This window comes from Balaenoptera physalus (assembly GCF_965194825.1).
Source record: "Balaenoptera physalus genome assembly, chromosome: 16".
Taxonomy (NCBI): domain Eukaryota; kingdom Metazoa; phylum Chordata; class Mammalia; order Artiodactyla; family Balaenopteridae; genus Balaenoptera; species Balaenoptera physalus.
The window spans coordinates 41,242,813-41,386,991 of record NC_138898.1 but is presented as its reverse complement, the minus strand read 5'-3'; positions in this window follow the sequence as shown (position 1 = coordinate 41,386,991).

Genomic DNA, 144,179 nt, shown 5'->3' with positions numbered 1-144,179 from the left:
CATATTGATTTAAAATTTCCCAAATGACCAATTGAGCATCTTTTCACGTGTTTATTTGTTATCCTTATATTTTCTTTTGTGAAGTGGCCGTTCATATTATTTTCCCATCTCTTTATTAAGTTGTTTATTTTTGTATTACTGAGTTTTGAGTGTCCTATGTATATTCTGGATACAAGCTCTTTTTCAGATGCTCTGCAATTATTTTCTCTTCATTTATGGCTTGTCTTTTCATGCTCTCAACCTGTACATGACCTGTTTACAGCAGCTTCATTTGTAGCAGCCAAAAACTAGAACAAATACAAATGTCTATAAATGGGTGAATGGGCAAACACACTGTAACATATCCGTGCAATGGAATACTACCCAGACAATGAAAAGGAATGAACTTGTTTTGTGGCAAGAGAACCCTTATTGTTTTAAACCACCAAGGGTTAGGGTGTTTTGTTATGTGGCAATAGAAAACTGGGACATATCCCATAGGTTGTTACATACATTATCTCATTTTATCTTTTAATATCCTAGTGAGATATGTACTCCTAGGGACAATTAAACATTAGATACTATTTTTTAACTTTGAGCATTCAATTTTTTATACATGATACATTTATGATTGCTTAGTCCTTGTGAATTAACTTTTTTTTTTTTATAAATCTGATTTTTTTTTAAAATTAATTAATTAATTTATTTATTTTTGGCTGTGTTGGGTCTTTGTTTCTGTGCGAGGGCTTTCTCCAGTAGTGGCGAGCGGGGGCCACTCTTCATCACGGTGCACGGGCCTCTCACCCTCGCGGCCTCTCCCGTTGCAGAGCACAGGCTCCAGACGTGCAGGCTCAGTAGTTGTGGCTCACGGGCCCAGCCGCTCCGCGGCATGTGGGATCTCCCCAGACCAGGGCTCGAACCCGTGTCCCCTGCATTGGCAGGCAGATTCTCAACCACTGCGCCACCAGGGAAGCCCGAGCATTCAATTTTTTAAAAAGACAGAGGCACGCTATGTACACTCTATATGCTATTCTATAATTTGCCTTTTCTTTTTTCTTCTTTTTTTAATTTCACAATGTATCTCTTGAGGATTTTTCCTTGTCAGCCCACAGAGCTCTACCTCATTCTTTGTAATTATCTAGTAGTCTACTGAATGGGTGTTTCATAATTTATGTAACCATTTCCCTGCCTATGGGATTAAGGTTGCTTCTCATTTCTTAAACTATTACAAATCATGTTATCATGAATATATTGATATGTATATATCAGTGCCCATTTGTGAGTGTAATTGTGGCATAAGTTCCTAGAAGTAAAAATCCTGGTTTAAGGTGTATGTATGTTTTATTTTGTGATAGATTTTTACCCATTATGTTGATATTCAGTGAAGTTGCAGCAATTTATACTCTTATCAAGAGTATACAAAACTACCTATTATTAACCATTGTTAATAATATTATAAATTATTAAATCTTTTGGTAGCTTCCAATCTGATCAGTGAAAAATATCTCAATTTTGTTTCAATGTACCTTTTCTTAATGGGAATGGTGTTGCACAATTTTTTACATGTCTGTCGACTACTTCAAGTTCTGTTTTCCGGTTAGATATGCTGTATAGTTTTCTCTTATAATTCTGGTCTTTCATTATTCATTGGAAAGAGTACTTTATAATTAAGGAAACTACCCTTTGTTCTTATGTGCTAAGAATATTTTTTCCAGGTTTATCATTTTTCTTTTGACTTTTGTTTACAATGTAGAATTTTTGCATCTTACATAGTCAAATTTATCAGTCGTCCGTATTTCCTTTGGGTACTTTTATAGGTTATCACAAAGAACTATATTCAGTATCCTGTGATAAACCAAAATGGAAGAGAATATTTTTAAAAAGAATATATATATATATATATATATATATATATATATATATAACTGAATCATTTGCTGTACAGCAGAAATTAACACAACATTGTAAATCAACTATACTTTAATTTAAAGAAAAACATAAAAACTCAAAAAAAAAAAAAAAAAACTAGGTCAGAGAATGTTTCCAAAAGAGTCATCCCAAGCATATTTGAGCAACTCTCTTGCAATGGAGTCGACTTAAAGCCTCTCATGGTGACTACGTTGAAGGGATGACACTCAATTGCACACGTACATTTTAGTATATTCACTTAACCATCATTAAAATAAAAACAATGTAACTTAATAAAAAAATGCACAATCTGTTAAGTAAAAACTGAACACAAATTTTACATTCACCATGATCCCAGCTTTTTAAAAATTAGAATGCTCATGACAAAATTGCAAAAAGAAACCTCTGATAAAATGAAGGGATTAGAGGAGACTTCTCTTCCTGAAAAATTTGATTAATGCTGTTATGACAGTACTTATATAGTAAAACAAATTAAGAACTTAATTACTTTGTAGTCATATCTCCTGAAGAAAAATCCCATGAGGAATCTGAAGCAGAGATGTGATAAGGATGTTATTCTGGCCCATGTGTGGAGCGGCATCATAATATAATAGCACAGAAACAGAAACTGGAGTCTAAAAATCCGCCTTCAGGATTCTAGCTCTGTTTAGCTGGGGCTGATCTGACTTTCAAAATTCCTTATATGGAAAATGGGATCATTAGAATCACTTCACAGGGTTTTTAGAATCTTGCTCCTCAAAGTGTGGTCCACAGACCAGCAGGATCAGCATCGCCTGGAGATGATTAAAAATGCGAAATTTCAGTTCCCAAGTCAGTCCTCCAGAATCAGAGTATCTAAGGATGGAGCCTAGCAATCTGAGTTTTCGCAACCTCTCCAGGTGACTCCCATGTGGGCTAAAGTTGGAGCAGCACTGATTTAGAGAACTAAGGGAATCAAACGTAATCACAAACACTGCTTTCCACAAATCCGTTATCATTGTCAATCACATACAATGAAAGCTTGGCCACGCAGACTGGAGGCCCGGGAACAATCAGTGTTCTCCTAATTTTGGAAAATTTTTCTCCATTTTTTTACTTAGCGTTATTTAGAGTTGGATAAGAACATTAAACATTCAGGAGTTGAGAATTCTTCTTTTTAATTTCATAAATATTTATTGAGTTCTACCTGTGTCCCAGGCCTTATTTTATACGCTGGGGTTTCAGCAATGAAGATCTACGTGGCTCCTGACTTCAGGGAGGTTCTAGACCACCAAGAAAGACAGGCAATAAACCAATCATAGCAGGTGTAGAGAAGGTTACAAAAGAAGAGTCACTAGTTACTGTGAAAGCATCTAAATTGGGGGCTCTTACCTAAGAAATAGAGGATGCGTATTAGGGGCTACATGAACCTCTTGGATTTTGTTTACACTTGGGGAACATATATATGTATATTTTCATTGTTATGGAGAAAGAGTTTTCAGATAATTCCTTGAAGTCCAAATATTTAAGGAGCCCTGCCAAGATCAACATTGCAAGCTAGTTTATCATCCCGATGTTTGAATCCATTATTTTCATTTATAAGATCCTTTTCCCCTCCTCCCCTAAGAATGCTTACTTGGCCTCAATGACCCAGGTATAGATTCAAAACCCTATTTATTCTGCAGCACAGAGCTCTCCCTTCATCCCTCTTCTATGAAAAATTGAAGGCAAATTTTCTCCAGACCTGGGCTCAGTCAGGTACCCAACTGCACTTCTTTATTACCAGATATGGATGTAGATGAAATATCCTAAGATGAGCTGTGAAAAGGACCTTCCCTGACATTTGTTCAACATTTAATTCACAGTTCTTAGAGTTGAATGAGCAGTTCTGGGGGGTGTAAGCTTAAAACTCTGCCAGTTGATTAGAAGCTGTGCTCAAATCCAGACCAATTAATAACAAAGTCCCCACGGGGTTAATATTAAGGATGGCTGTTATTGTGTTTTTTGTCTTCATTTCAGGGTTTCTGCAAGTGGATTAATCAGCCCTTGTGTACTCATTCTACCACCAGAGCAACAATGCATTTTGATGATTATGTTACAAATACCGGAGACATTCATTAGAACTTGCAGAGAAATTTTTATGAGTTTGGGCAAATATCCACTGTAGTCCATGCCGCAGATCAGATAATAATAGCAGCTGCAGGTTCTGGAACTCACAGGGTCCCTCCACAGCACGCACTGAATTGGAATGTCAACCTGGTGATTTAGTTCACCCTCATTACCTAAATCAGTCCAGAGTAAAGGCAAACATAGCATATGTGTTTAAAATATTGGCGCTCATATCATTTTTTATGCAGTCCAAGTTGCTTAAATAATGGATTCCAAAGAGTCTTTAAATGAACTCCTAAATACCACCAGTAAAATAGTAAATGGAATTTAACCCCAACTCTTCTCAAATGCCAGGAGACTTTTAATAAACCCAAACAGGCAATAAATATTTATTTTTCATTTTTGCACAGAAATCATACTCCAGTCTCAATGGGCCTCAGTCTACCACAATTGCTAGAGGGTTAGGCAAGTTTTAAGTGGAATCTCTTTTGGTGGTTTGGTCAGTGTCTTCATTGACTCCAGGATCATCTCAATTTTTATCACGTCCCCTCTGCGTTTCAAATGGAAGAATCAAGAGCAGTGGCCTTTGCAGGTGGTGTGAGCTGGACATCCCTGGCTTCCTCCTGTGATCCCAGAATAATTACCGCCCATGGTTCTCCCCTCCTCCCCCTGCCGTTCTCACTATTTCATCTTCTGGTGCTTTTATGAGGGAGAGGATAAAGAGGAGGTACTGTTCTCTCTTTTTGAATAGGCTGTGTTGGACTCCTTAGCTGGCATCATTCCTCCACTTCCCCCCTGGTACCCAGTACTGTCTTGCTACTCATCAATATACCTGGAATTAAAGGAACATGGAATCAAAACCAGGCCAATGCCGCCTTGCCGTCGGTTCTACAGGTCCTCTTCCATCGTGGCCCAGAACCAGGTGGGAAGACCTTGTTGCTGGTGGTGTTTCTTCTCTGACTCCTTCCCTTTCTCTCCCACCTGCTTCTGAAAGGAACACAAATGTCCTAAGCTGTCTAGTAAGAGGAAAAGGAATGAGGCCGAGGACAATGGCTGTCTCTTCCCCTGGCTTCAGTACCTGTCCCCAGGCACCCTGGTCTCTGCAGGGTCAGCCTGGAGGCAGCTGCCCGTTCACAAAGAATCACCAAGACTGTGCTATCGGGAGGGCAAAGGGAAGACCTACGGTATATTTGTCTGAAGTTGGCTGAGAACCATCCTAGGTGAATCTGACCCTTATCAGAATTATCCCAGTAACAACCAGCAACAGCTATCACTAAGCAGGACCTTTAGAATGTAATTGGAAAGTACATTTCTTGAAACAGATTTTTTTCAAGCATGTTACTACTCTGAGGTTCACATGAGCATATTCTTTCTCAGACAATCTCCTTCCTAAGAAGGGAAGGCGTGGCCTAGAAGAAAACAGTCAGAGTCAAGGTCTCAAGGTGATAGGATGGAAGCTAGACATTAGAAGTCGGGCTCATCCCCCAGGGGAGACACTCATAGTTCACCTGCTGCATGACTCAGCCAGAGACCCCTGGAAAGCTGTCACGTCATGGCACCATTGTCCTGTCCTCTTCAAGGCAAATGTCTAGAAAGAAAACATAAGGGAAGATGTTTTTAAAAACCAGGCCTTAGAATACAAGTCCTGTGTTTTAAGAATTGGTGTATGAGGACTGGCAATCATTCCTTCTCCTCCTCCCCCTCCCCCCTCCTCTTCCTCCTCCATCTTCCTCTCTTTCTCCTTCTCTCTCTCTTTCTCCCTTCCTTCCTTCCTTCCTTCCTTCCCTCCTTCCTTCCTTCCCTCCTTCCTCCCGTGCAGCACTGGGGAAACCTATGGCTCACACATCTGCCCTACTCTCCAGCAGTTAGGAGCTGCTGAGTATACATAAGGGACACTGTGTATTTTGCCAGTCTTTCCATCCTGCCATACTTTCAAGTTTTCTGTTACCTGTGAGCTGAGTCATACAATTAAATCTGAAAGATGAGGAGGGGACAATGTCCCAGTATGTTGACCTCCATATCCGAAATGATTTTCCACAAATCTAAATCAGGATATGTCCTGGTTAAAGAATCTGTTCTAATGAGTAAATTGTTTTTTCATCAGAAGACTTACAGAAGTATGAAGATCAATCCATCACTTTCTGCATGGAACAAATCACCCTTCTTGAAATAGTACAATTACTCTAGATTTAGAATGTGTGAGAATTTGGAGGCAGAGATTATGTTGCTATGTACAATGAGTTCCTACAGACTGGGAGGTGATTGATTGCAAAGATGCCAAAGGTTACCTGTCCTCAAGAAACTCTCTCTCCTGCACCTAAGTCTTGACCGGCTCCTTATTTGGTGTGGAGCCCTTGTAGCTCTAGAAGGTGTCAGGCAACGCAAATGTATATCTCGGGAAGGGAAATGCAGCCGTGGGTGATGCACATGGGCTGGTGGTCCAGTTATAAAGCAGAGAGCAAGGTCTCTGAAGGAAATGTACAGGAGTGTTTGGAGGAGGGTTTGCAAGGAGGCAGGGAGGCCTGAACGGACTGTCTGGGAGATCACTCTGATGGTCAAGAGAGAGGGGGCTACTGATATAGGCCACCGTCCAGCAGCTCCTTTCTTCAGCTTCAAGTCCATGAACCCCATGCCCAACCCCCCCCCCATTTCACTCACTGTCTGTTAGCTACTCTGCCTGATGTTCTCCAGAAATACCGCGATAAATCACTGCAGATGTAATGTGCTTCATGTCTCAATTTCACAGGCTTTTTACTTTCCTTTCTCTCTAGAATGTAAACTGAAATTAAATCTTTCCCCTAAAGAGCTCCGAGCTGTACGAGGATGTTATACTAAGAGGTGGTAAATCAATCACCACTGAGATGGAACAACCCAAGGCAGCGTTTCCATACCCTCTGTGCGCTGGGTGTCACGGCAGCAAACGCGCCAGAGTCTGCGTCAACTCTCTCTCTCCTTTTCCATATTTAGATTTTAGGGAAGGACAGAAAGCTCTGGTCTACTTTCCATTTAACTTTGATGTGAAAACAGTACAACATAATTTGGGTGAGGCCACTAACTTTTTGAAGATTCAGTCTCCACACATTTAAAGTAGATTTAGGGACTTCCTTGGTGGTCCAATGGTTAAGGCTTCATGCTTCCACCACAGGAGGCATGGGTTCGATGCCTGGTCAGGGAATTAAGATTCCACATGCCACACGGTGTAGCCAAAATGTAATTTAAAAAAATTAAAAATTAAAAAAAATTAAATTAAAAAAAATTTTTTAAATAGAGTAGATTTAATAATCTAGGACTCATAGTGCTGTGTTAACACTTTACTGAGATTAACTTTGTTTCAAATCCACTGTGAGAAATGAAAGGTAGAATGATTCCCCTTCTTGGTTCAGTCCTGAGTGGAGCTGGGCAAGCCCTGTCTGTGCCCCATGCATCAGTCTTGCCCTTACAGCTTCAGGGCACACAGTCCAGTCCACCTCCAGCACCTGCACCTCCTTGCCCCAGGCTTTCCTCTGAAGGCTGGAGTCTACCTTGACATCTGTGCAGTGCACAGGAAGTGCCAGAAGCAATGCACCAACTCCCACCAGAGCAGCCTTCAAACAATGACTAATGGCAGTAGGTGTATAAATGCATCAGCTTCCTCACCCCTCAAGTGGGAGAGTCCACCCCTGGTTTTCAGAGCTCCACAGAGGATTAAGCTCCGGCTGCTCACAGTGTAAGTTGATGGATAACCGACACTTTGTGGACTTCCTCATTTTCCCTGTCTTGTTTCACCCACCTCCCAGCAGTATTTCCTGGGATGATCTCCTAAATGTTCTCTTGGTACTTGAATTCTTGTCTCAGGGTCTGCTCCTTGGAGAACACAACCTAAAACATTGCCCATACGAGGATTAGACAAGGAGCCAAAGTGAGGAAGGTAAATGGTTCCACTTTGGCAGGTGCAGTCTATCTTCTGAAACTTGGAAGTCCGTTCGGTTATTACATTTTCAAGACACTGCGCTGTCTTTCAATACCTGACTTAACCAACCTAAGCGGCTTTATTTGGTCAACAACACACACTCTGTTCCCTTTTTTTTTTCTAAAACTCTCTGAGCACTTATGCATAATGTCCACATCATATCATTCTTTTTTTTTTTTTGGTCATGCCACGCGGCATGTGGGAATCTTAGTTCCCTGACCAGGGATGGAACCCGTGCCCCCTGCACCCATGCCCCCTGCAGTGGAAGTGTGGAGTCTTAACCACTGGACTGCTGGGGAAGTCCCGTATCATTCTTACAAAAACGTTTATTGAGCATCTGGCCTAAGGTGGTGGAGAGAGGACTGAATAGGGAATCAGAGGCTCTGGGTGTTAAACGAGGATTACATTCTCACAGTAAAAGTTCAATAGCAATATCTATATCTGGAAGGTGTACAACCTCACTCTGAAATGGCCCAAACTAATGTGCTAACGATGCTTTTTCTGTATCCTTGGGTATCATAAGAAAGGCAAGACCCTGGGGTCTCCAAATACCTTTAATGGAGGTACTATCCAGTTAAAAAATCTAGGGTAGCCTTAGAGGAAGAAATCCTGGGCAGAAGACAGCACACAGGTTCAATGTGCATGAGAAGGAAGAGGTAAAGTTGATAATGAAACCACATCTCTCTCAGGAAAGCTCAGGTCACCTTTGCCATGAATCTTTATTTCATGGGTGTCAGGAGCTCTCTCAACAGCAACACTGGAAATTCTGTTAAGGCAGGGAAAAAAAGACTTCTATTTTGTATGTCTATCCATCCAGTTAAATTGCTTTTCTTTCCATCCATCCATCCATCCATCCATCCATCCATCCATCCATCACGTCTTCTCTCCCCTCTTCCCCTCTTTCTTCTTTCCATCCATTTTGTCCTTCCCTCCAGTCTTCGCTTCATGCCTCTTTCCATTCTCCCTTCCATCCTTCTTTCCAATAACATGTCATCCTTACCTTCTCCCTTCCGTCTTTCTTCCATCACTTTTTTTCACCTCTTTTTTTCAACCAGGATTCCTTCTTTCTTTCCTTCTTCCATTCATGAATACTCTTAAAAGTGGCACTGGGACCTGATGATTAAATGTCACACTGCAGTCAGGCTACCTGGTTCAAACCCAGGTCCAGTATTCCCTATACATACACCCTTGGGCAATTTGCTTAAATTTCCCATCTTGAGGTTCTAGCTTTTTTACGTATAAGCTGGAGCTAATAATAATCCCTATTCCACTGGCTTATTCTGAAGATTAAGTAAATTAATATGCATATGATGCAAACAATAAAACTGGCTTGAATTATGTGTTATAAATACTAGTTGTTATTATCAGTATGCTTCTGATATTGGGTTAAAGCCTGCAAAAATAAATGTTTAAGACACAGCCCTTGCTTATAAGGGGATTCTTATGTCTGGAGAGAGTTAACACAGCATCCAAAGATGAGCAAGTAATTTACTTCTCAATAGGAGGCTTAGCTCACTGTGTTCATTTCCTAAAGTGTATAATTCAGCATTATCACCTCTGACAAATGGTGAAATATTTGAGGGCCTTGTGTTTCCAAAGCACTGTTGCACTCTTCCAGCTCCCAGCCTTTGCCCCATTTCAGTTCCATTCTATCAAGTGTGTTCATGTGAACCTTGATTTGTACACTGAGTTTCTTGCCAGCCTCTTGCAATACAATTTAACGTGAAAGGCAATATAATATTCTTGCTGGGGGTAGCAGTGGTTCAATAGCAGGGATTGGAACTCTCACCACTGTGAGCATGATTTAGGGCCCTTTGTTATGGGGAAGGTCCTCTTGTTCTTTCAGCTCTATTGAGGTGAGGCCTTTCAAACAGTGACTGCAGTTCTGACACTCACAGTTAACTCCTTTTGTCCTTTTGGTACCTTATTATGTGTTTTGTTTTTCAAATCTCCAGGACTTCAATACACATAGAATTTCAAACTACCACGTAAAAATTACCAGGCTTAGTTTGAGAACCTAAGCAAGGAATAGCTAAAGTTTAATTTAAGGATCTACTGAAACTCCTACCAGGACATTTGAACAAACCTGCCAAGTCTCCTACGTCCAGAACCAGAGCCTTTACAGATTTGATGACACAGACAAGCTGACATCCAAAATCTTCATGATCAGTCAGAAAACAGATATTTACCACCCTCAGTAGGAATCCCTACTTTGAAATGATTGTGAGTGGAGTGTGAGACAAGGATATCTTAGATCATGCAGTGGTAACAAACAAATCCTGACATCCCAGGGGTTTAGCACAAGAAAAATTTCTTTCTGGCTCATGCAAAATCTGAGGCTAGATTATGGGAGCTTGCCTCCATCTTGTAACCCAGGGATCCAGTTTCCCTCATGTAGTATTTCCGACATCTCAACATGTAGTTTCCAAGGTTAGCAAGAAGAGGAGAAGGAGAAGGAGGAGACACATCAGCACTTAACTGGCTCAGGTGGGAGGTGACATCCATCACTTCTACTTAGGATCCATTGACCAAAACTTGCCTTATGGCCCCCTCCTAATGGCAAGGACTGGGAAATCCAAGTGAACATGTGGAGTATTTGTGGCATGTAAACATCTCATTCATAATTTATGTAGATGTGGACACTTGAAATCCATAAGAGAAAAGAGGTACCAAATGGATAAAGATAATGGATGATGTGAATTTTTTCTAAATGGCAATGGAAATACTGGGGCAAGAGTTATAGGAACCAGAGGCTCAATCTAAAACAGCTCCATCACCAGCACAACATATCTTGAAAGTCTCATGGTTTATCTCTAAAATTAAACTCTTCATGAGTTTAAAAATACAAAACTTCAGCTCTGTTCCACAAAGACTGGGAAGATGACACATGCTTATTCTTTAGAGATCTCTTAGCACACCGTGTGCCTTTCCAAGGATTTGCCTTCCCTGGTTTAAGAAGCATACTCTAAATGTTCAATAAATGGTTATTAAATGGTAGTGGTGAAGGTTCATTTAAGTTGCAAGGGAATGTCATTCTTTATTAGAAGGCCCTTGGATTATTGTTGAGCTTTTGCCTGGATGCCTTGAATGACCTATTCTAAAGTGCAGGTTCATTGAAATCACAATGTTTTCTACCCTTTTAAATTAACTTTTATTTGAATCTCCTCAGTGTCCATTCACAAAGGGCAATGAACCCAGGACATGTGAATCTGTTCAAAGCCTATTCAAAGCCCTAAGACTAACAAGGGCCTTTTATCAGAATTTCTTCTTCCCTCTCTAGTCCCCTTCCTGTCCAAGCCAAAATTTTCCCTGAACAACAAAGACAAGCTTCAAACTAGTGAATCCAAGAGATACATTCTTGCCTTCAAAGGACAAATAAAGAGAGAAAACTTCTGGGAAGAGGCTGCTTAGTTTCCAGGTTTTTCTTGTCCCAGTTGCTATTGAGCTACCCACACTCCTCACTTTTTGCTGACCACTATTTACCCTGATGTCTGAATCCATGTGGTTCTCCTGCATTCTGGACCTCTTGTTACCTGAACTCTGACCTCTGCCTTGTTCTGCAAATCTCCTCCTCTTGCTTTTACAACCCAATCTTGTAATAGCTATTTAATGAGAGCTGTGTTACCGTATGTGAAATAACTACTTCACTAACTGAATATTCATTGTGACCCTCTTGTTTTCTAGGCACCATGGTGGGTGAGAGGATAACATGAGCAAGATGGGGTCTTTGTTCACTGTGCAGTTGAACCTCTAGAAGCAGATATAGGCAAAGCAATGAACAAAAATAAGATGATCCTAGATGGCAATCAACACTATAAAGAAAAGGAAACAGGGTGATGTGATAGGGAGTGGCTAAGGCCAGGGGTACCATGCACAGAATGGAGGGAGAAGGACTCCCTTCCCAGGAGAAGGGGGCCACTCCGGGGAGAAGGGTGGAGTAGCATGCCAGGCAAAAGTGCCAGAATGACCTGGAAATGCTGGTTGAAAGGACAAAGTTTCCCTTCTTCCTCCTCCCACACTCAATAAAGGAACACAATGTTTCTTTTTCTGATCTCCACACCAATGCCCTGGATCCTCTGTGAAAGCAAAGATAAAAATTTCATATTAAATGTAATAACAGACCATCCTGAAGAAAGCCTTCATCTCTCTCTTTCCCGAATCAACACCTCTCCACAGGGCTAAGCAAAATACCTGGCTTGCTCTTTGGTCAAGCTGCTGTGACCTAATTTCCTCTATTTAGACCAATGGCTGATGACAAGTTGTAATAGAAACAACTGCTCGCTCTCTGGCTGCCCTCAATCCACTAGACAACATTCCCCCTGACTGATTAAGTCATTAAGGAAAATATTTTCTCTGTTCCCAGTGACTGCTGATTGATGGCACTGAAGCAGCATTGCTACTTAAACCCTTATTCAAGGGAGGCTATCAATTTCTGCAGATCACTTGGCCAGTCTACCTCATTTCAGTAGTTGGAGGAGCTGCCTCAGAAGTACATGTGGCCATGTATCCAGGAGGAACTCGGGGAGAATGATGAGGACAGGGTGAGAAGAGGCAGAAATGCCACAGACTCACCAGTTAGGTCAGCACTGAGCTCACTCAGCCTCAGAACTCTTTTCTCACACCCCAGCTACCTTCTCTGCCCACCTATCCCCTGTGTGTCCCTGTACCACATTCTGTAGGCAGATGCAATAACAAGGAAGAAAAGGAAAGAAAAGATGGATGTCACCCAAGTTGGGGCAGGGTGGAGACAATTCAGATCTTTTAAAATTAGAGAAGTTCTCAAAGGTGTTCATCTGAGAGAGGATGATTCCATAACCTGGCATCATACTATATGTAAGATGGACTCATGCTTCTACCCTGACCCCTGCATTTTTGAAGGCAAAAGACTTGAGAATAATCTGCAATGTGTGGCTTGGAGTGAGCAAGGAACAGGGTTTCTTTTGAGAAGGCTTGGATGAGAGCCCTATTCTGTTAGTAGATCCCTGGGCAGCTCTGGAAATGTTCCTCAGCATTTCTGATTTTTAACCTGTTGGTCTACAAAGTAAGGCAATTTGATTGACAAAACTCCTAAGGTCCCTTTTTGTTCTAAAATGCCATGATTCTTACCTAGTAGGAAAGATTAGTTTTAACTGAAATAAAGAACCTTTTGACAGATACTAGTAAAAAAGTCTTTTAATGTCTCTTTCTAAAGAACAGTTGTCCAATATATCCATATGTTAAGCTCTAACTTCTTAGTGTAAGGACATTCTGCCAAAGACTAGATGGGACACATTGGAATCTTGCAAATACTAGGAGGAGGAACTCTTTTAAAATGATTCTTATAACAGTATTATAAGGGAAAAGGAGAAACCAGTGTTATTAATTCACTTACCTCTCTCTTTATTTGCCAACTTAAATGATCTATTTTTTACCTTGTTCTAGAAAAGATTTAAGGTGACAGAATTCATGATAAAATGATTTATCCAATAACTGGTCCACCACTTGGTTTACCAAGACCTAAGAATTTATTTGTTTATGTATAGTATATAAATTATATATATTATATAACATATAATATATAAATTATATGTTATATAATATATATACATATTTTATTGAAGTATAGTTGATTTACAATATTGTATTAGTTTCAGGTGTATAGCAAAGTGATTCAGTTATATATGTGTATATATATATTTTTTATTTGTTTATATTTTTAAGGCAAAAGATCCTTATTGCCCTATGGAAATTAGCGATATGTCTTGAAATTCTTCTTCTTTTTCCTGTTTAAAAATTTTAAAGTTCATACTAATCTGTTCTACTCTCAATCAAACTCTAAAGGTGGTTAGAATCAAACACCTTTGCATTAAATTTCAGTGGAATTTCCCAAATCCATTTCAAAAGTTTAAATGAGTATTTGAGAAAAGCTAACTATATTTCTGGCCCCCAAGAAGCTCAGAGTTTAGCTGGGGAGACAAGCATAGAAAAGATAAATTACAACCTGGAACTCTAGGGAGAATCCTCCTGGGGCCAACCCATACATTCCTGCTGGGCACCCTGGCAAGTGCATGCTGGGGCCGGGAGTGACACACAGTAGGCACAGCCGTGGAGTGAGCTAGAATTCTTACCCTGCAGGGTTTGCTCCCTTCCTAGGAGATCATACATGGTTCTCATGGAGCTCCCTCTCAATGTTCCGGAAATGGCAGCTACTCTTAAAGTAGGCAAAACTGTTTCCCTGTTTCCTGTCTTATATGTGAAGAGCTCACAGAACCTCCAGCCCTTCACTAAATTCTTTAACATTGACCAACGTCTTCCCTTCCAGGGTTGGGGATGGCTTGGTACAGTGGCTCCCAATCTTGGCTGCACAGCAAAATCACCAGGAGCTTTTAAATATTCTTGTGCCCAAGCAGTTTCCAGACTAATTATAGTCCACCAGGGTCACCCTGAGCTGGGATCCAGGCACACAGTATCCTGGGTAATTCCAGTGTGCAAAACTGAGAGTCTCCAGCTTAATGTATATTACCATCTGAGAGGAGCAGCATTTAGGATAAAATTCATATTAAGGTAGAAGTAGCTGATATGATTTACTTTTTTTTAATAGATCTTTATTGGAATATAATTGCTTCACACTAGTGTGTTAGTTTCTGTTGTACAACAAAGTGAATCAGCCATATGCATACATATATCCCCATATCCCCTCCCTCTTGAGCCTCCCTCCCACCCTCTCTATCCTACCCCTCTAGGTCATTGCAAAGCACTAAGCTGATCTCCCTGTGCTATGCTGCTACTTCCCACTAGCTAACTATTCTACATTCGGTAGTGTATATATGTCGATGCTACCCTCACTTCGCCCCAGCTTCCTCCTCCCACCCCGTGTCCTCAAGTCCATTCTCTATGTCTACATCTTTATTCCTGCCCTGCAACTAGGTTCATCAGTACCATGTTTTTTTTTTTTTTAGATTCCATATATATGCGTTAGCAACCCTCCTGCGCTGTTGGTGGGATTGTAAATTGATATGATTTACTTTTACACGAGACTCTTTTTGATAGGGGAAAGGATAAGGAAGGAGCCTTCATTGGATTGTCACCTGATCCCTTTGAGCCTCTGTAACTTGGATTAGTGACGATGATAACAACAAAAGACTTTCAGTGCAGGTTACATTATTTTTAAGCTTCAGATAGTCTTAAAGGTGGGTATCTTAAGCCGCACTTTAAAGGTGTTGAGAGGTCAAATAATTGACCAATAGCTTATAATGAGTAAATTATGAATGCAGGAATCAAAACTATCTCTCTGTTTTCTATGTTTTATCCATCCTCCCCCCCTCCTGCCCCCACCACCAAAGGGCTTAATTCAAAGGATAATGACAAAGGGCATATACGGTGTCTGCCTCCTAACAGAGACAGGCTGAATAAACTGGCCTCCTTCAACACTCCAGGGCGAAGGACTTTTACACACGTGCCTTCTTAGAAGGCAATTCCCAAAGTGGACGTAGCGGGTGAGACCTTGGGAGAGGGAAAGGGCAGGCACCTAAGATTTCCCAAGCACAACAGAGCAGCAGGGGCTGTGGGCTAATCAGAGGGGGGCCTGGTTAACTGGGCAGCATATTTAGAAGCAAAATGGAAGGTGCCAGGCTCCGTACTGGGTGGTCACCTGTGGAAGTGAATGTGGATTATGTCGGTTGCTTACTAAAGGCTTCTAAATGCAAGACAGAGGCAGGCAGCCCGTGACCTGAATGGAAGCCTTCTGCCTCCTGAAATGACATGTTGTCTGGCCGTGCCAATCTAGCCAAGATCACATTAGACCCAGGCCTCCAGCTCCAGGCTGTCAAAGAGTATTGGATTTGCTGCATTTTCTGAGCAATAAAAGCAGACTTTTAATTTAATTAATCTCATCCTTGATTGCATTAACCACCCATGTGGCCAGAAAGTACAGCTTGGACCTCGGGCCACCAGACACTATCTATATTAACCTCTCAGGTGTTGAGGACTCAGGGTTTTTGTGAAGGGAATGATTCATTTTGCTGATGATCAGACACCTAATCAACAAGAAGCTGGACAAAATAACAAAAACAAAACACTTTAGGTACTGGCTTTAGATACTGGAACCTCTGAAATAAAATTCTAAATCGGGGGATGGGGAGGACAACACAAACATTTCTTTAACAACCTTTGATCTAAGGAATTCAGAACCATTTTCTTTGAACCAATGAGACCTTTTATCCTCAAAGGTTTGAAATTTCTGAGAAAGCAAAACGTTGATTTCAAAGCGATAGACATTAGCTGGGTTTGATCTTGACATTCTGGATATTGGGGCATTGGTAGATGGGACTAAGACTCAGACACCATATTTTGCTGACAGAATCAGTCTATTTTTAACCAGAACTCAAACATGCATTCACACAAAATCGGGTGGTTTAGGGAGTATTGAACAGTAGCATCCAAAATTATATTTACAGGCTGGGTAGAAGGGGGAAATGTAATGAGATGACACACCCTAGTGAGGAAAGTAATTTTTCCAATGAGGTTAGAAAACTAATCTGTTCAAAAGCAGAAAGGGGTATATAGCTTTGAACAGCAGTAGGTATGAAAAATACTTATTGATTTTAGTAGATGAGAAAACCAATATAAATAACAAATGTGATGCAACTGATAGAAAACATTATCGTTTGAGTCTGTATAGAGATGCTGTTGGTTCCCTGCCCAGATCTGCTTTATGGGGCCGGTGCTCCAATCCCTCAGCCTCTGAGATTGTTGGCTGCTGGGAGCTCAGAGCTGGCCACATTGGCTAAGCATTACCTTTGGTTTATAGAAGCTATGTTGCTTGGGGGGTAACATTTCCTCTGGGGTGGCCTGCAGCCAATGACTGATAGAATTGCAGATACGAGAGACTGATGAGATCCCTTGCCTTTGGGAGTGGAACCGACACTGTTGCAATTTACCTTCTAGAGCTCCTTCTGTTATCAGGATGAACTTCAGCTGAGCCCACATGTGTGATATTGTGATTTATAAAAAATGCAGTCTTCCCTCAGTATCCAAGGGACATTGGTTCCAGGAGCCCCTACATATAACAAAATCTGGGCATGCTCAAATCCTTATATAAAATAGTGTAGTATAGTCGGGCCTCCATATCCATGGGTTGTGCATCCTCGGATTCAATCAATCTCGGATGGAAATTTGGGTCCACGGTTGGTTGAATCTATGCATGGGAAACCAACTGTATATTTATTGAAAAAAAAATAACATATGAGTGGACCCAAGCATCTCAATCCCCTGTGGTTTAAGGGTCAAACGTGTACCTCTGGTCTTTGTCCCAGTTTCTGTCACAGAGTTTCTAAAATCCCTGGAATTTGATAAGTGATGAGAGTGATAAAGGTGTATTTTGTTATGTTAATGAGGTGACTTTTGGAAAGTACCTGAGGTTGGAGGCAGGTGATTAGAGGGTTGAAAGTTCTGGGGAAGGGAAAGGGCTGAAGATGGAGTTTAATCACCCATGGCCAGGGATTTAATCAATCATGCCTATATAATGAAGCCTCCATAAAAATCTCAAAAGACAGGGCTCAGAGAACTTTAGGGTTGGTGAGCAAGTGGAGATGCTGGGAGAGTGGTGATCCTGGAGGGAGCATGGCAGCTCTGAGCTCTTTCCCCATCCCTTGCTCTATGCATCTCTTCCATCTGGCTGTTCCTGAGTTATAGCCTTTAATAATAAATTGATAATCTAGTAAGGAAAATATTTCTCTGCGTTTTGTGAGCAACTCTAGCAAATTCATAGAATCCAAGGAGGGGATCATGAGAACCTCTGGTTTATAGCCAGTCAGTCAGAAGTACAGGTCACAACCTGGGATTACAATTGGCATCTAGAGTTGGAGGGGGTCATTGGAACCTCTAATTTGTAGCTGGTGGGTCAAAATAAAAGCACAGACAACAATAACCTGGGCTTGTCACTGACATGTGAGATGGGGTGAGGCAGGGGGCACAGTTTTATAGGACTGAGCCCTTAACTTATGGAATCGGACGTTATCTCCATGCAGATAATATCTGCATTCAGTTTCATTCTCAGACACCCTGTTGGTGTTTGAGAATTAGTTGTTGGTGTGGTAAAGTGCCACCCGCTCTCCCCCCCCACACACACACTGGAATTGATGATCAGAACACCCAAAATAACACCCTGGCTCAGCTCCTCCCCCTAGTCAAACTGCTTCCCTTCTTCCCCTTCTTCCAAAAGAAACATCTCAAATAATCACTGCCCTACTCTACCAGGCTCTGCTTACCAGGAACCTAGCCTAAAACATTCTGCATTCATGAAGGAGGGATATCTTACCAATCTATCATGTAACCCCTGAAAAACTGTGCTAGATTTGGGGCATCTCACCTAAATTTGACCTCTGCCACCCAAGAGCCTGGCTTCAGCAGCACCTTCCATCACCTGCCTGGACTCCAAGATCATCTCTTCCTTACTAATGAATGTTTCAAAGCTTCAGTGAAGCTTTGGGTTCTGGGCAGTGAACCTTCTGGGCTCTCTGGAGGGGCATCATTTGGGAGGGTCCAACAGGTCACATATGATAAATCTGCTTTGACATTCAAGTTCAGATTTCTGTCCAGTAAACCGTCAGTGCCCCCTGGCAGCTACAAGAGCACAGTGAGTCAGCATCTCCTGAACATTCATCCATGTTGATAAAATCAGGAAGACCAAACACTGTTTTTATTTCTCTTTGATCGCACATCATTGAAATAATTTCTTATTCTGATTTGTCAGCTTTTATTGATAGAAATTAGCATAATATTACACCTCATTTGTTCAGTAACCGTCTCTTCCTATATATGCTTCATAAGTGGTCCCTAAGATATGTGAGAATCTGACTCTTCTTCAAATCTAGAGACCATGAAAGATGTTGGGTGAAGTGAGAGAATGTACTTCTCCTTTCAAGGGAACTTCCTCAGTGGAGGGTCTTCACCGTGTCTAAACAGCCTTATCAGACAGAGGTGAAAGGTCCTCTCTGCTAGCCAGGGAGGCTTAACAGGAGTGAGGATTTGGGATCTTACATATTATCTGAAGTCTTCAATGTTTCTCTGTTCTAGTTCTCATCTTCCATAGCCAATGCTCTAAAAGACTTGATGAGACTGCAAATGCAGCAGACATACAACATAATTATATTGTCATATAACAACCACCAGGATCAAAATATTGTTTAATTTCTAGACCTGGAGTTGCAAGAGATAAGAGATTAAACAAAATCATAGAAAATGATAGTGATTCTTTCAGTGAAATAAAGTCCCTTTGGTTTGCAGCCTATAGTGAAAATTAAGAAATGAGACCTTGTTGATCTCTTTTCTCAAGTCCAATACCATTAGAAACAATACCTTATGCTTCAGTCCTTGAATCTCTTTCTACTGTTTTGTGGAAGTAGCCAATTGATCTCCCAAAGCTGTGACTTCATCCTTAATTACCAGAGATAAGACTTAAATTAAAGTTTTTCCTTGATCTGCCAGAGCCCAGCCCTTAATACTAACTGAATCCTCACTGCCAATAGACCCAGTGAATCTCTTATTTTCCAAATTTCTTGGAGAGTCTCCTGATAACCTGTTTCTGCTGCCTGCCCACTTTTGTTACCAATTTTCATATCAATATGTTCTTAGTTACAAGCTATGATACCAACTGGATGAGGTTGGTAGAAAATACAGTTTAAAAGACAATATTGGATAGTTCATGGAACACTCCAAGATCATCTCTTGCTCACTAATGAATGTTTCAAAGCTTCAGTGAAACTTTGGGCCCTGGGCAGTGAACCTTCTGGGCTCTCTGGAGGGGCATCATTTGGAGACACCCTTAAATCTCTGCAGCTGAGGGCGATGCCCAAACCATACAGCAGTGGAGGAAATAGGTAACGCTATGCCCTTGATGTGGAAGTATCTTCTGCTGCAGTTAGTGCTATTGCTGCTATTGCTATTCCCAGAAACTTGATTTTCTTGCATCCACCTCCATGGCTCACATGGCTGTCGATGCTGCTTCAGAAAGGCTGCAGTTGCCGTGGCTGTCTGATAAAGCACTCTTTGTGGAATTTACTTTTAGCTCTAGAGCCAAAGACCTACAGGAGGGGTGAGATTGACTGGCAGAGCCTCACAATATGTGCAAGTCCTAGTTTTAAGTGGGATGGAGAAAATAAGCATATGGCATGTTTGACTTTTAAGGTGGAAGGGAACGTCAAAATCCACATGGAAAGAATCATATCATCATGGAGGTGGCAGAAGCCAGGTTTTCCTCTTGCATTGCCCAGCCTCCAATGCAATATTCCAAGTTCCTGTTTCACACTTTGTGAAACAACCCATTCTTTGGATGGAGAGCTCTCGGTGTTAGTTTAATATGGTGCTAGTCAGGTACTTTACATACTGGAGCTATCAATAAAGGAAGAGCCAGACCTAGTGCTATGTGTTTTATGTCATTATACTATGTGATCAAAATTCATGACTAAGAAGGAGGTGTTGTCCACTTCACTTCATTTTATGGATGAATAATTTGAAATGTGGAGTGATTAAATGGCTTGCCCAAGATTGCATAATGAGAAGTTAGCTTGAATGAAAAGGCTCCAATTCACTCTTCCCTGTCCTCACACTCTTTTCCATGTGACTTTTCAGTTCCTCTCTTCAGGGGCAGACTTGACTTTCCTGACCCTTGACTTTGGGCTTGGCCATGTGACTTAGTTTGGCCATTGGAATGTTGGCACATGTAATATAAGCCAAGGTCTGATTGACACCATATTGAGTCATGTGGCCCATGTTGCAGAATAATAGAAAAAAGTTCAAATTTTTAAAAAAGAAGAACAATAGAATTTGACCTACACTTAGGTGCTAAAATGAGTGGCATAGTTCTTTTGTTTGTTTTGTTTTTTGTTTGTTTTGGTTTTGGTTGTTAATAAAAGAGTTCAAAGAATGAGAAAATAGTGAGGGTGAAAATGAGCAGGTCAAGCTTTATTGAGCAGGCAGAACATGAATGGGCCTTGAAGAATTCAGGAAATTGTGCTGCCATTGGTCAGGGAAACCCAATTACAAAGAGAAGATAAACCTGGCAGAATAGTGACCAACATCTCCCTTATCCCTCTCTTCACCCACAGCAACAGAAAAAAAAATACAGTCTTTTCTTCTTTACTCTATAACTCTTATTTTCAATGCACTTTTTTCCCATCATGTCATCGTAGAGAATAAAATAGAGTTGAGTGCTGTGATAAGAAGCCTTCCAGCCCAGCTGTGTGTGTGTGTTGATCTAAATATTTAGATAGAGTGCTTGTCAAAGCACTTAGGTAGGAAGAGATAAATTCCATTATAGGGAGAGAGAAATTCCATTATAACTTGAGCACAAAACAAAGTAGGTGTAAGAATATGAGGTAAAACTTGTGTTTAGCTTCATCGAATTTGTATTTGGCTGTTCTCCGTTAAGCCACACAGGAAGAACTGAAGTCACTTACCATGTATCTAGCATGGCAAAAGTATGAAGAAATCTAGAAAATGGTGTGTTGTGGAATTATTTGGAAATTGATATTCTTACTTCCTGAGGCATAACTGTCTCAGCTTTCTTTTTTTTTTTTTTATTGATAATTAATTTATTTATGTTTTTAATAAGATGCACCTATGAAGAGGTGACATTTGACCAGAGAACTGACAGAAGCAAGGGAAGGAGCAATTTGGATATCTGGGGAAAGAGAGAACAGTAAGCAAAAAGGCCCTGCTAGAGAGCATGTTGAATATATTGAAGGAATAAGAAAGAGAAGAGGCAGTGTGGATAGAGTCTCGTGACAGCTGGATTTGCTGTGTCTTTTGTCACAATGCCTGGGCTCTCATAAAATAATAAATAGCAAAGGCAAATACAAGTACATTCTCTTACTTGTAGCATTAAACCATGCCCCAGTATGACATTGAAATGGCCTTATATTCAAGTTTTGGATACTTTTTAATAACAATTACATACCACAAGGAACCACACTGTATAAAACATGACTTGTGTTTATTTTTTTTTTTTTTTCCTTTGCTAACTCTTTTTTTTTTTTTTTTTTTAACATCTTTATTGAAGTATAATTGCCTTACAATGGTGTGTTAGCTTCAGCTTTCTTTATGACATTTTAGAAGTATTATCTCACTCATACAAAATGGGAAACTCTTCAAACCTATGAAGAATTAGACATTAATTATACTAAACTATGAGGTTTTTGAGGGCATTATTTGTTCAAATACATGTTTCCCATATGCTCAATATATACCTTTTGGTTACATTGAAGGTAGAACTTAGTTCAGAACTGCGATGGGTATTCAGTGTAAACCATTCCTATGGATGCCCTTCCTTCTTGTCTTCTCCAGGAAATATATCATTTGGAGCCTTGTCTGTGTCTTTAAACTATGCCTTGTCTTTAAAACTAACTGTCACATCATTTCATTATTCCATACCCAACTTTAGCTTCTACAAAATTGGCTTCCTTCCCAAGAGAGCATTTCATTGTACCAGATCAAATTCATTAAAGAAAACGAGCTCATGATTAGTCAACAAGCTAATTACTTGATCATTTACCATGAGGCAGAGAAGCAACTGGTCCAAACAGGCACTATAATCTGGGTTGTCTTAGCCACTGGCTGAAGGATTCAGGACAATCATTCTTTAAAGTGCCTTGACATGTGATGGAGAAATTGAACAAAACTCTTAACATCTATGAGCCTCAGCTTCCCCTTCTGAAAATGGGTGCTAAATCATAACAATCAGTGATTTTAGGATATACCACAAATATGGTGATATCATGGGTTAAACCCTATCCTTCATAAATATGGTGGCTCTCTTATTATAATATAGCCTCTTGCCCTTCTCCCCATCTCAAGGTGCCTAATATATTCTTGTCCAGTTTGGTCTTTTCTTACAGACAGATGTGTTTTGCAATCTGAATATTTTCCTGTAGACAAGTAAAAGCTTAAAGTGTTATTTTGCCAAGACTCTGTTTTTGCTCCAACCTAGCATTGAATAATTTTTTTCTTGCTCTATCTGAATCTTGATAATGTAGAGAATGCAGCATTTATGATTAACATTACCCCATGGGATGGGGGGAGTGTTGTAGCCTTCAGTAGTGCTTTGGAATAAATCTGTACTAGATAGTAACTCTCACAGTTATTTACTATTCATTTGTCTGCAATAAGAAATTTATTTAATGTACTCCAATTGTTTTACATTCAGTGGAGCTCAACTATTTTGGGAAAGCTAAAACTATTTGCCAATAGATATGTCCTAGATCCACAGGACTCAGAACACTCATGTGGCCGATAACTTCAGCGGGGATTAGTGTCCCATTACGTGGGCCATCCAATTGCACTGGAATGGGAGGGCATAGAATGTCCAAAGCTGGTTTCTTTCATGCTCTGGCTTGGTGTATGGGGGAACTGGCACCAAAGGCAAGATCTTACACTTTGTTGGACAGAGACAGAATGTTGCCTGTCAGCACCAACCATTCACAAGACCCAAATTTTGGGCCAAGAAAGAAATATACTAAAAGCCTGGCATCAGCTCTCCATTAGCCCCAATAATTGACATTCAAAGACTCCTGACATTATGTCAAGTCAGGCTAATCATCATTTATGGGTTCTCTCTAGAATTCTTTTTGAAACCTCTTTAAAATAGCCCCCTCCCAAAGAAAAGAAGGGAATGACATTACAATAGTTTTAGAAGTACAAGATTATGATATTTCTCCAGGATTGGGGGATTCTGCAAACTGAGGAAAGAGGTAGATAGGATTTAACAGGGAAATTATCAGCGGTTGACTTAGACCAAAAGAAGCTCAGTCTACACCATTTTTCATCTTTAGCTTAGAGATACAATACATGATGTAACCTCTATTATAAGGAATTGCTTCCTGAGGTGGCCAGAGGATATAATATAGCTGTGCCGAGACAAATGAATGCCTGTTAGACTCTGGAATTTTGCTAGGGATTATGCACAAAGAAACATAGGAACTGCTAACGGAATTCTATCCATGCCCGTGTACAAAGTGAAGAAAACCAAAGGGATCCAAACGTCAGGAGTACACAATCATGATGGATCCCTCTTCAAGGAAGAGATAACTTTTCCCCCCAGCAGTATGGTGACCTAAATGCCTTAATACAATGAACACCCTCTCATGCAAAGTTAGTTCGAAAAATTGAAAATGTATTTCTAAGCTATCCCCATTGACCAAGACAGTAAAAGCAGAAATCCACAGGGATAAGTGAAGAGTGAAACAGGTGGGTGCTCTGAAGATTTAACCTGACCCTTGCTTACCTTAAGTTTTTATTTTGATGTCAACATGGGAAGGAGGATAAACCAAAGACCACTCAAGCCAGAATAAAGCCAGAATTCCAAAGGCCGACACAATCCTTTGAAGAGTAAATTAGAGTTATGAAAAGAAAAACTCTTCCACATAAAGTAAGGGTTAGGATATTTGCTTGTCTTAAGCGTGTCACTAAATAGAAGAAAAAAAAATGCCTTGAGAAATATTAAGTATATGCCATTCCTCACTAGGAACTCATAGTCACTATGTTGTCTGAAAAAAATCAAACTAAGAATTTATTTTAAAGGCATCCAGGGGAGGCCATGCTCCTCTGAGCCAGGCAGAAATAAAATCAATATATTGTAGATGAAAGTACTTCATGCTACATGTCAGACAATTGTCACGGATGAAACACCAAAGATTCTGATTTGTAGTGAAGCAATGTCAACCACACTTAAGGAAATGGGGCACTGTGCTTGAGAATCAGTTGAAAAATAATAAAATCATCATCATCATCATCAAATATACATACACAATTGGATATCTAAAAATGTAAATATTAGAAGTAGCTAAACATTACAGGATACTTAGAAGTACGTACATATCAGTATGAAAAATATGTTTAATTTATTAAAAATAAAAGAATGGGTAAATATGAGTAAGAAGCAAGAGACTATATAAAATGGTCAAGCAGTTTTGAAAAGAGAACAAAATTACATTTACATAGATGAAAAGAAAACACCATGATTGAAAGCTAAAGTAAGCAGCTGAAGTGAGGGGTTTTAAACTTTTGCATTTCATGGTGCCCTGAGTATCTCAGTAATTTTTTCAAGAGGCTTTTAGACCCAAAGAAATGTCCTACAGTTCCATATACGAAGTAGTTAGGTGAAGTTGAAACACTTAATAAGCATTTCTCATAAGAACTTAGTAGCCATTTGAAAATTAATAAGAATAAATTAAATAAAACCTAACGATTTTATTTCATTCCTAAATAACCACTTTTATCTAACAAAATATGTGCACCTGGTGGGCACTGCAGAACTTTTTAAACTGTAGATTCATGTTGGTCATGAGCAGCCTTGTTTCCTGTTTCCCATTGATTTGTGTAGTACCTGCTTTTGGTCACAACAGCAGCAAAAGTCATAACCTCACCAAAAGGAAGGTTGATACTGTGAACTACCTCGAGGTAGCAGCGCAATGTCTTCCTACCATGTGAGGTTGAGTTTTGCCATGTTCCTCTCAGACATTTAAAATATTCTGTGACCCCTGTGAGTTCAATGTGTCACCTCGAGGCAAGTCAGTGGCAGGGGTTACCTGAGTTTGGGAGCCATAGATTCAGACACTGCTACATAGAGAACTGAAGAAATGATCCAGAATGCAGCACAGGTTATCAGAACAGGCAGGCAACAAGCCAACATGGTGGATATGGTAAGAAGATGTTTTATAAAAGGGAGAAAAGAAGAGAGAGTATAGTGGGAAAGTGATGCTTAGGACATAAAATCTGATCATTTTCAAGAATTAATGAAGGCCCAATAGTCATAAGATTCATGAAGCACAGTGAATCCAAAGTAAAATGAGTAATTAAAAACAAAACAAAACCACACATATTATCACCTGGACCTTTAACTTTAAAATTTCAGGAGAAAAAAGAAAAAAAAAAAGAGCACCTTTAGAGAAAGGGGAAGTTACAGAAATTAGGTTGGCAGCTGCTTGTTCAACATTAACAGTGGAAGCCAGAGATAGTGAATAATGGTATTTTGAAGATACCATTGGGAGGAAAGTAACTCAATTAGAACTCTCTACAGAGTGAAATTACCTTCTGAGAATGATGGAAAAATAAAGGTGTTTCAAAAGCTGACAAAAATCAAACATATTACTAAAAGACCCCCACTAAAGAATCTTGGCCTCTGGGAAGAAGGAAATGTAAATAGAAATAAATTGTTCAAGATAAGGGTAAATATCACCAAATATTATGTTTCAAAACACACTAATGACAATACCTTCATCTATGAGAATACAATAAAATAAGTCATTCCGTGTCTTAGTTCTAATAACTGCATATAAATGGGAATAGGGTTTCATTCAGGTTAGAATACACTGAGGTCTTTATATTTTTGAGAATGTGGATAGAAATATTGATTAATTTTAGACATTCTTAAGCTAACATAGTGATAAAAAGCCTGGAGTACCTATTAAAACAGTGTAAATAAATGCTATACCTACCAACCTAGGAAAGAGAGAAAAAAATGAAATGAATGAAAATACACACACACACACACACACACACACACACACACACACACACACAAAATTCTATTCATTGACAAATTAACAGATCAACCCCCCAAAATGCTTATGTGCATTTGTAAATAACTTATTAAAATTAATGTCAGGGACTTCCCTGGTGGTGCAGTGATTAAGAATCCGCCTGCCAATGCCGGGAACATGGGTTCAAGCCCTGGTCTGGGAAGATCCCACATGCCACAGAGCAACTAAGCCCGTGTGCCACAACTACAGAGCCTGCATGTCACAACTACTGAAGCTCGTGTGCCTAGAGCCCCTGCTCCACAACAAGAGAAGCCACCACAATGAAAAGCCTGCACACCCCAATGAAGAGTAGCCACCACTCGCGGCAACTAGAGAAAGCCTGTGCACAGCAATGAAGACCCAACAGAGCCAAAAATAAATAAATAATTTTTTAACACCTTTATTAGAGTATAATTGCTTTACATGGTGTGTTAGTTTCTGCTTTATAACAAAGTGAATCAGCTATACATATACATATATCCCCATATCTCCTCCCTCTTGCATCTCCCTTGCACCGTCCCTATCTCACCCCTCTAGGTGGTCACAAAGCAATGAGTTGATCACCCTGTGTTATGCGGCTGCTTCTCACTAGCTATCTATTTTACATTTGGTAGTGTATATATGTCCATGCCACTCTCACTTCATACCAGCTTACCCTTCCCCCTCCCCGTGTCCTCAAGTCCATTCTCTACGTCTGCGTCTTTATTCCTGTCCTGCCCCTAGGTTCTTCAGAACCTGTTTTTTTCTTTAGATTCCATACATATGTGTTAGCATACGGTATTTGTGTTTCTCTTTCTGACTTACTTCACTCTGTATGACAGTCTCTAGGTCCATCCACCTCACTACAAATAACTCAATTTCGTTTTTTTTATGGCTGAGCAATATTCCATTGTATATATGTGACACATCTTCTTTATCCATTCATCTGTCGATGGACACTTAGGTTGCTTCCATGTCTTGGCTATTGTAAATAGAGCTGCAATGAACATTGTGGTACATGACTCTTTTTGAATTATGGTTTTCTCAGGGTATATGCCCAGTAGTGGGATTGCTAGGTCATATGGTAGTTCTATTTTTACTTTTTTAAGGAACCTCCATACTATTCTCCATAGTGGCTGTATCAATTTACATTCCCACCAACAGTGCAAGAGGGTTCCCTTTTCTCCACACCCTCTCCAGCATTTATTGTTTGTAGATTTTTTGATGATGGCCATTCTGACTGGTGTGAGGTGATACCTCATTGTAGTTTTGATTTGCATTTCTCTACTGATTAGTGATGTTGAGCATCCTTTCATGTGTTTGTTGGCAATCTGTATATCTTCTTTGGAGAAATGTCTCTTTAGGTCTTCTGCCCATTTTTGGATTAGGTTGTTTGCTTTTTTGATATTGAGCTGCTTGTAAATTTGGGAGATTAATCCTTTCTCAGTTGCTTCATTTGCAAATATTTTCTCCCATTCTGAGGGTTGTCTTTTAGTCGTATTTATGGTTTCTATTGCTGTGCAAAAACTTTTAAGTTTCATAATCACATTTGTTTATTTTCATTTTTATTTCCATTTCTCTAGGAGGTGGGTCAAAAAGGATCTTGCTGTGATTTATCTCATAGAGTGTTCTGCCTATGTTTTTTCCTCTAAGAGGTTTATAGTGTCTGGCCTTACATTTAGGTCTTTAATCCATTTTGAGTTTATTTTTGTGTATGATGTTATGAAGTGTTCTAATTTCATTCTTTTATATGTAGCTGTCCAGTTTTCCCAGCACCACTTATTGAAGAGGCTCTCTTTTCTCCATTGTATACTTTTGTCTCCTTTGTCAAAAATAAGGTGACCATATGTGTGTGGGTTTATCTCTGGGCTTTCTATCTTATTCCATTGAACTATATTTCTGTTTTTGTGCCAGTACCATACTGTCTTGATTACTGTAGATTTGTAGTCTAGTCTGACGTCTGGGAGCCTGATTCCTCCAGCTCCGTTTTTCTTTCTCAGGATTGCTTTGGCTATTCGGGGTCTTTTGTGTTTCCATACAAATTGTGAAATTTTTTTGTTCTAGTTCTGTGAAAAATGTCACTGGTAGTTTGATAGGGATTGCACTGAATTTGAAGATTGCTTTGTGTAGTATAGTCATTTTCACAATGTTGATTCTTCCAATCAAAGAAGATGGTCTATCTCTCTATCTGTTTGTATCATCTTTAATTTCTTTCATCAGTGTCTCACAGTTTTCTTCATACAGGGCTTTGGTCTCCTTAGGTAGGTTTATTCCTAGGTATTTTATTCTTTTTGTTGCAGTGGTAAATGGGAGAGTTTCCATAATTTCTCTTGCAGATTTTTTACCATTAGTGTATAGGAATGCAAGAGATTTCTGTGCATTAATTTTGTATCCTGCTACTTTACCAAATTCATTGATTAGCTCTAGTAGTTTTCTGGTAACATCTTTCAGATTCTCTATTTAGAGTATGATGTCATCTGCAAACAGTGACAGCTTTACTTCTTCTTTTCTGATTTGGATTCCTTTTATTTCTTTTTCTTCTCTGATTGCTGTGGCTAAAACTTCGAAAACTATGTTGAATAATAGCAATGAGAGTTGACAACTTTGTCTTGCTCCTGATTTTAGGGGAAATGGTTTCAGTTTTTCACCATTGAGAACAATGTTGGCTGTGGGTTTGTCATATATGGCCTTTATTATGGTGAGGTAAGTTCCCTCTATGCCTACTTTCTGGAGAGTTTTTATCATAAATGGGTGTTGAATTTTGTCAAAAGATTTTTCTGCATCTATTTATATGATCATATGGTTTTTCTCCTTCAATTTGTTAATATGTTTATCACATTAATTGTGTATATTGAAGAATCCTGCATTCCTGAGATAAACCCCACTTGATCATGGTGTATGATCCTTTAAAGGTCCTGTTGGATTCTGTTTGCTAATATTTTGTTGAGGATTTTTGCATCTCTGTTCATCAGTGATATTGGTCTGTAGTTTTCTTTCTTTGTGACATCTTTGTCTGGTTTTGGTATCAGGGTGATGGTGGCCTCATAGATTGAGTTTGGGAGTGTTCCTCCCTCTAATATATTTTGGAAGAGATTGAGAAGGATAGGTGTTAGCTCTTCTCTAAATGTCTGATGAATTCCCATGTGAAGCCATCTGGTCCTGGGCTTTTGTTTGTTGGAAGATTTTTAATCACAGTCTCAATTTCAGTGCTTGTGATTGGTCTGTTTATATTTTGTATTTCTTCCTGGTTCAGTCTCGGAAGGATGTGCTGTTCTAAGAATTTGTCCATTTTTTCCAGGTTGTCCATTTTACTGGCATATAGTTGCTTGTAGTAATCTCTCATGATCCTTTGTATTTCTGCAGTGTCAGTTGTTACTTCTCCTTTTTCATTTCGTATTCTGTTGATTTGAGTCTTCTCCTTTTCTTTCTTGATGAGTCTGGCTAATGGTTTATCAATTTTGTTTATCTTCTCAAAGAACCAGCTTTTAGTGTTGTTGATCTTTGCTATTGTTTCCTTCATTTCTTTTCCATGTATTTCTGATCTGATCTTTATGATTTCTTTCTTTCTGCTAACTTTGGTTTTTTTCGTTCTTCTTTCTCTAATTGCTTTAGGTGTAAGGTTAGGTTGTTTATTTGAGATGTTTCTTGTTTCTTGAGGTAGGATTGTATTGCTATAAACTTCCCTCTTAGAACTTCCTTTGTTGCATCCCATAGTTTTTGGGTCGTCGTGTTTTCATTGTCATTTGTTTCTAGGTATATTTTGATTTCCTCTCTAATTTCTTCAGTGATCTCTTCATTATTTAGTAGTGTGTTGTTTAGCCTCCATGTGTTTGTATTTTTTTACAGATTTTTTCCTGTAATTGATATCTAGTCTCATAGCATAGTCATCGGAAATGATACTTGATACAATTTCAATTTTCTTAAATTTTCCAAGGCTTGATTTGTGACCAAAGATATGATCTATCCTGGAGAATGTTCCATGAGCACTTGAGAAGAAAGTGTATTCTGTGGTTTTTGGATGGAATGTGCTATAAATATCAATTAAGTCCATTTTGTTTAATGTATCATTTAAAGCTTGTGTTTCCATATTTATTTTCATTTTGGATGATCTGTCTATTGGTGAAAGTGGGGTGTTAAAGTCCCCTAATATGATTGTGTTATTGTTGTTTTCCCCTTTTATGGCTGTTAGCATTTGCCTTATGTATTGAGGTGCTCCTGTGTTGGGTGAATAATATTTACAATTGTTTTATCTTCTTCTTGGATTGATCCCTTGATCATTATGTATTGTCCTTCTTTGTCTCTTGTGATAGTCTTTATTTTAAAGTCTATTTTGTCTGATATGAGGACTGCTACTCCAGCTTTCTTTTGATTTCCATTTGCATGGAGTATCTTTTTCCATCCCCTCACTTTCAGTCTGTATGTGTCCCTAGGTCTGAAGTGGGTCTCTTGTAGACAGCATATATATGGGTCTTGTTTTTGTATCCATTCAGTGAGTCTATGTCTTTTGGTTGGAGCATTTAATCCATTTACATTTAAGGTAGTTATAGATATGTATGTTCCTATTACCATTTTCTTAATTGTTTTGGGTTTGTTATTGTAGGTCTTTTCCTTCTCTTGTGTTTCCTGCCTAGAGAAGTTCCTTTAGCATTTGTTATAAAGCTAGTTTGGTGGTGCTGAATTCTCTTAGCTTTTGCTTGTCTGTAAAGGTTTTAATTTCTCCATCAAATCTGAATGAGATTTTTGCTGGTTAGAGTAATCTTGGTTGTAGGTTCTTCACTTTCATCACTTTAAATATTTCCTGCCACTCCTATCTGGCTTGCAGTGTTTCTGCTGAAAGATCAGATGTTAACCTTATGGGAATTCCCTTGTATGTTATTTGTTGTTTTTCCCTTGCTGCTTTTAATATTTTTTCTTTGTATTTAATTTTTGATAGTTTGATTAATATGTGTCTTAGCATTTTTCTCCTTGGATTTATCCTGTATGGGACTCTCTGTGCTTCCTGGACTTGATTATTTCCTTTCCCATATTAGGGAAGTTTTCAACTATAATCTCTTCAAATATTTTCTCAGTTCCTTTCTTTCTCTATTCTTCTTCTGGGACTGCTATAATTATAATGTTGGTTTGTTTAATGTTTTGCCAGAGGTCTCTGAGACTTTCCTCAATTCTTTTCATTCTCTTTTCTTTATTCTGTTCTGCAGTAGTTATTTCTACTATTTTATCTTCCACGTCATTTATCCTTTCTTCTGCCTCAATTATTCTGCTATTGATTCCTTCTAGAGAATTTTTACTTCCATTTATTGTGTTGTTCACCATTGTTTGTTTTCCCTTTAGTTTTTCTATGTCCTTGTTAAACGTTTCTTGTATTTTCTCTATTCTATTTCCGAGATTTTTGAATCATCTTTACTATCATTACTCTCAGTTTTTTTTCAGGTAGACTGCCTATTTCCTCTTCACTTGTTTGGTCTGGTGGGATTTTACCTTGCTCCTTCATCTGCTGTGTGCTTCTCTGTCTTCTTAGTTTGCTTAACTTACTGTATTTGGGGTATTCTTTTCACAGGCTGCAGGTTTGTAGTTCCCATTGTTTTTGGTGTCTGCCCCCAGTGGCTAAGGTTGGTTCAGTGGGTTGTGTACGTTTCCTGGTGGAGGGGACTGGTGTCTGTGGTCTGCTGGATGAGGCAGGATCTTGTCTTTCTGGTTGGCAGGACAGTATCTGGTGGTGTGTTTTGGGGTGTCTGTGACCTTATTATGATTTTAGGCAGCCTCTCTGTTAATGGGTGGGGTTGTTTTCCTGTCTTACTAGTTGTTTGGCATAGGGTGTCCAGCACTGTAGCTTGCTAGTAGTTGAGTGGAGCTGAGTCTTAGCGTTGAGATAGAGATCTCTGGGAGAGCTTTTGCTGTTTGATATTATGTTGAGCCAGAAGGTCTCTGGTGGACGAATGTCCTGAACTTGGCTCTCCCACCACAGAGGCTCAGGCCTGACCCCCAGCCAGAGCACCAAGACCCTTGTCAGCCCCATGGCTCAGAAGAAAAGGGAGAAAAAAAAGAAAGAAAGAAAGAAAGAAAAAGTAAAATAAAATAAAATATAGTTATTAAAATAAAAAGTTAAAAAAATTACTAAAATTAAAAAAACTTAAAATATAAGAAAAAAAGAAAAAAAAAGAAAGAAAGAAGAGAGCAACGAAACCAAAAAAACAAATCTACCAACGATAAGAAGCACTAAAAACTATACTAAAAAAACAAACAAACAAAAAACGGACAAACAAAACCCTAGGACAAATGGTAAAAGCAAAGCTATACAGACAAGAATCACACAAAGAAGCATACACATACACACTCACAAAAAGAGAAAAAGGAAATATATATATATATCTATATATTAAAAAAAAAAGGAAGAGAGCAACCAAATCAATAAACAAACCTACCAATGATAATAAACTCTAAATACTAAACTAAGATAAACATAAAACCAGAAACAAATTAGATGCAGAAAGCAAAACCCAAGTCTACAGTTGCTCCCAAAGTCCACCCCCTCAATTTTGGGATGATTCATAGTCTATTCAGGTATTCCAGAGATGCAGGGTACATCAAGTTGATTGTGGAGATTTATTCTGCTGCTTCTGAGGCTGCTGGGAGAAATTTCCCTTTCTCTTCTCTGTTTGCACAGCTCCTGGGGTTCAGCTTTGGATTTGGCCCCGTCTGTGCGTGTAGGTTGCCTAAGGACATATGTTCTTTGCTCAGACAGGACAAGGTTAAAGTAGCAGCTGATTTGGGGGCTCTGGCTCACTCAGGCTGGGGGGAAGGATGGGTACGGAATGTGGGGTGAGCCTGTGGTGGCAGAGCCCTGCATGACGTTGCAACAGCTTGAGGTGCACCATGTGTTCTCCCAGGGAAGTTGTCCCTGGATCACAGGACCCTGGCCATGGTGGGCTGCACAGGTTCCTAGGAGGGGAGGTATGGATGGTGATCTGTGCTTGCACATGGGCTTCTTGGTGGCTACAGCAGCAGCCTTAGCATTTCATGCCCATCTCTGGTGTCCACACTGATAGCCGTGGCTCACGCCTGTCCCTGAAGCTCATTTAGGCAGTTCTCTGAATCCCCTCTCCTTGTGCACTCCGAAACAATGGTCTCTTGCTTCTTAGGCAGTTCCAGACTTTTTCCCGGACTTCCTCCAGGCTAGCTGTGGTGCACTAGCCCCCTTCAAGCTGTGTTCATGCAGCCAACTCCAGTCCTCTCCCTGAGATCTGATCTTTGAAGCCTGAGCCTCTGCTCCCAGCCCCCACCCACCCCCGCCAGCAGGTGAGGAGACAAGCCTCTCAGGCTGGTCAGTGCTAGTTGGCACCAATCCTCTGTGCAGGAATCTCTCTGCTTTGCCCTCTGCACCCCTGTTGCTGCACTCTCCTCCATGGCTCCGAGGCTTCCCCCCCACCATCCCTGTCTCCGCCAGTGAAGGGGCTTCCTAGTGTGTGGAAAGTTTTCCTCCTTCACAGCTCCCTCCCAGAGGTGCAAGTCCCATCCCTATTCTTTTGTCTCTGTTTTTTCTTTTTTCTTTTGCCCTACCCAGGTACGTGGGGAGTATCTTGCCTTTTGGGAAGTCTGAGGTTTTCTGCCAGTGTTCAGTAGGTGTTCTGAAGGAGTTATTCCACATGTAGATGCATTTCTGATGTATTTGTGGGGAGGAAGGTGATCTCCACATCTTACTCCTCCACCATCTTGAAGGTCTCCCCAACAAATAAATTTATAAAAAAAAAATTAATGTCAGGTTAGCAAATTATCTGGCTATAAAATCATTATACAATGCTAAACAAAAGATAATTGCATTTGTATTAACTGGAAACAAACTATTAGAGATTATAATTTTTAAAAGATACAATTTATAATTGCTAGAAGAAAAATACAAACTATCTAGTAATAAATCTAACAAATTAGGTACAAGCCCTGTATGAGGAAACCTATAAGTCTTTATTAAGAAGTATTTAAGAAGAATTAATAAACCAGATTTATACCATGTTCCTGGATATAAAACTTCAAAATCATAAAAATACAATTACTCCTCCACATGATCTATACCAGAGGCCAGCAAACCTTATAAAGGATCAGATAGTAAATATTTTAGGCTTCACAGGCCATAGAATTGTCATCACACCTACTCCACTCAGCCTTTGTAGCCTGAAAGTAGCCATTGGCAATAGGTAAAGGAACTGACATGGCTGTGTTCTAATAAAACTTTATTTACAAACAGAGGCAAAGAGAAGACAGCAGAACAGGTTTGGCCTGTGGTTTGTTGTTTGTCAACTCCTGATCTCTTTAATGCAATTCCAATATCAAAATCCAGAGTAGTGTGTTTGTGTGTGTGTGTGTGTGTGTGTATGTGTAATTTAACAAATGAATTCTAAAATGTCTGTGACCAAGTACTGGCCTAAGAATAACCAAAATATTCCCAGGAAAGAACAAAGTCACTTATCCTACCAGAAATGAAGACTTTATAAAACTAGAGTTATTAAGACAGTGGGCCATTGAGACAAAATAGTCAAATAGATGAACAGGACAAGATACAAAGCACAGAACTTGCTATTGTATATGACAGTGGTGTCCCTGCAGATTGTAGGAATGGAAGACCATTCAATCTATGGTGCTGACACAACAATTTCTCAATATGGAAAGTGAGTGCAATTGGATTTCTACCTCAATTCAGAGACAAAATTTGATTCTGGGTGAATTACAGACTGAAATTAAAGGTACATTTAAAACCTTTCAGAATAAAATATGAAAATATCTTTCTTATCCTGGAGTAAGCGGAACTTTCTTAAGTAAGACAAAAAATAAACCTTCAAAACTTAAAAAAAAAATCCTATAACTGCACTGAAGTTAGACCATCTGTTCATCAAAAATATCTTGATAAGAGTACAAAGAAAAATAAAAAGCTAATGGGAAAGTTTTTACACATACCAAAAAACCCTCATGGATTAATATCTAGGAGATATTAATAACTTCTAGTTATTAAAAATAAAAACTAGCATAATCAAAAAAAATGCTCAAGAGACATGAACGGACATTTCACAACAGAAGAATCATAAATTAGGGGTAAACATTGGGAAAGGTGATAATTTTCAATAGTTATCTGGGAAATGTAAAATAAATATACAGTACAGTATTGTACAGCCCACAATTTGGCAAAAAGTAAAGAAACATAGTGCACCAAGATTTGGCTGGGAGATGCCACTGTAGAGAGTATAAACTGTTAGATACAATTTAGGAAACACTTTGAAATTATCCACTGAAGTTGAAAGTATTAATACCCTATGATCCAGAGATCCCGCTGGTGGGCAGAGAAACTATTGCTTGATTACACCAGGCAGACATTAAAGAAAGTATTTATTGAAACATTATTTACCAAAACAAAACACTTCGGACTACTCTAATGTAGTATCCATTTTACAGAATGGATAAATATGCTTAGGCATATTCATGTAATGTAATTCTATACAGCAGTGAGAATGAAATAATTACAGATAGACACACTGACATGGATGGATATTAAAAGCATAATATTGAATAAAAGAAGCAAGTCCCAGATGTACCAGAAGAGGTACATTAGAGTCTATGTATTTAATGGTCAAATATGTAAAACAAAACAATGCATACTTAAAGCTACATCAATATGTGTTAAAACTATATTCAAATAGGAAGCATAGAACAAAACTTGAGAAATTTGTTAACTCTGGGTGGGAGGAAGGGGAACGAACAAGGGGATGGTGAAATGTTTAAATGGCTTTGATGATTTTCTGTTTCTTAATGTGGATGATAGGCATACACATGTTCATTTTATTATTCATACACGTTATAAATGCTTATTGTATGTATTTATGATATGAATTATGCTGTAATGTGCATCACAAAGAAGTAGAAACTTAAACAAAATAATATCAGTGAAAAATGAAGTAGCAAAAAGCAAAGAAGCATTATTTGCAGGGTGCTAGGGTCAGCATACTTCTAAAATTTTCGAGCCATTTCCAATTTAAAAGGGCATCAGGCTAGGAGCATTTGACCCTTTCTCCTGCAATGTTACTTTAAAATGCTTGTAAAGGCTGAGCAAAAGATAGAAACTTCCATCTTCACTGGAATCTTACATGGCAAACAACCTATAGCTAGAATCTGAAGGAATGGACTCTAATTTTAGATTGATGCAGCAATACTGAGGAAAAAACAGAGTTCAGTGCTTTGCATCATGGTAGAGTGGCCCGGCCACTCTTCCAAGTGAAGATAGGATGCTTCATACTCTAGCATCATCACTACACATTAGATCTCATGAGGAGCTTTAAACAATAAATACTAATGTCTGATGCCAAATTCACACTAGACACAAAAGGATCAGAATCTGTGAGGGTGAGTCCAAACATGTTTAAGTTTCCCAGGTGATTCTAATATGCATCCAAAGTTAATTATTACTAGTCTAAGAGTTCTAGTTTTTGTCTCTTTAAAGTGGAGGAAGAAACTCACAGCACTTGCAAAGCAAATGAGTGAGGAAGACATATATGTATGTATGTATATATATACACACCTATACATCTGATTTTATTTTCCAATCTTTTACAGTTTTCTCACATATCTCTAAATCAAATGTAACATTCTTTAAAACAATTTCCCTTTGAGTCTTTCTGACTCAAAACTTTGCTCTTTTAGAAACAATTTTCTCTTTTGTCATTCGTATTTCACTGTTTTACATAACAATTGTATACACAGCGTAACAAGTATGGTAACAATTATAATAACAAGTATGGTTAGCAGTACTAGATTTGGGAACTGATACAAGTGATTCTTGAGAAGCATTAAAGAAAAGCATAACCATGAATGCTTGGCATCTTGTGGGCATCAGGTTTTTGCAGAAGAAATAAAGTATTTTCATTAAGTATAATCTGGAGATCATTTAAGAGAGAGAAAACAACAAGACAAAATATTTGTGCATGTGATATTGTCTAAAGCACTGTTAAGCAGGGGTGGAGAAAGAATTCTGGAACAACCACATACATTCAAGTATGGCCGGGGCAAGAAGGAGGAGAGAATACCATCCCTCGGGGCTACAGAACTCCATCACACACTACCTGATTATTTCTGAGGAATTCTGCTGGAATCTGAGCACAGCAACCTGTCCTGGAGCTGTGGATCTGAGAACAGGAAGTGACCATCCCCAAGAAGAGAAGAAGGATTTAGGGAAATTCACACACCCTGTCTCTATGTCTCCTCCTTTGAAAATGAATAAAGAGGAATAAAAACTACACATAAGGTATGAAACAAGAAAAGGGAACAACTTCTTGAACACTTAGAGAAAGGGAAAAAAATTAAATACGTTGCTTGTTGGGTATGTTTTAATTAGTGGATGCTCGGAGGGAAATTTTACTGACCATACGGATTAAGAGACGTCACCAAAGTTTTTCCAATTTTTCTGTGTTTCCTTTTTTTTTTTTCTGGTTGGAGTCTGTTTTGATTTGCATTCTCTAAAAATAAGGCCTGGAGAGAATCCAAATGCACAATATTTATTAGAGTGGTGATCTCAGGAAACACTGGTACAGGAGTAGAGTAGTGAAACAGAGGGGAAGGCAGCTAAAAAAGAGTCGGCTACTGAAGATATTACCACTACAGGAATCTTCATATCATCTTGCTGAGGAACCCTGGGAAATAGTATAGTGCAAACCAAGGGGGTTTTCCCCAAGAGTGAGGGAGCTGGGGTATTTATCCACCAAATTCTCATCCATCATTTGTCAAGGACTACTTCTGGGGTCATACAAGGCTCATACAACTCCTAAGGTCATGAAAGGCCTACTCAGAATTTGGGTCAGGTGTATTCCTGCAATCATGCCGGCAGAGGCATGGGTGTTCACTGCCTTTGATGTCCATGAGTGAGGGTCAAGATGATATGGAGAGCCCTCATCTTTATCATAGACAGCATCTTCTGTTATGTATTGCATTTTCTTACTTAAAAAATAGGACTCTCTGAGGACATCCTCCAAAGCTTCTGCCTGGTGGTGCTTTTGTGATTAAGACTTGCTAATTTCAAGCAATGGAATCTGCCACCTGTACTCTATTCTCTAGAGTCAGGTATCATTGGTGCCTATCTTTTAGTGATGTGTGAATGTTGGTTCAGGTAGGAGTTATGGACAATGTTATACTAGACTAACTGTTGGATATGCCCAGGTATGTTGTATAGTTGAAAAGGAGCTATTTGCAGACAAGTATATCACTAGATGTTAGTTGGCCCAAGGGTATATATTTAGCATGAAATCTCCCAAAATAAGCATTAAAGTTTTTCTCATTTGCTTTTTCTGGTTATATTTCTACCTGTTGCTTATGAGATACAGAATATGTTGGTGATGGAAAGGGTCATGTGGCTGAATTACGATGTTGAATATGCCTTTGATCTGTTCATGAAGATTCATATTTCCTATTTTCAGGACACCAGTAGACATCACAGTTTTAAGCCATTTTCCAAGTGACTTCAAGCCAGACTAGAATTTAAAAACAAGTAATAAGGAAAATAAACTTGAGATGCTCTCTAAGAATATAAAGGCAGAGGAAAAGAGATTAAAATGAAAAGATAAAATGTGATAGAACTGAGGACAGAGAATCAGCCTAACAATTGAAAGTGTAACTGAAGATAAAACAATTATTAATAAAACAGAAGTAAAATTTTTAAAAATAAAACTTTCATAAGACCTTCTCATAAGCCTTTCCTGACTCCCAAACCAACTTGCTTTAAAATACTGAAATATGTTACGATAGTTTAGGTAAATGTCAACAAACAGAGAAAAATTAACAAATACTATAAAAAATAGTTTCACTGACATCCAAAGAGAAATAGCAGGTTCCTACAAAAAAAACCCCACATATATCAGGCTAGATGGAGATTCTTTTATGCAACATTAAATGATGGAAAGTGATGCAATCACACCTACACAGTTTTGTGGGAAAATGTTTTTTTTATCTAATTCATATTTGATAGGTACTATTTATTTAATGTATATAAGCCACAAAAAAGAAGTTAATGTTTGTTGAAGTGTTCAGATGCTATAATGCCTAAGTGCCCTCATTAAAAAAAGGACTTGACCATGGGGTCCAAATAGCAGGGAGAGAAATAAGAATCAATAATTCAAGAAGAGGGAAGTCGTGATATACAAATATGGGTGATGATCACTGAGACAAGTTAAAATGAAATTGCTTATAAACTTGTGATAAATTTGGACACACAATTGAATGCCAATTTCAAATTTGTCTTCTTGAAGATAATACTTTGGTATTTAAATATTTTTAATTATAATTATCTGGGTCTGAAAATAAATATCATGAAAAATACATGAATGTTGTGGAATAGCAAGCAGAACAATGTAAAAGTGTGAAATTGCTTTTCTTGCATAAAAGGAAATCAGAGTTTATTATTTTATGCTTAACTTTGATGTATAAAAGATTTTAAGTTGAAGAACATTTTTGAAAATCTTAAATGTAACAATGAGGGATATCATATACAAGATGTATTATTTTAAAGAAGAGGAAATGATAAAATCAGAGGAAACTAAGCCATATAGCAAAGAAGAGAAAGCAAATGAAACCACAATGAAGCATAAAAATAATAAGCAGAAAGAAAACATCCAAGCATAGAAAGCATATCAATTCTGACAATAAACACAAATGAGTCTGGCTTCTTTACTAAAATATAGACATTCACATATAGGTCATAAAGCAAAAGCCCAACTATTTGTAGCCTACAACTGATAAATAAAAGAAAATGACGCAGACAGGTTAAAAAAAGGCGATGTGTAAAGTTACCCTGGGAAATACAACTTAAGTAAAGGTAGGAAAGGCAATATTAATATTAGACAAAGTAAAATTGAAGGCAGAAAGCATAAAAACAGTACAAGGAGAATTGCTTATAAAAGTTATAATCCTCATGAGGCTATATGTGCTGGAAAACAGAACAACAAAATAGACACAGTCCCAACTGAGGAAACAAGAGATATACGTATAAATACAATAGATTTGGGAGGATTTATTACACCTCTCTAATTTTTGACAGATCTAGGAGACACTAAAATAAATAAGAAACTAGATGACTTAAGTACAAAATAAATGAGGTTACATTTTCCCCAAGTATCCATGGATAATTTATAAGAAGATACTTATGTACTAGATCCCAAAGAAAATAATATAGACCATTTACAGGCTTCTTGTATGAGTCCCAACACCAGCCTGGGTATTAGGACTTGTTCCTTAACTGGCAATGACCCAAGACTTATTGACTCCTGAACAACATGTGACTTGTCCTTGTGTGGGACCCCACAATAAATATTTCTGGGATCCCTCAGGAGTTTTTTTCTATATTTTCATATATACACCTCTTATTTGTTGGGTGGCAATGGAGACCTCCCAAGTCTGCTGTCTTAGATGAACAAAAAATATGAAAGAAGGTAAACTTATCATTATGTCCATCTGATATGATTTTCTATAGGAAACCTAAGAGAATCAACTGAAAAACTACTTTATCAAACAATAAAGTAGTTAGCTATAAGGATACAAAATAAATGTAGGGAATATAATTCCTCCATATATGCAAAACAATCAGTTGGAATATATAATAAAAGACAAGACTCCACTTACAGTAGCATCTGGGATAAACTTAATAAGAAATATTCAAACTATATAGGAGGAAAACAATAAATAAGACTGAAAAAAAAGACTAGATGAGCAAATGAAAAATCTGAGCAGTTGTTTGGATGAAAAGATTCTATATCACTAAGAGGTCAATTCTCCCTATTAATTTATGAGTTTAAGATGACTGTGATAAAATGTCAACAGATTTTTTTCTGGCATCAGTTAAACTGATTCCAAGTTCTCCCAGAAGAATAAACTATCAAGAATAGTCAGGAAATCTCTAAATCTGACTGAAAAGTAGTGAAAGGGACCAAGCCCTACTCAAGATAAAGATATGCTATAAAGCCTCACTAATTAAAGCAGTATTGGCACATGAATAGTCAGAAAAATGGAACATAATAGTGTTCAAGAATGAGTTCATATGCATGTAGTATTTATATTGGTTGGTGGTATGGTTGAGGTGGTATCTCAAATTAGTGGATTAGTTAAGGATGAATTTTTTTTTAAACAAACGATATTAGTATTGTCAGGTAGCTGTTGGGGAAAAAAAAGATGGCACTGGATCCATGTTTTATGTAGTACACTGAAATAAACTTCAAATAGAGTATATTTTTAAAAGAATTCAAATTAAATACGAGCAAATTTCTTTATAAATGTAAGTAGAGAAGGCCTTGCTAAAATGACTCAAAACCAAAAGACATAAAAAGTCGATAATGTTAGGAAATTTTTAAAAGTTTTAAAGTCTTACATAAAAAAATAGGAAATGTCAAAAGAAGCATAACCTATTTTTAAAAATTAGTAACTCATGGAGAAGACAAAGGACTTGTACTTGAATATGTAGAGAGATTATTAAAAATGATTTAAAAGATGCAATTCAACAGAAAAGTGGGCAAAGATAAGAACAGATAAATAACAGTTCACAGAATTAAAAAAATGATCCTTAAACCATTTGTACACTCTTTCTCATGAAAAGTAAAATGCAAATTAAAACCATGATGAGATGCCACAAATAGCAAGTGTTGGTGAGGAGATGGAGAAAAGAGAACACTTTTGCACTGTTGGTGGGAATGTAAAATGATGCAGCCACTATGGAAAACAGTGTGGAGGTTCCTCAAAATATTAAAAATAGAACTACTATATGATCCAGCAATTCCTTTTCTTGGTATTTATCCAAAGAAAACAAAAACACTAATTCAGAAATATATACACACCCCCATGTTTATTTCAGCATTATTTACAATAACCAAGACATGGAGACAACTTATTTGTCTATTAACAGATGCATGAAAAAAGAAAATGTGATATATACAGTGGAAAATTATTCAGCCATAGGGAGGAAGGAAATCGTGCCATTTGCAACAACATGGATGAACCCTGAGGGCATGATGCTAAATTAAATAAGTCAGATAGAGAAAGACAAATGCTGTATGATCTCACTATACTGAAATCTAAAAAACAAACAAACAAACTCATAGAAACAGAGTAAATTAGTGGTTGTCAGGGGCTAGTGGTGAAGGAAATGGGTGATGGTGGCCAAAGGGTATAAATTCCTTGTATAAGATGAATAAGTTCTGGGGATCTAATGTTTAGCATGTTGACTATAAGTTCACAATAATTGTACTGTATACTTGAAAGTTAGAGAGTAGATCTTAAATGTTCACACCACACACACAAAAAAGGTAACAATGTGAGGTAATAGATATATTAACTAATTTTATTGTGGTAATCATTTGGCAATATGCATGTGTATCAAACCATCATGTTATAAACCTTAAACTTATGCAATGTTGTACATTAAATAGATCTCAATAAAACTGGATTTTTTTTTAAAAAATGAAAAAGACATCTGAAGAAAATGAACACACATTTCTCAGAATAGAAATACAGATGACTTTTAAACATAAATACATGCTCAAATTCACTCATAATTAAAGAAATGCATATTAAAATAGAAATAGGATACTGGTTTCCAATTTTCAGATTACACGTTTGTACATTTGATATCTCACTAAGGCATGGACATAGCACAATCCAAGTCTCATGGATGGTTGGTGAGACACGGCATAGAAATACTAGTGTATCTGAAAAGCAGGTTGACAAAAACTATCAAAATTTTAAAGGCTCATATCCTTACAGCCAGAAATTTACTTAAATTTTTTATTTCATAGATAGACATACATGTGTGTAAGCACATATGCACATAGATATTCACTGTATAATTTGGTATAATTTGGAATAGCCAAAACAAATGATACAGAAGCTGGAGGCATTCTATTGTCATTTATTCTACACTAAATGACAGTCAACATTAACAATTTTTGATGCAAACATAGGAAAAATATTATGTAAATATTAAAAATGATGAGGTCGATCTTTCTATGTGCTGTTATGGGATATTTAAAAAGTGCTAAAAAGCAAAGTTCAGATAGCATATATAAAACTATATTTAAGGAGATTTATAAGATATCTATATTAGAATATTTCTGGAAGATTATAGAAAAATATTAAAAATATCTATTAGTAGTAATTGCTTCTAGGAATGAAGCTAAGTTCTAAGATGAGGTCTTACTTTTCAATGTATACTTTTTTATGCTTTTTGAAAATTTGACCATAGGCTTGTATCACTTTTAATAAATTAAACTACCTAAAATTATATAATTAAAAATAAAAGGAGATCCAGGCAAACAAGTATCATCCCTTGGAATTAATTCCATTCCCACAAAGAATTCAATTGGATCCTGGAGGACTCAAATGTTTTTCCAGGTAGAAGAAATTTTTAATGGTTTGTTTTCATTTTGATTTGTTTTATAAGCAGAGCCAGTTTTCAAAAGAGCTTCTTCCAGGCAGCTAAATGCACATACATTTTCAAGCCTTATGTGCATACGAATCACTTGGGGTTCTTGTTAAAATGCATGTTCTGGTTCAGAATGCTTGGTCTTGGCCTGAGAATCTGCATTTCTAACTGGAACCCAGGTAACTTTTCCATGCAGTACACAGTGAATAACAAAACATCATCTTCAGGAAAGCATAAATGAATCCTTTTTTTTTGTAGCATGCACTATTTTGTTCTTTCTTCACTCATTAAGTCTTGGTCATAATCTCAAGTGAGAAGCTCTTTCTTTCAGCAAACAGAAATCACTGGATTAGAAGTTTTCTGTCTTGACTTTGGCTTCTACTCTGTCATCTGGCAAAATGGTTTCCAGATAAGTTCTTTATCTTCTTGCCCTGATCAGAGGGCTTGTGCAATTACCATTCTCTCTAAGTCCTGATAATGACATGCAAAAAGCCATCAGTCAGTTAAATTGCCAAAGACATGATTGAAGAATGAAGGGCTCTCTGTGGAGGAGGAGAACCAGAAACAATAAGAAGAGTTTGATTAGAACACAGCCAGGACAGATTTGGGGAAGGAGAGGCCCACCTCCTTCTTCTTGATTGGGTCTGAAAGATGGGAGTTTGTGGGGAGGAGATATAACAACACGACCTCTAATTGCCCTGATTGATTGAGGCACAGTGATTGAGAGAAGCATAATCTATACACTGCAAACTGTCTGCTCCCAACATTGGGAGGCCTACACAATCCCAGTTGCTGGCTAATTATAGTAGATCAATGTGGGCTGAAGTCCAAGATTTTCCTAATAGTTGTTTTGGAGATCTCTGAAAATAAGAGATGGGGAAATTACATCCGGTTCTGTCAGGAGCCAGAAAACAGCCCCAGGTAGATTCTTCCCATCTCTGCATATAGGATGAGTGAACACAGACTAAGGATATTGAAGCAGAAAGTGCCTGTTTTTCATCCTCTTATCAGTGACCCCATGTATGGACCATCATAAAAGAACAGATCAAAGCCGCTGGGACCTGGATGGCTGCAGGTGTGTTTATTTCCTTCTTCAAGGTGTTAACCAAAATTTGAGAAATGGAGGCCTGACTGAAATCAAAAGGTGTTTATTTGGGGTTTGTTAAGACTGTAGCCTGGGAGACACAGATTCAAGAAGCACTTGAATTGTGTTCTGCTAGATTACAAAATGGGAAAGGTTTATAAAGGCAAAAACTGCAGGGTTACTGTTAGTTACATGAGTTGTTTACGAAGATTGGAGCTGGCAAGAAGTAAGAGTGTTTGTTAAGCAAGAATTGGTTGGCGTCCAAAATGGTTGCATAGTTATAACGGGAGACCTTGAGACCATCAGGTTGCAGCTGGAAGGTATTGTTCTGAATATGGCTGGTGGTATCTTTGGGTCTGGTACAGTTCAAAGAAAGTTCAAGTTCAAGTGGTGCAGAGATGTGTTTGAGACCAGATCCTCAATGGCCACCCAACTCTGTTTTTGTCTGCTTGAACTGTGATTACTCCATTTGTCATCAAAGATTACCACAGTTCCATTTCAAAAAATGTACATATTTTGACTGTTGGGCTCTAAAAATTTGGAGCTAAAGATAGAAAATTAAAAATAATGCTACAGTGCACACAACAATTTGGGTACAAAGATGGTCATTATGGCAATTTTTATAAGAATGAAAATGATGGCAACAACTTAGTCAATAATAAGGCATTGACTAAAATATCAATAAATTATGGTAATCAAAAAATGCAATAGTAGGAAGTCATTAAAAATCATAGTTTCAAAAGATAGGTGATAGATTTTTTTAAAAGCAATGAGCTTGTAGGGCATTTTAATTAATTTATTTTCTATATGTAAAATGGCAATGTACAACTTCTGTAATCAGAAAAAATACATAAAAGGTAAAGAATAATGCTAGAGTTGAAGGACAAGATGAGAAGACAATTATTGTAGGGAGCAGGTAAATGACTTTGTTTTAGGTAGGGGTCAGATTAGATCAGCCTCCAAAGACCTATCAGGGCTACAGTTGTACCTATGTATATCTGAGTGGAAATACAGGTAATATAACATTGAGTGACAACTCCTGCCATAAACTATAAAAAATAATGTATTCCACAAAGAAAATAGTCATCCCAAACTAACAGTGTGCTAAATGCTAGTTTTGGAAAGGGAAGGATAATTTTACACTGGGAGTAAAGCCAGTGAACCCAATACAACTTTATTTATGTTTCACTGTGTTTAGGATTGTTCCTTCTGCCCCCAATATTCCAGAGGTTCTTTGATATTTATGAGCTTTAAATCTCTCTCCAAGCTGCTTGCCTTTTAGGACCTGGCAGTGTCAGGCTCCCTTGTTCTTTCTGCAAGCTATAGGAAGTTGCTGTTCTTGCAGTTTTCTCTGAATCAGAAAGTTCTTTTCTTTCCTTGCTGAGAAGGCACAAACGGCAGTGGCAACAAGTTGGTGAGTTGAAAAGGATTAGAGCAGATTCAGAAGCACAAGGCAGTGGGCTAGGAGGAGAATTCATGAATTAGAATAAGTTTGTTATGGGTTGAATTGTGTTGCCCCAAAGGATATGTTGAGTCCTAACCCCTGGTCCCTGTACACGTGAACTTATTTGGAAATAGAGTCTTTGCAGATGAAATCAAGTTAAGATAAGGTCATTAAGGTGGGCCCTTAATCCAATATGACTGGTGTCCTTAGAAGAAGACAGTTGTGTGAAAACAGACTCCCAGGGAAAACACCATGAGAAGACAGAGCAGAGATTGAAATGATACAGCTGCGTTCCAAGGACGACAACCAGCACTGGAGCCAGGAAACAGAGAGGAAGAATTTTCCCCTACGGGTGTCAGAGGGAACACGGCCCTACTGACACCTTGATTTTGGACTTCTAGCCACCAGAACTGTGAAATAACAAATTTCTGTTGTTTTAAGCCACCCAGTTGTGGTACTTTGTTACTGCAGCCCTAGAAAATGAATACAGAGTTCATGAAATATGCTAATACAATGATAAAAATAATTTATTGTCTGCTGAATTTAGTTTCTTTCATATTTTATTTCTAATATTTACAATAATCCCAAGCAGTAGATAATATCACCTTTATTCATGAATGAGGGAACGGGAAACTCAGACTAAGTAAAATAATTTTCCATGTGGCCCAGTTAATATGCTTAGAGATTTGAGCCTGGTCTTAATAACACCAAAGACTGGAGAATAAACAAAACTATACAAATGAAAAGGTATCTATAGTTATAACAATGAATTCTCTATATAACTTCAACATTTCTCTATAATGATGGCAAGTATAATCCTATAGAATATTTGCTTTTTCAGGGCAAGTCACAGTTTCTGCTGCCATTAAATGGCACTTACACAGTAAAACTCTCCTCATCCTTTTGATCTCAAATTTGCCAAATACCCTGACAGACAATGCCCTGAAATTTCCTAATCATCTTCAAAAAACCACCACTTGCTAAAAGGTGTAAGACCTTAAAGGAGAAAGAGGAAAATAAAATCATGAGTGTAACCTCAACTTCTTTGCCAAGTACAGTCACTTACCTGCTCATGTGAAAGACTAGATTAGGGTGTGTGAGTTTTTAAATAAAACCAGTAGGATAATGGGCTAATACTTGTGCTCATAAATTTAAGAAATGATTATGGCAGTATTACTGTGTGTCATGAACACACCAAACCTGGACCCTCATGCAGCTTTTGTTCTATTGCACAGAAGGGAAGATGGACAACAAACATATATATTTATATGATTGGGAAACTGTGATAATGTGATGAAGAAAAGTGAAGCAGAAAAGAGGGATTTAGAATAATGGGGGGAGGATGCTACCATTTGAGGTGGTTAATAAAAGAAAGTCTATCAGGTTCAGGGATTTTGGATTTTTAATGTATGTTACATTATAATACCATATATTAGAAAAAATAAATTATTATAATGCATTAAAAAAAAAGCACCTGTGGAGTTATTGCTGAACTTTCCAGTCTACTCATATGCAAATCTTTCCCTTGATGAACTGAATACTCTGCTCTAAAATAACGTTCCTGCGACTTCCCTGGTGGCGCAGTGGTTAAGATTCTGCCTGCCAATGCAGGGGACAGGGGTTCGTGCCCTGGTCCGGGAAGATCCCACATGCCGCAGAGCAACTTAAGCCCGTGCGCCACAACTACTGAGACCGCGTGCCACAACTACTGAAGCCTGCGTGCCTAGAGCCCGTGCTCCACAACAAGAGAAGCCATCGCAATGAGAAGCCCGTGCACTACAACGAAGAGTAGCCCCCGCTCGCCACAACTAGAGAAAGCCCACGCGCAGCAACGAAGACCCAGTGCAGCCAAAAATAAATAAATAAATTTATTTTAAAAAAGAAACATTTGTCATGGGGGTATTTATGTTGTTATTTACATACATGTTTGGCTACTGTTAAAATTTGCTAATATGTTTATGCGTGTTTACATATGTATAAATAAAGACGTTTATAAAGAGAAGGAGAGGGAAGGAATCACCAAAAAATACATAAAGAAATAATAAAATAAAATAACGTTGCTTCTCCACATAAAATACAGCTTTCATGTTTAGTAGATTATGATTCCTATGTTTAAAGTAAGTACTGTAACTCAAGGGCTATGTGATTTAATCACCTACTGCTAGAAGCACATATATACATCACCAACAGTCACTGGAGTCCAAATGTGGGGCCTCTGATCAATCATCTGAGTTGCTCAGGTAACGTGTTACAAAACATAATACAGCTGCCACAATCAATGCTACAGCAATGTCAGACATGATGGCTCAAATTCTGATTCTATTGAATACTCCAGAAATGACCCTTTTACTCAGCCATAAAAAATAATGAAATAATGCCATTTGCAGCAACATGGATGGACCTAGAGGTTATCATAGTAAGCGAAGTCAGTCAGACAGAGTAAGACAAATACCATATGATATCACTTGTATGTGGAATCTAAAAGATGACACAAATGAACATATCTATGAAACAGAAACAGACTCACAGATATAGAAAACAGACTTGTGGTTGCCAAGGAGGAGGGGGACTAGGGGAGGAATGGATTGGGAGTTTGGGATTAGCAGATGCAAACTAGTATATATAGGATGGGTAAACAACAAGGTCCTACTGTATAGCACAGGGAACTATATTCAATATCCTGTGATAAACCAGAATGGAAAAGAGTATGAAAAAGAGTATATATTATGTATAACTGAATCACTTTGCTGTACAGCAGAATTTAACACAATACTGTCAATCAACTATACTTCAATAAAATTGGAAAAAATGACACTTTTATTTTCGGCACTCCCCCTGCCTTCAGGGAAATAACAATAGTGGCCACACCAAGGAGGAGGGGAGGGTCTTGGGCAGTCCTGGAAGCCAGAATAGAGCCAGACCCACGTGCAGGTAGGTGGGGTCTCAGCTTCCACCAGGATGAATCTCCAAAATGTATCCTCCTGCAGTCTACAGAAGTAACAGAATTTCCCACTTTTAGTGTCACTTTTAGTCTAGGGCAGAATTTCCAGAAGTGTTGGAGGTCTTTGAGATGTTAACAGTTTCACCTTCAAACAACTACAGAGACAGCAACAACAAAACCCCAAACAGAGTTAGAATCAACAAAGTTAGGAAAAATCTGGATTAAATAGAGTTAATACTTTTTCAGCCCAATTATCTCAGAGCCTTTAATAAGCTAATGTTAACTGTGATGCCCTGAAAGGAAAGGCAATATGTAGCATTTCCAAAGATTAGGCAAAAGTGCCTCTCAGGAGAGAAAAGTTCCTTGGAACGTGTTTCCGTAAAACTTCTGGCTAATGTTTTCCAGAAAAGTGTGATAATGAAGTTATTTCCTGGCTGAAGGAAGACTTAGCATGTCATGTCTATTCTCACTTGTTCTTAAATAACTGTAGTGCAGTCAGCCCAACAGCCAACTTTAGCCGAGCTTTGTCCTCAGCAGACAGGACACAGGACAGGAAAGCTTTGAGACCTGGAGTTTAGTTAAGAAATGGAAGATTGAGATGCATCATACAGTGGGAAGCTTGGAATGCACTATTCTAGGTAGGATGGGGAGATGGCAGCATTGGGAATTTGAAGGAGGTGTTTTAAGATTACTGGAGATTGAGGGTAGCAAAGTTTAGTTTCTTAAACTTATCATTAGCCAAAACCACATCTCAAATTGATGTGGGATCCATGTTCCCATTCTTCTTGCTCTGTCTATCAGCTGGATGGATGGTGTCTAGAGCTGGTATGCTGCCACCCAACCCACTGCACACAATACTTCAACCACGATTCATATTCTGATTGAGTCACGATTCAGTATTATTTGTTTGTGAATTTACCCAAACCCAGAAATTAACTGGTTTTTAGAGGAAATATGTTGTTTTTCCTTCTCAGCATCCTCTCACCCCTCTTTGATAAAACAAAACCCCAGAGTTATTCTGGAGAACCACCTCCCTCAATGTCAACCCACATGATTTAGGTAGGGTTATAATTGGGATTTTCCCAAAAGTAGCCCATGCGGCAAAGACTTGGGTGCAGGTAGTTTATTTGTTAGGTGATTCCAGGAACAGGGTGAGGAGTAAGGAGACAGAGACAAACAAAGAGGAAACATCCATGAAGAGTCTACCATACAGCTGGTTTCCACAGTGGGCAACGGGGACAAAATCCTATTGGGAACCTCTAAAAAATGTTATAGAATACACGTAATAATTGAAAGCTGGGAGGTGGGGCTGCTCTCCACAAAATCCATCTCCCATTGGTTGGGGGATGCAAGGACATCAGTGCCTATGCATGTCTAGGCTGCAATTAGGCTCAAGCTGAGAGAGTCTCCATGGCTTCAGAGAAAACCCTGGTGCAGAAAAACAGATATGGCAGGTACCCGAGACCCTTAAATCTAGGGTTAGGTCCAAATTAACCCAAACTGATTGCATATTGCATCCCTAGAGTTACAGCGAAAACAAGGTGACTGCGTGACTCAATTAGAGGCAATAGTAGAAAATGTTTTCAACAGTTGGGGAAAGAAAAAAAGAATCTCTTTTCTCCATCAGACTCAGAAACAAGAAAATGTAAGGTCGAGAGCACCACAATCCATGTGCAACCATGAGTGAATGTTAACTCAGGGGAAATGGATTCTGGAGAAAAGGAGACAAAAACTGGATCCTCAGGATATTACTTGAACAGATGGAATTTGCAATGTCTAAAGTCAGACTGCCTGGATTTTTAATTTCTGTGAGCCAATGCATTTTCTGTTTGCTAAACCAGTTTGAGTTGGGTTTCCAATAGAAAGACTCCAGACTTGGGGTTAATCAGAGGGGTACCAGACCAGCAGCATCAATCAGCTGAGAGCTTGTTAGAAACGCAGAATCCCAGGCCCCTCTTAGCCTTTGCTCATTCAAAGTCTCTGAAAGTGAGGCTCAGGAAACTGCTAGCCATCCAGATGAAAAAAAAAAGAAAAAAATAATGATCAGAAGAACCTAGGGGCAAGACGGGAATAAAGATGCAGACCTACTAGAGAATGGACTTGAGGATACGGTGAGGGGGAAGGGTAAGCTGGGACAAGGTGAGACAGTGGCATGGACATATATACACTACCAAACGTAAAATAGATAGCTAGTGGGAAGCAGCCGCATAGCACAGGGAGATCAGCTCGGTGCTTTGTGACCACCTAGAGGGTTGGGATAGGGAGGGTGGGAGGGAGGGAGATGCAAGAGGGTAGAGATATGGGAACATATGTATATGTATAACTGATTCACTTTGTTGTAAAGCAGAAACTAACACACCACTGTAAAGCAATTATACTCCAATAAAGATGTTAAAAAAAAAAAAAAATCACTGCCCTAATGGATATGCTATGTGAACCTGCCAGAGGCCAACATCATTGGTAAAAGAAATGAAAAAGCATCAGCATCTAAAATCACAAAGCAAAACAACTAAGGCAATTTTAAATGTGACTTGATATTTGGAGCAAGTTGCTTTCAAAGTATATGCAATATACCCAGAATCTGGAGCAATAACTTTAAGTATTCCAGGGTGACTTAGAAAGGCACTGCAGAAGTAACTGCCATATATTTTTCATTTTCTCTTATTAAAATTTTAGATTTATCTGCACAGCTCTGCCTCATTAGAAGGCTTGAAGGCTGAAAAATGAAGATAAGAGCTTTAGATTTGCTTCTTTGGTTTTTGCTTATTCTGACCCAAACCAGACACCAGAACAATTACAATGGATTTTTTTTTTTCTTTTCCTTATGGCAAGAGTGCCTGATGAAATTTATTTATATCTTTTGTCCCTTGGGTTTGCTAGTGCTACTAAACATGGTCACCTTTCAGACCACGAATGGTAAAAAGTAACTATTTTCTATTACCAGTTTCCATGAAAATAACCACGCTGAGGAATTATTGGAGAGAAATAAACCCTGAATTTGATAATATTGTGCTCTCATGCTAAATAAGGGAACAAAACTTGGTTTATTAGCTAAGCTCACGACTGCAGTCATATCTCTTTAATTTCATGGGATTTGGGGGAAGATCAATGTCCATTCAAGGAAGTAAAAATTATGGACTTTTAAAAAGAAATAGAGATTTATCACTCCTATTAACCAATTGTTTACAAGCAGAAGTCCAGCAGGATCCCTTTCAATCCCTAATTAAGACTTGCAGAATTCATCCGTATGGAAACACTGAGAATTCTTAAGGTACAAAACAATAGTTGATTTTCTGGTATTGCTTAAACAATGTTTCTTTCAAACATAATGTAACTTGCAAGCAAAATTCTTTCATCATACATTCAGGAAGTTTCCAATTCCTGTAGGAATTGTGTTTCTAGGGCTTTTAAAACCAGTTATTTAAAATCTCATCATATCCTTTCCAGAGACACTTTATCATAAAAAGTGATTAGTTCTCAGTTTGGATAGAATGCTGGTCAGCTCACAAAATCCTGTTTCCTCTCATCTGGGCACAGCTAAACTTCATTTCCCAGGCTCCCTTGCAGTTGGGTGAGGTCGTGTGATCTGACCAAGGAATGAGGTTAAAGTGATAGGAGCCTGTCCTCTAAAAATATTTACCACACGACCCAGATCCTCCACTGTCCCTTTTCCCCATCTGCTGATGAGGACTCGAAGGCCAAAGGGCAGGAATCTGCATTCTACAGCCTGCTTTTGTAAATAAAGTTTTATTGCAGCACAGCTAGTCCATTTATTTATGCATTGTTTATGGAAGTTTTGCACTACGATGACAATAGTTAACACAGAGATTGGATCACTCAGAAAGCTGAAAATAATTAGTATGTGGCCCTTTAAAAATAAAGTTCGCTAACTGTCAAAAATGTGGAAGTAACCAAGACACCGTTCAGGAGATGAATGAATAAATAAACTTTGGTACCTAGAGATTATCATACTAAGTGAAGTAAGCCAGACAGAGAAAGACAAATATCATATAATATCACTTATATGTGGAACCTAAAAAATGATACAAAAGAACTTATTTACAAAACAAAAACAGACTCACAGACTTAGAAAACAAAATTATGGATACCAGAGGGGAAAGGTCGGGGGGAAGGATAAATTAGGAGGTTGGGGTTAACATATACACAGTACCATGTATGAAATAGATCATCAACAAGGACCTACTGTGTAGCACAGGGAACTCTACTCAATACTCTGTAACAACCTACACAGGAAAAGAATCTGAAAAAGAATAATATATGTATATGTATAACTGAATCACTTTGCTGTACACCTGTGAAACTAACACAACATTGTAAACCAACTATATCTCAATATAAAATAAAAATTAAAAAAAAAAAAACAAACCTGAGGTCCATCCAGACAATGGCATATTATTCACTGCTAAAAAGAAATGAGATATCAAGCCATGAAAAGACATGGAGAAATCTTAAATGCAGTTTACTAAGTGAAAGAAGTCCATCTGAGAAGGCTAATTACTAAACGATTGCATCTGTATGACATTCTAGAAAAGAGGAAACTATGGAAACAGTAAAAAGATCAGTGGTTGCCAGGGGTTAGGGAAAAGGGAAGGATGAATAGGTAAAGCACAGAGGATTTTTAGTGCAGTGGAAACTGTGATACTATGAAGGTAGATACATGTCAGTATACATTTGTCCAAACCCATAGAATGTACATCAACTCTAACGTTTAATCCATTGTTTAAGGGATTCTGGGTGATTATGATTTGTGGATGTAGGTTCATGGATTGTAACAAATGTACCACTCTGGTGTGGGATGTTGATCGTGAGGGAGATGGTACACAGGTAGGGACAGGGAGAATGTGGGAAATCTCTGTACCTTCCGCTCAATTGTTCTGTGACCCAAAAACTGCTCTATAAAGTAAAGCCAATCAATCAAGCAATCAATAGTTTTCTAACTCCTGTCTAAGGGATTGTGGAACCAATAGATGGAGGAAGCCTGGCTCTCTGAATGACCTAGTGAACGAATCCTCTTTGTCCCTCCACTGTCGTGCATTGGATTGTAATACAAACAAGAAACGAATTTTCACTTTGTTAAATATCAAGATATGAGGGGATAAGACCAGTTGCAGAGGCTGGTCTTTGTTACAGCACTTGGGTTGGGCTATCCGAACTAACGCACCAGGATACCGTACAAAAAATATTTATGCTCTACTGCTGATAATATAGTCAAGCTGACCCCTAAATCATCTGAAGCTCTTTACACCCCGTGAATGATGCAGGGCCCTGCTGAGCTGTGTTGGAGTGGAGGGTGTGGAGTCAGTGAAGACACTGGTACCCTGGCTGGCCCCACAGCGGCTGGCTCTGGAGGAGGTGACATCACCACTGAAAGAAAAGATGGAGATGGGAGCAGGTACAGGAGGATGTTGGGTGATTTTTATATAAGGATTGTTTACAGTTGCATTCCTGTGTTGGCATGTGTCCACACTGAAAAAGGAACTCTTTAGACAAAGGCCTGATTATAAAGACTAAAACTGTAGCTCCTCATTAAATATTTTGTGTGTGTGTGTATGTGTGTGTCTGGAAATGGTTTTGGCAGTAATTTTGGGTCCAGAAAAGCTTCCCCTTCATAAAATGGAGAAATACATTATTTTCCTGTCCTCTGTAAAAAGAGTCTATTTTTTCCAAGCCTTTACTTTTCAATTCCCATGGATTCAATTTGCCCCAAGAGCTCTGAAATGCTTAGAATTTCTTTTATTATCTTGCAACACACATTTGCTACATCTTTCTTGTATTTCACTGGCATTGTAACTCCTTTGGAATGAATCCTAGCATCTTCAATGTTACACTCTGAGACTTGGGAAGCAGGCTAGCTGTTTTCTCTACATTAATAGGCAGAAAAGTTCTGTCCTCGGGGAAGCTTTCTGACTGCTGACTATAACAACCAGTGTCACTTGCACAATAAAAAGTTTTATGTGAATTTTTTTATTGTCTCCCTCCTGGAAAATTATAGTCGTTGCTCATCCAGCAGATGTGTGAGGCCGCAGGCTGAGTGCATATGCTTCCCCTTTACATGGTCACTCTGGTCGGTTCCCCAGCAGAGAGGCAAATTTCCTCTAGATAACAGGACAAATAAATCAAATCTAGATAACAGGACAGTTTTACAGACGTATTGGTGATTCTGATCCTTTTTGAGTAAACTGACCTCTGTCCATCTTTTGTCATTTACAGTTGCAGGGGACTTCCTCCTTTCCTCATGTCTTGAGACATGTTCCCCTGGAGGCTGATCCTGAGAAGAAATGTCAGTGTAAATAGTTTATATCAGGGTTGATCCCAGAAAACTTTGGTAGGGCTATGTGAAAGTGAAGCAGGAAAAGAAAGCAGCCAAAAGAGGGTGTATTATCAAACCAGTCACCACTGTAGGCTCGATCCCGATGGAGAATTCTAGAAGCCCAGAGTAGAACATGCCTCAGAAGTATTCCACTCAAAGGACAGGGAGCCAGTTCCTACCAGTCATAGATGGAGAGGTCCTTTTTGGTGGTGTCAGACCTTCCAGTTTGCTGCAGGGGTGGGCAAGGTGGGCTTTCTTGTCTAGAGAAAACCCTTAGGCAAAGAAGTGCAGATGGTGGGCTTTGAAACCTGACCTGCTGTGCACCAACAAGGTCAGGGCACAGAATGTGGGCAGGCACTGATTGCATCTGCTGTCTCGGAAAGAGGAATCAGTGTTTCAGCTCAGGGCTTTCCTCAGCTCTGAATTCACAAGCAGTGCCTTAGATAAAACCATCAGCTGGGCAAAGGGGTTTGGGAGCCATCTTCTTCCTGGATTTCTCCCTCTCTCAGGAATGGCTTTGTAGCTGAATGGGGTCTATTGGTGCCCAAATAAAGTAGCTTTGGGGTAATTTGGAAGGACACTTGTCTTTCTTCCAGGGCCCTTCCTTCCCAGGGCCACGAGACCTGAAATTCTGCAGCTCATCAGTTAAATCATAAAGTATCTGGGGGCATACAAAGTAAATAAAGAACCTAACCTTCGTTTATCTGCAATGTGAATAAGTCCCTTGAAACTCTTTCCTGAGAGGTCTGATATGAGAGGGGCTGTGGATGAGAGGCATGTCGGTGTACTATGGGAGCCTGTGCGGTGTTTGTTGTGTGTGTATGTGGGCAGCCTGTGTGTTGAATGTGTGTGTGTTTGAGTGTGTGTGTGGCGTGTGTGAAGATGTTTACCTGAAGACTCCAGCCATCCAAGTGGTACCGCGTGTGTAGGTTTCACTGAGGGAGGCAAATATTTGGGTTCCAAGAATAACTCTACCTTCTCTGTAAGGACCGGGCCACCATGATCAAAAATCCCTTAAGCTGTCTTTGTAGCTCTCTCACCCCCACCCACTCCGGAACTGTTGAATTCCTACTGTTTTCAGATTAGCTTCCACTGTAAGTGCTGCTGGCTGGGAGGTGAGGGGGGCTCTGAAGTGCTCTCCTGTTCTCAGGTAACTCAGTGATAAAGCATGGATCTTCAGAAACCAACATAAAAGGCTCATGCCCTGGGCCAGAAGACTCCAGGCACCATCAATGCTGCTTAATTTAAGTGAAGAACGTATGAAACGAGATGCCTAAGCCACAAGTCCAGACATTTCTTGAAACTTGGAGAAAGTAAAGAGAGAGCGCCTGAAGAATCAGAGAGAACCTGGGAAGTGGCTATTTCCTAGCAATAGTGCCTGCCTTGTCTCCAGTTTCCTAACATCCAGGAAGCACAGCCATCCTCTCCCTACATCTAACAGAATGTGCCATGACCATTCCAAACACAGAAACCACTGGCGCCACTGAACCTGTGGTTCTCAACCCTCACTATGCATTGGGATCACCTGGAGGGTGTTGAGAGTGCCAGTGGCTTGGTCCACCCCAAGATGCTTCGGTAATTGGTTTGGGAGCACCCTAAACAAGGGAACTTTTCAATCTGCCCAGGCAGTTCTATGGTATAGCCAGAGTTGTGAACCACTGCATTGAACAAAGTCAAGTTCAGAGAGCAGATCCCAGAGAACATCTTGGCTATTGCTGAACATCTAATTGTCATCTTAAAATTGTCGTCTCCAGAACTACACTCATGATTTACCCCCAAATGCCAAATCTGCAACTCCTACATTCTGCCACTTACTCAGAGCAGAAACCTTGGGGTCATCCTTGACTTTTCTCTCTCATAAGGCACGTCCCATCTGCCAGCAAATATTGAAAACTCTGTCTTCCAAACGCATCTGGAAAGTGATATCCTCTCATCATCTAGATCTTTATCATCTGGATCAAATTAATGTTGTTTGCTCACTTGTATTATTGCAATAGCCCCCTAGCTCATCTTCCTACCTTTGTCTTCCCATGCTCCCTTCAGCCACATCTCACATAGAGTCAGGGGAGCCTAACAAATAGTAACAAATCATGTCCTTCCTCTGTTCAAAGCCCTCCAATAGTTTCTCATTCTGTCGTAAAAGCTTGGATCTTACATGTCCCTATGTGATTCTCCCCCAGCTCCTACATGTAGAGGAAATTCCTCTGTGGAAGGAATTCCTTGGTCAAGAAAGTGTGAGAACTTCTGGATTAAACAAATTAAATAGGCATTGTAGGACTTCTCAAAAACTATAATTTGCTATATATCATTATGAAGCTTCCAAGGAGATATTGTAGGCAGCACCTTCCAAACTCAGCCAAGAAAACCTTTTTGGAAAAGAATAACACTGTCCCCATTTTCCACTGACAATGATGTTCACCAGCTTTGCCTGCTTACGGGAAGGGAAATTGGACAAACCTGACAAAACCCAACGCCTTGGCAGAAGTGAAAAGAGTCTTGAAGAAAGTGGCCAAATTCCTCAACTTCAGAGCCAGGTCAGGGATACGGGCTGAAGAGTTGGGTTCTGTTTGTGTTCTTTTTTCTAGTTTCTGCATTTGGTAATAAAAATCAGAGTCAGTGGATTAACTGATGTTTATGAATTAAAAAAAAAAAAGAAGTTCAGCATGTTTTTAAGAGTAGTGGTTAATACAGGAGGTTGGGTAGTCAAGATAAAACAATGACACCTTATGTGTTTAAATAAGTGTACACATTTTTTATCTGAAAAGGCATATATCTCTTTAAACAGTTAATAAACATATTTTGCTTCTTAGCTGGACTCAAGAAATAGTATTTGAGTACAGTAAATCCTTTAAACAAGAAGGTAGCACTTAAGTAAATTGATATCAATCAAAAGTGTCAACCAGACTGAACTGACTGATACCTTGTTTAGGGGACAGAAATCAGATGGTTAAAGACCTTTAGGGCTATTGTGCATGCTTGCAAGTCGTTCAAGGCAAGGATTCACTGTTCTGTTGGGTGGGTGTAGAGAGATTATTTTCCATCCCTGTATGGCTTGAAGCACCTGACAGTGGTGGCATTTTGAAACCCAGAAATAGCTTTAAAAACCTGCCATCTGAACTTTTGGAAAGCAATAAGTTTCAGTACAGCATGGACAGGCTATGAATTTAACAACCAGCACAATCGGTGCCAGCCCCACGCTACCCCATCTCACAGGACCTTCTTTTTTATTTCTAAGCCTCAATTTGAGGCCAAAGAAGCTCAGTCTGATGCATAACCTGGTCCAGCTGTCCTCTTCAGAGATTCATGCCTGCAGCTGTCCAAATCGTGCTGTAGTTCTTTCTTCAGAACCTGATTTCTCTTCCTATACCCCAGCTGAGCTCAAACAAAGAGCAACAGATGACATATTTCTACAAACATAGCATGTTTGTGTTATTGTAAATATCTACAGAGATCAAGAAAGTTAAGCCAAACTTTGCAAAGCCAGAGGTGCTACCAAGAGAAAGCCACTACAGTCACCTGACAAAAAAAGGAAATGAGATTTGCCAAAGATAATAAAGAGAGAGCTCACATTTTCCACCCCTGACATTTTATAGCCAAAGAGGAAAATGCAATACTGTTATGGAGTCTATGTGTCTTAGAAGATGATGGAGTCCAGTTAGATGCCTATTAAGGCAATTAGGGTTGCTTTATGCTTAATTCTAAATCAAAGGAAACAACCATTTTATTATTATTGACTGGGGTTACTTCATATTGAAATCATCTTTAAATACCATTTTACTTATATTTCCCATTATCTTTGGAGATTTTTACAAAGTTTCACTCTCAGAAATGGATGCATGTACTCGGCTTAAACAATGAAATGTTTCCAATTTCACTCTTTACTGATATAATATTTATATAGTAGAAGTTTCCCCTCCCCCCAATTACTCATGCTAGGGATCCCCTTTAGGAAATATAGGAGAAATATATACAAGTGAGGTCAATGGGCATATGTGGCAGATAAGAAAGATGCATTTGACAGAGCACAAGAAAATATATTCAGTCACAACTGGAACACTAGGGAAGAAAAGAACTTTTGCCTAGTGGAGGAGAATGGCTTAGAGGGAGAAATGGTATATCCTTTATATTAAAAAAGCCTCTGCATTATATATATATATATATATATATATATATGCCTTCTTGGGGAATATCTTCAGTAGAAAGTACAGTCGAATAAATAAAAATCTTAAGTGGAATACGTAATATATTAAACTATAAGTGCTATGGAGAAAAAAATTAATAGGAAGAGGACAAGAGATTAGGGAAAGAAAAGAGTACAATTTAAAACAGGGAGCCATGGAAGACCTGACTAAAGAGGTGACATTGATCAAAGTCCTGAAGCAGTTGAAGGAGTGAACCTGATACACACACACACACACACCTATATATAAAATACCTGGAGAAAGAATTTGGGGTAGTGAAAAGAGCTCCTGAGGTGGGAGTATGCCTGTCAGGTCCAAAGAACAAGGAGGCCAGTGTCTGGGCAGATTCAATTCAGGAGAGAGTGGTAGGAAATTAGTGCATAGAGGTAATGGGAGGATGTTGGGTAGAGCTGGAACAGCTGTTCCATGTGCACACTGCACAAAGACACCAGACAATGCAGCAGGTGTGAGGGCTGTCATCCAGCCAACTCTCAACGTGCCAAGGGGTGAGCTCTGGTGCAGGGATCTGCCAAAGGGGATAAGAGCATTCTCATTCTTACAAAGGCACCAACCACTTACACAAGGTTTAGGTATGCAGCGCTGAGAAGGCCCAGTGTTGGAAGCTTTATAAAAAAATTTGATCAAAGACATTCTACAGGCTTCTAGATCACTGTAATGACATTGGTTTTTAACTCTGGAGAGATGGGGGCCCACTGGAGGGTTTTGAGCATAGATGTGACAGGATTAGACTTGTTCAGCAGGAGAAAGCTGTTACCTCTGTAGAGGACAGACTAAAGGGAGCACCATTCGATGCTTGGAAATCAGTTAGCAAGCTAGGAAACCAGTCCAGCTAAGGGATGATGATGACTTGGTAGTAGAGACTACGATGAGAAATGGTGGCATTTGGGGTGTTTTGGAGGTAGAGTAACAGAACTTGCTGATGGCACAAGCTTGAGCTATGAGCAAAATAGAAAGGTCCACTGATACCCAGCATTTAGATGGAACAACTGGAAGGATGGGATTTTCATTACTGAGATGGAAAGTCTCTGGGAGGACGGAGCTGAGGAAGGGGGTGGGGGAGTATCAGGAGGACATATTAGGTTTGCAATATTTATTAGATATTGAGGTGGAGAGTCAAGTAGGCAGTTGAATGTGTGAGTCTGGAGTTCAGAGCGGAAGTACAGACTGCAGGTATAAATTTGAGGTCACTTGTATACAGATGTTTTTAAAACAAAGAAACTGAATGAGGTCACATAGAAAGTACGTGTAGATGGATAGAGAAGAGGTATATATTCTGAGCTTCGGGATTCTCCAGTGTTAAGGGACTGGAAAGATATCAATATAAGAAAACAAGTACAAGAGGCTGAGAAGGAGCTGCCAATGAGGTAAGAAGAAAACCTTAAATGTGTGAAGTCCTAGAAGCCAAAAGAAGAAAGAGTTTCAAGGAGGGGTAAGTGATCAAATGTGCAAAATATATGCCAAGGATCCACCATAGGGTTTAGAAACAAGGAGGTCACCAGTGACATTGAGCTTGATTTGATCTTGGTGGAGCAGTAGAGAAAAAGCCTCCTTAGAATAGGTTTAAGAGAGAATGAGAAGTGAGCAACTGGGGAGACAGAGTACTGGACACTTTTGAAAGGAGTGCAACTGTAAAGGGAAGGGAAAAATGGGGCAGGAGCTGATGGTGGGAGAAGTGGATCAAGAGGGTTTTGTTTCTCAGTTGGAGGAAATAACAACATATTAGGAACACTGATGGTGAGGATCCAGGAGGGAGGAAAAAACTGATGAAGCAGGAGAGGGAGAAAACAATTCCCTTATACTTTTAAAGAAAGGATATGGTACCTAAGAGTAAGGTTAGCCTTTGATAACCTGATGGATTATTCCACAATAACAGGGGAGAAAATAGGATTAATGGGTACAGATGCAGTGAGTAGGTAAATATGATGATGGGAACTTATGCAAGTTCTCTTCCGAATGTTTCTATTTTCTCACTGAAACAAGGAGATATATCATCAGCTGAAAGTGAGGACGAGACAAAAAGCTGTGTTGAAGGCTTGAGAAGAGAGGAGAAAGCATGAAACAGTTGTCTAAGAGAGCAAGAGAGTACAATGAGTAGGCAAGTAAGGCATTATTGCCAGGCAGCATTACAGGCCAGCTGTACTCACCTACATGGGTACATAAGATGAATTGGTAGAGAATCTAATTAAGTTATGGCTGGAGTTTTGCCAAGAGGGCAGCTCAAAGCAAGAGAGAAACAAAGGAATTAAGAGTATATCCAAGGGAGCAATTCTAATGATTGATTCTAGAATTTAAGCCAGGTAAAGAGGGATACAAGGTCATGAGGGGGTTTGAGGACAGAGCAAAATTGGTAAGAGCAAAGGTCCTGACCCAGGGGCTGAAGAATTGTTGGAGCAGAAAATTACTGGAGAAGGGAGAGAGATGCTTGAGACTGAGGACATGAAGTCCTTTCGTTACTCAGGATGAAAATGTCTGGGGTGTGACCATTGGTGGAAATGGCTGAGGTGGGAGGTGGGGGTAGAGGACAAGATCACTGACAGAAAAGAGGTCAAGGAAGTGACAAGGATATCAATATCAGTATCTTTCAAACAAGAGTGCTGTCACTTACCTGGGGGTGGGTGTTAAAACTGTGTTAGGGTTATTAGGAGTTTGGGATTAACACACTACAATATATAAAATAGATAACCAATAAGGACCTACTGTAAAGCACAGGGAACTATACTCAATATTTTGTAATAGACTATAAGGGAAAAGAATCTGAAAAAGAATAGATATATATATATGTATAACTGAACCACTTTGCTGTACACCTGAAAGTAACACAACATTGTAAATCAACTATACTTCAATTTTTTAAAAAAGGAACTCCAAACTCAAAAAAAAGAAAAAGTGTTAGGGCATTTTTAAAATAAACTTTTTTATTTTAGAGTATTTTTTGATTTATGTAAAAATTATGAAGCTAGTACAGAGAGTTTCTATATATCCCACACCCTGTTTCCCCTATTATTAGCCTCTTACATGAATATGGTATATTTGTCACAATTAACAAACTAGTATTGACAGATCATTATTAACTAAAGCCCACACTGTATCTATATTGCCTGGTTTTGACCTGACATTCCTTTTCTGTTCCAGGATCCCGTTCAGGACACCTATCACAATGCATTTAGTCGTCATGTTTCCTTAGGCTCCCCTTGGCTGTGACAGTTTCTCACTTTCCTTGATTTTGTTGAACTTGACAACCTTCAAGAATACTCAACAGACATCTTTAGAATGCCTCTCAATTGGGATTTGTCTGATGTTTTTCTCATGATTAGAATGGGGTTATTATGGGTTTTGTGGGGAAGACCCACTTTGCAGAGAAAAACACCCTTCTCCTCACACTATATCAAGGGAGCATGCTGTCCACATGGCTGACCACTGTTGATGTGGACCTTAATGACCTGACGTAGATCATGTTTGTCATGTTTCTCCACTACAGTTGATTCTTTTCTCTCCCTTTCCACTCTCTACTCTTGGGAAGAAAGTCATTTTGTTCAGCCACACTTAAGGAATGAGGAGTTATACTGGAGTGCAGAGTAGCGACATCAATTATTTGGAATTCTGCATGAGAGATTTGTCTATTTTCCTCCTTTTGTTTACTTATCTAATTATTTATTTATATCAGTATGGGCTGGTGGATACTTATTTTATACTTTGTGTTATAATCCAATACTACTTTGCTTATTTTGTTACTCAAATTATTCCAGCCTTGGGAGCTCTTTTTGTTTGGCTCCTGTATTCCTTTGCTATATCCCCATCATTATGGAGGGTTTTGATCAGCTTTTAGCACTTACTTTCTAGGACTACAATATCCTCCAGATTTAGCTTATATGTTTCCTGTTGCAGGTCTAGAATCAGCCATTTTTCAAAGGAGCTCTGGTTCTTTTTATTGCAGAATGGCATTAGAAATCAAGATCTGAGTCTTAGGTTTGCTCATTGCTACAACAGTGTTGTTGCTTCTAGGGCCTCTGAGCTGACAGCACAAGAAAAAATATATATATAATATATATATACACACACACATATGTATACAGATATACACATGTGCATATACATCATACATATATGTATATACCTATACATATGCAAGCATATATATACACATATAATATACATATACACCCATATCTATAAACATTTCTATATGCCACCATCTGTATCTATATTAAGCTAAATGTGAATTCTACTGATGTCTCAGACTCTAATTCAGTAGCACAGGGATAATTCTAGACTCCTCCACTTGCTAATCTGTGACCTTTCTCTCTGCTGGGACATTTTCAAATCTGGAAGCATAATTGGCATTTAGAGGGCAGGATTCAGGGAAGTCAAATGCCCTGCAACCCAAGGGATAGTTTCACATAAGTGAAGAATTTTCTCCCCCAAAATGACATTGGTGCCCTCATTGGGAAACACTAATTATGTGGACATCAACATTCCCAGGAATTTCAATAGGAACAGCATTGTATAGAGTGAGAATGAGTGACAAAAACTTCAAGAAAGAAGGGTAGTGCCCTTTGGGTGGGTGAATGATGGCTTCAAGACTATGAAGTGAGAGACTCTACCAGCATGGACCAGTTGGATTGAGTTAATGGCTCCCATTTTCTAGCCCTCCCTGTATTCAAGTTCTTTAGAATGTGACCCTGCAGCTTCTCTTGTCAAGTATGGAATCTATCTCCCCACTCATTGAATCTGGGCTGGTCTTATGAATCATTCAGCCAATAGGATGTAGTGAAAGAAATGGTGTAGCAGTTCTAAGTCCGAGCCTCAAGAGTCATTTGGTGTTTCTATCTGTTTTCCTATGCCTTTGCCAGCACCAGGAGAATGTGCCCAGCTAATTTTCTAGAGGATGAAAGACACAGGTTGAGAGCAAAGTCACCACAGCCAAAACCATCTTGATCAGCCAACAGCAGCTGACCCCCAGATATACAACGAGTCCAGTCAAGACTAGAGGAAAATAACCAGCTGAGCATGGCTGTAGTAGGCAGTACCTTGGATGGCTTCCCATGATTCTGGTATCCACACCCTTGTGATCTCCCTTCCTTTGAGTGTGGGCTGGACCTAGTGACTTGTTTCTAATGAATAGAATACAGCAATGTGATGAAATGCCACTTCCAAGATTAGGTTACAGAAGACTGTGATTTCTGTCTTGCTCATTCTTTTGCTTTCTCTCACGTAACCCTTGTTTTGGCAGAAGCAAACTACTCCAACTCTTGTGAGTAGCCCTGTGGAGAAGTCCACATGGTGAGGAAGTGATGTTTCCAGCAAGAACATGAAGGCTGCCAACCCTCACATGAGGAGCCTTGGATGTGGATCGACCCCCAGATGAGCCTTGAAATGATGGCTGCCCCGGCCAAGACAGTGATTGCATCCTATAGAGACTCAGGGCCAGAGGACCCAGCTAAACTGCACCAGATTCTTGACTCAGAGAAACTGTGAGAAGATAAATGTGTATTGCTTTAAGCGGCTAAGTTTGGGGATAAGTTGTTACACAGAAGTAAATAACTAATACATCAGCCTAAACCAGAAACCTGAAGACATGATAACTTAAAAAACGCTCATCAGTTTAGGCCTCTGGTTTTCGAGGTGGCTTGTTATGTATGCAGCATAGTTGTGGCAACAGAAAACTGATGTAATGTGAAATTCACCCCTGGTGTTTTAGGGAACAGGGAGAGGGGATGGGCTGGAAAGAGCAGCAGTGAGGAGAATGGCAGATGACTTCCTCACTTCCAGGCCCAGGACTATAGAGAGAATATCAAATATTTAAGGATGATTTCTGTAGACAGTTTTTGAGAATCAATTGCATTGTTGAATGGCTATATCTTGCATATAGAGATAGTCCTCTTTAGACTATAACATCTTGCAAACCAAATGCTTAGGCTATTAATTATGACAGTCCAGAAAATGATAAATTTTCTTCTCATAGCTGAGATGCAATTCTGTCCTATTAGCCGATGTGCAACATTCAAGTCTTTTTTTTTTTTTCTGTTTAGCATAACAGAGGAACAAAAAGCGTATTGTACAATTGTGTAATACAACTATGCTACATTTTAATTTGCTCTTAAAAATGTCATTTAGAGAGGTAGTTATAGGTACACAGAAATAAATGGAAATAATCTGTAAGGGCAGCAACATTTAAGGAAAGCCTGAGATAGATTGCAGGTAGGTCTACAAATATAAGTTTGAAAATAGACAGATAATAGATAGATACATAGACAGATAGACAGACAGGTAGATGCTCTCCATCCACAGGTACACAAATCTGAAAGTGTAAAGTTACTTCAAGTGTAGGGGATGTTACCCAAGTTCCCTTTATGCAGATAGTGTACCCATCCCCTGGCTGCAGTACTCTCTGTTGAATAGCTCCAGGCTGCACTCTTCTTTGCAGTCTGGTCTCTGCCATAACAGAGTGGTCTCACTAAAGGGGTTCTGTATCACCACCCTTGGAGTGGCCTGCAAAGATACAAAGTGCCCAGCGCAAGCCTCTAGATGGGACCAATTCTGAGGTTTAATTTATGCTCTGGAGCCCCGCGTGTGATCAAGCTGAGGTTCGTCTCCAGAGAAGACCACATCCTTGCTCAGCTCTTCCTGCTGCTTTCCCTGCCCTCCTGACTACTCCTGAGAGCCCTCCCTCAATAAACCACATGCATCAGAACCCCCAGCTCAGGCTCTGCTTCCAGGGAAACCGACCAAAAGCCTCATACACATTTTATTATCTTTTCACAAACTTAACTTGGAATTCTACTTCCTGAATATTAGAGCCCCCAGTCAGGTGTGCGAACGTGTGAGTGCGTTTTGCCCAGGACAAAAGTACCTGGATGTCCTCTTCCTGAGTCACATTGGCTGGTTATACTGTCATTCTGCACCAACCCTCAGTCCCAAAGGCATCTTCCACTTGGGCTTGTCACAACTGAAGGAGCCCAGTCAGCGGGAAAAGGAAGATTCCCCAATTTATCTTGCAATACGGCTCTGCTAGACTTGGAAGTTCCTCCAGAGCATCATGAGGGAGAAACGCCTGGGGTCTGAGCCTGTTGCTCAGCGTACCAAGAGACAATTCAGATTATTTACTGTGACATTTGCCTCCACATCCTGTATCCTTCTGAGGCAATGCATTCTTAAGATCAAAAGCATCATACCTAAAGGCACTGGCAGGGAGATTTTTCTTAAAGGCACGATGATCGCTTTATGTGCATGTCCTCCGTTTACTGACCCTTTGATAACTAACTGGGTGAAACGAGGAGATAATGGGGAGTCTGGGCTGATTGGAGCCTCTAGTAGAGTTGTACTCACTTCCTATGTAAAGGAACGTGGATTCTAAATGTCAGCGTAGAGACACTTACTGGAGGGTGTAAATCTTTTGATGATTTCCACCACAGGGGTCTTGGGAGAACAAAGGAATTAGTTTCTATTCAGAAAGCGAGAGATAAGAAAATCCTGAATATTTTTTTTAATGTCATATGATGATGGTATACAGTCAAATACATATGATACACGTGCCAGTATGGGTAACCAGTTGGCATTTTGTTAATTTAAGAATCCAAGGCTATCTCAAATGGTAAACTGTACGGATGTGATCAGGGAAGCAAAGTTCCTAAAATAGAAGACAAAAATAGGCTGAGTTTGAGAAAGTTTAGAATAAAGTTGAGTTTGAGAAAGTCCACGAAGGGAATTTAAAATGCATTGCTGGCTGAACTATGCCAGGTCCTATGCTTACTCTTCTCCTAAGTAAGCTCATAGAATTCTAATTACAACTCATGAAATAGGTACCCATTCAGCTCCTATGTAGCGGATGAGGGACAGAGTCCTAGGGAGATTAAAGTAATATTCCCAAGGGCACAGACTTTGTGAATCGCAAAGCCTTTCTAGCCCCTAAGATCCTGACTCTTACTAAGTGATGTTAGAAACTATTGAACAAGTAAGGTAGCAAGGCACAAAGGGCTGGGTGAGTGTGAGGAAGACTTGCCATGTGGGGTGTGGAGAAGAAGGGCTAACGTTTGTAACTGTACCTCACGGTGAAATGGGGACCTTGAATGTTTATAGCAGTTAAAAGCAGGCTAGTATCATGAAAATCAGTGTACCTTCTGTCTCCATTTTAATGTGTAATCTTGTGCAAATTAATGGACTCTGAGGCTTGTTTTATTCATTCCTTAGTAGGACAAATAAAACCTTACCTTTTAGGATTATTGTAAAGATTGAAGATGATAGATGTGCAGGGTCTGGTACATAGTAGATATAAAAAGTGACAATTAACTAATTAATTTGTTTGATTATTTGCTGAGCTACTCCATGGACAATATAGTCCTGGGGCCTAGAGATAAAATCGAAGCAAAGTGGAAGTTAAATTGCAATCTCATTAATGCAATCAAAATTACAATGAGGTATCACCTCACATGGGTCAGAATGGCCATCATCAAAAAATCTACAAACAATAAATGCTGGAGAGGGTGTGGAGAAAAGGGGACCCTGCTACATTGTTGGTGGGAATGTAAATTGGTGCAACCATTATGGAAAACAGTATGGAGGTTCCTCCAAAAACTAAAAATAGAATTGCCATATGATACAGCAATACCACCCCTGGGCATATACGCAGACAAAACTATAATTCAAAGAGATACATGCACCCCTATGTTCATAGCAGCACAATTTACAATAGCCAAGACATGCAAACAACCTACATGTCCATCGACAGACGAATGGGTAAAGAAGATGTGGTACATATATACAAAGGAATATTACTCAGGCAAAAAAATTTAAAAAGAATGAGACAATGCCATTTGCAGCAACATGGATGGACCTAGAGATTATCATACTAAGCAAAGTAAGTCAGCAGAGAAAGACAAATACCATATGATATCACTTATATGTGGAATCTAAAATACAACACAAATGAACATATCTACAAAACAGAAACAGACTCACAGACATAGAGAACAGACTTGTGGTCGCCAAGGGGGAGGGGTCGAGGAGGGAAGGATTGGGAGTTTGGGATTAGCAGATGCAAACTAGTATATATAGGATGGATAAACAACAAGGTACTACTGTATAGCCCAGGGAACTATATTCAATATCCTGTAATAAACCATAATGGAAAAGAATATGAAAAAGAATATATATATGTATAACTGAGTCACTTTGCTGTATAGCAGATGTTAACACAACATTGTAAATCAACTCTACTTCAATAAAATTTCTAAAAATTGCAATCTCATTGAGGAGATGGATATTACACAGGTGAAAGGAGAATTTGTTAAAGGAAACCCAAGGTTATGGTCCAGATTTTATGAGAAAACTATCTAAAGAAAATGTCGGACTTCCCTGGTGGTTCAGTGGTTATGATTCTGCACTTCCACTGCAGGGGGCACGGGTTCAATCTCTGGTCAGGGAAGTTCCACATGCCACGTGATGCGGCCAAAAATAAAAATTCCATTCCTAAGGTCATGTTTCCCTTTATTCCCATACACACTCTATTCCAGCCATTAGGAATAATGGTTAGTTCTTTGCAATCCTACTGCTCCTCTGTCCATTGCTGATCCCCCACCATGTCTGGGTTTGTTTAGATATCTCATGCTTAGATAAGATCTCAGCTTAGATATCATTCCTCTGAGAATCCATCCTTGATCTATCAGATGCCTTCCCCATCTTATGCTACATCACCTTATGTCTCCCTCCTCAAAGCACGGATACCTCTGGATTGTAATTGCTCATTTACCTATGTAACTGGAATATAACCGGGGTTCCATATGGCCCAGTCTCTGAGCAGTATTACTTTTTCAAAGATAACTGCTGAGAGCAATTCAAAATATTGTTCTCTTGCAAAAATACCAGGGGTACCAATGGGTGTGCTTAAAATTTTTTTTTAAAAAACCTTTAAAACATTTCTTTAGCTGTATCTCTTATTTTTAATATCTTTATCATGCCTGAGAGATGCTTAAAACTACAAGAACAACAAAAGCAAAACCAAGTTAGTCTCTTTGCTGTGTCTTTCTCCCTTGTCTCCAAAACTCTCTCCCAAACCTAGTGGTTTGTCTTTCTTCTTCCTTCATCTATAACACAGATCTTTATTATGATGATCAACTTAGCATCCCTACCTGATTTGGATTTCTTTTGCTTTTTGCTTTACTGAGAGATGTAGATATGCCTATCGAGCAAGACTCTTCAGTTGGGAAGATGGAGTGAAGGGGAGGGGCAGACAGCCTGTGAATATTTACACATTTACAATTTTGGTTCCTTCTTCTCTATCTAGGTCCTTAAATAAGCTGGAAGCACATCGAAGACTAGCCATGTTGAACACTATATTCTGAACATTTAGCATGGTGCCTCATAAAGAATGAACATTTAAATACATGAACAAGTAAATAGATAAGCACAAATGGGGAGAAATAGACTTCCTATAAATGTCACCAATTAGGCAAATTAGTATGATTGTAAAGCCTGTGAATAGTAGCCTCTGTGCTTTCCTCTGAGGTGAGAGGACTCCAGAGGTGAGCCCCTATTTATGTTTAACAGAGTTAAACGTGTGGTGTGTTTAGGATAGACCTAGAGTAGTTCAAGTTCCAAGATCATTCTCAGGACATTTATCAGGTCTGAGGCAAATCACCCTGAACAGCTCTCAGTTCCATTTTACTTGATAGTGAGGTATAGTCATTCCTCTCTATCCACTGGGGATGGGTTTCAGGAACACAGCGGATTCCAGAATCCACAGATGCTGAAGTCCCTTATATAAAATTGCATAATACAGTCTACTGCCCCTATCCATGAATTCTGAGGTTGGTTGAATAAGATATGCAGAACCCACAGATACAGAGGGCCCACTGTACTTAAAGGAAAAAAAAAAAATGTCTCCAAGGCTAAGATTTTAAGGTTTTCTGTTAAAAAGTTTATTTGTAATCATAATATTTTCATCTGTTGTAAGGGCTTTTGGGCCTCCTTACATTTTACTGGAATCCAGAGGCCAATGAATATATTAATGCTCACCTGTTGCTAAGCATTCACTTTTATTTGGCCTAGATTGATAGAGAAATAGATATTTGCAAGGCTGGGCAAAAAACTAAACTAACACAGTATTGTAAAGCAACTATACTGCAATAAAAATTTTTAAATAAATAAAAACATAATGATTAAAAAAAAACACAAAAGAGAATGAACAAAGGCTGCTTATTCGGAGCTTGCTGGAGCAACAGGGCCAGCCCTCAATCCTTGTGTCTGGCAGACACTCAAAGGCAGGCAGGGGACTGGGGAATAAAGGGAAGGCTTCAGGTGTGCCCTGATTGGAGGTTGTTGCCATGGTGGATCTGAAGTCAAGCTAACTAGAAGAGGGCATCTTTTGTGGTTGGGTTAGGGAACATATTTGGCTTGTTCTACTTGGTCCTGAGTTGAAAGCAGGGACAAAAAGACAGGAAGTTGGCAGTCACTGACCAAGACTGTTGTGAGCTGACTGCTGCAGAGGTTGTAGTTTGGCTTCCCTGACTGGCCGCTGCAGAGATTGCTGATCTGAGTTCTATTGTCGTATATCATCTGGCCACTGTCCATTCATATAATCATACTCTCTGGGGCTTCAAGCCAGCTGTGGACTCAGAATAGAACATGCCTCTCAGATTCCTGGTTGGGTTTCATGAAAACTGTTATGTCTATATCATCTCTGACCTGAAATACACACATTGGTCTTGAATTTTTCCAACCATTGACCTGACAATGCATCAATCATGATCTTTGGAAAGTTTTCCAAACTCAATCATAATTTGGAAAGGCAACAAACTGGGAATTGTGAGTCCTAGAATTGTCTGAGCTCTTGCATTACTTTAACCTGTATCTTTTTTGCAAGTCATATTTCCAGAGCTTTGTTTGTCATCTGCAAACTAAGGACTCTGTTAGTTCCAGTTTCAAAGATGTCATTCTCTGATTCTAAGTGTGCTCATCGCTTTGCCAGGCTCTTTACCATAGAAATAGGCAAAAAAGTAGAAGACACAGCCTGTCCTCAAGGGGTTATTCCCATGACCTTGAGATGAAAGGGGAAAGAATTGTTTCCTCAACCATATGGCTGAGACATGCAGTGAACAACAAATAATTATTATCCTGGGGCCTGATTAGGAATGTCTTTCTATGTCATAGGAATGTTCTACTTTATAAAGAACTTTCTCATTTAACATGCTTACATAAGGTTATGGGTATACAATAAAATGCAACAAATATTTATTGACTAGTGTGCTAGGTGTTCCCTGGAAACACAGGATATTAATTGGCATATTTTTTCTTTTAGCTTGAAAGCTATCTTAGCCAGATCTAGGGTCAGGGAGATAGAAGAACAGGTATGTATCAGTAGAATCTGGAGATGAGTGGTAGCACTTTTTTCCTTTAGTAGATCTCTGACTATCCAGATACATTCCATTTCTGAGCTTTGAATAGTGAGTAATGAGGTTAACAGGCGTTCATATAATGAGGGGCAACTGAATTTGAAATACAGTGCTTGATAAGCATGTATTCCATGGAGGCAGAGACCATGCTTCATTCAAGTCTGAGTTTCAACACTTAGTTCAATCCCTGTCACTTTTAGGTGCTTTTTAAAGGTTTAATAAATGAGCTCTAGCTCCTCAATCAAAAAGATGGAGACTTTCTCTAAACCAACTCCCAAACCAACTGCAAAGACTACCAAACCAACAGCCATTTTGAATTTCTTCCTGGTGGCCCCAGTAGCTGTTTTATTTTCTCATTGATTTTTTTTTCTCATAAAGTAAAATAAATAGCTGCAGTTTTGCAGCAAAGAAATAATTTCTCTCTCCTCTCCAGAAACCTGTAGTAAATAAGACCGTTGCTTATTACACAATTTGTCCTTACATCTACCTTTCAGAGTGGCACAAAAAATAAGAAAAAATAGAAACCCAGAATCTGTAAATAAAGAAAAAATAAAAGAAAAAAAATTAAAAATAATTAAAACAGAATCTATATTGGTTTTTTTTAAGATAACTCAGGAAGGACAGTTAGATATTTACTGGGAAATTTTTAGTATGTCTAAATTTTAAAAAACTGATTTCTAGACAAGATGGCAAGTTTTTAAAATTCACATAGAAAATGAATATAGGGTACTAACATTTGTGTAATACTTTAAAATATGTAAAGCACTTTCATATACAATTCTCAAAGCTCATTTCCCCTTCAAAGTAATCCAGTTATGAGTACATTTTTTTATTCCCTATTTCATACATGAGGAAACCAGGACTCAGAGAGATTTAGAAACCCAAGGTCACAGGCATCTAGAAGGGAGTAACTTCAGAATCCAAATGCCTGGCTCTTTTCTGATGCACCTTAAATGTGGCTAAATAAAAAAGGATCAAAATTGCCTGAGTGTTGCATTTTAAGCCGTCTGAAGACACTGGGCTCCAATCACTTTCTTTCATGTTTTGCCTGAACCCTGCCTGCCACCTGAATAAAAAATGATTAGAGCAGATTGCCACTAACGAGAACACTGCTTTCCACCCAGGCAGCGGGGAATGATAAAAGAGATCTTAAGGATTCTGGCAAATTAGAGTTGCAAGTCTGCATATTTTTTAATTTTGTGAGCTGATACAAATCACAGGGACTTGTCAGGGAGCATTTCGAGGTACCGGGCCATCCAACTTCAGGCATAAGTGAAGAGTAAAGGCAGCTAACTGCACATCATAATTACAGAGCTAGTTGTCTTCAGCAATTTCAGCTTCTGTGGGATTTTCTACAGATTTTTTTTTTTAAGCTTGGAATAGAAGAGAGAGAGAGAAGGAGAGAGAATCCCAAACAATCTTCCTTGAAGCTCTGTAATGGAACAATTTCTTGCAGTCATGTGTGGGTCCCTCAGCTCGTAATTAAATCATTTGGGTCTCAGACTTTTTCCTTCTACTCTAGATGTCTGGTAGGTCACCGAATCACTCAGGGGCCTCAATTTCCCCACTTAAAAGAGGAAAGGAGTGACTTAACTGAAAGCGGAATCCCAACGCTAACATTCTAGGGTTCCATGAAATTTCTCATTTCTAAATAGCCACCAAGGTACAGACAGCCTTCAAGTTTAAATGGTGATTTTTATTCCCTGTTGCTTAGACAGGCAGTTCCTGGAGATGACTCACAGGTGCCTGGATTATAGATCAAATCAGCTCAGTGAAGCTAGTCCACATAAAGAAAGGAAATTAATCCAGTGGTTAACAGAGCTATTGTGTCTTATCTTGCTTCTGCCGCCTTCTCTATGATGGTTCAATGTTGACATTCCCCGGTATCCTTAGGTGGCTCCTTTTGGCATTCCTTGCTTTTGTGTATAACGATAGCACACATCTCAATTAAACCTATGCACTATAATCATTTATGAGTGGAGGGATGCCTTGTCCCAATGGCCCCAGGTTGAGAGCCACTGAATTTCACAGGGGACATTCCAGGTCCAGCAACTAGATGCAGAGGTCATGGAATATGAGGACCAGCCTGTACCCCTCAGGTTACGACTGACCCTTTGAGGGCCTTCACATGTGTCACTGTCATCCAGTACTGAACAAACCACTCACGTCTAGAAACCTCTTACCCTCATCACAGCAAGCTGTAAGATTTTGGGTCTAGAAATAGGATTCTCCCCCAAAATATTATATTTCAAACATACAGTGAAAGTAGGAGAATGATACAACCAACAGCCATGGACCCTCTATCCTGATCTAAAATAATTCACTGAAAGTCTTTATTTTTGTAAAGAAATAAAGTGTTACTAAAATAATCAAAGCCCTATACTCCTTCCCTATCTCTCTCCTTCTCTCTTCAGAGGTTGCCACAAGGAAGAAGTTGATGTCTTTCTCATTCATGTTTTCATATTTTACCACATATGTATGACAAACCATAAACCACATCACATCGTGTTTTGAAAATTTACACACCTGCTTCACATAGCAATTTTATTTGTTCACTTAAAGTCATATGTTTGAGATTTATCTACATAGTTATTTGTAGATCTAACTTATTCATTTCAACTCCTATACCATCAGGGAAATATAATGTATTTATTATGTTTCTATTTAGATTACTTAGATGATCAGATTTAGATTTACTTAGGTTTAGATTATTATCAATTTTTTTCTTTTAAAATGAATGTTCCCTGTTCCTATAAACTAGAGTTTCTCAATGGTATACATTTAAAATCATACCATGAGGTTTTAAGCCTTACCGTTCTAATTGTGCACATCTCTCCTCAACTCTGTTCCCTAATGTCACCTCCCACTGGTAACTTGAAATTAGCCAATGCTACAAGTGCTTTTTTTTTCTTGGAGAGCCACTTTTTAAACATCTTCCAGCACACTCCTGATCCTATCAGCAGGATGGTAATTCCAATTTCTTTATATCCTAGTTGACAATGATTGTCACACACACACACACACACAATTTAAAATTCATCCAAACTGATGAGTGTGAAACGGTAGCTCATTTCTGTTTTAATTTCTTTTTTCCTGATCATTAGTAAGGTTGAATATCTTTTCACATGCTTATAGGCCAACTGGCTTTCATATTCTTATATTGTCTATTTACATCTTTGTTCATTCTTCAATTGAGCTGGTTTATTCTCATTCATTTATAGGAATTCTTTACATAGTTTCAATATTAATTCTTTCTCCATTGTATGTATCATTAATATATCCTCCCATTATGTATGTAGATTTTCTTTTAGCTATTTATAGTGCTTTTTATCTTAATGTAAATTTCAATGTTATCTAAATTTAACATAATCTAATTCTAAATTTTAATATAGCAAATTTACAAATCTTTCCCCCATAATTCTGGAATTCTTATTTCAGCATCATTTAGTTTCAGAATATTTTAATTACTCTAATTTTATAATGAGACTTGATCAGGAAAAGCAGTTCCAATAACTTGCTTTTCTTCAGAACTATCTTGGCTATTCTCTAAACTCTTCTATATTAATTTTAGTCCTGCTTCTAACTTTCCATTAAAAATTAATAATTTTGGTTAATGGGTATAAGATAAACATTTTTATTATATTGTATTTTAAATTGATAACCAAAATCTCTTAATGTATTTAAATTCTTTGTTTTTCTTATAAAAGTCATGTACCCCCTCTATTATATCTCTTTCAGGCTTCTTATAACTTGTTTTTACAAAGAATGGGTTGTTACTTTATTACATAGCTTTTCTAATGTTAAACTATTATTGCATTCCTGGGATAAACTCAATTTATTTGCAATGATTTTTAAACATTTATTGATGGATTCATTTTGTTAGTATTTGATTTAGCATGTTTGCGTTCTTTTTCATAAGTAATACTGGACTGTTTGTATTTCTAATATTATTTTGTACTATTTCTTGTCTCATTAAATAACGGGAAAGATTTCTCTGCTTCTGAAATTTTGTAGGACAATTTTTACATGTTATTGATTATATGTTTCTAGAAGGTTCAGTAAAATTCAAATATAATAAGTTATGGCCCTGAAAAAAGAGTATAGGTCTACCTAGATTTTCTATTTCTTAAAGAGGCAGTCGTGGTAATGTATCTTTCTAGGGTGCTTTCAAATGTTTTTGCATGAACTGCTTTATAATATTATCTTCATTTAAAATATCTTTTTGAAGTGTATTTATTCCTAATATCATTTATTTGTGTCTTTTGCATCTGTATTTTCTTCTTGGATTTTGCCAGAGCTTTCCATAGTATTTTTAAAGAAACAGCTTTTGGATTTGTAGATTTGTTTTGTATTTTGTCAGTCAGTTTCTAATCTTCTTCATTATTTATTTCCAACTGTCTGTTTTGTCATTGGTGACAATGATCAATTTCTGCTACTCTTTGACTATTTTCTTGAGAATAATGCTCAGCTCATTTGTGTTAATCTTCTTTTTTAATATATGCATTCTCCCCTAAGTACTAGTCTATCTGTGTCCTATAAGTGTTGAATAATATCTTAATCATCTCCAATTTTTCAATAAGTATTGTATTATTTCTGTTATGATTTCTTAAATAACTAGTTTTTCATAAGTTATTGAAAACCTCTTTAAAAGTTTTTTATTATGGAATATATTTATTATGGAAATATTTTATAGTGGAAATTTATTATGGAATATGTAGAGCAGATTACCAGCACTCAATTACAAAAATTATGAAATTATGACCATTCTTGTTTGAATTGTGCCTTTACTTACTTTCCACTCTTCCCCACTGAATTATTTTGTAATAAATGCGATCCAGTATAATATTTCATTTGCAGCCCTTTGAGTATATATCCCTTAAAAGTTTTGTCAGATTTCATGGGGAAAAGATTAATGTTATTTATATCAACATTGCATTGATTTTATAGATTAACTTGTCTGTAATTAAAATCTTAATTATAGTAATTCTTCCAATTTATAACAAGGTGTATCTTTCAATCTTTAAAGTATTTTAATGGTAGTATTATCACCTAAAGAATTTAAAAAAAACATTTCCTTAATATCACAAAGTATCTAGTCATTCTCAAAAGTTTCTTATTACCTCATAAATGTTTACTTTGAACAAGTGTGTTTACTTAAATCTGAATTGAAATAATGTTCATATATTGTTTAACTTGTTTCTTGAGGTTTTTCTCTTTTTTTATCAGTAGGTTTCTTTTCCCTTTCTTTTTTTTCTCTTTGTATTTTTTTAATTAAAGAAACTAGGAATTTGTACTATAGAGTTTCCTACTATCTAAATTTTTCTGAATACTTCACTGTATTGTCTGTTTCCTGAATTTCCTGTAAAATAAAAGTGCTCGGCTTCCCTGGTGATGCAGTGGTTGAGAATCTGCCTGCCAATGCAGGGGACACGGGTTCAAGTCCTGGTCTGGGAAGAACCCACATGCCATGGAGCAACTAGGCCCATGAGCCACAACTACTGAGCCTGAGCATCTTGAGCCTGTGCTCCGCAACAAGAGAGGCCGTGATAGTGAGAGGCCCACGCACTGCAATGAAGAGTGGCCCCCACTTGCTACAACTAGAGAAAGCTCTCGCACAGAAATGAAGACCCAGCACAGCCATAAATAAATTAATTTAAAAAAAAAAGAGACCTTCACTTTAAAAAAAAAAAAAATGCTAGAGGCCTGATCAATTTAAAATTTTTACAATAAAACCTCAAAGCTTGTAAAAAATAGTAAAAGAACATGAAAAACATCTCTTCACACATAAATTCAGCAACTTAGATAAGATTGACAACTTCCTCAAAAGAAAGCCAGCAAAACTCACTCATAATGTAACAGATAACTTGAATAGTCCTGTAATTAAAAAAAGAACTCCTCAGGTTTTACAGATACATTTTAAACAAACATTTTAAAAAGAAATGAAAACAAATCACATAATATCTTATGTAAAGAAAAGAAGAGGGAACAATTTCCAACTCATTTTATGAGGCCAGAATTACCCTAATTCCAAAACTAGACAAAAACAATACAAGAAAACAAATACAGATGAATATCCTTTATGGACATAGACACAAAATTCCTCAAAAATTATTATCAAATCAATTCTAATAATATATAAAAGAATAATACACATGACCAATCGGACTTTATGCTGGGAACACAAGTTTGGTTCAATGTGTTTTTAAGCAATTAAACAACATAATCTATAATATTAATATATTAAAGAATAAAAACCACATGACCATATTAATCAAAACATAAAATGCATTTGACAAACTTCAGCACCCATCATAATAAAAACATTTGGCAAACTAGGAATAGAAGGGCATTTCTTCAAACTGATAGGTTCTCAACAAAAAACCCACAGGAAACATTATACTCAGGGGTAAAAGATGGCATCTTTCTACTCTAAGATCAGGAACAGAGCAAGGATGTCCAATCTCACCATTACTATTCAATATCATACTGAAAGTCCTAGCCAGTGCAATAAAACAAGAAAGAGAAATAAAAGACATGCAGACTGGAATGAAAGAAATAAAATTGTCACTATTTACAGAAGACATAACTGTCTATGTAGAAAACTTCAAGATCATACAAAACAACAAACACACACACAGACACATGGAACTAATATAAGTTTAGAAAGATCACAAGATACAAGAACAATACCCCCAAATCAATAGTATTTTATATACTATTATGAACAATTGCAAAATTTAAAAATGCAATACCATTTACATAGTTCTAGAAATTGATATACTTAGGTATAAATATTTTAAAAAACATATACAGGATATGTATGCTGAAAACTACAAAATACTGGCAAGAGAAATAAAAGATGTTTGAAATAGATGGAGAGACATACCATGTTCATGAATTGGATAACTCAGTATGGTGCAGTTATATTCAAGGGCAAAGGAACTAGAATAACTGAAAAAAATTGAAAAAGAGGAATAAAATTGAGGGAATCACATAAGTCAACATAAGGTCATTGTAAAGCTACAGGAATTAAGACTGTGTAGTATTGGAAATTGATCCATGTAACAGCATAGAGTCCAGATATAGATCCACACAAATATGGTCCATTGATATTTGACAAAGATGAAAAAGGAATTCAATGGAGAAAAGATAGTCTTTTCAAAAAATTTTGAAACAATGTAAATCTAGTTACCAAAAACATAAACAGAAACAAAACCCTTGACCTAAACTTTAAAACTAATACAAAATTTTACCTTAAAATAGATCTAAATCTAAAATATAAAACTATAAAATTTTTAGAAGAAAGAAACAAAAAGTATTTGTGACCTGGCATTAGGCACATAAAGTACAATTCATTAAAAAAATGATAAGTTGAAATTTATTAACATTTTAAAAAATTGCTCTGAAAAAGTCGCTGTTAAAGAGAATGAAAAGACAGACTATAGAACTGGGAAAGAATATTTTCAAGGTACCAAAAAAAAAAGATTTTCTTCCAAAATATGTAAAAAAAAACCCCAAACCTCTTAAAACTCAACATATAGAAAAAAAAATTTTTTTTTAAAGAGTAAAAGACTTGAACAGACACTTCACCAGAGAGGATATACAAAAGGCAAATAAGTACCTGAAAAGATGTTCATCACTATTTGCCTTCAGGAAAATGCAAAGTAAAACTTTTGTGAGATACACATCTATTGGAAAAATTAAAATAGTTATTAAAAAATACTGAAAAGACCAAGACTTGGTGACAATGCAGAGCAATTAAAACTCTCATAGATTGCTGGTGTTAATGCAAAATGGTACAGTGACTTTGGAAAGGGTTTGGCAGTGTCTTATAAAGTTAAACATATATTTAGCATATAACCAAACAACCCCATTTATAGAGATTTACTCTAGAGAAATGTACATCAATGTTTATAGAACTTTATTCATTGTCAATCAAAAATTGGAAAAAACCCAATGTCCTTCAATTACAAGGATTGTAATTGAAGATAAACAAGCTGTGGCACATCCATACAATGGAATGTTACTCAACAATGTAAAGAAAGGAATTATTGGTACATTTACATAAGATTAATCTCAAAGGCGTTATGGTCAGAGAAAGAAGCCAGTATCAGGTTATACATTGTATGATTCCATCTGTATGACATTCTGGAGGGATGAACGGATCAGTGATCACCAGTGGTTAGGGGTGAAGGAGCGGAGTGTGGCTACAAATAGGTAGCACAGGGGAGTTTTTTGGGAGGGGGTGGGGGATAATGAGACTTGTCTATATCCTGATCGTTAACATGCTTTAAAATTGTCACCCAGATTGTCAAGCCAGAGATAAGCTTTCTTTCCATTTTCTTGGGCCGGTGGGCTGAGCAGGGCCTGGCCTTATGCAGAAGTGTCAGTTTCAGCCTTTACCTGACAGGGTTGTGGTCCCTGTGTCATGTCCCAAATGGGTATTGAAGCTCCAGCCCCCAGCCCCAGGCATGAGGACCTGGTCAACAGCTATAGTTGACAAGCTATATACTTGTACACTTACTTACATGGTTATGTGTTCTTATTCGTTTCTGGAAATTATGGTTTCTCCTTTCTCTTTTTATATTAAGAGCAGAATTTTAGGCTTGAACATTTCATTGTTATATTTTTCACAACATTTATTTGTGTTTATGGTCTTGTAGATATCCACTTGACTCATTTCACTATGTTGATAGAGCAGAAACTCTTACATTTCTTTGTGCACAGTAGAGCAATGTTTTGTACATAGTAGCTACTCAATAAATTCAAGTTGATTCATTTTCAGATTTTATGGATTTTTAGTAAGATATTGGAGAATCAACCCTTCTCTGGAATACAGTCAGACTATAGAGTGTTTAAATGCATAGATTGGATGTGAGCTGGGGTGCCCAGGAGGGCCTGAGTAGAAAGATCACTGCTGTTATGAACAGAAGCCACAAAGCTCCATCAGACAGTCATATTATCGCACGTTGGGTCACGTTCAGATCACTTGCTATTAATCCACAAGTCCACTCATTCAATCCACTAATATATATTAAGGGTCTACTATGGACGAGGCATTGTGCTATTCTCAAGGAATTTTCCAGTAGCAATATTGCACTTAATCTAAAATTCATATTATCTAAATCATCTACTGATATACTCTGGAAAGTATATGCAGTTAGACATCTGGTAAAGGATTTTCTTGAATAGTCCTGAAGAATCCTCCCCGTGAGGACGACAGGATAGGATTATAAGACCCTTACAATATCTGTCTGATTTGCAAGTTCCAAGAGCCCTTAAAATGTGTTGGTAAGAACTGCTGTGTTAAGAAGTAGAACTGAAAGAAAGCAGATATGGTGGGCAATATTTCACCTTGATATGGGATTTTGCCATTTTACAAAGCGCAATTGCATCCATCATTTTGTTTGATGTTCACAACCACCCAAGAAGAGGCAAGAAGCTAACATTTTCACCGTTTAAAAAATGAGAGTACTGATATTCACAAAGGTTAAATAATTTACCCCCGTGTCACCCTAGAGCTAGTAAATGTTGGAACAAAAACAAGACATAGATCTTATGAAAGTTTATCTGGTGTACTTTGTGTTATCACATTGTATGTTTCAACTTGAATTTGAACCGCTTTTAGGAAAACCTATGTTTTGTGACCCTTACTTTTTTTTTTTTAACATCTTTATTGGAGTATAATTGCTTTACAATGGTGTGTTAGTTTCTGCTTTATAACAAAGTGAATCAGTTATACATATACATATGTTCCCATATCTCTTCCGTCTTGCGTCTCCCTCCCTCCCACCCTCCCTATCCCACCCCTCTAGGTGGTCACAAACCACCGAGCTGATCTCCCTGTGCTATGCGGCTGCTTCCCACTAGCTATCTATTTTACGTTTGGTAGTGTATATATGACCCTTACATTTTTATTAAATATGGTAAAGGGAGACATCTAAAATATCTGAGGTTATTTATATAATAACAGTATTAGCTTTCATATTTATATTGTTTCATCCTTATTGTTAGTAACCTGCCTTTACATCAAGTATATAGAAATTTGGGCCATGAAAACCATGCTAACTGAATAATTTTCATCCTGTAAATGTGAATTAAATCCCATTTACTACCTTCTGGTGGCTATTTTTAAGCCATCAGAGTTTCATTTCAACTATTCAAGAGAAGACACATCCCTGTTTTTATTTTTTAAATGCACAATTTAGGGAAAATGACTATGTGAAAAATCACACACACACAAAAAAATAGAATAAATTTCATTCACCTTTATTCAACATTTCCTATCCTGAAGGCATAGAGAAATATCTCACTATTAATATTCTTCGATTTAACATGTCAAAAGTCCAAAACTTTACCTCCCAACATACTCTGCATTCACATAGTTTCCTTCAATGCTGTTTGGAATGTAATTCATTTCTTTTTATTTCCTAATTCTCCTTTTATCAAACACAGATTTTATGATTAATGCTCTGGAAAAGGCCAGAAGATATTTTTAAGAGGTAGAGAAAAGTGTGATTATTTCTTCACTGAAATAACATTATAGGGTAACAACCCTGAAAGTGCCAGGATTTCAGCACTCAGGGCAAAATTACTGTAACCTAGCATTAACTCTCTGGCTGGGGATGATTTATCTATTTGTTATGGCATATTGCACACAATGTGGACAGGAGTTGCACAAAAGAATGTCTCAATGAAAATAAAGCATTTTTAAATGTGAGGTCTGACATCCCAAATCAAGAGGAGCAATCCTAAAAGAGAGTCATCCAACACACACTAAATATAGTAATGAATCTATCCTCACCATGGACTCCATAAATCAGGTGACTGTTATTGTGTTCTTCCTGAGGCAACTCAGATATAAACCAAGAGGAACTATGGTGACCATCTCCTCTGGTAATTCTAAATAGCCTATGTGCTCTTCTTGTCCAGCTTTCCTGTATATTCTTAATTACAAATAAGCAGCCTTATTCATAAGTCTCAACCTCAGAAAGAATAATTCTATATGAGTGGAAGAAGAGAAAAGGTGTAATTATTTTTTCAACATCCAGACTATTATGCTAAAATGGTAGGTTGTGTAGTCACGATCAATTTGTACTTCTATTTTCCATTTGTAATAACTTAAATTTACTGTATCATGTTGGCTTCTCATCCCCAGAGTCCAGGGTATCCTTTGCTCTTTAAATTTCCCCATTCTACCTAACACATTACAAATTTAATTGATTTAACTCAATCTCTGAGAAATTAGTGAGGACCAAAGCAAGGTAGAATGCGCATAGGGTGAAGGGGTGAAGGAATTCAGCAACTGAAGCACTTCCATACATATTCTCTAATTTAATCTGCCCAGTTACCCTATGGGCTACAAAGAACCTGAGGCTCACCTACATTAAGTGACCTGCCTTAGGTAAGTTTTCCACCTATCACAAGATATAGACCTACAACCAGAAACTTAAACCACCAGTGATCCTTCTATTGTGCTCACCTCGACTTAATAAATTGAACAATCAACAAATATTTGCACATACTAGAACCATCTATAGGTAAGGTATATAGTGTTATGTACCCAGAGAAGTACAAAAATATATTAGAGTATTTCTCTCTTATTAGTATCTTCAAAATGGTAGGGAGGGGTAACAAACACACACCTGTGAAGCTGATACAAGAAAAAGTACTTGCTCAATAAGAAGCTACATGGGGCTAAATAGTACATATTGCCAAGGAAATAATATAAACAATGCTGGGTGATGTCCTTTTAAAATTGTATAAAAGGTCAAAAGAAAAAGTGTCATTTCAATAATTATGTTTTGAGGAGAGAGCACTGTAGATATTCACCTTCCCATATCTCTTTTTATTTATAGCCCTTAACAGCATACCTAATAAGAGGAGGTATTTCATATAAACCCCATAATTTTTGTGGATCTCAATCACTTCATGAATGAAATCTGGATGGTCATGCTTTGCCTTCCTGAAACAAATGGTTCTTTGAAACCTTTAATGATGAATTTGATCATATAGGCATTGTAGACATTCTCTGATTTGGGCTGGTCTAAACTAAACTCTGTTCAAAGAGAGGATGGTGATAGCAAATTTCCAGGAAGTCTGTGAACATGACATTCAATTTTAGATCATAGACATAATCTCCAAATGGGCACAAGTTATCATTGGTCTGGATACAGTACCATTTTGGAAGAAGTTAAGAACGCTGTGCTTTGGAAGAGTAGAAGCTCTGATACTATTTTAGCATTTTAAAAAGGAAGCCTCTCATCTACCACTAACCTCCTGTCCTTTTTATAGGAAAAAAGAACATTTGTTTCTTTGGAATTTTTTTTTCCAAACTCTTCCCTCCCATGAATTCATATCCATCCCTTTTCTATCGGACTATTTGGAACCACCTTGAATGTCTCAAGAAGGCGGATGGTGTTGAAATAAAGAAGGAATATGTCTTCCGAATAAATGAGAAGGATAAGTCAGGTATATGAACTAAAACATCATTCACTCCAAAAACAAAGAAATAGAAATTAGCCTTCCCAAAGTCTCCATTAAGATAAATCTTTACGAAAAAAATGCTTTTCAACTAGCCTTATTAAATTGTAACTGTTAAATGTAATAAGAGAAAATTAAAAGGACAAAGCTCGTAAAATTAAGGGGATACAAATTCCCTTTGTTTCTTAAAAAAAATGAAGCAAATTAGAAAGAAGTCCCTCATTTTACTTTCCAAAATGCCATCGTAGAGGATAATCAGTGGATTGGAATATTATTTCTGTTACTCTGTGTTACTTTTCCAGTTCCAGAGAACATAATCTTGGCAAATCATAAATGTTTTGGATTCATTACCTAAAAGAACAAAAATGGAAAGGAAAAGAAAATCCACGCCCACAACCCACCAAGTATGACAACTCGTTGTTTGGCTTCTGCTTTCACTCATTTTGATTAGATTCCCCAGAGTTTGAAAACTGTCTTCCCGTCTAAATAAGGGTTGCTAAAATATTAGATGGACATTAAAGAAGCCGAAAGGTGCTAAGCAGCCTAACTCAAAATTAGGTTACTCAAGTTCCATTTATTGATTATGTAGAATATAGCCAGACTGGCTGAGGTTTTGCTTGTTTGTTTTCAAAACTCTTTGAATTGCCTGACAGGGAGGCCATTTCAAAGAGCCTTCAGACAGGGTAATTTGGAGCAAGGATAAAGAGTATGTTTCATTCAAGCATCCTTTATTCACAAGAGCCTAGGGAATAGGCCAAGCAAATTAATATATCTTAAATTTTAAAAAATGTCTAGGACTTAATTTAAATAGAGCCCAAATGATTAATTAATTAAATCATTAAACAGAGCTCATTTGATCTATTTTCCATGATAACATGCTTTGGAAATAGTCATTAGAAAATCATGTAAATGATGTTCAACCCAAGGGTGAAGTGGAATGGGGGTAATTAATGGGTAGAGATAATAAACTAGCATTTACTGAGTGCTTATTATAAGCCAAGTACTCTTCCATGTCCTTTACATGTATTATTCCAAATAACAATACTATGATGTAGGTATTATTATTATTATTAAGGAAAGTGAGGGCAAAGGGAAGTGAGAAAATTTGCTCAAGCTCTCATATTTGGTAATTATTGTAGTTTGCATTCTTAGCCAGGCAATCTGGTTCCAGAGCCCACACTCTTAATCACCACCCTGAGTGAAGAAAGGAGGCGAAATGGAGTCAATGCACACGGGCAGGTTAGTACTTACAGATTTGATATTTAATGTCAGCCATTGGAGAACTCCCCTGAAGGTCTCTTCTAAGGAGTAACTGTAATTTGTAATTTTGCTGGGATGAAAATATAAATGTTGCTTATTATCAGGCTGGCAGGTATGATCCTTCGTTCAGAAAGTTAGTGAGCTTAACCAAATACCCTCCTCATGACTCTGAATGGGTGTTCCACTCTCACTCATGCTACAGGTGTGTACGTACTTATGAAGTGATAAAAAATGGATGATTTTTTTGAAAAACAAATAAGGTTATACATCCAAGTCCAAGCCTGGTCCAGGCCTAAAATGTTTGCTCAGTGTTTTAAGTTATCAGGACAGGAATTGAGATGGAAACTTCAGTTTAACTTGAGATGTCATTGAAAACTCTTGATCACATTATGAAAGTAGAATCTTCAACAACTAGAGTCTGAATACATAGTGCGCTTCTTTGTAAAATGATGACAAAGAGAGTCAGGTGCACGAGCCCCAGAATGAAACATAAAAGCTTTGTTCAAGAATGAGTCTCAAAAACCATAGTTAGAAAAGTTGAGAAGATGAAAAAGAAGTGTTAAGAAGGCTTATCCCAAGGTCAAATCGGACTTTGATTTTAATGAAGTTTGGGGACAGCTTTATTATATTAAAAACCTATCTCTCCCTTCTCTTTTTTGTGATAATTATTATTAAAACTGTAATTTTTTTCTTTCTGGCCAAGTAACTGTATCTAGTTGGGCTGGTGCTTTGTTCATGAACTTCCCTGCTTTTCCCTGATGGAGGAGGTAAAAACCTGATTCTGCACAAATTTCCTGGCCACATTTGGGCAAATCATGGAATTGTGTGTTTTACATGTAGGTGTTTACAAGAAAGCTGGGGATAAAACTATGAAGATTGCAGAAATGATCAATAAGAATAATTTTCTTTCAAGTGGGTTGGCCTGGAATTCATGCAACTTCACTGAGTGGTCACTGGCTAGTCACGCTTGGGTGAAAATATTGCCTGGTTTGTTAATAGAAATTTTAAAAGGCTAGGGGACAGGTGGCCAGCAGGTGCATCAGGGAAGGAGGTTCCTGAGACACCCGTCTCCCTTCTCCACCCTCACCTCTTCTTTCCTGCTTCTGTGGCTCTACCCAAACCAGCCTTTGCTCTGCTGTACTCTCCCTTTGACTTCCTATTGGCCCTAATTCTCTAATTTTCAAGGTCAAGTTCTCATCCCAGTATGCGTGTGAAATCTAATTGCTGCTGCCCACACAGCCATCTCCTTTCTCTTTCTCCTTAGTTATACTGGTTGCATAATTACCCCCTTATTATATGCTCTATTGCTCTCATTTAATGTGCGCCTCTAAATAGACTGTAAATTCATAATCTTAAATATTTTATGGAAAGCTGTAGGGTATTGAAGAAGAAATAAAGAGAAAGGAAGGAAGGAAGGCAGGCAGGCATGGGGTGGCCAAAATAAGGGAGAAAAAGGAAGGAGGAAAAGAAGGAGAGAGGGAGAAAGCAGTGAGATTATAACAACTTTGATGTCACAAAATACCTTAGAGCCCAAAAAGCACAAAGCTAGTGTTGGGTGTATAAAGAGACTCGCAGTTACTGGTGACTGATTTTCTGCTTCTGGATTCTCATTTAAGCAATTTTCCTTGAACATCCCCACTCCCCCCTTCCCCACCTTCTTTCATTTCTACAGTAAGTTAAAAAAACACAACAATTATTTCAATGCGCCCAGGGGAACGGGAGGAGGGGCTAAACCCTGCATAGGTCTGACAGGTAATTAGTTCAATGAAAGAAAAAGCAGGAGAGAAGTGATTTCTTTGGGAACAAGGAAGCATCCAGGAAGGGTAACAGAACTTTTATTCAAAATATTAAGTGGATCAAAACAGCAAGACACAAAGATGTGAATGTGCTTACATTTATTAGAAAAAATTTATCTGAGAAAGATTCAGCATCATTTTTGCTTGTAGCTACAGTATGAATTTCAGGTAATAAATATTTGTTAACTTTGGCTCACTGATGTTACAATGCCAGGATTTCAGGCTATATATATATATATATATATATATATATATATATAAAATTTTCAGGGGAGGAGTAGGCATTATTTTCTATTTGCAGAAAACATCTAGATGTGAAATTGAGTTCCCATGCCACTCCTGGGCTGGGTTGCTCTTCCATCTTTTCCTCACCTGTGCCCTGACTCAGCTTTCATGATACTCTACTCAATACTCTGTAATGATCTACCTGGGAAAGGAATCTAAAAAAGAGTGGATATATGTATATGTATAACTGATTCACTTTGCCGTACAGCAGAAGCTAACACAACATTGTAAATCAACTATACTCCAATAAAAATTAATTAAAATATAAATTAAAGTGGCCGTTAAAATCTCTAGATTTTATTGCACAAATTTATCATTTTATTCCACTAGCTTTTTACCTCCAATCTTCCTACTTTCCATGAAAGACACTGAAGCTTCTTTAATTGATTTCTCTTTGCTTCGAAAACTATTGTCTAAATCTATCCAGTTACTCTACGCTGTTTGTAGTTAGTTGTCAATCAGTTTATAAATATTGACTATTCTCATGAGCTCAAAAGAGTTCAAAGAATTGTACTTTCAAAGAAAGTTGAGATAAAATTCAAGCATATACACCAGTTAACATAAAACACATCTTTCTGGCTGTATTATTTCTGTACCTCCAATCACCCCAGCTCAGGAACCAGATGCACAGCCTAGGTGTTCCCTGGTATTCCCAATTCTACCACTTCTTAGCTCTGTAGCCCTGGATAAGTTATTTAATCTTTCTAACTTCCAGTTTTCTCATCTGTAAAATGGGCATAATAATAGAATCTTCCTTATAGAGTTGTGAATGGGTAAAAAATTATGCTGCATGTAAAGTCTTTAGCACAATACCTGGTGTATAAACATCTTACTAATGGTAGTTATTATCATCAACTTTATTCCACAATTGAGATATAATTTAGATATCATAAATTTCATTTTTAAATGTACAATTCAGTATTTTTTAGATTCACAAAGTTTTGCAATCATCATCACTCTCTAATTCCAGAACATTTTCATCATCCATAAAAGAACCTCCGTATCCTTTAACAGTCATTCACATTCTCTCTTTTCTCTGGCCCCTGGCAACCATTAGTTTAATTTCTTTATTTATGTATTTGCTTATTCTGGACATTTCACACAAGTAGAATTATACAATATGTGGCCTTTTGCGTCTAACTTCTTTCACTTAACATTATGTTCTCAAGCACCATCCCATGTTGCACTATGTGTCAGTGCAACAATTCCATTACAATTCTTTTGTAATGGCCAAATAACATTCCATTATACGGGTATATCACATTTTGTTTATCCAGTCTTCAATTGATGGGCATTTAGGTTGTTTCCCTTTTTGGCTATTATGAATAATGCTGCTATGAACATTCATGAACAAGGTTTTGTGCGAATATGTATTTTCAGTTCTCTTGGGTTTATGCCAAGGAGTAAAAATACTGGGTCATATGTTAATTCTATGCTTAAAGTTTTGACGAATTGACAAACTATTTTCCAAAATGACTGTACCATTTTACATTTTTACCAGCAATGGAAAAGTTTCCAATTTATTTACATCCTCTTCAACACTTGTTATTATCTGTTTATTTATTTATTTATTTATTTTTATTTATGTATTTATTTGGCTGTGCCAGGTCTTAGTTGTGGCATGCGAACTCTTAGTTGCAGCATGTGGGATCTAGTTCCCTGACCAAGGATCGAACCCAGGCCCCCTGCATTGGGAGCGTGGAGTCTTAGCCACTGGACCACCAGGGAAGTCCCTTATCTGTTATTTTGACTATAGGCATTCTAGTATATGTGAAGTGGTATCACATTATGGGTTTCATTTCCCTTTCTTTAATGATTAATGATGTTGAGCATCTTTTCATGTTCTTATTGGCATGTGGACATTTTTTGGAGAATTGTCTATTCAATTCCTTTGCCCATTTTTAATTGGGTTTGTCTTTTTATTGTTGGGTTGTAAGAATTTCACACATTTTTATTGTGTATTATTTTATGGACCACATGACATTCCAGAAGTTGCAAATATAAAGAGAGAAAATATAGACACATCCCTGCTTCTGTGAACTTCCATTCTAAGGGAGGTATAGATAAACAAAAAAGTAAACAAGTAAATGAACAATAAAACTGTCTGAGAACAATAAATGTTATAAAGGAAAGAAAATGGGGAATATAATAGTGCAGTGGGGACAATATAAAAGATAGTGGATAGGGAAAGACATACTTTGAGTTGAGACCTACAGCAACAGAAAGAACTTATCATAGGATGATAAGCTACTATTGAAAAGATGTACCAAGATTTCAGTAGCACAGGCAAAAAAGAAAGCTGCATTTGTAAGTAAAGTGTAACCCATAGCCAAAAGAGTCCCTTTTAGCTTAATGACATTTCTGGTAGAATTTTTGGTCAACTTGGTCCTAAATCTGCAATTATATAACAGTACATTACTTATGCTCAGAATTCCTTTCACATGTTATCAGGTAGGTAAATTTTGCCTTGATATATTTTGAAAAATATATTGTACCTCTTGAATTCAAGGCCCATACAGTGCTTTTTACAGTTTATTGGGTAAGTATATATTTATTAACTATATACAGTTCAAGGCTAGTTCTCATCGGTTTACAATAATGAGGCCAAAGGGCAAGGTATTACTTTAAATTATCCCCTTTATTAAATCAGGCATTCAGCAAAGTCAGAGCTAAGTTCTATGCTCCTGATATCGAACTTTCTTTGAAATCATTTTCCAAAGCAAATCCATAAAATATGAGGTGATCGTGTTTCCTATTTGCAAACAATGCATAAAACATAAAGTAACAGGCACAATATTCACATTTTAAAAATGCAATTTGGAATATAGTGCTCCCTTGCTTGTTTTGAAGCTGGCTGCCAGAGGAAACAAATAACAAGATCAGAAAAATCCAATAAAGGCTACATGTGCTTTTGGGTAATTTCCCCATCATTTGGGTGTAGTTCCACTCAGATGAAGGACAGATACCTGAAACCATTGCACACATTTCACTGTAATATAAGAAAAAAAAAGGCTTCTGTTCAAAAATCCCATCTAATGCAACTGGAACTATTCTACCCTATTCAACAGAGCACTCAGCAACACCTTATTATGAAGGCTGGCGCTTTTACTAAATTGATTAAGAGCAGAAATTCAAAACTAGAAGTTAACAAAAATGCCTCAGGAATAACTATAATATGAAAAGTACTATCTGTTATTAGTGACCATTAGACATCCACTTTTTAAGCAGCTATTTATTGGATACCATGTACCAGGTACCATTTGTAGATGCTGGGACACAAAGATGAGAAAAAGGGACAAAACCTTGTTCTTAGTAAGGCTTACATTCTATTGGAGGACACAGATAATAAACAAATAAACAAGTAAATAAGAGAACATTAAAATGTAATAAATGCTACAAATGAAAGAGAAGGGCATTATATATAATGATAGGAGGGATTGAGTGGGACAAGATTAGATACGGTGATTAAAGATCTCTCCAAAACTGTAAAATCTGACTTGAGAATTGAAAGACTAGGCTTGAATAAAACATTTCATATTGTATTTTTGTATGTCACGTGGATGTTGTTTAATCCTTCTTCAATACAATTAATGAATGAATTCTAGTTTATGTTGTTTTTCACTACTTTTCTAACCCCACGTTTAGTACTATGCATTTCTAAAGAGGTTTAAATCAGTCACCATTATTGAGAAAATATTAGCATATTAAAACAATTTCTACATTTGTATGTCTAATATTTTACAAAAACTAACTCTATCTTGACCAATACTGTCCTGTTCCAATACTTATAGGATTTGCTTGCTTACTTTATCAGTTAGCTATTGTCATAACAGTGCTGTGTGACAAACCATCCAAAAACTCAATGCTTAAAAAAATCTTTTATACCACTTCATGTTATCTGTTGGTAGACTCATCAAGGATGGACTTAAATGGGCTTGGCTCAAAGCCGGATGCTGGATACAGGTCAACCCCACCTGTTTTTCATCTTCCTTAAAGCAGGAGCTACATTTCAGGTAGAAATATAGAATCACAAGAGACCAACTCTAAGTATGAAGCACATTTCAAGCATTTGCTTGTGTCACATGTACTAACATCCTTTTTAACAAAGCAAGTCACATAGCCAAGCCCTAAGTCAAGTGATGGGGGCTACACCCTGCCCATGATGTGGCCTGAAGAAGTCTCATTGCCAAGTTCAACATCAGTGGGGCACAGAGTAACCCCTCTCTTGCAGTTAAAGGGAGAAAGTAAATATTTGCCATACAACAGCCTAGTCCACTACATCTTTCATTCACCAACTAAATATTGAGCATCTAGCACATTCAAGATATTGTGTTAGATGCTGCGGGATACAAAAAAAAACACATCTATGTACAAGGAAACTTATTTAGGTATGCTTATTTGAGTCAACAACACAAGGTAGCAAGTAAGAAGTGTATTTTCAAAGAATCAGGTAAAAGGTTTGGACCTTCAGAGAAGGATGGAATTACAGACATTCCTCATCTTACATTGTCTTTTCAATACAGAAGATTTTTTAAGCTGAAAAAAATGTACACCTACTCACTAACATGTCTACACATAAAAACATACACACAAACTCATACATATGTGATACCTCTTACTGGATGTTGAGCATGTATTATAATCTTCTGTGTTAGAAGATGCTGTCAGTACCCCATCAATTCCCCCTTACTTAACACTCACCTTCCTATAATTACTGATGGTTTCACATCTCAAGAACCTGCAGCCCTCAGTCTTAAGACCTTGTCTGCCCCTGGGTACATGTACAGCCTGTACATAGAATTGCCCAGATGGGTGATGGATTTAAAACCCTGGGAACTGCTCTCAGCCAGTGATGGACCAGAGTTGATAGAAAAATACATCAACTCCTTGCCCTGTGACTCACTAAGAATTCCCCAGCAGGATGGAGCCCTAGTCACTCACAGCAGAACCTGGTTTATTAACACACCCTCTGTTGGCCGCCTTCCCTTCCCTGTCTCATTTCCCCAGTCCTTACCAGTGTGCTTCATGAGATCACCTCTCAAATAAATTAATTGCTACTTGTTGCTTGAATCCTTGTTTTGGGCCTTGCTTCTGGGTATTCCAAACTAAGATCATTAAATAAACTGAAATAACTCAAAATGATGGTGTTGGAATCTATTTGAATCTATTTGAGGCAGAATCATCAAACCCAAATCAAACAGCCTTGAGGCAACCAGTGTTTGACTTGGTATCTGGCTTCGAGCTTTTTATCTGTGCTTAGTTTCTGTATAAAAAGCAGACGTTTCCATCTCTACAGAACACATCATATGCCTTATCAAGCAATGTATTTCATGTTAAATTTGCATCACCAAGAAAGGTTATACACATCCGGCTGAAGGAACTGGGGATAAATGCTTATGTAAACAGCTCATGAGGTCCTGATAAAATCAGAACCATGTATCTATAGAATCTGACCATTTCCTCCCTACCACTATTCATTCTACAAACATTTAGTAAAAATGTACTATGTGAACAATACTATTCTACTTTTTTGAGATTTAACATTAAATTTAGGCCTGTTTCCTTCTGCCTTCTAAGTATTTATAATCCAGTTAAGAGTCAGGCATGGAAAAAGATAATGAAAATTAAACTGTAATATAAACTATGGCAAATGCCATAATTGAGGAATAAGCAAACTGCTCTCTGCATGCACCTGACACCACGCGGAAATGGGAGTTGTTAACAAGATAATCTCACATGAATAATCAAATATACTTTGGAATGTATTTTTGAAAAGAGAGAAAAGCCACGGCTGAAAATATAAAATACAGTTTAAAATAAAGAAATGTATAGTTTAATATTCACTCTTTTGTTGTCAGCAAAATACTCTTTTTTAGAAATGGTCTGGCATTAGACCCAACTTTGTGAAAACTGGATCAGGCAAAATTTAGCCAGGAAAACAGAATTGGGAATATTTTACTCAGGAACAGATAGCTGGTTGCGCAGGTGCTGAAGGACAGAGAGGTCAAAGAGGAAAACAGTGTCCCATCTGGCAGCAGGAGGCCTGCAGCACCCCCAGACAGCAGAGTCCTGGGGAGGCTGGCCTGAGGCATGTGCCAGCAGGAGGTAAGAGGCACCCTTCTTTTCCTCCTTCCCATCTTCTAATCTCTCACTGGCTCAACCCAGTGAGAAACCGTGGCGGTGGGAGCATGGGAAACATAAACAATAGGTTCGTATTAGTTATCTAGTTTACATATAGTAGTGTGTATATGTCAATCCCTTTCCCCCTTAGTAACCATAAGTTTGTTTTCTACATCTGTGATCTTTATATTCAGGAATGTATTTACCTTGATAGAAATCATAAGACCTTGATTCTAGCATTGGCCTTGCAACCAATTAACAGGGTGACCCATGGCATGTCACCTAGCTTTTCTGGGCTTGTAACATGAAGGAGATAAGCAGATGGTCTCATAGTTCTGATTTAGCTCTATTGCTCTATGATTGTAGGAAATGTGTATCTTAGGACAACAAATATACCTGAGTTTTCTTTATATCTTTAGTTTCAGGAGAGAATCTGAGTTGAAGCTCCTCTCTGAAGTTCACTCATAGCTTTCTCATGCTCTTCAGCAAGCCCAAGAGTATCTCCCAACCTGTCAATTCCTTGCCCTTTAAATTGTATGAACCAGGGAAATTGCCTACAAGGAGCTCAGACTCCCAAGTCTCCTCCTTGGTTGCTGACATGCCCAGAGAAGCTAGTGCTCTGGGGTCCAGTGGATGGAGTAAAATTCCTGGGTATCATTCTAGACTCTTCCCTCATCCCCAAATTTAACAGTAACAGTTTCTGATGCACTGGGAACTTCAATGTTGGACATATATGAGAGAAACAATATTGAAATGTAGAGGTTGACAGTTATAGGGAAATTTTTGTAAAGAATCCAGGGCTTTGGAGGAGGGGAAAATCAAGAGTCCCTTACCTCCTCCTCCCTCCAAGCTCAAAACTTTTAGAATGTGATTGGATAAGAAAATAATTGAACATGACAAAAACCCCAGAATCAATGAATTCAATGAGGCACCTATGAAAAAACATCATGAAATTACAAAAATATGGGTGAACCACTTGATGCACAAAACCAGGTATAGTCTGAGCATTGTCGGTGTTCCTCTAGTGGTTCACCCGTCACTCTAAGGGTTCCTGATACTTCCTCAGGGCCGTCTTTCCATCTCTGTGCTCTCATCCCTCAGCTCTGTGTGCTGTAGCCTTAAGGCTCACACTTGCAAACATCATTGCATGACTGTCCTTGGGCTCCTGAAGCTTCTCTGCCCACATCACTAGAAGAAATCAGGAAGTGCCTGGTAGTTTATAGCCCCCCGAATGGAACTTGGCTAATGAGTAGGAAAGCCCAGCTCCCCTGCCTTGAGTCAAGGAAAACTCCGAGGTGGGACTTACATGCTGTAACATCCTGTAGGATCAGCATGAGACTGGGGTTTTGCCTGAAACCACATCCTTGCTTGGCTTCTCCCCTCTTCCCTGCTCTACTCCCTTACAGTCTTTTCCTAGAAGCACTTTCTTAATGAACCACTTGCTCATGAATCATCATCACCTCAAGGTCAGCTACTGGGAACCTGACCCAAGACATAAGTGTTGTACAGGAATGGTGGCTGTGGCTTCCTGAGATGGCAGAGAGTGGAAACTCATCTATCCTACATTATAGGACATTCCTACACCCTGAGGAAGAAACAAAATGATTGGACCTAAATAAATTTAATGTTGGGAGCCCACGACAATTCTGTCAGGTACATCCTTCAATGAGCAAATTACCTTTGGGGTTGGTGAAAGACTAGGAAAAACCACTGTAACCACAGCAGGAGTTTGCATCAACGGTCAAGGTAGACAGAACAAGTGCTCACATTTGCTTTGGACAAACCAGGGGGTCACATAAAGGTGACAGGAGCTGCAGCCACGGGGATAGAACAATCTTTCTTGACTAGGTTTTGTCTGCCATCTCTAAGCCTCTAGCTCTAGAGTTCAGTCGCATAATATATCCTCCTAGACTAGACTAGATGACCCAACTTCTCATAATGGTACTACAGTCTTTCAAATTCAAGGAGAGATTCATGAGGATGCTTCCAAAGATATTTGGACATATCAGTGAATGGACAACTTAGCAAGAAGCATTAGACTTCCCATGAGTGAGACCAGTTGAGGCTGAGATATTGCTCTGTCAAACTTCAAATAGCAAATCAGGGAAACACTGTTACCAGTCAAGGAATCACACTAATCCATGCCAATACTGCCTCCTTGAATCCATCTACTTTTTTACCCATTTCTCCACCTCTGTCTCTTCAGTAAGTCAGTTTATCACCATTTCTTACCTGGACCAGTATAGATATAGTCACCAATCTCCCTGCCTTTAGTTTTGCTCCCCTCTAGTCCATTCTTCACACTCTAAGTACAATCATCTCTTTATAAGGCTCTTAAGATCCTCCAATGTCCTGAGACTCTCCATGTCGCCGCATTATCTTCAGGCATAAAGTTGAAGCTCCTTAGCATGGATGTGAAGCTGGTCTCTGCCCACCTCTCCAGGCTCACCTTACATCCTCTCCTCCTGGCATTTTATGCTCCATGCATTCCTCACACATACCTCTTATTCTGGCTCATCCCCCCTACAGACTTGGTTTGGACAGCCCCTTGCACCTAGCTTTGTCCCAGTCCCAGCGACACCATGTAATTTTTACCTGTTTATATCTGCCTTCCTTCCTGGTTCACAGACCAGAACCTGGCATTCATCCACCTTCTCCAGCAGGCACTCTGAAGATGTCCCTCCACTCTTTGACTCTGAACATCTTTGTTGGTGGTGACATCCACATAACATAGCCGATCAAAGAGGATGGGTCTGAGACGAGGGCTCAGAAGACCATTCAAGATGAGATCAGCTGCCTGGTACGCTTTCTTTTCTCTAGCTTTTGCAATAGGTATCTATACATTTGACTGCAAGAAAATTCTAATTGATTTCAAGGAAAAGATCACATCTCTTCAACCCCACAGCTTCTTTCCACGGACTGCAGACATATGCTTATAGACTAGCAGCGTTGTAACAATGCCAAGGCTCAACATTAATTCTTTTACTTCCTGCCCCAGCACCCCTTGCAGGCACTCTTCCCAATTCCTTGGACTCTTACACAGCTTCTAGTACTTTAGTGGTTGTAGATGATGATTATGGGGTTGATGAGAGTGATTTGCCTGAAGCTAGTGAGGCTCATATAGAAACAGAAAAATCTGTGCAAATTAATCTCCAGAAAATGTCTGCCTTTCTTCTTTCCTTTCCCCAGCCCTTCTCTGCAGTATTGATCCTACCTTTATCCTTTTCACAAAGCCCTGTGATAACCTGGCTCCCTTCATTTTTGGCCCTGGCTTCGTGGGGGGATTTATTATGAACTCTGGTTTAGAGACTTTTAACAGTCTATAATCTTGGCCAGGTTCAAGCTCAGCCAGTCCTGAAAGGCTGCTAAATGAAGTGTGACAAACACACAATCATTTAGTGGTGACCGGTAGCAGCTGGGACGATGTTGTATCTATCCCAACAGCAGAAGCAGGACATTTATTTAGCAATAGCCTTCATCTTCTCTCTTCTCTCTCCTCTCAACCTCACAATCCAACATCTAAAAATCCCACTTCTCTGAGACAATTATTCGAGCAGTAGAAGTTAAATCCCCACATTTCCAGAATCGCCTACGTAAAAGCATCTTCAGGCATGGATATGACAAAGCCAGAATGCAAGCTGGTGTCATTTTGTTTCCCTGCCTAAGAGTGAGGCAGCATCACTGAGGCAAGACCCAGGGGAGCCCCTTATCCCAGCCTGAAATGACACACAAAACTAAGCATCCTGCACCTCCCACATTCATTACGGAAAAGATGAAAAACAGCATCTTTAGAATTATTTATCATTTTTTAAATTGGTCTAATGAAATCATGTATGCCCCCGTCCCCTTGGGGTTGGCTTGTTAACGATTTCTGCTTACATTTGCCCTTGAAAATTGAAAAGACCTGATATTAAAATACAGGAAGAAACCCTCCAAAAGTTAGATCAGGACACTCTGGCTCCCCTTTGCCCAGCAGTCTGTACTGATATCTGTTTGTGGTTTTGGTTTGCATTTCCCTGATGACTAATGTTACTGAGCATCTCTTCATGTGCTTATTGGCCATTTGCATATCTTCTTTAGTGAAGTCTCTATTCAAATTTTTGCCCATATTTTATTAGCTTGTGTGTCTTCTTATTGAGTTGTAAGAGTTTTTTTTTTTTTTTTTTTTTTTTATACATTCTGGACACAAGTCCTTTGTCTGATATATATGTGTTACAAGTACTTTCTCACTGTCACTTGCCTTTTTGTTTTCTTAATAATGCCTTTTAAAGAGCTTTAAAAAAAAAAAGATGCAATTCAGTTTACCCTGTTTTTCTCTAATGGTTCAGGCTTTTTGTGTTGTAAGCAATCTTTGCTTGGCCAAAGACCACAAAGGTATTTTCCTGTTTTATTCTCGAAGTTTTATAGTTTTAAGTTCACTCTTACAGCAATAATCTATTTGGAGTTACTTTTTGTTTATTGTGTCAATAATGGCCAAGGTCCTTTTTTTTTTTGGCATATGAATATCCAGTTTAGCATCATTCATTGAAAAGACTTTCTTTTACCCATTCCATTCTATTGTGCTGGTAATTTTGTCATAAACCAATTGACTATATAGGTGTGATTTATATTCTGTTCCATTGGTCTACAAGTCCATATTTTCACTAATATCAACGTGTCTTAATCACTGAAATTTGGAATGTAGCCAGGCTTGATTTTGATACTTTCCTTGACATCCTGATCACTTCTCCTCCACTTTCCTTGTGTGTGTGTGTGTGTGTGTGTGTGTGTGTGTGTGTGTGTGTGTATATTCATAAGTATTTTCATAAAATATATATAAATATTTTCATCATCTCCTGTAACTCTCGTGGGCAGGATCTATGATCCCCCCACCTCAAATATCAAAATTTACCTCTCTAATTAGAGTTCTTTCTGGATATATGCCCAGGAGTGGGATTGCAGGATCATATGGTAACTGAAAACTCTAATTCAAAAAGATACATGCACTCCAATGTTCATAGCAGCACTATTTACAATAACCAAGACATGGAAGCAACTTAAGTGTCAATTGACAGATGAATGGATAAAGAAAATGTGGTACATGTATGCAATGGAATATTACTCAGCCATAAAAAAGAGTGAAATAATGCCATTTGCAGCAACATGGATGGACCTAGAGATTACCATATTAAGTGAAGTAAGTGAAACAGAGAAAGACAAGTATCATATGATATCACTTATTTGGGGAATCTAAAAAAATGATACAAATGAACTTATTTAGAAAACAGAAGTAGATTCACAGACACAGAAAACAAACTTATGATTACTAAAGGGGAAAGGGCGGGGGGGGGGTGATGGCATGGATAAATTAGGAGTTTGGGATTAATGTATACACACTACTATATATAAAATAGATAAACAGCAAGGACCTATTGTATAGCACAGGGAAATAAACTTAATATCTTGTAGTAACTTATAACGGAAGAGAATGTAAAAAAAGAATATATATGTGCGCGCGTGTGTGTGTGTGTGTGTGTGCTTGTATAACTGAATCACTTTGCTGTATGCTTGAAACTAACACAACACTGTAAATTAACTATACCTCAATAAAATTTTTTTAAAAAATTACCTCCCTGGTATTCCATTCTCTGGGAGCCCTGCTGTATACAAGGGTCAAGATTAACTGTGATAACGTTTGGTAATGATTTTTCCTTCTCAATTGACATATTTACATTTTTCAATCGTAATGCAAAGATTTAGCTTTCTGGATGGTAACTTCAGACACCATAATAAGTTTCCTATAATAAAGGCCATATTTTGAGATCAAGTGTGCTTTTGGACACCCCTTAAACCTATGTTCTTCAAGGACTGTACTTGGACCACTGGTGTTATGAGAGAGGCTTTCAGATCATACTAACATATTGTGTTTAAATATTAATAGTTGTACATGTTTTCGGCTATGTGTTGAGATTGTAGTAACCCAAACATATAGTAGTTTCACAGACAGTATTGCTGAATCAAAGTGTAATTTGTTTACAAAAAAAACAAATTAGTGAATCAATTTAAAGAAAAGTATTGATTAGGTGATTTGATAATAATGGTATATTCTTTTTGCAAATTGCTAAAGCTTGAGTAACACCAACCTAAATGTGAAGCCAGGTAGACAGTTGCTCAATTGCCTTGGGTAAGCAAGAAAGGGTGAGGTGAAGACCCTTCCTTCCACCCTTCTTCTAGGTGCATATGTGCTGCTGGCACCCCTCACACATCCCCTTTATCTGGCTAGTCCCCCATTCCTCAGCTGCTGAGAGCATTGTCTGCCCCTTCTCCTGAAAAATGTCATCCTTGCCCCTTCTCCCATGCCAGGCCTGCAAGATGAACTGATGTAAGAGCTCAAAAATGCACCCCCCTTGCTTCTGGTTAGGGCAACCCTGTGGCTGATTCCCACTCCAGAGTTCCCTATGGGATCAGGCTGAGGCTAGTCCTGACTATGCTGGACCCCAATTTGTGCCTGACGTCTTACTCTGCTTCCCTTAGTCTCTTACAAATTTCACTGGAGAGTTACTCCATCAAGAAATCACAAGCAAAGGAATTCCTGTTTCAAGTTCTGCTTCTAGGGAATTTATTCTAAGACACAAAGCTTAAATAATAGCCTCTGGGAATACAGAGAAACTGGCCAGATACCTTCCTGGGTCTTTGTAAACCTTCTGACATATTTCATTTTTTTCCTTCCCTATCTGGTCATGTTTAAGAGTCAGTGGATCCTTTAAAGAGTTACTGCCCACAATGAAGGACTGACTGCACCCTTTGTGTCCTACCTAATGTGTCTTCCTTTGTCTGCATTTTATCTTTTTCTAGACCAGTTCTGATAAGATAAATGTTACTGGGTCTTTTATGGCATAAGGCACCCCACTTACTCTCTCTGCTTCCTTCCTACCCTAGAGACAGCATACTAGTTTGCCATTCATGAATACTCTTCCTGGATCATTAAATTACATGGAAAGAGGGTTTCCCCATGTAGGGTGCTTTTTAAAGTTAAACTAAAAGCTCCATTAAATGCCCTCTTATCTTTGTAAGCTTGAGGCAGAAAGACTTCTTTTTCACTCATTATAGCAATTATTTTCTTTCTGCCCTTCAATATATCTGGAGATTTCAAATCATGGAAGCAATTTAGTTATCAAAACTGCCATAATATAAAAATAATTTAAATTCAAACCAAATAGACTAAAAAAATGATGGATAAAACAGCTTAGAAAAGTCTATATCATGCTCTAGTCCAAGTAATCTTTATTTCCTTGAAAAGACTTATCTTCTAGATTATTAAATTTTTATTCCTATCACTCCTGAGTTGTTTGACCTACAGGAATCTTTCATTGCCTCATATTAGACTTTCAAGATTTTCAAAAATTGTATTGAGGCGTAACGTGCATGCAATAAAATGCACAAATCTTAGGTGTACCAGCTGATGAAATTTTCCATATGCCTACCCTTGTGCAATCATCACACAGTTAAGATATAGACGATTTCCAGCAATGTGAAAGGCTCTCTCTTGTCCTCTCTCGCTCAATACCCTCTGCAAAATACCCATTATTTTGGCGGCAATTACCCCAGATTCATTTGCTTCTCTTTCTGACTCATATAAATGGGCTGGTACAATAGGTACACTTATACATCTGGCTTGCTTTCCTGAACGTTGTATCTGTGAGTGTTATACATACTTCTGTCTATATATGCTGTCTGTTCATTTCCATTGTTGTTAATATAGTCCACTGGTGAATATATCATTACATGATTACCCATGGTATTGTTGATGAATGTTGGGGACTTTGTAATTTTGGGCAGCTATATATTGTTCTGAAATGAGCATTTTTTAACATATATTTTGTTGGATATATGTACTCATTTCTGTTTAGTATATACTTAGGAATGGTATAGAGAAAACAAATGCTTAATGTTAATAGACACTGCCAAACAATTTTTCCAAAATGGTCGTACAGGTATACACTCCCTATAAGCAATGTATGAATTCCACTTGCTTTGCACTTAGTATTGTCATTTTTTTTTTCATTCTAGTGGTTGGATAGTGGTGTTTTCTTGTATTTTAATTATCATTTCCATGATAACTAAATGATATCAAGCAAAACTTCAATACATTTTTATGAAATTCTCAGTCAAGACCTTTATTCTTTTACTTATTGATGTGTAAGAGTTGTTTATATATTTTGAGTATGAGTCCTTGGTTGAATGTATGTACTGAAATTATTCTCCCTTTCTATAATGTGCTTTAATAATCACTCAGTGACCTGACACAGCCATAAATAAATAAATAAATTTTTTTTTTTAAAAGAGTATATTTGATGAACAGAAATACTTTTTTATTGGTCAGTCAGATTTATAATTTGTTTCATTTATGATTAGTGCTTTATTTTTTACTGTTTAAAAAATCATTGCCTACCACAAGGTTATGAAAATATTCTCCTAGAGTGTGTTCTCCTAAAGAAGTGCTGTCTGATACGTAGCCACTAGCCACATATGGCTATTGAGAACTGGAAGTGTGGAAGTCTGAACTGTGCTATAACATATAGATCATCGAATTTAAAAGTTAATTAAAAAATAATGTAAAATACCTCATTAAGAATTTATATTTCCTACATGTTAAAATGATAATGCTTTAGATATGTCGGGTTAAATAAAATATATAGTTGAAATTAATTTCACTTGTTACTTTTTAATATTTAGAATGTGGCATGCACAAAGCTACAGTAATCAAGACAGTGTGGTACTGTCATAGGATTGACATATAGATCAATCGAATAAAATTGAGAGTCCAGAAATAAGCACTCAACTGGTTTTCAGCAGGGTGCCATAGCAATTCAACAAGAAAGAATAGTTTCTCAACAAATAGTTCTGGACACCTCAGTATCAACATGTAAGATAATGAAGCTGGACCCTTTGCTCACACTGTGTACAAAAATTAATTCAAAATATATCATAAACATAAATAGAAGAGCTAAAACTGTAAAACTCTTAGCATATTAGGTTCTATTTAACTAGTTTCTCCTGAGGGCAGGCCTTACTAAGATCAGAGTGCTCTGTTGTATTTGAAAATAACTCCTTTTCCTCTCTCCCTGCCAGAAGAACAAGGGCGTTTTTCTCCAATATTCACTCTGAGAACCCAGAAGAGCTCCCAGAGGTAAATCTCACAAAATTGCAGTGCACCACCCCCGCCAAGACTGGTTCCCCTGGAATGTTTAACTCTCAGAATTGTCCATACTGAGCCTCCAGCAACTATTCAATTATTGTCCAGGTTTTCTCACCCAGGCACTCATTCCTATGGAGGTTTCTGCTCATGGGCCTCTGTTCAATGAGCCACAACTCCCTGTAACTGGCCTGACTCTCAAATCCTGGGGGCAGCAGTCTGCCCTGCATCCTCCCTTCTCTTATGGATCCAAAGAGAGTTGTTGATTTTTCAGTCTGTTCAACTTTTTGCATGTCATTAGGGCAAACTGGCACCTTCCAAGCTCCTAACGTGAGGAACTGGAAACCGGAAGCTGGCATTTGTTTCTTTCAAGTCTTTGTATAACCAGACTTTAATGAAATAACATTTACTCTTGACCAGCATCGTTTCTATGTCAATTCAGTGATGACTCAACAAAATGAACACCTCATTTAAAATGGATGCACAGTATTACTATAGAGGAAATAAGTACATAATATTGAAGAACATTCACTTTTTAATCAGATGAATACAAACCTGACCACGTATGAGTTTGGTCATCTCCACTATGTTCCTAATCTCTCTGACAGCAATCTCTCAAATGTGAAATGTGCAGAGTCCCAACTTCCCTGGGTCATTATAAAGACAAAATGAGATCACATTTGCAAAGCCCTTGACAAAACTGGACATGTTATGAAAGCTCAATAGACGGAAATTATTAATTATTGTAGACTCAAATATTTCTTCTATTGTTAGATTTTAGATTATTTCCTATTTTTTCCTAGAAATAACAGTGAACTATACATCTATTTCCATAAGTGTTTGTTTACATTTTTTAGTATTTTTACAGGCTCAAGTTCCTGAAATCACAATAGATTATAAATATTTTTAAAACCCAGATATATGTTGACAAATTGCATTCTAGATAAGTTATATTAATCTATATTTTTACCACAAGGGTGTGAGAAGGCCTATCTCAATAATCCTTTACAAGTGGATTTTTTTTAAAAAGCTGATTTGAATTTGAACTTAAATTTCTTTGATTACTAGAGAATCTATATTATTTATTTTTAATGTATCAGTCAATGACATTTCAGGTTTTGTTTTTGTTCTTTGTCCTTTTTCTAGTACACTATTATTTTTAAATATATATTTTTAAATGTCCTTGACCACTGTGATTTCCAGTTTGTATTTATTAGTTAACTATTATTTATTTCAATTCTATAAGTAATTTTTAGAAGGATGACTTTATATTTAAGAAGTAATGTATTATAAAAGCATTATTAAAAAATCAGACAATTCAAAAACACACAAAGAAAATATTTTCAAAATTACTCCATATCATTCCACTCAGAAATAATCATTGTCAACATTTAGAAGCTATCATTTCAGGCATGTCTATATAAAAACATCTATCTAAATAACAAATAATAAACAGATAAATAAATACAAATTATTTTAGAAAGATGGTTATCACACTATAATGCTACACTTAGACTTTTAAATAAAATTTAATTACATTAAAACAAGGTATGATGTGAAAACTGCCTTGAAATTAGGGAATATTGAGCTTCAGATAAATGTTCCTTCACCACCTGACATTAATTACCAAAAGAGCTATCTGAAATCAATAAATGAAATTAGAGATAATTTAAGACATTAGAGTATTTTTTTAACCTTATGTTTCAAATTTAGATAAGCTCTATTGACTTCTTGTTCTGAAAAATAAGGAAACCTTTTCATATTCTCCTCAAAATCTTTGGTATTTACATATTATAAATATATATTTAGCATTTTATATTATATTTACTGTGTCAAGAAGTTTTATGGTCAATATAACTGTTATTGTTTGGTCTTGGTTTTCAAGTTTAGTGGATTCAATGCCTATAACTCTTCCTTTTACCATGATTTCTTTTCTCCCTCCATTCCTGATTTTGAACTTAGTAGGGTAGGTCTCTTGTTAAGTGTTCTTACTGCAATAAATAAAATTTTAAAAAAGTTTCATACAAGCTTTTCTCTTAAAAATCAACACTATATTAAAATGAGTTTATAATATGAATAGGCATTTCACAAAATTAAATATAAATTGTCTATAATTTTATGGAAAGATATACAACTTCACTTACTGTTAAAGAAATGCAAATTAGGTAACCATGTTCTAAAATTAGCAATAGCTGAGCGGTGATAAAAATTTAGCTATTTGCTAATATATACTGTCTATGAACATGTGGAAAAACATTACTTTCATGCACTGTTTACAGGATTCTAACATTGATAAACTTGGCACACTCTCACTGTAGTTAATCTTACCAATATCTTGCAAATTTTAGAAGGTCATGTTTAACCTAAAAATTCTACTTGAATTTTTTCAAGATATTCTCTTATAAATGAAATCAAAGGAATTTGAAAAAGAATTTACTCCACAGTATTGTCTGTAAGAGCAGAAATCTGGAAGCAGTAAAAATAATCATCTACAATGGAAAAAGGAAATTATCTACAGCCTATCCCTGATTTCAGAGGGACTACTATGCTTTTTTTTTTTTTTTAATGAGTTAAAACTATTTGTGCTAACAGGGAAATATCTTCAAGATGCAGTGCTAGGTTAAAAAAGCAAAGTGGAATACAGTATGTATAGTATATGCACATTCAGGGAAATAATGTCTGGAAATACTTATATATGTCTTTTGGCATTGGTCCTTCTTGGGAGTAAGAGAAGGTACTCTCTTACTCTCTAGTAAGAGAATGAGGATGGTTGGATGGCAGAATCAAATTTCATTGTATAATATTTTAATCTACTTTAACCTTGCTTCAAATAAAGATTTGTTATAGGACTGTACAGCTGCTAATGAGATTATCTTTTTAGAGGAAAAAAAAAAAAAGAAAGTAGCATCAAGAGGCAAGCTTCTTGTTTCAGATGTGTGCATCAATTTTTTTTAACCAATTAACAATAGTGATTTGGTCTCTAAGTATCTAATATTATTTCTTTTGGTTCATTTGCCTCATTTTGGTTCATTTAGCCAACATAAAATGGACACCTATAATGTGTCAAGCATTGGGTAAGGTTTTATGGTGCCACGCCTACCCTCAAAGTGGTAGTCATCCAGTAGGTGTTTCATAGCCAAGTGGCTACAAATAAGGAGTATAAAGTCAGACTACCTAGACTCCAGTAGGCTTCTGCTGTGTACTTTGGGCAAATTTCCTAAGCTTTGAGTTCATCAGTCATCATTTTTTTCATCAATTAAAGAAAATAAATAAATAACAATAGCACTTATATTCCTGGGTTGTCATTAGGATTAAATGAGCTAATAATTACATTGAATCTGAAACAGCAAATTATAATTAAATTAAAGAGGTTAATATCTAAGATTGGAAGACTTTCTTTCTTTGACATAGAATAACCAGGCAGATTTCCAATCTAGATAAAAGAACTACTCCTCAGAAAGTGTCTATGGATGGATAATTGATAAGTATTATAAGTTGTTCTTTACCTATGGTACCCACCCGTCCCCCAGCTGCTTGAGTGTTGATTGCTTATAGCTCACTACTGCCCTCTTTATCCTGAGAATTGCTCATGGTTTCCTCCCTGGAAAGTGTCTGGAAGGTTACACACGATTTCTGGGGACACTTGCAGCTGACTGATAAGAAGGTAATAGTGACCAGCCTCTTTGTCTCAAGGTGAAACCTAGTCTCTAGTCCCCTGCATCCTCCACAGCTCCCTGGGGCATCAGCTTCAGCTAAACCCGCATCTTTGCATGGCTTCTTCCCGGTCCCATCCTGCTTTCCTCACTCCCCTCCTCCTAAGAGCCCTTCCCAATTAATTACGTGCATTCAGATCCCCATCTCAGGCTTTGCTTCTAGGAAAACTAGCCTAAGATAAGTATGAAATATTATTTTCTGACTTTGCATCACCACCCTGTCAGGGGGGTTCAGAATGATTTAGCAAACCAAATTTGAACAATGACAAGATAATAATATACTAATTATGGCAGCTACCAGGAGGGGAGATGCTCTTTGCAAGACAAGTTGAGAGAGGAATGAGGTACAATGTAAAAGCAAGGATACTTCTCCCCTCTGCCGATCTGCACGTCAAGCTCTGTTGCACAGGTACCTGTCTTCTCCGATCACCCTAGTGGGAAGACTGTACCTGTGGTGATTCTCAATGGACTCACTTTGTCTTAAATTGGCAGCTGGCTTCTTGACAGGGGACCATGATCTTGTGAGTGATAATTTTGCCCCTGCAGACTCTCCTGGGGGGAGCCTTTCCCATGTCAAAAATTGAATGACAGCAGGGTGCCTGGTCTTATTAGTTTCTGTGAGGCAAGTCACTTTTCTCATTTATCAACCATTTATAAGTCACAGGTCTTGAAGGCAAACAATACAGAAAGATGCAATCTTCTTCAAACAGGACAGGGTGCCTCACTGAGGGAAGAGAGAGGTGCATTTGGGGCTCTGCACAGTGCTTTTCACTCCATTGTGCATATGTGACTCTGAATCTTGTTAGAATTCAGATTTCTGGGCCTTACCCATTTCAACACTGCAGTTCAAACCTGCTCCAGGGTACATAGGAAGTCCACACAGCCCTCCAGATGCCCACAAAAATGGATCAAATAACACCATCAAGGCCTGGAAAAATTAAAATGATCTCTTGTTTTGAATTAACTAACTTAACTAGAGAGTCTGTTCTAGTAGGTTTGAGATGAGGCCCAAAACTCTGCCTTTCTAACAAGCTAAGCTCCCAGGTGATGTACAATTTAAAGAGCAAGGCTCAAAAAAAAAACATTCTTTTTCCAAGGCTGGGTTTCTGATTTCCTTGTGATTCCCTTCCTCATGGACTTTTCTTTGTTGTCAGTGAGAATACTGTGGCTGATACATATAAAAAGTAGGAATGGGCCAATTATTCATTTACTGATTAACTCCTGTGAACTAGGCAGTGCTATAGGCACTGGGGATCCATCAATGTATTAACACTCAAAGTGCCTGTTCTCAGGAATCTGATACCCTAATGGGGGATGTAGACAACAAACAGGTAAATAAGAAATGTATACCAGGTGGAAATAAGGCTTCTGTGGTAAAATAAGACAGGGAAGCGATGATGGAGAGGGTGGGGCAGGGATTCTACTTGAGATAGGCTGATCAGAGAAGGTGTCTCTGATAAGGTAACATTTGAGCAGCAACTTACGTGGCCTGAAGGAACAAGGCATGTTCCTGGAGGAAGAAATTTCAGGGAGTACAAACAATACGTACAAAGGCCCTGAGGCAGGACCACATTAAAGGAACAGCTGGGAGATCAGCTGGGCTGCCCTGGAGTAAGTGATGAAGAAGATTATAGGAGTTGAACTCAGGAAGGTAACACCCGACTAGATTCACAGGACCATAAGATTTTATTTCAAGTAAATTGAGATGTTAGTGGACGGTTTGAGACAGAGTGGGACATGATATGATTTACATTTTAAAAGAATCTATCTGGCTTTGGTGAGACTATAAGGGGTTGGGGTCGACAAAGGAGAGAGAGTTATGGATCTATTGCTATTGATGGTGCAGACTCAGCTCATAATAGCAAAGGACAGAAGTGTTGAGAGTCTAGATAAATCCTGCAGCTAAGACTATATGTTTTCCTGATGGATTCCTCATAAGGAGTCAGAAAAAGTCAAGGATAAGTCTGAGAGTTTGACCCAAGCAAATGGAAACATGGACTTGTCATTTACTGATATGGACAAGACCACAAGAGAAACAGATATGGGAGGGAACCCAATCATTTAATTTTGGTGAGATGTGAGATGCCTTTTCAACTCTCAAAGTGGAAACACTGAACAGGCAGTTGGAAAAATGAGCCTAAGATGGGGGTAGGGGAAATTGGGACTGGGGTTATAATTGCGGGGATGATCAACAAGCAAAGGAACTGGATAAGATCAAATAAGTAGTGAATATTAATAACAAAGTAGTCATGGGAGTGAGCCCTGGGAGACTCCTGCATTTGCAGGTCAGGGAGACAAGGCAACAGAGCAAAGGGGATTGACAAGGAGCATCCAGAGGGGTAGAAGGAGATCTAACCAAGAGTGATGCCCTTAAGTAAAGTGATGATGGAGGAGTTGGTAGAAAAAAGTGTACCAAAGTGACACAACATAATCAAAACTTCCTTAGCAAAAAATCCAGAGCTCTCCACCAAAATTTGTTGTTCTCTAATTTAGAAAAAACTATCCTAAGTAAGTCAGTAATAGAATAAAACTATATAAAGGATTTTGTACAAAAACAGAAGGAAACGCTGTGCCTGAGCAGGCATGTACTTGCAGCTTAAATACTGCATTTATTTTATTTATGATCACAGTATTATATAAGAAGGGCGTTCAGCAGGATAGATTCTGGGCCTCCATGTGTACATAAATGATCAAAGATTTCATTATTTGCCCAAAATAGAGTCATGCATTTTAGAAAAGATGTTAAATAATAAATGCTGCCATTTTAAAAAGGTTTCCAAGGAATCCTGATCACTGCAACGTGGTAGAATTGGGACAAGAACACAAGAGCAAATGAAAACCAGATGTTTCTGGAATTCTTGTGTCACCATTTTCTCCAGTCGTTTTCTAAAGACCACATTTTTCTTTATCACGCCAAGGTTAAATGAAGAAAGGAGGATTTGGAGGTCTGTAATCCATATCACCAGAGAGAGACAGAAGATTTTTCTATCACATAATTTTTCTGCTTTCTTTGTCTAAAGCATAGTGTGAGCTAGAAATTAGAGAGCCACACAGCAGAGACTGTGTGAATCCTTATGGATAGGATTTGGACTTGGACTGATACAAGGGTAGATGAAAATCAATGCAGCAGCAGCCAACATCTGCAGGTTTTCAATGGGGCCCCGCTGCTCTTGCCTGAGCCCCTGGCTTCCCTCCACACTGTGAACCCCCTCTTCCCTCCTCAGGAGAAAATGTTTTTGCTCATGGGCTTCTCTCCCTTTCCCTGGAAAAAGCCTGTTGTCCTGCTCGATCCTGGCCTCTGGACCACAGCCTAAGATGAAGCTTCCTCACACCCTCACACACCCCTGTGGCCACCCACCCCCTCCCACCCTCTCCCTCCCCATGGTGTCTGGACCTATTTCACTGCACACCCAGTGATCCCGTTTTGCCTTTATCTCTCTCTCTCTCTTTTTTTAATGAATAAGGAAGATGGTAAATACCCAAACCCCAAACGCAGAGAGCTTTGAAACTCTTGTGTTTTCTCCTCAGGTCACCAAGTGGTCCTCACTTCACCCCAGGATGGCTTCTTGGGTCGGCACAAGGGAACAACTACCTCTGGGCTATTGTAGATTTAAAAAGGCTGGTAGAGACTTCGGAAGAGGGATTGGAATTCAATGAAAAGCTGAGGTGGAAAGGGGAGAGTGGTAGGAAGGGGGAAAGGGACACCTGTGTTGACATTCTTTGAGATGGAATACTCAGGAAAGGGTGGGTGTGGGTCATGTTTTTGTCTTCAGATGGTGTTATGGACTGAATAATTGTGGCCCTCCAAATCCATATGTTGAAGACCAACCCCCCCATGGAATAGTATTTGAAGATAGGGCCTTAAAGTAGGTAATTAAGGTTAAATGAGGTCATAAGGGTGGGACCTCAACCCTATAGAACTGGTGTTCTTATAAGGAAAAGGTACCAGAGATCTTGCTCTCTCCACAGAAAAAAGGACATGTTAGGACACAGCAAGAAGAGAAAGAGGTTCTCTGCAAGCAGGAAAAGAGGTCTCACCAGAAACCAACCCTGCTGGCACCTTGATCTTGGACTTCGAGCCTCCAGAACTGTGTGAATATAAAATTCCGTTATTTAAGTTAAAGCCATTTAGTCTCTGGTATTTTGTTTGGGCAGCCTGAGCAGACAGATGTGAATACCTAAACCGATTTTGCCCTAAAGATCTGTAGGCTGGTCCCTCCTATCTGTCCTAAGTTTATCTTGTAACCAGAGGACAGAAGAGGACAAAGGTGAAGTGAGGATGCAGAGGGACAAGACACTCATCATCATTAAACATTCTGAGTGAGAAACATGAGCTTAAAGTTAAATCTATGCCATGAAGACTAATGCAAAGACAATGAATGAGTGGTAGGTTATTATTTACCTGCTTTAGATCATGTTCAGTCAGCACTTTCCTGGAATCCATCTATCCTTGGTGTTTAAAGAAGGATAATTGATTTTTTAAATATTTTGAAGCTATCAGAAGGACTCAAGGAACAAGTCCATGTGGAAGGACGTAGAGTCGTTAAGGACTAGAGTACACATGGAAACACATTTTTTCACGGGACATGCATTTGAGCAGCAATAGATTATCATCCGACCAGTTCCTGACACTGTTTTTGGTTTATTTTTGGTCCCATCACCACTCTTTGCTCTTGTTCTTCTTTATCTGCAGTCAAAATTTTCTCTGATGCACCACCATATCCCCTTGCGCCTCTTATGCCCGAGGGTGTGATTTGGGGAAGATGGCTCTGGTTTAGATAAGAGAAGTAAGGTCCCCAGGATGGTGGGACAAGGAGATGGTAGGGTGTAGAACCCAAACTCAGCCATTTTCTAACCAATTCAAAATTGCATGAACCTTTGAGCTTCAATTGTGGTCATCAAGGAAGAAGGAACATACCCCAAGCTTAGAACCGACCACACAATTCATGGCCAAGGAGACACAGCCTGTCACTGGACTGCCTGACTTCTCATGGTCTCCTTCACTTCTAGGAGCCAGCCCTCCTTTTTGCACCCTTGATTTATGTTCTTTCCCTTCCCTATTTTTCTCCATCCTCACTAAACCTCTTCCTCATTTGTAAAGTGAAAACAAAAATGCCAACCTTCCGTGGTTCTTAGGGGACTCAAATGAATATTTAAGTAAATATTTGTAAACTGTAAAATAAAGGACCTTAGTTGGTAGATGTTGTTATCGTTAACATTAGATAGTGAGGAAAAGTGTGATCCAGTATCAGAAGTCAGTTAGAAGTCAGCAGTGGAACTGAATCCCACGCGCTTGTAAATAATAGCATCCTGACTTACATAGGAAGAACAGACACAGCACATATTTTTCTGATTGTGCATGGTGGAAATTCTCCAAGAATAGGACAACCCAGGAGACCCCTGCCTCTTCTTCTAGAAAATTTCTCATCCATTAACAATACCCCTCCTCCCCAATTCGCCCTCACTCAGAGCTAGGATCTGTGTGTAGATTTCCACCAAGCTAAGTGGAAATTTGGCAGTTGTCTGCTTTCTTTTCTCAACTCCAGCCAAAATGAATTGGTCCAAAAATAAAAATAACATGGGCTGCATTATCTGATTCAGTTCTCCACATTGAGCAGGTTAGCTATTCAAATAGAAGGTAAACACACTGTGTTGAAACAGGGCAAGAATGGATGTGAGGATTACTTGGCTTCCTGATTATCTGTCCTACAGAACTTTTGGAGATGGGTAGAGTCATTGACTCAACATTGTCAAAACCGATTCAACCAAATGCCTCAGGCAAACCTGTCAGTTTCTCACTGTGTTTTCATTTTAGCTTCCAAATGTAAGCTTCATTCGTGTGCTAAAGCAGGCTAAGACTTGCTTTCTGCTCAGTGTGCTGAAAAAAGTGTTTCTTGCTTCATATGTTACCACATTGGTGCCTCTGAAGATCCCTCTGAGATTGATACCTGTAAACCTATTTTGTAGATGGGAAAACAGGTTTGTAGATTAGGCTCAAGGTTAGTTGTCTGGTAAGTGGCAGAGTTGGGGTTCCAATGTACATTTTTAAATTCCAAAACTAGTGCTCCTTTTATTGTACATAACAGCTACCATTAATGTTCATCACTGCAAATGCCACATCTCTGGGTGACCCATGAGCCTCTCCACATCGTGATTCTTGGACTAAACTGACCCCACAATCTCCATATATGTTCTACCTTAACTTTGATCTCTTTATTATAACACACTTTTTCACCTCCCCAATCATCCACGACCCACCATTCTAGCTCTTTAATCTTTATTTGCACATTTCAGAAAGCTTTGTTATTAGGACTCTCCTTACTTAGAATGGGCACCATCAGAACCTCCAGTGTAGATCTGTGTGCATTTGTCTATATCCCCACTGTCTGTGTAGTTCTTGTAGGTAGACAATACCTTATACATTATCTATCACCAGGCTATTTATCATAATATCATGCACATAATTTGCTCTCAAGGCATATTTTTTAAAGGCAAAGTAATTGAATTAATAAAGGAATAAAAAAGATCATTTTGAATAAAACGTGGTGATAGGTGTGACTTGATGTGGAGTTTGGTTCCATGCATGGCCTTCTATCGATACTATATACCTTTAATTGATCATAATGGAAAAAATGTCTCATGTTCCATAGCTTCAAATGCTTTGCCTATATTTCTCATTAGCCTTATGGTGCAGCTGCTAATTTTCCTTATCAATCTTTCCAAAATGAAGTATGTATGATAATACACCTTGGGAAAGTATGAACGTTATACCTTATTTCCACAAGGAGACATGAATGATTATTGCAATTATCTTTCAGGCACTGGCAGAAATTGGGGCCATGTCTATGTAGAATCAGGAAAGGTGGAAATTTTCACAATTTGATTTGTGTAAGCTCTCTGGGACAGCCTTCTTGAAGCTGGCTTACCTCAATTGTTTGTCATTCATCCATTTTCCTCAATCAGTCTGCAAATACTGATTGAGTTCTTACAACATGGCAGACACTGTGCCAATAGTGGGGAGATGGCAGTGACCAGGCAGATAGAGCCCCAGTTTCAAGGCACTAATATAGTGGGGATCTGACCTCCAGGGAGGATCCAGGGACTACCCACCTACTAATGTCCCGCTGTGAGGAGAGAAGCCTCAAAACAAGGTAATTTTAGAGATTTTCAGCAACATTCTGTCTTCAGAGTTGCTGCCTGCAATCATAAAGATCAGCACCCCAATAGCAAAGCTTTATTCCCCCAAGATTTTGTCTTTGAAGTGCTTCTCATGGAGATATTTAGCATCCAAAGTATAACCTTGATGATGATGATGATGATGATGATGATGTTGATGATGATGATGATGATGATATTGGTGATGATGATGATGATGATGATGATGATGATGATATTGGTGATGATGATGATGATGATGATGATGATGATGATGATGATGCGTGTGTGCTAGGAGGAGGTTAAATGACTTTCCCAAGGTCACTAGGCTGGTTAGGGGCAGAGCTGAAATTAAAACCGAGTCCCAGTTCCATTGCCTTTCCATATCCTGCATTATGCCAGACCTGTAATCACTCAATTATGTGTAATTTGCACCTTAATATGGATTTTTAGGTACTGTTAGTGTCCACTGTCAATCACTAGAGGCTTTATATGAATATTTACAATCCATATTCTACCTCTTATCTTTAAAACCCAAGGTTAGTCTTCTACTTTGAGAACATGATGCCATTTTATAGATTTTCTGTCACCAGTAGTTGTTAGATTTCTAGGCCAGTCCCTGGAGTTCCACTAACCTTTAAAAAATAGAATAAATCTAATTCAGGTGTGTGCCAGGAGACCAACCATTTTGCTATTTCTAAGAACCTAATATTTATTTTCTTCCTCCAGTCTCCATACTCTCCCAGCTTTATAGGCAGGAGACACTAAGAAAAATAAGAAAGAAAACTAATGTCAATTGAGCATTACTATGTTCTAGACCTCATACTGGCTGCTTTTAGACATGCTTACCTGCCATCCTTACAAGAACTCTGTGAAGTAAATATCATTGACATTGCTATTTCTCAGGTAAGGAAACAGAGAATCTAAAGTATTTACCCAAAACTTATCTGACCTCCATGCCCATCCCCCCTTGCCTTACCCCACCCCCCCTCCCCTTCCATAAGTGCTTCAGTATGTTTAGCAACCTGCAGAGCCAGGCCCAGAATGGAGCTGTGAATCAGTTAGGGTATGATTGAATTTCCAGCCAAATCTGAAAGATGTCTGTGACTTATACAGCTTTAATTTAGCCAGAGTGCACGACTAACCTTGTAAACCAGAAAGAAATTATATTGGGTGAGACCAAGTAGGCCAGTCATTTTTTGATACCTTGTGCCCCTTGCAAAACACACTTAACCACTTTCAGGATTTGGTAGTCCGGACACACCTCCTTTCTCTCTTACTCCCAGGGGTGTTGAGCAAGCCTGTTCAGAGGTCCCAAGGCTGCCTGCCTCTCAGGTCACATTGGCTTTGTACTCTAAGAATAGCAGATATCTAAGAACTACCAGAGGGTCTTACTGGGGCCTGGAGTGCTTGGGTGGTGGGTGTGATATGCAATCTGCTAGGTCTCTCTGCCCAAACAATACAGTGTAACTGAGACTGGAATCTTCCAGAACAAGGTGAAGATGAAATTTGCACACTTGAGTAGCAGTCTATGACAGTGTTTACTCAAGGTGTAGTCCAAAGGCCAGCAACATCAGCATTACCTGGGAACTCATTAAGAATTCAGAATCATAAGCATCATCCTAGACCTACCACATCACCTTCTCGAGGAGGAGAACACAGGGATCAGTTTCAACAAGATTTAGGAGGATTCTAATGCACATTAATGTTTGAAAATCCTGCTCTAAAGTTTCAACAATCCATGAAACATAACACTAGCCTCTATGGTTGGTACTGAAATGGTATGATCCCTGCTACCATTTGACCAGACTGGCAGAAGAATTAATGATTTCAGTGTCCACTTCTCCTTTTACAGAACCAAATTATACAAGTGAAAATAAAGCAAATTTTATATCTCAAAAAGAAAGATAGAAAGGACACAAGCAGTTCTCAAATGTCATATTTCAAAAGTCTGCCTGGATGCAAACTATTATATATAGAATGGATAAACAAGGTCCTATTGTATAGCACAGAGACCTATATTCAATATCCTATGAAAAACCATAATGGAAAAGAATATGAAAAAGAATGTATATATACGTGTATAACTGAATCACTTTGCAGTACAGCAGAATTTAACACAACATTATAAACCAACTATACTTCAATAAAAAATTTCAAAAAATTCTGCCTGTAAGTTTGCTGTTTGCAAATCTGCACATTTTTGTAGACAACATTCACTAGACCCCAGATTTCTAGACAACCCGTAATATCCCTAGGATACTAACCACATCAGTGAACTGAACTATTCATTCCCCCTCCCCAATCTTTATGATTAAATCATTTAGGTTTCTAGCTTCAAGTTCTCCTCTGTCACATGCCAGGCGCTGGGTTGCTCCAGGTTCTATGCATGACGATGAGGACTTGATAGCTGTCACAGCACAGATGAAACAGCAGAGAGCAAGAGAGACCTTGGGTTCAGAGCAATGCCTAGGGCTTTGCTCAGGCTAGTTGGGTTCTAGTTGTTGTTTCTCTCCTTCTGAGGGTCACGGTTCACCTACCATCCATTGCTCTGACCAGAGTTATGCCTCCTGGATCAATAGAAATGTTACAGACTTTCCTCTATATGCCTGTCCTCCTGAGTTCAACTTCAGTTTTCTTATATCAACAATGGAGGTGATATGGTGAAGGAAAACTGAGAGCCACCAGAGAGGTAGGTTTTCAGCACGCTGCCTCTCAGGGGGCGTCGGGTCCGCCATTCAGCTTTGCTTCTATATGAAGTGCTGGGTATAGTGTCTGGCACAAAGTAATTGCTCACAAAATTCTAAAACTAGTAGTAGTGATTGATATAGGTAATTGCAATAGTATTATTAATGTTATTCATTATTGTTTGTGTAGTAATTGAAACAAAGGGTAATTTCTAATGTGTAAAACCATTAGCTGTCCACATTGGAAAAATAAACAGAGTGATGAGTCTCTCCCATTTCCCCACTCCTTTTCTTTTGTTTTTTTCCCTAAGGGCCACTAAGAAAAGATTATCGGAGGGCCGTAAAGGGTAAGGCCATATGTAATGAAAGGGCAACATATTTTCTGAGCAGAAGCAGGAAATTTGGTGTTGTTTCTCAAATCCAGCCCTGGGAGAGTGGCACGTGGCAGGAGAAACAAGAAAGGAAAAAGGTGGAGAACAATTAAATGCACTCACTCAGTCAAACACTGACTGCTCTGAGTCCTCATAGCCCTCACCTCCTTTGGAGTTTACAGTGAGGAAGGCATTTTATCCTCAGATTCCTATGAAAGGCAATGGAGACGCCTGTTGATCAAGCCAGTAGCCCCAGGTCGCACTGATAGTAAGCCCCAGGGCTACAAGTTGAGCCAAGTCTGTGCCCCATGTCTATGTGTGTGGTTTTCATCATAAAGTCCTCTCCTCCCCCTCTCCCTTGCAGCCCTCACCAGGGCTGCCATCCTAGATTCCTAATGGAGCCACGTGAGAAACAAGAACTTAAATCAAGTTAAAGGGATATCATAGATGGAAATTGGATCCATTGTAGCCAAGAGGAGGAGGAAAAGCTTAAAGAAAGAGAAAGAACATGGTAGACACAAGTGGTAGACTGTAAGTGGGAAATAAAGTTTCCTTTGGGCATTCACCTAAGCAGTTCTGTATACATTGTCCTTATCAGAGAATAGGAAAATGGAATTACTGCACCACCCAAAAGCAAGAGCATAAACCCTTTGCCAAAGGAAGAGGCACAAAGTACCATCACACATACGTCCTACTGCAAGATCATATGCAAAGTCATGAATGTTCATTCCTCCAAGGGTTCAAAGAATCATGGTCATGTGAGTGCTGTCTGATACAGCCACCTGTACTTATCATCATGAATCAATCTTTGTTGAAGGGTTGTATTGTGGATGTCATGTATGTCTCACAGAAGAAGAACCTATCCTTGACAAGATCTATTGGGCAAAGCCAACTTAACAACATATCTCCAGGAGTGGCTGATAATTCCTGATTACTCACAGCCCTGGTGACCTTGGAAAAAATTGAAGCAATGAACTTTTGCAAACCTGCTTGATTTGACCTAGAAATGAAAGAGAGACATTTACCCAGAAGGGCTGAAATCACTGTGCCCACTCATTTTGCACCAAGGACTCTCATATTCAAGGACTCACATATTCATCTTTCTCCTTCAATGGATATGAGAGTGGGTGTACATGTCACAGTTCTTTTGTAACACTCAAAACCAATACATTTCCAACAACCTTCAATTTGCAGAGTTGCAATAGATACAGAGGATTACTTTGCCATTTATGCTGACCTTGACCTCTGCAAGACAATGTCGAAACAGGAGAAAATTGAGAGGAAAAAAAATGGGTCAGATTCCTGCATCTGGAATAAATGAACAAATGGCTTTCCCAACACTACTGAAAAATGTTATCAAGCTTTCTCACAACATTTGAACTTCCACTTTGAATAGAAGTTTATGAGACATCTACATCCAAAACTATTTTCTTTCTTCCAGCCATAGGAGAACTGTAGAGACTCAGGATGCAGTAAATGTACAGTTGTCATCTGTTTCCAAAAGTTTTCTTGATCCAGTATATACATTTGAAGTCACCAAAGAACCACTTTCTGATTTAAGCTGTAATTGCAATGTACATATAGAGCAGAAGATATTTCACCCTGGAGGCATATGTACTAATATGTTGTCATCCTTCCTAAGCTAATTTTCCAGATAATTGGTACTGGAACTCAGTGTTTCTAAGTAATGCTCTAGAGAATGCTTATTTATGTAAAATATCTATACCATAATGCATTTTATTGAACCAGTTGAAATTCAGTTTTCTAAGCATGAGTTTCTCTTACGTGTTGCTAAATGCCCACTTCTTTTTTCTAGTATTAATTAAATTAATTAATATTTAATATGTTTTCAGAGTGGCATACAATCTGAAACTATGTTACTTACAAAGAATTACTTTCAGGTTGTCAAAAATCATGATGCGGACCATCCTTCGGGGCTCAACTATTTTTCCATAAGACATCATGAATTCATCATCAGTTCTGCTGTGGACAACACTACCACATTCCATTCTCAAGTTGGCACCCCTTGCTCTTGCCACAGTTCATTACCAGCTACTGTGAGATGTGAAGGTATTCTTCCAGTGGAGGAGGGCCGGCATGGCTGCCTTTGCAAATTGTAAATGGTGACACTTTTAGGATGACTTGGTAGCCTCAAACACCAGGCATTTACCATGGGAGACTACAGATCCCCATACCCTGGAGATAGAAAAGCTGACAGATGCCGCTTTGCCCACACTGGGTTCTATGCAGCTTTCTGGGGTGGGAAGGAGTGGAGGAGAGATCATATAATCAGCTAAAAATGTGTTCCAGCCTGTGTTTTCCTCATTATACAAAACATCTTTTTCATTAGCTATTCCCCTCCACTAATCAAACATAGCAATAGGACCATGTACATAAATTGCTGTCGTGTCACTGCCCATAAATTTGACTCCAAAAAGCTGGAGATCCACATCACTGAGAGCTGAAGGTCTCCTTCAGAATCCTGGTTCTGTGGGAGCAGTTATGAAAGGACGCAAAGTGGTGAAGCACGCTTTCCACTTTGAGAAGAAATTAACATAAATAGTAACAATTCCCAACCCTTCATCTGTTCTTGACAAGCCTTCATAATAGATCAAAACTGTACATATTTCTCCCCCCCCAAAATTAGAAGATGCAGGGTTGGAATTTGTAAGTAAATAAGTTAATTCATTTTAAGGTGGTTGCCACATTCAAACAGCATGTGCCGCTCAAAAGGAAAGTTGAGAAACAAGTCAGCCCAAGTCAAATAAGAGATCCTCTTAGGGAAAAGTGGTGACAGACCCTCTCTCCTCATCTTTAAGATACTTATCTCAATGACCCATGTTCGTTTTCACCTCTGTGTACATGATTTAATTCTAAAATGAAATGAAATATGAAGTGATATTCATCTCAATTGAATTGATTTCTACCTGAATCAGGTGCAGCTTCGATCAAAGCTAGTATAAGGAGTAATAGTAATATTAATACTGATAGTAATAAAAACAGCCATAACAAAAGCTACCATCTGTTGAGGTCTTGTATTTTATTTATTTATATATATATATATATATATATATATATATATATATATATATATATATACACATACACACCAGACATCACAAGAAGCAGCTCGTGCTAGTTCTGAAAGTAACTCACACATCAACACATCAACCCTGAGAAGAAAGGGCTGTTTTTCTTTTTTGACTATTCTCATTTTAGAGATGAGGAAACTGAGGTTCAGTCACACAGTGATTAGAACAAAGAAATAATCTTCACTCTTGTCTTTTAGATCACAGGTTGTCTCTAATAAGGGTCAAGGGTCCGTGTGCTCTCCAACTTCATTTCACACAGAAAATTCAGGAATTCCTTCAGCAGGTATTTGCTATTCGTTTTCTGCATAATTAAGAAATTATATGCTGCTGATAACTCTGGTAATGTAATGCCTAACCTCTCACATTCTTCCTTGATTGCCATGCAAAGGATTTGAAAAGAGATATTTTAGAATAATTACCCATCAGTAATCATCCCCACACAACACAAATCACATTTGATTTCCCATTAAGACCGACCAGGAGAATGAGAGGTTTTCACTCAGGAATGCTTTCTGCTACAATCAGGTTAATTCTATGTTTCTGTTCCATTGGCTTTCTGAATTTAAACATGGGAACACAGAACAAATTCCATCTAGAGGATAATAATATCCCCAATCATGGGTCTTGACTCACTGGTGAAAAAGTGCTTAACCATTAACTTTCCAAATGGAATACCTTCCCACTCAGAAGTGTCAGCTTCCAGGAAGGGTTCGTTCAGCAAATAGGGGTGGACATTTTATTACTGCAAGACAGCTGTTTACCTTGCTTCACTCCAAAGCTCAGACTTTCACAATCACAGCCTGTCACATAAAATAATTCATACAGAAGAACAAAAAGACAAATGTCAAGCCACCACAGTTCACTGATGCCATTTTGTAATACCAGTTACCATCCTCTGATCCATAGTGATACATCATGTTTGATTTATAAATATAGTAACCTTTTAAGATGATCAATACATCAATAATTCTTGTGTTAACACCTGCCAAAAATTCATTTCCTATCATTTCTTTAAGTAATACTATAGCCTTCTTCGGGCAACAAAGTCTTAATCTGGGAGATCCATAATTTTGCACAGTAGTCAACAGGCCTACCAACAGCACCCTCATCCATCAACACCCCTCCCCACCCAACTTTGACTTCCATTCTCTTTTTTTCCATTATGAGGAGAGAGCAGTTATCCTGCTGAGTGGGAAACATATCCCTCCATGTCTCATATGAACAGGGTATTGAAACAGAGCCAGACCCTATGGGGCTCTCCTCTGCCTGCCTTTTGTTTGTAGAAAAACTTTAGCCAAAGAATAAGTTTCATCAGAGAAGAGAGAAAATGCAGAAGCAAAGGAAAGCAATCAAACAAGACCAAATAATAATAGTTTAATCATTAAACAAAGTCAAGGATATTTAGTTCCTCCTCAAGGGCTATAGAGAATATTCTGAGCCATATCCTGTGAGCTGTTATGTAGATACTGAAACCCCCGCCAGGTGGAAGAAGTTAACTGTGTGATGACCAGACTGTAACCATGACATAAACTGCCACGGTTCTGAGAACTGGCCTCAAAGAAACAGGAACAAACCAACCCTGGAACTGAAGATTAACTGTACTTAAAACAATCAAGATGACGCTGATCAGACCACCACATGACCAATTTCAAGATGACTGTCAGAGCTGACTGCACGGTTTCTGCATGTAGCCCCCTCCTTTCTCCGATCCCCCCCCCCCCGAAACTCACCTTTAAAAGCTCTTGCTCACTGATGGGAAGTGGAGAGTTGCCCTTTGGACATGAGTCCACCTTCTCCCCTGGTTGCCAGCCTCCAGAATAAAGCAAACTTTTCTTCCCATCAACGTTGCCTCTCTAGTATTGGCTTTCGAGCAGCAAGCTGCCAGACCTGAGTTTCGGTAACAGTATCTGCTCCCCAATCCTGTGTACCAAGAACTGCTTTGTATCATCCTTCAATCTCACTATTGATGCTTTTTCTCCATCTCTGCAGTGCTCCTCCCTTCCTTGTGCTCACAAGAAAGTATCATGGACATTGACATAGGAAGTTAAGGCACTTGTTATTTCACTGAGGTGTATTTTAATTGGCCTTTTTTTCTTTTTTCTTTTTAGCTTGGTGGTAACACAAGTGGTTTAGTAGTTACACAAGTGTTTGGTTTATTATTTTTCTTAAAATGTGCAAGCACTTTTCTGTTTGTTGCATCACTTTTGTACATGTACGTCATATTTCATAAGGTTCATAATGCATACAGAAAAGTGTTTGCAAAAGTCTAAGGAATAATTAGCAATTGAACATTTATGTATCCACTATACAAATCAAGAAATAAAATATTGCTGGCACCTCAAAGGCCCCCTGTGTGTCCCGTGCCAGTGGAAGTTCTTGCCTCCCCTTAAAGGTAACAAATACCCTGACTTTTGTGATAATCATTTCCTCTAAGCTTTATCTTTCACTGTAAAATGAAAGTCCTTGCCCCATGTTAAGTAATTTTAAGCACTCAAATCAGGTAGGAGAAGTTTTATAGAATCAAGCTCATTTCACCAGGTATTTATTGTATATAGAGTCTGTGCCAGACATTAAACTAGGAGTTAGGGGAATGCAAATTAATAAGACATAGTTTCTACCCCCACGAAACTCATAGGGTGTTGGGAGACTTCACTGGAGTACTTGAAAGCATAAAAGGAATAAGTTTGGTCAACCATAACTATAATAACCCAAGGGGGATTGGAACTGCAGAGAAACAAAATATGGCAAGATTTCTCACTGCTTTGTCTCTCCAAGCCAGCACATGGGCCGGCCACTATTTAACTGGTGGAAGGGTAGGGTCAAGGCTTTTTCTAGAAAATGAAGTGTGTGGAGCAGAATGGGAACGGCCTCGTATGTGAATCTGAAAGTGACTGTGTTCTGTCTCACTGGCACCGCAAATGAAGTGTTTCCAGCCCATTTCTGAGACAAGGTTCACACGTGTCAGGGAAGGAAACTTTGGAAGCAAACTTCTCTCTTAATCTTCTAAGGGCTTAACAGGTGTTCCATTTTTACTTTTCTGATTTGGGAAATAAAGAGAATGGGCCACTGAGAAAATTCACTGGGATGGTGTTTGTGGGGGATTTGGCACAACCCTTGGCATCCAGGAAGCTTAACGTACGCTGGCCCAGCCTTTGAAAGTTGTGAGTTACATTGTCTAGGCTATTCCTTTATCAAATATAGAAAAAGAAGAATAAAGTGGGACTAAAGAGGTCAATGGCTGCGTCGATGACAGGACATGACACTAAAACAGGTCAGCACTCATGCTTCTATACACTGCGGATCTGTTGAAAGAAAGAAAAGTGATAACGTCATTTAATTCATGACAAAAAAAGTTGCCTGCAAATTAAAGTGTGAAAAGTGATGAATGGTAAATTATGATTTCGGTTAAACATAGGAACTCTTCTCAGCACCCTGTTACCTCTATCTCTAGAGTCTGGTTGTTGATTTGCAAACAGGCCTCAGTACACAGAAGGCAAGGAGAGAGGAAGAAACAGTCAGACCACTGCAGACTGGCAGGTGGCAGGATGAACACACAAAGGAAGTTACAGCTGAAGCTTAACTTGGGTGGCCACAAGAAAAATAGATCTCTGCACCTGCCTGCCAGACTCTTAAAAGTTTACATAGAGGCCATAACTGGGTTCAGTCAAGTATCCCATCTAGATGATCTCAAGAACACCTTACTCTCTCAAGGCTGTGTCCTTGAAAACGGGTCCCACTGTGGAAACAATGGGTAGAGTGTACATTCTAAGGACAGAAGATGGGGAGTCTCTGTAAAGACTTAAATATGACATGACACCATAAAACTCCTAGAAGAGAACATAGGCAAAACATCCTCTGACATAAATCCTACCAATGTTTTCTTAGGTCAGTCTCCCAAGGCCATAGAAATAAAAGCAAAAATAAACAAATGGGACCTAATCAAACTTATAAGCATTTGCACAGCAAAGGAAACCATAAACAAAATGAAAAGACAACCTATGGGCTGAGAGAAAATATTTGCAAAGGAAGTGACCAACAAGGGCTTAATTTCCAAAATATACAAACAGTTCATACAACTCAATAACAAAAAAAAACAAACTACCCAATCAAAAAATGGGCAGAAGACAAATAGACATTTCTCCAAAGAAGACATACAGATGGCCAAGAGGCACATGAAAAGATGCTCATCATCGCTAATTATCAGAGAAATGCAAATCACAACTACTGTGAGGTACCACCTCACACTGCTCAGAATGGCCATCATTAAAAAGTCTACAAATAACAAATGCTGGAGAGGGCAATTGCCTGGGACCAGATCATTGGTCAACCAGACATCCAGTCTTCTTGATCACCTCCTTCAACCCTGGATCAGACACTTCCTCAAACTCTAGCAGAATATTTTCCCACATTTCTGGTATTGGTAAGTACATTTTTTTTTTTTGTACTGTAGTACTGCATTGATATTTATCTCCTTTACTGAGCTTATTTCTTATTTGTTAATTTTTAAAATTTTCTTGCACTGATATTAAAATTATAGTATAATCGATAAAAATTAAGATTTGTGGTTGGATAAAGGTGGGTTCAAATCCTGCATTCATTACTTACTGTGTGATGCTACAAATTCCTTACCTCCTGTAAAACTCATCTAAAAAAGGGGCATAATAACATAGCTTCATAGCTATATTGGGAGGATTAAATGCAAGAATTTCAGTAGTGAATTTATAATAAATAGTGACTATTGTCATTTTGTCCCCAATTTTATTCTAAGAATGTTGCCTATGTAGACATGTGGCATTCTTTTTCCTATCACCCTCAGAACAGAGGAAAGAGTTTGCTGATAGAATCTACTCAATGGGTGTTTGCTGATTGGTTGCTATGGACCCAATGCCAAGGTGTACACCAATCCTGTCCTCACCCCAGGGGGCTGCTGCTTTCTATTTCAAAACTCCCTAATTGAAAGAGTTGGCTACAAGTATCGTGTAACAATATACAATCGAGGGAAGTAGGCAAGGGGGCTTAGCAATGGTGCTTGTGTTTTCCAGTGATTATGAGGCAACACCATGCTGCTTATTAAATAGACATGTCTAGTTGACAAAATGGCTGTCCCTGACTTTGACAAAAAATGACTGATGAAACTCATTTCCTATAGGGAAATGCTCCAATGAAAGGCAAAGCCTAATCCTGATATTGTTTAGCTGACTGGGTTCTTTGTGTCTCTAACGGTTCTGTCAATTAAAGCTATTTCACCCAAATCGTCTGCTACTCCTCCAGCAATGTGATCTGTCAACCCACACAGCATGATTCCTGAACCTAAATATTGTGGTAAGAGAAGCCATGGTAGGGGGCTGGCTGAGTGGGTGTTAGTGTGGACAGTGCTACAAAAGTTCAAAGGAACACATCACCTGTTTGGAGATTTTGTGCTTTTGCCAGGAAACTCTGAATTACAACAAAGAGAGTTTACAGGGTAGTGTCACTTTGGGGCAAGGCTTTAGCAGTCACACAAGTCAAATCACTAACATGGCAAACAATCATCGGTTTGAGGTGTTTTAGAGTTTGTGATCCCATCACCTTGGAGCCACTAGTTGGTGATTCCCATTGGGTAATTCATTGTGAATCTCATCTCATCATCCCTCGGTTAGAATTTGCTGCCTTTGTCAGAATGGAAATCGGTCTTCTTACTGCATGGACATACAAGGTGCACTTATCAAGACTGATGTGCTCTGGTAAGTGATTCAAAACTTACTAGTCCCTTATATGCTTCCTTATATATAAGTAGTTCCCTTGGGAAGTTATGTAAATATTCAATGTTATTGCCATTTCCTACAAAACATTTGAAACCCCTAGGGCTATGCAACTATTATAACTGGAAGGACATGGCCTTTGAATTTGATATCAGTGGGACTTGAGATTGGATCTGCTTCTGCCACATCCTAGTAATGTGGTCTTATGAAAATCACTGAGTGTCACCAGCAAGTAGGGATGATGGACTTCTGAAAGAATTTCCCAGAATGATGTTTGGAACATACCAGGCGTTCAATAAATGTTAGTTTTCCTTTAGCCTGGAGTTGGCTTTGAATTGAATTTACCAGTCCAATTAGAAAAATCAGTTTCATTGTATTCCAATCACAAACTTCTTCTGATACAGCTTCAGACCCTCAATAAATGTTTATTGAAAGACCAAGCCATAGATGAGAATTTTACTCTGAAAGTTGAAATTTTCAAGTTGTTAAAGGTTGGCAGCTCACCAAAATCTGTGTCTGGTTTTCCAAGAGAGGAATATGCTTTGTATGGTAAATTTCCGGTGTAAATATTTTTTTAAGTCACTTTAGTTTTTAATCATGCTTTGTCTATAAAACCTTTCCTGTAATTCAAGACAGTCTTAATTCCTCACAGTGAAGGAAGCCTCCACAACAGAATGAAGAATAAAATGTGAGACTCTAGAAATACATAGAGGCAAACTAGGGAGTCCTAACGGCAGAAGAAAAGGCTTCTCGTATTATTCAACATTCGATGTAAAAATAGAAATAGTTTCACATACAACACACCTATAGTATTTATTTTGGCCTTTCTAATAAAATACAAGTAGCAACATTTTTATCCCCACATTTACAGAAATGGAAACAAGGCTCAATGAAGTGAAAATACCCAGGTTATAAAAAGAGTGGTGGACCTAGGTCTTCCTACACTAATTTCCCCATTGTTTCCACTTGACAATCTTTTTATTTCTATTTGGTCAAAGACTGGTCCTGCCATCTCCCCCAGTGTTTGTTGGTGCCAGTTTTTCATTGTGTTTATTTATTTATTTTCCTTGATGGTAGCATACACACACACACACACACACACACACACACACTTTATAATATTCAAATTTATACACCCAGGCATCAAGAGTTTTACTTCATCAAAATCATTTACATCTTTACATTGTAACTTTTCACTGCATGAGCAGTTTGCAGAAATGACACTATCCCCACCCCACTGCTCCTGGAATGAAAGCAGAGGGCTTTTTTCATTTCCTGTATCAAAGGGTTTCAGTTTTTCAGGTGAAGGACATAAATGAAGTGTGTTATCTTGGAAAAATATTAACATAAGTTAAAATGAGGGATACTTCTCCTTGGAAAGGTTATCCTGATTTCAAAGTTTCAAAAGTAATTAAGAGCATAGACCTGCTTGGGGCCCCATTGGTTGTCTGTGACTTCACTTTTTGTCATTCTGTGTCTGGAAGACAGATGAGGCAGACCATGCAAAATTCCTGATAGATTAACTCTTGGGGAGATTTAGACCAAAGTAGAAACTGCTGTTCCATTTGTATGGAAGTAAGGACAAACAGAGCCTATTTTTCAGCAATATCAAAACATACTGTAACAAGAGAAAATGCATTAGCCTTGTTATTGAGCTCAGATAGACCAAAAATTCAGGTCTTTTGATAGAATTCACTTTTATTTTCTACTTGAACACCAAATTCGATTAAAATAAAGTGTGTGTTGTTGCCATTTTCCATCAGGGCTCATAATTGGAAGCTCTGAGTGTAATACCCCTTTATGCATCAAATCAAAAATAACGATCTTATCTGTGAGACATATCATTTGCCCTTGTCAATTAAGCAATGGTTGATTTTCTTCTCAACTCTGATTACTCTGAACATAGATAATGAGTTCTCTTTCCAATTTTTATTGATTTCCTCCTTGTCCTATAGAAAACTATTGATTTCCATTTTCCTGTTCAGTTACTAGTTGATTTTATTCTTCCTTTGATTTTACCTAAAGCAAAACATTTTCTTTTCAAATTATGGATTTCTCTGGGTATATGCCCAGGAGTGGGATTGCTGGATCATATATCATATAGCAACTCTATTTTTAGTTTTTTAAGGAAACTCCATACTGTTCTCCATAGTGGCTGCACCAATTTACATTCCCACCAACAGTGTAGGAGCGTTCCCTTTTCTCCACACCCTCTCCAGCATTTATTGTTTGTAGATTTTTTGATGATGGCCATTCTGACTGGTGTGAGGTGATACCTCATTGTAGTTTTGATTTGCATTTCTCTAATAATTAGTGATGTTGAGCATCCTTTCATGTGCTTTTGGGCCATCTGTATGTCTTCTTTGGAGAAATGTCTATTTACGTCTTCCACCCATTTTTTGATTGGGTTATTTAATTAATTTATTTATTTTTTGATATTGAGCTGCATGAGCTGTTTTGTATATTTTAGAGGTTAATCCCTTGTCAGTTGCTTCATTTGCAAATATTTTCTCCCATTGTGAGTGTTGTCATTTTGTTTGTTTATGGTTTCCTTTGCTGTGCAAAAGCTTTTAAATTTATTTAGACCCCATTTGTTTATTTTTCTTTTTATTTTCACTACTCTAGGAGGTGGATCAAAAAAGATCTTGCTGCGATTTATGCCAAAAAGTGTTCTGCCTATGTTTTCCTCTAAGAGTTTTATAGTGTCCAGCTTTACATTTAGGTCTTTAATCCATTTTGAGTTTATTTTTGTGTATGGTGTTAAGAAGTGTTCTAATTTCATTCTTTTACATGTAGCTGTCCAGTTTTCCTAGCACCACTTATTGAAGAGACTGTCTTTTCTCCATTGTATATTCTTGCCTCTTTGTCATAGATTAGGTGATAGGCTTGTGGGTTTATCTCTGGGCTTTCTATACTGTTCCACTGATCTATATTTCTGGTTTTGTGCCCCAATATTCACTGCAGCACTATTTACAATAGCCAGGACATGGAAACAACCTAAATGTCCATCAACAGAGGAATGGATAAAGAAGATGTAGTACATATATACAATGGAATATCACTCAGCCATAAAAAAGAACAAAATAATGCCATTTGCAGCAACATGGATGGACCTAGAGATTGTCATACTGAGTGGAGTAAGTCAGACAGAGAAAGACAGATATTATATAATAGCGCTTATAGGTGGAATCTAAAAAATAGGGTACAAATGAACTTATTTACAAAACAGAAGTAGAGTCATGGATATAGAAAACAAACTTATGGTTACCAGAGGATAAGGGGGACAGGGATAAATTGAGAGATTGGGATTGACATATATACACTACTATATATAAAATAGATAACTAATAAGAACCTGCTGTATAGTACAGGGAACTCTACTCAATACTCTGTAATGGCCTATATGGGAAAAGAATCTAAAAAAGAGTGGATATACGTATATATATAACTGATTCACTTTGCTGTATACCTGAAACTAACACAACAATGTAAATCAACTATACTCCAATTAAAAAAAAGCACAAAACATTTTCTGAATGTAACACAAAAAAATCCTTGGGAAAAAAGGAATCTGGGCCACTTAAATGGAAAAATGTTTTGGTGGAAACTCAGTGATCCTCTCTCTTGAGTTATCTATAGTGAATAGGATAGTGAAATAGTGAACTTGTCACTCCCTGCCTTCCACCCCCAGCCCTCATTGTTACATTATTACACACATACAGGAACCATCTGTATTACAATCAATACAGAATTTAGGTTTGGGAAGTAGAATTTAACGAATGGTAAGAAAATCAAGTTTGTTTCCACAAAATAAAACAAACCTAAAAATACAAAGCGCACCCCACACATACTTGCATACACACACATACAACATATTCTCCGATGAGATGTATAATAAGTGGGATTATTTTTATTCCATGAGAATTTTTGCATGAGGAAAGGTGATTCAGGATGAGAGAAGGCCCACACTCCCCAGGGTTTGCAGCAAGAGAGGTGTGACTGCAGTGGAGGTGGAGATGCCCAGCTGTGGTCATCAGGCCCTCTGCATATCCTAGAACTGCCCAAAGTGGCTCATTGTAAACTTTTACAATAATGTCCCCAATGAACTACACCTTCCAAAGGTGTTCATGACCCTTTGAAATGTGACTGAGCCACTGAGGGGGTCTCTTCTCTAAAGGGGAAGTCTATTTTCCTATCCTTTGAATCTGGTCTGGCCTCAGGACTTGTTTTGACCAACAGAATAAGGTAGAAGTGATGTACAATTGCCATGGGTAGGCATTTGGAGGCTTACAGCTTACATCTTTGCCCTCTTGAAACTGTTTCCTGAGACCACAATACTGAGAAGCAGCCCCGGATAAAACATCACATGATGGAGATCCTCAGTGGTCCCCTGTCCCAGATGAGCCAGCACCCAGCCAAGCCATCAGATAAATGTCATTACCAAGCCATCAGATAAATGTCATTGCATGTGAAAGCCCAGGTGAAATACAGAAGAATTACCCAGGAAATCGACTGAAGTGTGAGACATAATAAATCATTGCATGTCTTTCTTTAACTTTTTATTTTGAATTAATTTTAGATTTATACAAAAGTTGCTAAAATAATATAGAAAGTGTCCATAGACCCCTTACTGAGTTTCCCTTAATCTTTTTTTTTTTTTTTTTTTTTTTATAATTTCATGGCCACCCAGTTAGAAGTTACATTTTCCAGCCCTCAGTGGAATGTGAGTAGAAGTAACACTTGCATCTTTTTTTTTTTTTTTTTTTTTTATTTATGGCTTTGTTGGGTCTTCGTTTCTGTGCGAGGGCTTTCTCCAGTTGCGGCAAGCGGGGGCCACTCTTCATTGCGGTGCACGGGCCTCTCACTATCGCGGCCTCTCTTGTTGCGGAGCACAGGCTCCAGACGCGCAGGCTCAGTAGTTGTGGCTCACGGGCCTAGTTGCTCCGCGGCATGTGGGATCTTCCCAGACCAGGGCTCGAACCCGTGTCCCCTGCATTGGCAGGCAGATTCTCAACCACTGCGCCACCAGGGAAGCCCTTCCCTTAATCTTATCATTGTATGCCACCGTAGTGCAGTGATGAGAACCAGGAAATTGATACTGTCAACTGAAGACCTTAACCAAATCCCACCAGTTTTTCCACTAGTGTCTTTTATTGTTTCAGGATCCAATCCAAGTTTCCACATTGCATTTAGTTTTTGTCCCCCCAGTCTCCTCCAATCTATAGCAGTTCCTCAGTCATTCCTTATCTTTTATGAATTTGACATTTTGAAGAGGACTGGTCAGTTATTTGGCAAAATGTCCCTCAGTTTGGGTTTGGCTGAGATTTTGCATTTTAGGAATGATGTGAAGCCCTTCTCCGTCCATCATATCAGAAAGCACAGCATTCGAAGTTGGCTTATTACTAGTGCTGTTCACCTTGATCTACAGTCAAGGTGGTTTCTTTCTGATGTCTCCATTTTTATATTACTGTTTTTCCTTTATAGCTAATAAATATCTTGGGACATATATTTTGGAATATGAAAATGATTGTTTTAAGCTACTAAGTGGTTTGTAACTAATAGATAATAGATGGAAGGATGGATGGATGGATGATAGATAGATAGATAGATAGATGATAGATAAAATAGATAACTGATACAAGGCGTAAGGCAGGCTGGGACTTCTGCTGGTGACGCGAGGCAGTGTAATGCAGGGGATGGAAAAAAGAGAAGACTCCATGTAAGCTTGAGTGTCTGTGGCAGTTTCGTGGGTGAAGAATTTAGAGGCATTCTGGTGCAGCGATGTAATTTCGAGAACTAGAGAAGAAAGAAAAGACATTTTTCTTTTTAAAATAAGAGCTTAAAGTGGGTTTTGACTTGACACTTGAGGAAGGGATTGAAATAATTTTAAAATTGAATAAAATAGAATAATTTTATAAATAATAATTTTGGGTAATTTCAGTACAATTCTATACGAAGACTGGGGTATATAGAGTCGCAGGGTTTCAGATCTGAGGGGTCTTCTTCTCCCCTTAATTGGTAACTACAGGGTGCTGAGGCAGTGGGCAGAGCCAGACAACCTTCAACAATGTAACAAAGCTGCTATTTTCATCACTCTATTTGCATAAGATGAATGGGAGTCTACCTATTGGACAGAGCTCTGCCATCCATGGATAAAAAGCAAGGCAGGAGTGTGAGTCAGAATTTCCTTTCTTGGAGGGAAGGAGGCTGAACTCCCTATTGCTTTGTAATGAGACCTGTACAAGAAGGACCTGGCATGACATGGAACATGAATAACCCTCACTGCGGCCAATGAGAGAAAAAACGGACAAGCATCTAGGAAGTTGTGGAGTAGGATCACAGGTTTTCTATATATAACAAATAGTTATTTAATTGCCTGGCACTGGAGATACAGCAGAAAGACAGACAGACAAGTTCCTTGCATTCATGGCTTTTCTATGCTAGTGCAATAGAGTTTCAACAAACAAGTGCATCATTTAATATCTACTTCAGACAGTTCAATGCAGTTGTAAAGATAAGTAAAGTTGGGCAGAAAGAAAGAGAGTGAAAAGGTAGGGGAAGTTGCCATTTTAGAAAGAGAGGTCAGGGAAGACATGCTGAGGATGTGACATCTGACTCTATAGGTGATAGAAAGCCATCAAGAGAGGACCATGGGGACCAGGCTGTGATGGTGACCCAACAGGTAGATGAAGTCCTGTGAGAAAAAGCCCAAAGGCATGAAACATGGCATCATGTAGAGTTACAGGGCAGGTAACATGCATTGAGGAAGATCCTTGGCAGATAACAGAGCCAGCTGTGGTCCTAAGACAGGGGGCTCAGCTTGGGATCTGTGCATCACCTGGGTCTGCAGATAGACTTGAGGGTGTCCATGAATTTGGATGGGAAAAAGGCTTAAACTGAATTGGATGTTAATACTATAGTATGGAAACAGATCAGTAGTTTCTAAACATTTCATCAAGAACACTTTCCTTTTTTAAAAAAATGAAACCTTCTACATAAATATTACTATGAAAATAAAAATACAGCACTTCTTTGGTTGAAGTAAGTGTCACGATCTCAGATATGCTCACACATGGTCTCTCCTTGAAAGCCCAGTTCTTCATGGAACATAGTTTGAAATCCTCTGTATTAGTACTTCTCCCACTTCCCCAGGTGAATACTACGCTGTCCACAAGGCTGTGAGTGGAAATACCAAGAGGTTTGGCTATGGCAGATGGGGTGATGCACAATAAGGAGGTGGGCAGGTCATGCAAATTTGTGTCCTCCCGGGGTATGTGAAGAGTTAAATGGTGATTCTGTATGTCCCTCCCCAGACTTCCTTCTAATCAGCCTCACTGTGGCCAGATGCCTGACAATGTCCCAGAGCAGCCAGATATCTGTCAAGTCTGGATTGTCCCAACCTATCTTGAGCTAAGCACTTTTTTTTAAAAGTGTGTGTGGCTCAGAAATGCAGACACAGAATTTTATGCTGTATATATATTACCACAATAAAAGAAAAAATAAATGCAGAAACTACTGATCAAAGGCATAATGCAATTTACCTAGCTTGAGAAAGCGATTTGCTCACTATTCCATAAGACCATACCATTATCCATGGACATAAAAATCACTTCCCAAGCTTTCTGTGCTGTGTGTCTTTGGGAAGAGATGACATGGGAAAAAGTAAGTGGAGATGTGAGGCAGTTTTTCCCAGTCCCTGACTGTAGTTTGCTTACTTAATTTACAATGAACTCAATTTTTTTAAATGGCTGTCACTAGAATTTAGATCTTCGGTGATAAATCCCATCACTAAATATTTCCTTCGATTTTGTTAAAAGTGTTTTGTTTTCAATGTGAAGTCTTTAAGGAGCCATCTGTATTTTAAAAATAATGTGAGAATGAATAGTTGTAAGTTCCTGTCCTCCTTAAGTTTCTTAAGTGAAGAATTATCGCAATTGTGTTTCTGGAAAGTGCACACAAAAAGCACAAATCACAGATCCTTCAGGAGCCTGTCATGAGCTTTTCAGTGGTTAATGTAAAAAGGAGATGGAATTTACCCAAAATAAGAGAGAATTTTATGATATATTTTTCTAAGGAGGAAAATAACAAAAAATAATCTTAGTAAGTTTTCTCTTACTAGAGAGGATTTAAGAATAAAATTTTTTTAAATGCAAGAGCTATGTTAGACTTTACAATGTAAACTAATTAAAGGCTACCCAGAGTAGTGCATTCAGTTTCCTTTTCAGCCCCTTTTGCCAACTATCTGTTCCCCAAAAGATGATTAGAAGAACTTATTGATCAGATGAAGCTAAGATTATTAGACTTATTGCAGGAAAGTAGAATACCACCTTTACAGGAGTTAGTAGTGTCTCAGTCGGGAAAAAGAAAGGGAGGATATGAATGTATGAATGGTGTTTTAGGGCTCGGCAGGTCAGTTTTAAGGTGGGTTTGGAAGATGCAGAACTGATTGGATCTGCGGATACATGCCCAGGACTGGGATTGCAGGATCACATGGTATAACAACTCTATTTTTAGTGTTTTAAGGAATCTCCATACTCTTCTCCACAGTGGCTGTACTAATTTAGATTCCCACCAACAGTGTAGGAGGGTTCCCTTCTCTCCACACCCTCTCCAGCATTTATTGTTTGTGGATTTTTTGATGATAGCCACTCTGACTGGGTTGAGGTGATAGCTCAATGTAGTTTTGATTTGCTTTTCTCTAATAATTAGTGATGTTGAGCATCTTTTCATGTACCTTTTGGCCATCTGTATGTCTTCTCTGGAGAAATGTCTATTTCGGTCTTCTGCCCATTTTTTGATTGGGTTGTTTGTTTTGATGATATTAAGTCACATGGGCTGTTTGTAAATTTTGGAGACTAATCCCTTGTCCATCACACCATTTGCAAATATTTTCTCCCATTCTGTGGGTTGTCTTTTCATTTTGTTTATGGTTTCCTTTGCATATATCCAGAGAAAAACATGGTCCAAAAGGAAACATACACCCCAATGTTCATTGCAGTACTGTTTACAATAGCCAAGACATGGAAGCAACCTAAATGTCCATCAACAGAGGAATGGATAAGGAAGATGTGGTACATGTATACAATGGAATATTACTCAGCCACAAAAAAGAACAAAATAATGTCATTTGCAGCAACATGGATGGACCTAGAGATTGTCATACTCAGTGAAGTAAGTCAGGCAGAGACAGTGAAGTATCATATGATACCTCTTATACACAGAATCTAAAAAAAAAAACAATACAAAATAACTTATTTACAAAACAGAAACAGACTTGCAGACTTAGAGAATGAACTTACGGTTACGGGGTGGGGGAGGGTGAGAGGAAGGGATAGTTAGGGAGTTTGGGATTGACATGTACCAGCTGCTATATTTAAAATGCATAACCAACAAGACCTACTGTGTAGCACAGGAAACTCTGCTCAATATTATGTAACATCCTAAATGGGAAAAGAATTGGAAAAAGAATAGATACATGTATATGTATATCTGAATCACTTTGCTGTACATCTGAAACTAACACAACATTGTTAATCAACTATATTCCAGTATAAAATAAAAAGTTAAAAAAACTGATTGGGTCTGGACAGAGTTTATGACATAAAAGCTTTTGATGGCTGAGCAAAGTTGGTGAGGGTCTGGAGGAGACACTTGATAAGCCCTATGTTAGTCATGACATTTAAGTAACTTCTGTTGCTTACACTCTTATATTCCTGGAAGAAGTCTTTCTGGAGCAAGGAACTAAGTTATATTGATGTTTTCAGTACTTCTTAACATTGAGAGAGAAAAATATCCCGTCTCAATGCTGCTTAACATGGAGACAGGAAATTATGATGATTTCAGTTCTCATTTCCAACCCTGCCATTCTGTATTTCTCTTCTTTGCTATGGCAACATTTTCAGGAAAGTAGTAATAATGATCAATGTCACTTCTGACTTTTAAAATCATCTGTTCAACAATTAAAATACAGAACCAATTAATATACAGAACCAAAAGTTTTCACCCTCACCTTGTATTTGATTTGATGCATTGTGTAGTCACTAAAGACACTTGTTCATTTAATAAGCACGTTTTGAGAGCACGTTATTTGTCAGTTGAACAGTTAAAAAAAGAACAACCAAAAACGATTTTGTGTCCAAAGTATGTACAGGAAAATACATTTATTGTAAGATATAGAACTGTTCTAAAATACAATGCTTATTTTTTAAAAAAATTGCAAACTCTGAGAATAATTTTGGGCAAACATAGACTGAGTCATTGGGACAGACACACAGTAGTAACATAAAAGACGTCTACTACATCCAGGAAGGCTGAGCACATTTCCATGATGTCAAACTACTTGTATGTTCTTCTAAAGGCTAGTGGATCTGGATGAGGCATAAGGATGGCACCAGCATCTGATACTCAAATCTGCATACTTGCCCTATAGCTATGGAAAGATGTTGCTTGGTCACAGAGAAAATCCTCACAATTTTTCAATACTGAGCCTTTAGTCAAAAGATAGGGATGAATATCACATAACCTTGAAATAGCACTGATTGGCTCATTTAAAGTGACTGTCTATTAATGCTGACATTTTCTGTTGAATGCCCATTGTATGGCTTCGGGCAATAGCTGCAGAGTGCAGGGGAGGGGGGAAGAACAGGAAGAAAAAGCAGCTTGAGATTTGTGACCTTACTGTGACTATGAAATTACCAAAAGGAGCCAGCCTTGTCCACACTGGCCACAGGTAAGTATAGCTATGACTAAAATTTACAGGATGTGTAAAAAGAATCACATCGTCAGAGTACTGTAAATCCTGGTTACCCAGTCACCCCAGCAAATTCCTAGTGTATCATCATGCCCTCGAGTTTAAATGGTTTTTCTTAAGAAGTAAAGGTAAGTGACAGGTTAGAAACATAAGCAAGCAGTGAAATCATTTCACTTCATGAATTTAGAATGAGTGGAATGGGAGGAATAACGCACAAAGGGGAATTGAATAGATGTCTGCAGGAAACTTTCATTCAAGGTCCTACAAGATGTCACACTTTGAACAAGGTTGTAGGGATACTGGGATAGAAAAATGCATCCTTGGTATCAAAGAGGCCACTTCTACAAATGGAGAGAATCTGATAACCTGTGGCAACACATGAAACGACTCCTCCGAGAGAGGTATGCCTGGTGTGGACTGAACTAAATAGGTGTTATATGGTGTCTTGAGATGTCTGGATTTTATCCTGAGGGAATGGGAGGCTATGGAAGAACTGTAAATGAAATCATCATTTTTTTTTTTAAATTCTAGAAGTATTATCATGGTTGCAGTGAGGAATTAAGTTATGAGGCCGTTGCAAATATCAAGCTAAGAGATGGATGAAAGCTTCTACTAAGGCAATAGTCATAAGGATGGAATAAAGGAGTAGTGGAACAGTGGCATTCTAGCATGTGGCCTGAAACAGAGAGAAGAGTCAAAAATCCTTCCCAGTTGTCTGGTTTAAGCAGCAAGATGGATACTGATGGATTCAGTAACACAGGGAGTGATGGGGAAGCAGCAGTGTCATACATTGGCCTCCCTGGACATGGGCTCTGGGATGCAAAATCTATGCTAGGAAGTTCTCTCAGAAGATAGACCTGTGGGAAGAAAGGACAGTGGTACTAGGGGCAGGGAAAGTCTGATCCACAACTCAGTGGTTGAAACTGAGTCCTCAGTTGACCCTACGAGAGCCAGAGCAAGCCCTTCAGAGTTGTTCTAAATTGAGAAAAGGAGACTAGACCTCTATATCTCCACGACACCCCTTCATTGGCCACAGGCCACCACCACCACCACCCCCACCCCTGGGAAGGGGCACACCTTTGAGAAAATCAGTTTCCTACTACAGCCCAGGATAATTTCCAGTAAGGGATGGAGCTACAGGTATCCTCAGCAGCAGGGGGATAGCTGTGTTGACCCTAAGGAGGGAATCTCCCCCCAACCATAAGGTTGCTGTTGTTGTGATGTTGTGTTGTTGTTTTGAAGGGAGTTAAGAAACTCATTCATTTTTTAAAATAAAAAGTTCCTTGTCTCCACATTCAAGAAAGAACAAAACTGACTCTTTTTCTCCCCATAGCAACAAGTACTCATCTGAAATAGGTTTTAAATTGGTCCCAATTGATATCACTATCTAGGCTAGCCCATCTGCAACAGGCTCACTGGAGTATCCATACTTCCTTATCTTGAGTTGGGCTCCTCTATGGGATATCCCGATGTGGATGCCCAGTGGGCAATTGAACACATGCACAAATGAGAACGAGCTAGGAAGAGAGGTGGAAAGAGGTCATGTAGTCATCAGTTCACTGACAGGAGCTGGTGCTGTGAAAGCAGAGACATTTCCTGAGAGTGTGGAAAGTGAGGAAGAGAAACAGGTCTGGAAACCTAGGAAACCACCAACACTTGCAATATCTATCCAATTTCAGTGCGAATATGAATCACCTGAGGGTCTTTTAAAACTGAAGATTCTGGGATCCTGTGGCATAGAGATTCTACATTTCTAGAAGACTTCCTGGTGTTACGTATGTTACTGGTCATTGGATCACACTAAGAGTGACAATGAGTTGAAGAATGGGAAGATGAGAAGACCAAAAAGATGAAGAAGGAAAATCTAAGGAGTTCAAAGGAGAAAAATGTGGTGGTGATGTTCCAAAAGCTGAGACAATTAAGGGTCAAGAAGGCAGGAGCATCTGTCGTGTCTACATCTGCTCAAATCTACGCATGGTTTGAGCAACAATGGAAAGACCCCAATTGCCTAGAAATTCCTGGTTAAACCACACACTTCTTAGCCTCAGAATAACATAAAAACACTTCAGCCTTTTTGGCAGGTATCCATCTACCATATTAGTCCATAAAGGCTGTGTTACTAAGAAACAGAACACGGGAAGAAGATAGAGCAGTGATGGGGGAGGGGGTAATTTATGCTGATACTGGGGAAGAGGAGGAGGCAAAGAAGAGATCAGAACTGGATAGAGGGCTGTAGAGGGGGCTGTGAGAACCCAAGAAAAGGACAGTAGGGAGAAAGGAAGGAGTTCTGTAAGCACAGAGAAGGAAAAAGAAGATAGACATTGCTCTTTCAAAATCATTGCCCAAAATCAATCCTAAACCCATGAAGCACAGGAGAGGAATGAGCAAGCATCTCAAAGACACATATACCTTCGTACATAATTTTGAAAGAGTGGGTGCCTTAGTTTAGGTTTCCCCCCAAAGCAGAGTGGGGGCAGGTAGTGTATTTGAAAAGTTATGCTATGAAGCAAGGACAGTGACACAGGCAAGCAAGCAAGACAATACAAGTGCACATGATCAAGGTCACAGCTGTCAGCCACAGGGGCTCGCTTCTGCCAGGACTTCTGAGAAGCTTACAGAAGGCATCCCCAAGTGTCCTTCAGTAGATCCGCCACTTCCCATTGGTGGAGCGTTATCCCCTACAGGTATTAACATCCTAACATTCTGGCCTGCCCTTCCTGTGGGTTCAGAGGAGGCCCTGAGCAAAAGGGCAAGGAGACATGCACATCCTGTGCTGGAGAGTGGACGCTGCCTGCAGATATGAGGTTAACTCCAAGTGGAAACGTCCACTGAATCTGCAGCTGAAATCAGAGGTGGGATGAAGGATGTGATACAATATACCAAAGGCATCGACCGCAAGGCAATAAAATTAGTGGACCTGTAGATATTTTTTGAGGCAGTGCACTTTGCAGTTTCCAAGGCCGGATGCTAATACAAAACAGTGGTTAACTGGGGTTGCCTAGTAGGAACTGAGCGGTCTGGAAGCTACAATCAGCCTGTTACCTCCATGCAAATAGATGCTCTTAAATACTTCCCCAGCAATTCTGTTCTTCCCAATTAATGGGCCAAACTGAACTTTTGTAAGCCCCAATACAAGAGGTAAATTTCAGCTGGGTCCCTGTCAAAATAATCACATATCCTGAATTAGTCAGATGTGAATTAACGAGCTTTTAGCCGAGCTCCGTTTTTGTCAGACGTATTGATCCTGGAGTGAAACAGCCAATTAACTGCTATAATTAAGATGCAGTTTCTGTGAAGATGAAGGGCCTGGGCAGCAGCAAATTGCAAGATGCTTGTTCCTGTGAGGCTGACTGACAGGTGATCAGGTGAGGATCGTGCAGGGGGAGTTTCTCTTGTTTTCCTCCTGACAGGAAATGACAGCCAAGTTCCAAATGAAACAAATGAAGTTTACACAGCTATTTAGAGCCTAAAAGCAAGAGGAGCTCCAGATCACAAATTACTGGTAGAAATAGAGTTTTCCTACCAGGCCAAAGAAGCTGTTTTGTATTCAGTACACCCTCTCCTCCGCTTGCCTACTTTCCAATAATAAGGGTTTCTCTCTTTTTTTAATTATAGCCCCTCTCACCAGAGAATTGCATTGGTTGGGAAGAAACAGTTTAATAAGTGTTTGGAGTGTTAGCAAAAAAAACCCCACAAGAAGGAGCCTTAAGTAATAGAAGCGAGGCAGAGACCCCGTAGGGGTGTCCGGAGGAGAGCTGCTGGCTGTGGCCAGGACTTTGCAGAATAGCCATGGCGGGAGGGATCTGGAGCAAATTGCTGGTGGGTAGCTAGGAAGCAGATGTGGACACTGCTGCATTTTCTTTTTGGAAGAGTCAGGAAATGTCCCATTTTTCTCTAATATAGTTGGCATGGATGCAATTGTTTTCTTCCTTTTTTTGAGGAAGGTGAGGGGGTCCTGAGGACTTGGATCAGGTGAAGACGCTGCAAAAAGATGTCGCAGGATGACAGCCTGGCACCAGGCTTAGCACAGATGAGATCCTCTGAAGAACAAGGGGAAAAAAGAAAACACACCAACCCACCTTCTGCACAGGAGAGAAAGAAGAGAGGGAATTCAAGGAGCCAGATGTGGTACAAGGTGCCTTCTCTGTCTTACCATGTGATGCCTTTAAAATCCTTGGGGATGTGGATTGTTTTTATTCCCATTTTAAGAAAACTGAATCTCACTGATATTAAATGACTTGGCCAAATTTAGCTGTAAGTAGCAAGTCCAAAATCTGCACACAAGTTTGCTCCAACTCCTAAAATTGCCTTGCAACAATGTTTGCTTGCACTTTTATTTATTTATTTTTTAAGATTTATTTATTTGTTTGTTTGTTTGTTTATTTTATTTTTGGCTGCGTTGGGTCTAAGTTACAGCACACAGGATCTTCGTTGAGGCATGAGGAATCTTTTGCTGTAGCGCACAGGCTCTTCATTGTGGCGCGGGCTTCTCTCTAGTTGTGGAGTGCGGGTTTTCCCTCTCCAGTTGTGGTGCACAGGCTCCAGGGCATGTGGGCTCTGTAGTTTGTGGCACGTGGGCTCTAGTTGAGGCGTGTGAGCTCAGTAGTTGTGGCGTGTGAGCTTAGTTGTCCTGCAGCATGTGGGATCTTATTTCCCTGACCAGGGATCAAGCCCATGTCCCCTGCATTGTAAGGCGGATTCTTTACCACGGGACCACCAGGGAAGTCCCTGCTTGCATTTTTAAAAAGTATGTGGTTATGTACACATGCCAAATTTTATAGGCTCATTTAAAGGTATGAATACAAAGCATCGTGTCTGCTTGTATGGATATCTCAAGGATGCAGTTATAGTTATTATTGTCAGGCACCAAAAAAATGAAAGCATTTTATCTGACAGGAAAGAAACACCACATGGAATTTAGATATGTGTCAGGTGTGGAGTCACTGTCATTTACTGTGAATATCACCTAAGGGCCGTGATCAGTGACGCTCAATAGACTGGAACGCTCCTTACAGCAGGTAGCTGAGAGGGTGCTTCTGAACCTCAGCTCCCAGGAATTCCCTGTGGGCAGCCCCCGTCAGCACAGGCAGAGGTGAACATTGGTCCTGATCAGCTTAAAATGATAAGATGATCATGGGGAAATTGACAAGGGGTTGGAATACTAACTTTTCAGGCAAATCAAGTTTTTAGAATGTTTCACATCCTTTTGCTGGTGCTCCAGTAGCTATCAATAACACTCGTGCTGACCTTGAACTTGCACCATTCTTCCTAGGAGGAACTGGAGGTATCTGGATGGCAAGTACTGAGACCACCATAGTGGGTGCTGCTGCTGCCCCGTCCAGACCCCCTTTCCTGGGGTGACACCTCTATCTCCAGCCACTGCTAACAGCTCCCAGATGCCCCATTCCCCTAAGAACTGGCCAGAACAAGATTTGTCTTGGCTGGGAAGTGACTGTTCTTTATGGCCAAGCCGCATCCTTGCTACGCTGAGGGAAGACTACAGACAACACCTGGCTAGCATGTGGTACAAAAGTCCAAACCCCTCAGCTCATGGAGAGACAACTCTGGCAAAACTCATGCAGCTGAGCTGCCTGCAGGATCAGGCTGAAGTTAGTCACCAATTAAGCCCACATCTTTGCTGGCTTCTTCCCCAGCCCTATCCTGCTTCCCTCATTCCTTTACAGGTTTCTCCTGAGAGCTCATCCTCAATAAATCCCATACACAGGAATCTGTCTCAGGTTCTTTCTCTTGGAAACTTGGCCTAAGGTAGCTATCCTTCTTGACCCAGTCTTAAGTGATGCCCCAATGGAATTACCATTGTCGGGGTTGGCTTAGTTCATAGTCTGATTTGGGATCAAGGCAATAAGAAGAATCCCCTTGACTTCTAAACTATTTCTACACTATAGCTAGTTAGTAGTTGAAGTTACTTAAAGAGAAACAAGCTTTTCATTCTAAACTTAGATTTAAGATTTAAGATACAAAAACTTCAAGGAAAGAAAGCATTTTAAAAGGACAGCATCTCTGGCATTCTAATGTTTGGAAAGGAGAACAAGGAAAAAGATATGAAAGAGCTGGATGTACATGACATTTTGATTTGGCAATTTTGATGGTGCAAATTGGAAATGGTGGCTTTAATGCAGCTGTTTTTTAATATAGATCATTTTGAGTTTGGTCTATACAAAACCCTGACCTCATCATTGACTATCACTTTATTGTTAATATCCATGCCTGGAGTGGGGAATATAGGTTAAGGTAGGTGTTCAATATGTATATCAATATGTATCTCTTTGCTGGATCATTCCCATCACATAAAAATATCTTGTTATTTCTCCAATTTAAAAAATCCTAGATCTTCAAAGTTCTAATCACAAGAAAAAAAATTTTGGTAACTGTGTATGGTAATGAATGCTAGCTAAACTTATTGTACTAATCATTTTGCACTATATACATATATCAATTCATCATATGATAAACCTAAAACTAATACAACATTATATGTCAATTATATCTCAATTAAAAATTATTCGCTCAGGGTCCTCACAGATTCAATGTACCACCCAAATCACTAAATACAGGAAAGCTGTCCACTGAAAAGGACCACTCACACTGGACAGTTATGTAAATGAGAAGTAAACTTTATTGGTTTAAGTTAATGCTATTTTAGAGTTTATCAAGCAACCAGCACTTCCCCATTACTCCATTTTTTGTGTGTCACTGCTAATCATCCTTAAATACTTGGTCCCACACATCTCCAAAAAGCAAAAATAAAAAAAAAGAAAGAAAGAAAGAAAAAAAAATCCGTTTCTTGCTCACCGATACAGCAAAACTCGTGTGTCGTTGTCCATCCTTGCTAATCCGAAGTATGGCTTTCCAAACTCTCTCTTGAACACATTCCAATCTGGTTTTTCCCTCACCATTTTCTGAAAACTGTGCTTGTCGATATCACTGGTGACCTCTGTGTCGCCAAAGTTAAAACCAGTGGTCAACACTCACTTGGTTTGTCAGCTGATCACTCTATTTCTTGACACATTTTCTCTCTGTATCTTCCAGGACACCAGTCTTGCCTGGATATCCTCCTCCCTTCCTGGCTTCTCATGCTCAGTCAACTTTCCTAGTTCCCCTTTTCCTCCCCTCCCTCTAAATATGATAACACCTTGGAATTCATTCCTTGGACCTGTTCCCTTTTCTGTCCAGAGTCATATCCTGAGTTATCCCACCAAGATTCATGCTTCACACGAGCAATTCCCTGCAGAAGAATCCTGATTAATATCAGCA